The sequence below is a fragment of the Gouania willdenowi genome, chromosome 12, assembly GCF_900634775.1.
Source record: "Gouania willdenowi chromosome 12, fGouWil2.1, whole genome shotgun sequence".
Lineage (NCBI taxonomy): Eukaryota > Metazoa > Chordata > Actinopteri > Blenniiformes > Gobiesocidae > Gouania > Gouania willdenowi.
Window position 1 is genome coordinate 16,703,167 of NC_041055.1, and position 144,179 is coordinate 16,847,345.

At 39.3% G+C, this 144,179-nt stretch overlaps 1 protein-coding gene across 3 annotated transcripts; it reads left to right on the forward strand.

The window, feature by feature from the left end:
* Nucleotides 1–14,951: 14,951 nt before the first annotated feature.
* Nucleotides 14,952–108,346, forward strand: sfswap (splicing factor SWAP). Of its 3 annotated transcripts, none has more exons than XM_028462189.1 (19): nucleotides 14,952–15,323; nucleotides 17,274–17,437; nucleotides 32,385–32,516; nucleotides 38,706–38,782; nucleotides 40,493–40,718; nucleotides 41,816–41,907; nucleotides 42,441–42,579; nucleotides 46,847–47,096; nucleotides 47,963–48,115; nucleotides 48,239–48,332; nucleotides 53,683–53,740; nucleotides 54,420–54,523; nucleotides 54,599–54,728; nucleotides 74,867–75,063; nucleotides 88,871–89,232; nucleotides 90,035–90,166; nucleotides 92,504–92,638; nucleotides 94,478–94,550; nucleotides 107,643–108,346. In XM_028462189.1, exons 1-19 carry the CDS (start codon nucleotides 15,130–15,132, stop codon nucleotides 107,706–107,708), a joined length of 2,778 nt encoding a protein of 925 aa, XP_028317990.1. In that variant the 5' UTR covers nucleotides 14,952–15,129; the 3' UTR covers nucleotides 107,709–108,346. The 3 variants fall into 3 exon arrangements, with proteins under 3 accessions (XP_028317990.1, XP_028317991.1, XP_028317992.1); XM_028462191.1 differs by having other exon boundaries at nucleotides 15,181–16,899; XM_028462190.1 differs by lacking the exon at nucleotides 92,504–92,638.
* The last annotated feature ends 35,833 nt before the right edge of the window (nucleotides 108,347–144,179 follow it).

Consider the following 144,179-nt stretch of genomic DNA (forward strand, 5'->3'; position numbering starts at 1 on the left):
AATGTAAAAATGTTGTTGTGATGTATAAAGCAAGTTGTAATCTTCCACCTGTAAACATTCAAAAATTGTTTAAAAGTAGAGAAGGAAATTATAATTTAAGAGGAGAATTTTTGATGAGACAACAGTGCGTTCACAGCACCCTTAAAAGTAGGAATAACTCTAAAAGAAGCAAAGCACTAGAACACTTTAAACGAACGTATGAAGACAGACATTATCTTTAGGAAATATACTGGAGAATACTCATATTTCTACATTATTGTACGGTTCATTTTTGTATAGCTATAAACAATAAATTCTTATTCAAACACTTTGTACGGCCATGAAAGGAAATTAAGATATGTGACTTTAAATTGTGCTTTCCTTTTTCCTTTGATTGTACGACTATATTTCGCACCGGCCCTGGAACCCCTAGCTGAAACAATCATACTGAATCTACCTCAAACAAAATTTCGCTTTATGCAGATGACATCATATTATATATAACACAGCCTGAAACATCAATCCCTGCTTTGCTAGGCACAATTGAACTGTTCAGCTCCTTTTCCGGTTACAGAATTAATTGGGACAAAAGTGAACTGATGCCATTACGCTGCAAAAACCCTGATATACTATCACAGACTCCATTTAAACTAGCGCACAAGGAGTTTACATATTTAGGAATACAGATAACAAAGACATATAACTTATTGTTTGAGGCTAATTATATTGTTTTATCAGAGAAACTCAAAGCAAAGATACAATTTTGGGAAAAGCTCCCAATCTCAATGATCGGTAAAGTAAATGCTGTTAAGATGATCTTCTTGCCCCAATTACTTTATCTTTTTCAAAATCTGCCTGTGTATCTCACGGAATCCTTTTTTTAAAAAACTGGATTATATAATTATTTCATTTATTTGGAATAATAAACATCATAGAATTAGGAAAAGCCATCTATGCAAACGGAAAGAATTGGGAGGATTGGCTTTGCCGGATTTTATTCGCTACTACTGGGCCGCACATATCCACTGTATGGCTTACTGGCTGAACGAAACGATCCTTTCTGGCAACTGGCTGTATATAGAACGTGAAGATTGTCTACCCTATTCACTTGGAGCAGTACTGTTGTCTCCAATCCGTTCTAAAAAATCACTTTGTAATCATAATCCGGTTGTACATAATAGCATTTTAATTTGGAGGCAGTTGGCTAAACAGCTCAAACTTCGACCTCTATCATTTGCAATGCCTCTATGCTATTCCGGCATTTCCACCTTCCCTTTCAGATGGAGGCTTTGATCGTTGGAGGGACATGGGGCTGTGCAGGGTTGGTGACCTTTACTCTCAGGGCACTTTTTTGTCGTTTCAGCAGCTCCAGGAACTTTTCAAAATTCCAAAGGCTGACTTTTTTAAGTTTCTTCAGGTCCGACATTTTGTCAAAACGCATCTCCACAATTTCGAAAATGCTAAGCCAGATAAATTAGACCTTTGTTTTAGTAGGAGTATATTAGATAAACACCCCATCTCATTTTTATATGAACTACTACAAGTTCATGACCAAGTGAGTATGGAACCAATTAAAAAGAAGTGGGAGGAGGAGCTTGGGTTGGAGATACCGGGGGAGATCTGGGAGAGGTCACTGCGATTTGTTAGCCGCTGTTCTCTTAATGCGAGACACCATTTAATACAGTTCAAAATTATTCACAGGTTGCATTACACGAAGGAGAAACTGAGTAAAATCTATGAAGATCTTTCACCCATCTGTGATAAATGCAAATGTGCTGACGCCAACTTGCTGCATAGTTTTTTTTTTTGTGTCCAAAGATACAGGGGTTCTGGTAAGAGATTTTTGCTTTTTTGACAAGGACTTTGAAGTTGCAATTGAGACCTGATCCTTTACTGATCCTTCTTGGTGTCTCGGGGGCCTCGGAAAACTTCTCAAATGCTCAGTATCGATTACTTCCATATGCTCTTCTCTGTGCTAAAAAATTGATTCTGCAGTGTTGGAAAGGAGTGGAACTTCCATCCTTCAGCCAACGGATAAGTAGCCTAACAGATACCCTCCACTTGGAGAAAATCAGATATGTTCTAGTAGACAGGTTGGATGAATATGAGGAGATCTGGAGACCAATAATCACCTTCTTAGAAGGAAAGCAAAATGCTTATGTGTATTGTCTTGACGTGGACTGCTACTGGGCAGCGCACCCCTGGGTTGGGAGGGTGGGTGGGATTGTTTGTTTTTGTGTGACTTATCCTTGGACTTTATGGTAATTACATACTACATTTGTTGTTCTGTTTGTCTTTTTTGTTTGCTTTTGGTTCTACTATAACTTGGAAAATTTAGGAAATGCTGCATTGTACGAGTTTTCATGTTTAGACTGATTCTGTTCTGCTTCCTAACAAAAAATAATAGAAAGATTGTACGATTATAAACGACTGTTAAAAATGTACAAGTATAGACTCATGCATGTGTTGTTTGCACCAGTATACTCTGAACGTTTGTGTAGTGATGATTTAGATGTACGAGAGATGAGGGGTAGGTTTTTATAAGTTATTCGTTTTGTCATTATGTAAAATAAGTTTGTAATATACTGCTGAAATGAATAAATAAATAAATGATTATAAACCAAGATATGAAATTTAGAAATTTTGCCAATGATAAGAGATAGGGATTTTTCCAACTGATCCAGAATGAATTTCTTGATCCGCATTCCCTCCAAAGTTTAATCTCATCTTTTATGGTATACGGTCTATATTTGGTTAAAGAAATTTGTTAAAATCCTGCTAACAGACAAACTAATCCATCAATACCAGTAAAAATATTACCTCCTTGACAGAGGTGATAATTTAAAAAAAAACACACACACACACGAGCAGATACTCGCTCAAGATAAACATCTTTAAATGCATAAACTAAGTTCGACAAATATTACATACTATACAGCATTTCTCACCGTGATTAAGCATAGCCCCACTTCCCTTACACCCACCGTACTGCAAATGTTGCACACAATTCATTTCAGACTTGTAGTGTTATTCTAAACTTAGACACAACAACAGAAGTCACACTGGTAGATTGTTGTCTGACACACTTTATCACTATCACTCCAGCTAATTATACCATTATTATTCAAATTTTGGGTTACAGGAGGTATGATTACAGCAGAAAAGGTGTTTCTGGCGATGAAACAGGTGACACACAAAGTCAAGTAGCAATAATGGTGGTGGAAATCAGAAGGAAGAAGGAATTTAATAAACTCGCACAAAACAAATTGAACCCAATATTCAAAGACAGATTTGCCTGCTGCAGCTGGATTGAGCACTATAATGAATAAGAATTAATGAGTTATAAATCCAAATTAAATGAATTGGAAGATTGATATTACCACTGAGAAGAAATCGATTAAACACACTTCCTGGGGAATGTCAGTTTATTTTTTATTGTTGCAACATATGTTGTAACTCAAACTGTTGTATCTGATTATGGATACATAGTTCCCATTATGTTATAAAGGATTGCTTTGTTTAAACACATTTGTTGTTGAATTAGCATGGAATGATGATACAGATCGTGCAGAACGCCACACTAGCAGCTGCACACTAACAATAATAAGCAAGCTGCATTGAGTCATCGTTGGGTTTGAGATTGGACAGAGTCCAGATCTTTCACACATTTTATTTAAGAATTACAAAAGTCTTCTAAATATTGTTTCTACGGGCATATTCAATCTCTGTTCTCATCAGGAACTTCCTCAGTAACAATCATGCACTTTTGAACACTCACAAGCCATCAAATTGCATTTCATATCTTTCCACAAAGAGTAACATCACAAAGTATTTGAGTGACTGAGCTAGTCCATAAATCATGGGAGAAGAGGGTGGCCGTTTTGTGTTTTTTACTGACTACATCATTACAATAAATTAGGTTTTCTCTGCAATGATGGACAATGAAAAGTCAATGTTAGCAAAACTTAGTTTTACCTTTGATGATTCAGTGATAAAGGCAAGAGGTCGCACCTAATCTCATTTTCATTGCTCAGTTATTTAGAACTGTAATTCCCAAAGTGCGGCCTGTGGCCCCTTGTCGGCTCCTAGTAATATTGCAGGTAGGTTGTAAAAAGTCATTTGCATTTAAAGATATAAAAATACATAATGATATGAAAAAATTCTGAAGACAAAACAAAGTAAATAATTTTTCATTTTCTTTTTCTTTTTTTATTCATTCGAGAAAAAACAACCATTGTGGGTTTGAATTTGTGTTTCAGTTGAAAGGTGAGTATGATGTTTGCATTTTTTTAATTTGCTAGACAGCGTGTGTGGGTGTCGGAGCTCATTACAGCTAATGTTGGGCAACAGATACACCCACAACATAGCACCAGTTCATTAAAATACTAACCCAGTGACAGAATAGCAGCCTGCTTGGGTAATGAATAGCAAATAATTAAGTTTTCTGATTAATTCTTCTTCTTACCCGCTTTTAAGAGTGCCCACAGCAAAAGTGTGGAATTATGCACACTAATGTGTCTAACCAATCAGAAGCTGTATCAATGAAGCCCCCATATGAGCTAACGGGACCACAGCTATTATGCACTGGAATGGGACAAATAGTAAACAGTGAGAAAGCTACCTCATTACTATAGATGAGAGAGGCGCATTATTGGAGTCACATTTCAGTGTAATGCACTCTAGAGTGCTAAGACCCCCCACTACAGACTCATTAATAAACATGAAGGAGAATGAATCCCCCTCTGGCACTCTCAAATCAAACTGAACATCCACATTTTTATAAAGGCATGAATTACAGCAGAGCTGTTGTATTAGATCAGGTGAGAATGTGCAAGAGTACCAACTAAAAAAGCTTGTAATTTTTGTTCAGTACTAAAGCTTCTATGTTACTGTTAGGATTGTCCACATCAGCAGAGAAAAAGGTTTTTACTGTTTTATTAATTAATTTTATTAAAGGTGCAGTCTGCAACTCTTATAAAAGTGACTTTTTGTTATATTTGCTAAGGCTGTCACTATGTAAGGACAGCTTTACATGAAACTAGTAGTTTGTGTGAAAAAAAACAGGCTCATTGAGTCCCCCCTGCTGCTCCTGCAGCCTTTGGAAGATTGCCAGAATGCACCGCGACCGAGCCAAAAGAACCAATCAGAGCCAGGATTGTGTTTGATGGACTGTCTGACAGCTGTTGCTCACAGTCCCCGCCCCTTTCCCGAGGCTGGAGCGCCGTCTTTTTTACAGTGTATGGTCTGGAGGAGTAGAAGATGGAATTAGCGATTTTCCTGCTAGAAAGGTAATTACTGCTGCTTGATTGACATCATGTTTGATGATTTGTAATTGTTGCACTAGAACTTTGTAGTACATGTGTTGTGTGCGCGCAGCAGCCTCCTTGTGGGCTGCTGTAAGTGACACTGTGTTGTTGCTGCTGCCGCTGAGGTGTGTGCACATTGAGAGAGAGAAGCGCTGCAGTAATATGCTTTTAACAGAGCATGTTATATAACTGTGATGTTGCTGTCGCACTAACGTTAGCTTGTTAGCTCCTCTGAGGGAGGGACTTTGGAAAGTTTGCAGGCAGGAAAAGAGAACAGCAGGGAGGGAGGGATCTGAGAGTTTTGGACTGCACCTTTAAAGGGTAGTCTGGGAAATAAATAAATACATTAAAAAAAAATGTGAGTGTGATTTGAGTTATACATAAGAACAACGTGTATTAATATGAAAAGTGTAATCTTCCTACACCACACAATCCCTCCCAACCAGGGGTACGTGTACTCCTAGGGGTACTTGAACACATTGCAAGGGGTACTTGGAAACATTGATGAATTTATTTCCAACATGCTGAGTCATTTTTAAGCCTATTTCGGACTGTACATGCTCATCCAACATCTTTCCCACCAGTTGACAATAAACGACATTAATGAAATAAACAATACTGTGGCCTTAATATCCTACTATGGTACTAACATGTTATGCGCATTACTAAAAATTGGGTGGGTGGGTTAAAAACAAGGTGAGCAGAGATGGCGAGCGTGGTGCATTCCGATGAAAAGTTGACATTTTTAAGATGGCGATACAAACACTACTTTCAATTAATTGTGGTCAAAGGCAAGAACGTGCATGTGAAGTGTACATTATATCCATGAGTGAAGACTTTGTCCACATCCATTGTAAGCAACTCGAAATTAATGAAGCACCTCACAACGACACACGCATCTAAAACATCTGAATTCTTTGACATATGGCTTTTTTTTTTTTTTTTTTTTACAGTAACAGTATTCCTTGGTAATGAGTTACTTTTATAATAGAGTAATTCAATTACTAAGTTACTTTTTGGATCAAGTAGTGAGTATATATAACTAATTACTTTTTTTAAAGTAACGTTCCCAACACTGTTTACAACAAGAACACAATGATATTGAAGTTACGTTTCCCCCCCTTACCTAAAATCCATACGTGGCCCTCTATAGATCACTGCTTCGTACTTGGCCCCTGAGCAAAATTGAGTTTGACACCCCTAAAGATTTATACAGAGTATCACGAATATGAAATTAACACACTGAATACATGAATACAATTTGTCTTTCTCCATGGTTACCACCGTGACAAACAGTCATGCAACTTTAAAGAATACAACCAAGCCGGATCACGTGATATATGTTTGTAGCTATGAAACCGTCAAAAACATGCAGAAGGCACATATAAATAAAAACAGAATTAGGTTTTGTAAATGTGTATTATTATTCATGGTTTCTTTTTTAACATAACTGTTATTATATGTCCAATAGCTCCTATTTACTCATAATAAAATATATTCAGGTCAACTTTCTCAAAGCCTAATTTTTTTTTTGGAACAAACAATTTCAGCACATCTGATTTCAACTTAATCTAAATCTAACAATAACACAAGCAAGTACGTAAGCGATGAGACAAATCAGATATAAATAATTAGGACACTCAGATTAACACTAAAAAGACATTTTGAAAGGAAAATGCACAAAATCTAAATCGTTAATCAATAAGAATAATTCTATTCTAAATACTAAACTTAATACACATTAAACAGCTCATATACATTTACCTAATACATCAAATAAGTAGACACAATAGACCCTAAATGATAAGTAATCATTCAATCATCTTGTACGTGATATATATTGCTTTCAATCAACAGTAAATATCATCTTTAACCAACTACAATAGCTGATCTAACCATCTTCTAATTCAAATATTATTGTTAGATAAATATAAACTTTTGCTTTGACCCAAATAATGTGTGCATGTATTTTAACTCTTGATGAGCTCATGTCTTTGAGCCTGACAATCACAAATGTCTTATGTATCATAACAAAAGAAGACACATTCGCAGCCATGTGCCAGGCAAAGGGAGGAGATACCAGATAGCAACACGGGAATACAAATGCTGGGAAGAATTACAACGGTGCGCCAGGAGTGAGCCGACCCTGAGACCCACAGCTGTGCATTAGTGCACTAATACACAGCTGTGGGTCTCAGGCTCGTATCAAATTAATAGGAAAACAAGCACTCATTTAATACTATGAGATGAGTGCCTGTTTTCCAATTGATTTGATATGACTTGTTGATTCATTTCTGTTCATCTGTAATAAATCGATCGATTGATTGATCTGACTATGTCTCTCTATATGAAATCTCAGGTACTGAACACAAGAGTATCTTCATCTGACAGTTTCTAATTCATAAAAATCTTTTTTTAAGGGACTTGGTTTGTACTGAGCCCCTAAAGGGACACGGATACGTGTATTTTTTTATTGCGTGAGCACGTGAAACTAATACCTGAGCACGTAAAAGTAGTTCAAAGGGAGAACGTAATAGTTTTAAGCACACACGTAAAAGGTTTTAGGTTTTAGGAGTTAATCATGTTAGAACATCTAGGAAAAGCTTTATTTCAGCCTTAGAGATAAGATTAGGGTTAGGGTTAACAACTACCTTTATGTGCTTGCATACGCAATACTAATATTACGTGAGCATGCAATAAAAAAAACACACGTTTCACATGCTCGCGTGGAACCTTTACGTGAGCATGCAATAATAAAAAAAAATATCCGTGTCCCATTAGGGAAATCTTTGTTATTCTCACACTGACACCAATTATTTTATATTTTTCACATTTTATAGCATGTAATGTATATGTTTGGGGGGGGGGGATGTGAAACCCAAAAGCCACAAAAAAAACTATTCCCATATAATGCACCATAGCTTGCAATGACAGACAAGACACCACTCAGTTATGCTCCCACTGCAGTGAAACAAAGCGTGGTCAGGATATTGCTTGCTGCACTTTGTTGCCCTCTGTTCTTCTGCTTTTTTCGAGGCAGCTTTAGTCCAACTTCATATTTGAAAACAACAGCTACTAAATAATACAAGGGAGAGATAAAACCTTTGTGTTGCAGGGCTATAAAGTCAACATGCTCAGTCCTCTGTGGACGACTGTAGCCCTGCAGTTTGCCTTTGCTTTTAGGGAAAAATTCTGCTTTTCTGCGGAACATGAAAATACAATTAAACAGCTTATTGTTTGTAAAAAAAAAAAAAAAAAAAGGCTGAAGGCAGAAGATGAAAATTTCCCTAAATATCAATTGCCAACTTCACCATATTAACCAGCTGACACACAAAGGGGAACATATTTTTTATATTTATATAATCAACATTTTTAATAGGTTTTACTCTATCTTGTTGTTTTGGCAAGAGATTACATTATTCATAGACACTGAATAAATGAGGAAACATGTTTTATGTCCATTTATATTCATAGGCTAACTTCTATGTTAAGTTGATGACTAATAATTAGATGAGATTACTTTTGTTTCAAGTGAAATATCAGCTTCCAGCCCCAAAATACTTTAATACTGCTTTGAATATTTACAACTTAATTGCAATAAAATTAATACCACGTGTGTTGAAAGTTAAGAAAAACCTCAACATCTTTTATTAGTTTAGTAGTTGTTGTTGGGTATGTGCTGTTTTAGGGAACATCTAAAATGTGTTTTACTTTAGTCGTTTGACTAAATCTAGTTTAATCTCCGGTATTATTATTTTACTGAAAGACAAATTTTAAAGTATTGCTAATATTTTCAAAAATCAGAAAAGAAGAATTTAAAGATAATTTAATTTACACATTTAAAAATGTGTAGGAAAGCAATTCATGACCTAAACAATGGCTAAAGCAAAGTTTTTGTATGTGTTACTGTACTTTACCCTACAAGTTCCTTCAACGTATTGCCAACTTTGAATAGCAAAAATGTCACTGTCACACAGGGTGGGTGTGGTGGTATTTTGGTGTTTGTTGTTGCTGTCTCTGGTGCATACTGATGTATTATTGCACAAATATTCCAATGTGGTTTCTTTTCACCGCAAATGGCAAATAAATAAATTGAATTGAATTGAACTTGGAGGACCCAAGCGCAGAAAGAGATGGAGGCAGCAACAGGCGTAGCATTCATAAAACCAGTCCATGTTTAAAACAAAAACCCAAATCCAAACGGGGAATGAGGAAAACTGGGAGCATGAGACAATGCTGCAGTACACAAGGAGGGTAACATCAACAACAAGGATGCATCAGTGTTTCCTTGGCTAAAGGAGGATATAAAGGAAGCAATGAGGCTCTTTTCCTTAGCTTTTAGAGAAAGCAAATGCTCCTTATTATGGCCGCCACTTGAACACTTCCGGGGTTAAAGCAGCAGTTTGTAGAATCCTCTCTCTGCCTACCACTCAGAGCAGAGTGACCATCACTCTGCATCCAGACTGTAAAACGAATTCACTTTGAATAAGCTTCTTTTAGGTTTACACGCGATTTATCCCATCTATCATCATTATCCCTCTGACATCAGTACATGCGGGGGACCCTGCACAGTTACGGGGATCCATGAGAACACAAAGCGGTCCGTTCCTCCTCAATTTGTTTGTGCTTTTAGACTAGGGGTCCCCAAACTACGGCCCCCGGGCCACATCCGGCCGACCTAAACAACTAACGTGGCCCGCTTAACGATCCCAAACAATCACTGTAAACATGGGCTGGTTATACTTTTGCCTGCCTCCATTCACGGACAGTGCGCGCACTGGTGTTTATTCTCGACACATTCGCCATTGTAATACCCGCAGCAAAGACAGGGGGCGGTAGAGAAAATATTACAGGAAGTAGTAGCAGTACAGCTCCATACTAAAGAAGAAAAGCCCGTGGAAGGAAGTAAACAAGATGTGCGCGGACAAGGAGAAGATGTCGAATCTTTTGGGGAAATGGAAAATTGATTCAGATTGCAGAGTTTTTAAACAGCAGTGGACAGATGACATTTTTTTGTCCAGTGCAAGGAAAAGGCAGTTCGTCTAATCTGCAAAGAGACAGTGGCAGTATTCAAAGAATTTAACATCCGTTGACACTATGAAACCCACCATGGAGGGCAGTATGCCAGCTTGCTGGGCCAAGTGAGGAGCGACAAGGTGGCTAGGCTAATAAATGGATTTGCTGCCCAGCAGAGTACAATGCTACGCCAAACATGATGAACCTGTCATCCATTCAGGCCAGGTTCAAGGTAGCTAAACTGATTGCAAGCTGTGGAAAGTCGTTCAGTGATGGGGAGTGGGTCAAGAAGTGTTTGAACGCTGTCGCGGAGGAGGTGTGACCGGACAAGAAAGATGTCCTGAACGCGGTGAGTCTGTCCGCTTTTACAGTTGCCAGTCCAATTGAAGAAATGGTGCATAATTTACATGTTCAGCTGAAAGAGAAAGCTAAAGATTTTGAGTGTTTTCCATTGGCAATGGATGAGAGCAATGACTTGCCAGACACAGCACAACTGCTGTTTTTTTTATTTGGGCAGTTAATTCAACTTTTGAAGTGTTCAAGGAGTTAGCTGCTTTACAAAGTCTCACGGATACAATGATTTGTAGGATATTTTTTGTAAAATGCTGCTCCGAGTATGGTTGGTGTGTAGCATGGGCTAGAGAGGCGCGTAAAAAGAGAAATGGACAAACAAGGTCTCACCCCCCTACTACAAGTCCACTGCCTGATTCACCAGCAAGCATTGTGCTGCAAAGTTCTACAGTGAGAATCTGTCATGAATGTGGTTGTGTTTTGGATAAACCTCATCAGAGCAAAAGGCATGGTAAGGGGTAATTAATCTGTGACATGTATTCCCACATCAAAGCATTTGAGGTTCAACTGGCGCTGGTTGCTGGACAAGTGCAAAAACAAGACCCATCACCCTGCTACTCCAAACCTCTCAGCTGAGAGACCAGCTGTGCAGTTTCCAACCAAAAAGTGCAAGGACGCACTGGAAACGCTGAGAGTGGAGTTCAGTGTGCGTTTCCGTGAGCTTCATGACCACGCTAAAGAAATTGACATATTCCAGAACACTTTTCATGCCGACATTAATGACACCCTGCCTTATCTTCAATTTGAACTCCAACTTCCAAACGAGACTTACCCCAAAACGAGAAAGCACTTAATAAAGATGTCCACAGTTTTTGGGAGCGCATACATCTGAGAGCAAACTCTTCACGCATGAAGCTGATAAATAATCAGAAGAGATCAAGACTCTCAGATCAACACCTGCATCAGTCCCTGAGACTGGCTGTCACTGGAATGGAACCTGACATCAATCTCCTCACCAGCCAGAAGCAAGCCCACTGCTTAATTCAATAACTATGAATATGAAAAAAATGTCAGTATAGCAATGCTCTTTTTAATAGGCAACATGTTTCTTGAACAGTGATGTCACAGACAAAGTGAGTGATCTACTGATGGATTACTTGTGTTTTTTTATCTGCCATTCCTGAAGGACCTGCATGCTTCCAGGACCACCCTAGAGTCTGGAGGAGAGATTGTGGTTGACACCTCCCACCCTGAAGCCAAGATCCTCATCACCACAGCCCAAAAACCTCATTGAAGAGTCATGTAAATACAAAACCAGAGCAACTTATATACCTGTTTATTACAATTATTCTGTATAAATGTTATTTCACTGTAGCCTTAGTAAACAAACCTGTTTGACAAAATACTTGACCATTGTCAACTCACCTTTATCTGAGAATACAAAATCAGAACAACAAGATAACACTACCTGATTCTTACCATTATTCTGTATTAATATTATTTCACTATATAGCCTTAAGAAACAAACAAACCTGAAAATACACAATACTTACCTGTTGTTAACTCACCTTTACTTTACTCTGTACATACAAATTCAGCTCACCTAGATACAAGTACTTCACCTGATTTTTACTATAATTTGTATTAATATTATTTCACTATCTGTAAAGACAAAATACCTACCAATTGTTAACACATCACCTCATTGTTACCTGGCATCAGCTTGTGTTTTTATTTTCTATAAAATGAAAGGAGTATCTGTGGTACTTCAAATAAACATGTGAAGACTTTATTTTTATTTTTTTGCAAACCAACAGGTGACGCCAAAGCCCAGCGAAGGGCAGCTGCAACAAATGATCATTATAATCTCCACAATAATAATGGTTGTCACTTTGGCCCATATATTTTCTGTGATAGACTGACTCCGGCCACCAATCACAGAAAGGAAAGTTTATGTGGCCCCCACCAAAAAAAGTGTGGGAACCTCTGCTTTAAACTGTTGTTTCTCTACCTCAGTCTGCCTTTTTTCGCTTGATTTGCTGTGTAACTGTTGCGTCTAACGCCGCGATAGAGACTTCTGCTGGAACGTCCGTCATTGCACTCTTCAGTCAAAGAGCCAATAGTAATGCTCAACTGTGGTGCCGCCAGGATTCAATTTCATAGTACGCACAGACCACTATGTTTGCGGTGGAACAGCGGGTAAGGAAGTGTGCTTAAGTGTGTAGGGTCGGGGGTTTGAAACCAAGCTGAATCATATTTTTTATTACTCCTTTTTTGGACTGGCAACTACATTACATTAAAAATAAATACGAATCATCATTGCAAAGTCAAGCGGCCGTCGCTGACTTTTTAACCACTGTAGCTATGTGTATGCTTTCCCACACACAGCAAGGCCAACAACTAACGGTTGAGTTCTGAGCGGACTTTTGAAGCCACAAAAAAGTCATAGTCACAGAGGTCAAGGAGAAGTTCATTTGAATGTTTACACTGGGAATGGCATGTGAGATGAATTGGGAGGGCAGTGAGGTGAATATTAGAAGATGATTGAAGGATGAGGGCAGACGGTGCCAGCAAGAAGGTCAGACGTATATGATGAAGGGGTGTTGTCAATTGCTTTAACAACAGGCTTTTTTAAATATTGAAGCAATTATAACGAATTGGGAGAAGTTTGAACTAGTGATGAGAAGGTTAGAAAGGTTACAGCAGCAAAGACACTGTTGGTAGAAGGTTTAGTTAGAGGGTAGAAGTTTTCTTTTCTTTTCTGGTAATTCAGATATTCAGATGAGGTCATTCAGATATGCCTGTTATTTTGAACATTTCATGTTTGTGGTTGGTTTTTATTTTGTTACGTCTTTATTGATGTGTACCATAATTCATTTTTGCACATAAAGAAAAAAAAATAGGTCTGGTGCACACTGAACATAAATGATGTTTTATAAAGTAAATGAGGACATCTTCTAATGTTCCTGGAGATTTCCATCTATACCCCCAGAAATGTGCTCAAACATCCATGGTTATGTTTTTATTTTTTGTTGTTTTTTTATTGAGCAAAAGTGCACAGTATATACAGAAAACAAGGCACTTAAATGTCATATCCAACCATCAATAGAACAATAAATATAAAATAGCATATTCAAGTCAAAACCACAAATTCACCACACAAAGGAACAAAATTAAAAATAAATAATTCATACATAAGGGCTTTTAAAGGGGATACATTAACGGTACAGTAGAATACAGATTTAAAAGGGGCTGTTAATGTAAATTTTTCAATCATGTACATAAAGGTTTTTGCTTTATTATTATTATTATTATTATTATTATTATTATTATTATTATTATTATTATTATTATTATGCATTTTAAGGGATTTAAAATATAGTAAACAGGAGTTATGAAAGGCATTAAAATGAGTATTTTGCTTTGTCTATAAAAAAAATCTATATACTGTAAGTATAATAATATTGTTGATAAGAAAGTCATGGTGTGAATTATTCACTATAATATCCTAATATCCTTTTCTGAAAATTAATTTAGTTAAGGGATTTTAGTGAAGAGCCAGTCATGATCTGTGAAAATGTACAATGGAGGAAGATACGTTAAGTTGTTTTGGTTTTTTTCACAACAAAATATACAATTTATAGTCTCAAAACCAAACCTTTGTCTCAGCAGAGCACTAGATGTTTAGATTCTATTCAATATCTTAATATGGATTTCTTTCAATTTATGGGGAATGGGACATTTTAAGTAATTGGTTCATAATTTAGTAATAAAAGTTTTAGAAAAGTGATTGAATTTTTATATAAAATGAATGGATTTGAGATCTGATTGAAAATAGTTCTGATAAATTAATTTTTTTACCTTTTTTCCAAAGTCATTAACACCAATAGCCAGTTTAGGCAGGTCAGAAGTAATATTTGGGCATTTGATAAAAAAAACTTTTATTATACATTTCTGAATTGATTTGTAAATTTACAACAATATATTGTTGTAAATATATTGTTGTAAATCTGGTCAAAAGTAACATGTAAAATTCACATACGTTTTTAAACGTGGTTTGTTGCTAAATGTTGCAAAATGTTGTTGTATATATTAGCATGCGCCTTATAGTATTTACATCCATAGTTACGTAACACAGGCCTACAGAGAGGATTCGACCTTAACAAAGTTTAAGTACAGCAGATTCGACACAAGCAAAGGACAGAATAAAGTCAATTTAGTTTAAATGTACATGTTATTTAATTAGATTATCATAAAGAGACACAATACGATCAATGTATTTTAATGGGAAAAATACAGCGAAATATAGTTTTTCCATAATAAGAAAATGACGAATGTGCTGAGTAGAAACGTAGCTAGATTCACCCATTCCAACATGGCGGCTCCATGCTTGGGGAAATTTGTTGCTAGCTGAGACCTTAAGATTAACCGTGCGTAAATGATAATTAACCTGCTGTCTGGGTATCATACAACCCGTGCAGCACAGCTGTTATTAGTCGGTCTTATAATTTAATTGGTTTTCTGGAATATCCCGGAGATGTTTCGTCGCGGAGCGGCAAAGAAAGACAACAAGCCGGCCAAGAAGGATGTGTGTGACAGCGATAAATACGCCGACCTCTTGGTGTTCGGCTATGCCTGCAAACTGTTCCGAGACGACGAACGGGCTCTATACCACGAACATGGAAAGCATCTTATCCCGTGGATGGGGGACAAGGGCATCCTTATTGATAGGTCGGTTGAACAAACTTAGACTCGATACGTTATGCTAACCCTTTGTCCTGTCTACATGATTCAAACCACGGCTGGGAAGTGTTTTCATGCAGAAGCTCGGGAAAACCTGCAAACCCGACCACGGTTGTTCATAAGATTCTCTTTTTTCTGATGATTTGTCTCTGGAGATCCTTAAATGTCCTCCAATGTTGTTCAATATCGCTAAAAATAACATGCTCACATACAAATGCCTTCCACATTAGCCCTGAGACACCCTGGATACAGTTAGCTATACCTCTATTTTAAACTACTGTCAAACCTAAGAGCAAATGTAATGCTATTAACTACGAATACACATCTCTAAGTGGAAGGATCGTAACCTTTATTTAATTTTGCTTCAATGCAATTCTTACACGTTTTTTAGTTGATATAATATGTATTTATTAATTTTTCAAGTGAAGGAGGTTGAATAGGTGGTGATTGTAGATTTGAAGGCTGTATTGATTTCATTTAAAATAAAATAAAATAAATAAAAATATAATAAAAGGCGGATATAGTTTCAATTTCCAGGTTGTGTTGGCTCAAGTAATGAGCAACTAGGGATGTCCCGATGCAACTTTTCCCACTACCGGTATGATGTCGATATTACAGCCTTGAGTCATACTGATAATGATCCAATGCACAAATCATACATACTTTAATTTCTTGTTTTGTAGGAAAAAGACCCATTTATTATAAACCAATGGATTACATATAATTAACTTTTTAGAATAAAAATGTTCCATGATTGAATAAAATACATTAAATAATAAAATAGAAGATAATGAAAAAAATGAATTCAAAAAACCCAATATATGTTATATCAAATTTTAGATGGAGTCCCTTAAAATCTGATATTCATTTTCTGGCTGATATCCGATATCAATATCGGATCGGAACAGCCCTATGAGCAACTGTCAACTGGAAAACATCGAGATATTGACTTTCTTTTTATTTTATGATTATGTGGATGATTACATTCAGCTTCTAAACTAGGCACTTGTATCTGAGCATGTTAAAATAATTTTCTCTGGAGAGTTTTACTTAAAATTGTTCTCATGTGAAATGATTTGACCAAATTTTTCTGATAATTGCAAACACGTAAAGTTATTAGGAGGTAACTCAACACTAAGTGGTCTCTAACCTTGCTGTGTTGAGACAATTTTTTTTCCTCCAGAGGAAATTCTTACGGAGATCCAAGTTAACAAAGCAGCCCGATTGTTTCTAAATATTGTCTGGAGAGTTTTCCCTCAGGTTCTGTTTCCGCACTGTTGTCGCCATCTTCCAGAAGCCACTTTCACAATGACTCTTATGGATCACTTTGGTCTGCAGTTGGTGCTACAGATATCTGTTTCATTTGTACCGCCTTTTTTATATGTGTGTCTTTATCACATGACCGAGTTTTTCCCCCAGCAAGGTAGGCTAAGGGGTCCTCCCAAACCCTGAATGCCAACCACTGCACCCCCTTTTCTTTGTCTTCGTGAAGAAACTGCAGCTGAGGGATGGCAGAGAAGGACAAACCCTGGAAAATGTCGTCCATTTGGGTTCTTACGGATAGGTATTTATGTAATTCGGGTTTGTGTGAATGTAACTTTCTTTTCAGGTGTAGAAGTAATGATGAGTGTTACAGGGGGGGATTTGAACCCTGTAAGGTAAGAGGCGAGTTGCTTTGTTTGCCATTTTTCTTTTTTTTTTGGTTGTAGGGTTGATGGCTTTAAAGGATGGCTAGCTAAATGTTTACCTTAAGTATGCTTTTGTTTCACTTTCTTTTAGTCTTTAAATGTAAAATCTTTAATATAGATATGATGCATCTTTAAGACAGTTTTAATTTTGCATTCTGTGGGTATAACATCCCACCATCGTGGTAAGTAGGCCCAAGTATCAAAGGGTTTGTTACCTTCCCTCTTTCTAATTCTTTCCATTTTCCAACAGGTATGATGGGCGTGGTCACTTGCATGACCTGTCGGAATACGACAGCGGGTCATGGAATACGTCCTACCAGCTGTCAGAAGAAGAGGCCAGGATCGAGGCGCTGTGCGACGAGGAGAGATATCTGGCCCTGCACACGGACCTGCTGGAAGAGGAGGCCCGACAAGGTAGACACGAGAACAGAATTTTATATATATATATGTATATATACATACAGTAGTCCCTCGCTATAACGCAGTTCACCTTTCGCGGCCAATTTTGCATTCAATTTTTACAACGTAAGAACGTGCATTGTGTTCTGCGTCCTGATTGGCTGAGGGAGAACCCGCGCATTATGTTCTGCGTCCTGATTGGCTGCTGCGTTCACACCGGATGCATCACGAAATGTCCATACGTCCAGATTACATAAAAAGTCAATGGATAGACGCGGCCCAGATGCGAAATCTTTCCTGTGCAGCGGTGCGGTCCGATCTACGTGTCATTTGTTGACGATGACATCAGGCCGTCAACACGGACACTGGTCTGTTCACCCATTCAACCATGGAGTAGAAGCTGTGTGACCACCCGCTAATCACACCGACTTTTTTCACTGGTGGTTTATGTTTATGAGAGAAGATAAAGGAGCACAGCTCCTCTCTTCAGCAGGCAGTGAAACTCACCGAGTTGGATGTGTCGCTGGTAGGCGGGGTTTTGCTTAAAACTTGCATATGAAATGAATGGGGACATTTTTTGATCCTGCGCACACTGAAGTGCTGTATGTTAGCAAGTGTTCTCCCGGGCAAAACCCACAATGTCGACATCTGTCTGAGAAAAGTGTATAAAATGTGTGGGAAGGGGTTTTACAGCCTTAAAACATGTATAATAATTGTAAGAAATAAATCTGACTACTTCGCGGATTTCGCCTATTGTGGGTTATTTTTGGAATGTAACCCCCGCGATAAACGAGGGACTTGTGTGTGTGTCCCGATTGGAGCTTAATGCATTTTATTGTATCAAAAAGGAGCAGATGCCGAGCTGTTATTTTTATGTCAGCTGCTGTTAACTGAACTTGTTTGCGACATTCCGAAGTAGAACATAAACAGGCCCATAGTAGCAGCTTTACACCTGTGAAGATGTGTAGTGTGGAAATTAGAGCTGGGCGATATGGACCAAAACTCACATCGCGATATAGACCAAAACTGAAAAATGCGATACACAACATTAATTTTGATATTTTTATTTCGATAAAGTCTGACCAGAAAGACAATTATGGGTTTAATTTGCTGATGAAAAATGCCAGACAGTCACATTTATCAACAAATAGCTGCACACCAAATGCCAATTTAGGCTTTTTCTCCTATAAGGAACAACTCTCTCTGTGAGTGAGAGAAATCCATCTAACTGTGGATTTCATGCTGCTCTGAGAAGTAACAAAAGCAGTGACTCCTAAAATGAGCATTTTAAAACGAAACAAGCTTTTAAATGTATATATCTCAGATATATGGAACAATTGTAAAATATGATATACTTGTGTGATGTGATTAGTACTGTGCAGGGTTTCAAATAATTTTTTTAGATCAGCAGCCAGCATGGCTAGTAGATTGTTAAAGTTACCAGCCAACCTGATTTTGCACCAGCCACATTTTTTCCCAGTGAAAATAAACTACATTATGAGTGCAATAGAATAGATTTAAGTGTTCTTTTTAACTAGTTTTTAATTTAGTTGATTGCAGAAATACATTAAAATGATAAAAAAATATATATATACATGCAATTTAAAAACAATGTTGTAACAATGCTTAAAAGGTGCAATATAGAACTTTGGATGTGTCGGAGAAGACAACCTTTTATAAAGTATGTTCTCATAACTTAACAAACTCAGAAGAAAATTAAATCCCTGGAACATTGTTTGAAGTTAGAAAGAATAGAACTAATCAAGTACTAACTTGTTTTCAGATCCTCTTCTATCTTCATTTTCCCCTGTGTCGCCAGCAGCCTTTTTTTTTTTTTCCAGTTTTGGTTTTTCAACACCCGATAAATATCGCCACGTTTGTTAGTTTGTTCCTAACTAATTTTACATGATCATTCTGTCTGACTCCTCCAATAATGAACCATAATAATCACGCAAATATAATCTCATAGACAATTGTTGTATGACACGTCACAACATAGTGTTCATGGGAAATGTAGGATTAGTATAACCAGCAGGGTTGCCAATTATACATTATGAGAAGAAAGAAAAAGAGAGACAAATATATATATACATTTTTTGGCTTTTTGTGGTGTTCATTTGCTTTTAAACACAGACCATTTATGATCTGAACCTTCAAGTTTTGACCCGAACCCGACAGAGCAAAACTGAAACTAACAGGTACCCGACAGACATTAGGTATTTATATCCGCGTCCGATCCGAAACTTAAAACCTATTTTTTTTTCCTCATACAAATGACATATTTAGTATACTTGTTTTAGTGGTAAGCCTGCTGTTATAAACAAACAACTGCTAATGTCAACATCAGATCAGCACACGGGGGAAACAATCGCACATCAAACACAGGTGTGCAGTGTGCACATGAGACATTGGATGTATTAACATAATCCACGTAATATATATAAGGATAATCCATGTTATTGTACAGAAAAAGGATTGATTCAACAGTAGATGATTAAAACCTGTCTCAATTCTGTCCCTGTCCTCTGCTCCATGGAGCAGATTGAGGACAGACAGCTGCGCACGCCACTCTTTTTTTCTTTTTTTTGTGTGTGTGCAGCTGTGCTATAAAGTGAAGTCAACGTATCAAATGCGCATTAAATCTTCCTTGACTGTTCACAATGCTCAGAACTGATGGAGTTTAACAGAGGACAGTCGGACATCTGCACTGAAGCTCCGACAGGCACAAGCTAACACAAGGAAGCAGCATTGCTGTGTGTCAGTGCACTGCTTGGGGGGGATTGTGGGGATTGAGCTCTGATTACCATAATTCTTCAGTCTGTCTGTAGTACTAACATGGGCCTGACCAGTAAATGGTGTGATATGCCAGAGAAAAAAACTCTTTGGTTGTGTTGTGTATGAGCCACAGACGGCGAGATGGAATGGGATGAGAAGAGCGCTAACTCCGTGCTCACCGGAAATTATCATGGTGATGTGACTAAAGCACATTTAAGACCTATTTGATCTGAATTTAAGACAATTTAATACTTTTTAAGGCCTTTTATTTAAAATATACTGTATATTTAAGACACGTTAATTCTCTTTAAGGACCCACTGTCACCCTGAAGTCAACAGTTTGGTGACACTGTCTGAGCCTTATGTCATAATTTTTTATTAGTCACGGTAATACTGTATACCGCAGTAAAATAGGGAGGCGGTTTAAAGATATCAAAATTTGGATACTGCCCAAGCCTAGTGTGTGATCGTTGCAATGTTGCTGCTGCTGTGTAGTCACTGATGGAGTTGCTTCGTTCCAATTGAGCTTCAACGTGAAGTTCTATATTTGGTCCTGGTTGCTTTTTCACATGATTAAAGACCACACCATGCTTCACTTGAGCCAAACCGAGAGCTACATTTTTCAGAGGACCAGAGTTTGCTTGCTTGCTCTGCACCAGAATTCCTTGTCCTTTCACATATCGCAAAAAGACCGGACTATCCGAGAAAGCGAAGCATGGTGTGGAGCAGAGAGGCATGTGTGAAAGCACCCTAAAACAAGCATATACAATATCAGCACGAATCATACATACTTTACTTATTTTGTAGTGTTGAATGTTAGAAAAGGCTTGATAAAGTGATGTTACTCAAACAGAACAATAGTCAACAATTCAAGTTCACTTCAGTTATTTTTCACTGTCAGTATTAGTGGGAACAACTGAGGGACGGGACAAAAACAACAAAAACTTATTGTCATGCTTATATTGGAGATTTTAGATGCAGTCCAATAAAATCCGATATTTGTTTTCTGTTTGATATAAGACCGATATCCGATATCAATATTGGATCGGGACACCCCTAGTTTTAGAACCTCTGAAACTGGTATTTAAAGCTTTTATAACTTAAACTATCACATATGCAACGTTGCAGCCAATCACAGGCAGCAATTTTCGATCTCGATCATCTGTGGTACAGAAAATTGTAACCAAGAAATGTGATTCTTCTGTTACCTCCTGTATATTTAGGTAAACGTGGTCCACGTTTACTAAAATGACCCCCGATTACTCTCTAAGCTCATAAATCACCCAAAACACATTTTCCAAAAGTATGGTGTGCCTTTATTAGACCTCCACCAAATCACTGAAACCAGTGATTTTCCACATGCAGACTACTGCAGACAGACTACTTGCTTATATACAATATTATACTAAGTTAAGTTATAAAATAGATAATAATTACAACTAGAATTAGTGTAATATTGTATAATTTTTTCAAATTATCTGATTTTTTTCCATTATTTTTTTTTTTCAAGTTAGGATCATTTTAATGAAAATAAATTTGCGAGCTGGACGTCCCTACTTACCGATCACCGATTTTTTATTTTATTTTTTTAAAGCCTGACCTGCCAATTCTGATTTTTGCCTATCCCAATTTTTCTTTGAGTATACACCTTGAATATTCCAATCTTATTTTATTGTAAAACATTGTACAAAGTCCACAAAACAATACAAATGTGTTGTTATAACTGCACATGTGGTAGTTAACTCAAATATACATAAAAGTTTAGAACATTGCTGTCTAAATTTTGTCATTTTTTTGGTCTTTGTTTTTAAAATGCGAAAAATTAAACTACAGTTGTCCATCAGGTTACACTGCAGACCTGTTTAAAGCTATTTGCCAAAAATAAAGTGTACAGCTGTATTTTGGTTTAACAAATAAAGAAAATCACAGGGTTTGGTGTGCTGATGATAGAAAGATGGTAAAAAAAAAAAAATCTACAGGACAAACTAAAAAAACATCTTAAACGACCAATAAAGTTTCCTGAGTTTTAAGTTTCCTTGTCGTGCAAAAATTAAAAATGCAGCAGCTTTTTGGATATTTAAATCTAAAAATATTAATGTAAAAATAATCTCCAAAAGTTAACAAGATAAAAGCTCCTAAAAGTCAAACATTCTAAAAAAAAAAAATAAAGTGCGTCATGTGTAACATTATCATAAGTCAAAGGGTAATGACAGAATTAATATGGCACATGTTAGTTCTCACATTTATTACAGTCACTTGTTCATTAGTGGAAGCTTTTTCTTAATGTACAAAGCCATGAACTCCATTGTTTTCTGCATAGTCGCTTTGCTCTTTTCACTGTTCATAAGCACTAACAGCACTCCACTGGCTGTTTGCTCTGTTAGCTTTAGCATTAGCTTGATTCCTAGCTTCAAATGCTCCACACTCAGCAGTGTGGTTGTGTCTTATAGTGATTTAGGTAGAGTTTTGTTTGCTGCTCCATTAGGACATATTTTAATGATCCTTTGCTCTCTTTTTTTCGTGTACTACTGCCGAACTACGGACATGCTAAGCTAACCATGCTTCCGTGACTGTTGTTGTTGTTATTCTGTGTAGCAGAGGCATGCGCAGCATGCACATGCACACATGACCTGGTAGGCGGGTCTGTCAGTCATCTCACAGCAGAACAGGACAGTGGCTGACTTTAAGACAGACTTTATGACGTTTACGTAGGTAGAAAAGATTGGTGGAAAAGATCGGTTTCATATGCAAAGGTTGGCCAAAAGCCAATCCCCCAACATAAGGGAAATCAGCAGCGATTGATCAGTGCATCCTTATACTTAAGTTTCACTTCCTCAGCTAAACTGGTTAGATGCCATTTCAATGAAAACTACAATTTATGCAGAATTCTGACACTTAGGAAGACATTTTACTTCTTTGATTATAGAGCATCCCTATAAAGCAGAGCATTAATGACTGTGAGGGAAATATTAAACTCCAGTTTTAAGCAAAATACAGTGCCTTGTCCCCAGTCTGACCGAACAGAATGAGTCACTAATGGTTGGTGTCACGCACACACACACACCCGTGCAGCACAGAGTTTAATTCTATGGCTGTTTCGCCCTTGAATTTGGTGACTTGACCCCATTCACTCGAGTGATTACCCATCTGTCCACTAAAAGCACAATAGGCAAGCTGCAGTTATAGATTTGCTCTTGGAATTTTGCCTGTGATTTTTTTATGAGGTTATCAAAGATATAGCTCTTTGGGCATTTGGGTAATTAGTAAAAAGGAAGATAAGATTCATGCCCAGACTTATTGAATATTAACTGGTAGTTCTCTGGAGGTATTTAAACTGACAAGGCGTTTTGACAGTGAGTGGGGTAATTTGATTGAGGCTTTATTCTCCCTCTGTGTTTTCACTGTCAACCTGTTGCTTTTTCTTTTGCTGACAGTCCCCCTTCCTCATACATTACTCTCTTAATTAGCCGCTGCTGTCTCATCCTGTTCTCCTTTTGCCGTTTCAACTGGCAGAGCAGCACCAACCTAATCCTAGAAAAACATTCAAAAGGCAAAAAGTTCAGTAAATCTAATTTCACTAGATTGATTCGTATAGCCTCTCCCTTTGCATTTTGAATTATTTATTGGCCCTTTTTCCCTACTATCTTAATGACAATTTCAGTATAGACTTGAATATTTTAAGGTTGTGTGAACTCACTGCAGCGTTGCTAGTGAAGGATTGTGTGGAAATGATGAAATAAAGCTAAAGCAGAAACTCGGATCTCACACTTAATTTTGGCAGCAGGTTGAAGTTTGTAGATATCGCCAGGATATCTTCATTCCACTAAAGTCTATCACGAGATACAGTTTGGTCAAGATCTAGATCCTGATCCAGGTTTGAGAGTCTTTGAAAGTCATTTTTACTGTCGTTTGTTGATTAATGGCTGTCAAATCTGGTTTGAGAAGAGTTCCGTCATTAAGCTACAACGAAAGTTCAGGTGTTTGTCATGTGATCTGCAGCTTTTGACACGTGAAATTGAGCATTTTCAAAAGTCTGCGCTGAACGAGCGCTTTCATTTATCATTTATTTATTTGTCTGTTAGTGGGATTACTTCAAAACATTTTAACCAAAGAAATAGACCTTTCGCCTTAGAAGATTCAATAAAATTTTGGAGGGGATCTGGATTATACAATACACTGATTCTGAATCAGTTTCATTAATAATAAAAATAACCCATACCCTTTATCATTGGGGAAATTCCAAAAACTAATTTCTCAGTTTGTAATTGACTGATCTTTATGAAATCTGGCTTAGTTATGTCCAGTTTGTCCCTCAATTACTGGATTGCACATTTAATCAACTTCTCAGAAAACTATAGATGTCCATACATTTGAATCTACTGTATGGTTATTAAGGGAGATAGAAATGTGTTCCAAGCATTGGAAGTGTGATCCAGATAACTGCCAACATCTGACAAAAAACATATTTGGCGCTTGGTGGATGTTAGTTTTAATCTCTGAAATCTTTTTTTTTTTTCTCATTATGGTCGCTCAGTTTCTGTTACTGTAACAAAGTAAAATAAATCCTGTCTGCTCGCAACAAATTTTTTTAAACTTGTCACTGGTACGTAGTTTGAGTTGGCCTTAAACTTTAATACTTTTATCTCATTAAAAACTGTTATAAGACATTCCTTTATTCTTTCCTCAATGGCTTAAATGTACATTTACAGGAGCAAAAAGCATGTGTACACAGCAGACAGAATGAGGAAGGGTATATAAAGTTCTAATAATATAAGAAGTGTAACTAAAAAAATATTATGTAAAGAACATTTTACATAACCACACAAGTATGAAATGTATACTGATAACGTAACAGATGTTGAAAAAAATCCTTAAAAATAAATAAATACTTAATATTAAGACATATATTATGGCTGACAGATTGATTATAATTATTTTGTGTGTTACTGTAAAAGAAATACTGAATATTTACATGTAAATTACTATGTTATTATTTTACTTAGCAGATTAATGAGCCTGGTGCAGGAATGATGGTGAAGGACTGATAAAGTTTTCTTTACCAATAAACTTTGCCCATGTTCCATCCTAAATTTAACAAAATAATATAAAGAAAAAACTATACATTAGTTATTATGAAGTATTGCATCGGTATTGGCAATACTGGCCTTCTATAGACCTTTATCACGACAACCGGAAGTAGCGCCTCCTAGTGCCGAGTCACTTCCTGTTAGTGTGGGTCTAAGGAAAAATGGCTCTTGTTTTTTCAACAGCGTTGCTCAACTTGCCAGCTTTTTTGTTCGCTGATGCGGAGACAGTTGCAGCAGCTAATACCCGGACAAATAAACTTAATAAGGGGTATAAGTTCTTCCATGAATAATATATCCACAGCTATCAAGAAAAAGAAGTAGCTTTGTGAATTTGGAATGTTGATTGAGAAGCATGTTATAGACTTCTCAATTATATTTTAACATTTTAATATGTGTTTGTCTTATTTACTTGTGGGTGGATGTGCCGTAGCAGCTTTAGCTTGGCTAGCTTGCTGTGAGAGGACAAGCTACTGTTCATGATCCCTTTTTGGCGGCAACAAAATAGGGACAGCATTTCCTGCACTCCCTGCTGCTGAAGTCCATCTCCACTCAGTCCCACTGTTAGGAGGTGTGTGGCTTCTTCCGCTTATGCGCTGGGCGCTCTTGGAAGCCCTGCGGCAAACCTTAGCTCCAAGCCGAGTGGTGTGGAGCATGACGAGGATCCTGCGGCGCAGGAGGCTGTACTTTCTCCGGTTGTCCAAAATCTGACGGAGGTGTAGCCTTCTTGTAGGGCGGCGGAGGTTGTGCTGCAGGCCTGCGTGCACCTGCAGATTGTTTGGGTTTAGCGTCACGCCTGGGAATGATGCTGCGCAGGGCTTCAGCTTGTTTCTTCCCTAACTCAAAACGTGCCTGAATGGCATCAAGAGATTGCCCGAACAAACCCATGGGAGATACTGGCTCGTCCAAATAAACGGCCCGGTCTCTCTCTGGAACATCCGATAGAGTCAGCCACAGGTGTCTCTGTGACACCACGGTAGACGCCATTCCTCTGCCGAGGGAGATCGCTGCACAGCGGGACACCCTGAGGATATAATCCGTGGCGACCCTCACCTCGTTAAGGAGAGGAGCCAGGGAGCTTTCAGGGGGAAGCAGCGAACTGAGCTCAGCCAGCCGCATAGCCTGATAGGTCTGCAGCATGGTGACAGAGCTCAGTGCATGAGCGGTGCCTGCCTGCGCTTTGTAGATTTTATCCAGCTGCGAGGAGGAAAATCTACAGTGCTTGGAAGGAAGCGATGTGGGGCAGCTCACGCCATGGTTGTGAGAAGGCGCCAGATACGCAGCCAGAGAAGGCTCCATAGGTGGAGGGTTGACTAAGCCAGCCTTTTCCGCTCCATCCAAATCCAAAAACTGTCCATAGCCGGGCACCGTGACGCGGGTAGACAGTGGTTTGTTCCATGTTGATGTCAACTCCGAGATAAAATCCGGGAACATGGGCAGGCTATTCTTAACCGCCCTAGGCTCGGGAGGGAGAAAAAATCCCGCAAACCGTGATGGTTTTTGAACCGGGGGAGGAGAGGGCCACTCCACTTCCAGTCTCTCAGCTGCATGGCGGCGCAGAGAGTAGAAAGATGTGTCGTCCTGGTTAACCGGCGCAGTAGCGGCGGCACATTTCCCAGGCAACAACGCATCTAGCTCATCCTCCGACAAACCATGAACGTCCAGACCGATGTCCAGCACGTCATCGTCCTCACGGTCGGCTTCTAGTCCTACCAGAGGCAGGTTAGAGCCCTCGGAGAACTCTGGCTCGACCTCGGCCAACCCGTGCACGTACTCCATGTGGTCAACCCAGCTAGTAGCGGGGACTTCGACCACAGGTTCCTCATCATCACACCCGGGCGAAGCCGGGTCCCGAGACTCAGATAGGAGAGGGTCGTGCCGTGTGACCGCATCTTTTCCTAGAACCTTCTCCACAAAAGCGACCCGCCTTTCCAAGGTTGAACGCCGAAGCTGGCGACAAAACGCACAGGACTCTGGCTGTGTTAACGCTCTCCTGGCGTCGACTATTCCCAGGCAGACGGGACATGTTTCGTGCTGGTCCTTATCGTGTAAGGAGAAGCCGCACCCCTGAGGACAGGGGCGAACAGAAGGCTTTAGCCTTCGTGCTCATTTTGATACACCGAAGCTTGTTAATAGAATTAGCGCTCTGCGGGCAGCAGCAGCAGCTGCTAACACCAACAGGGGAAGTTTAACTAATTCTAAGTAGGCAGTAGCCAAGGCAGAGACAGCGCTAACTAGCAGCAGCTTCTTAGCTCCACTCGGTAGAGGTGTTCTTAGCGAGGTGAAGAGCGTATGAACTGAAGGATGACTGTGATGACAGCGTATTTTTGAGGCAGGCTGAGCCTCATTTACGTCATCAAAGATCATCTGCCTTAAAGGCGTGATTAGAGGTTTTCTTCAGTAGGCCACGCGGGGGCGTGATATCCCATACTATATGTGTTGTACCGAGTGAATCGACTGAAAGGGAACAACCACGCTGAGAATGAGCATTTTTGTCACTGTCTAATGCTAAAGCTTTAGCCACAGGAAGTTGTTGCACACCACTTCCGGTTTAAAATGCAGAAGTGTGAAAAAGGTCTTCACTTGGTATCAGATCGATTCAAAGCTTTGCATTATAGCACACCTCTAGCAGATATTACAATTATGTTGAAGATATTCATTTGACGTGTCATGTATATAACTTTCAAAAGTGATTTCAGATTTATTTCGATATAGTGTAGTTGCCCTGATATAGGGTTGAGCGAAATGTTCATATCTCAGTAGTCTTCCTAAAAATGGCGATAGGCGATGTAAACTTGATTAATTTTATATTTTTTTCAATAGAGTTCTACAAGAAAATCAATAATGCATCGAAGTCAGTGGAGAAAAATGCCACAAAGACCCTTTTATTAATCACTCGCATCTCAATGTCAACATTTTTTGCCACTTTGGACTTTTTCCTTCATTAACCCTCTGGTGCCTAAGGCGTTTTACCTTTATCTTTCATATAAGGAAATCTATAAACCTTACATGTTTGATATCATTTTTTTCAGGAGAACCTCCCAAATGTGACTGTTCAGTATTTTCTTTAATATGGCATACTGTATTAACACAGTGAATCTAAAACCATTATATAAACTCAAATTTGAGTGGGGAAAAAGTTCGTTTTTTTTCTATGAAAGTCAAACATTTTTAACGAATCATTTTTATTGCTTGTTTAGAAAATCTAAACTATATAATAACTTATATATAGAAGAATAAATAACACAGTTATATATAGCTATTTACAGTGAAATGCAAGCAATGTCTTAGGCGAAATAAATAGTACGACTATTTACAAAAAAAGTATGAATCACAAATACAGGGAAAGTCAAATTATTTGTGCCTCATTGTGTTGCTATAAAACAATAAACGAATATACTAGACACTGCACTACACGCCAATCTCACGCCAATGTCACTCACTACACACTAACTAAACAGTCAAATCAGAGTATTAATCAATATAATCTCTTCTTTCTCCGTCTCTGTTTACCTGTCGCTTGAAAACAAAATTCCTGCAATATGTGGACATTATGATTGGACAATGGCCTTCTTCTCAACCAATAGGAAAAAGCTATTATGTGACGTTTCAGCGTTGTTCTGTCTTACTGCACAGCACTTTCACTTTCGTTTTAGTTGTCTTCCTGCACGGAGCAATGACAGCTCAAGAAAATGTCACAGAAAAACACGTGCACACTTTCCCTCAAAACCCCACTTCTATTTGGCCTATCAACATGATTTAAAGACTGGTTTGTAGTTTGACATCTGCACTTTCGACACCGGTTGAAACGGAGATCCAAGGACGCTTTTCCGCTCTTTAAAACAATCATGTGATCAGGACGCGCCGCTGCGTCCTTCGGCCCCAGAGGGTTAAGGCTAAAATGTGTGATTAAATTGTGTAGTGTTGCTTGTTTCAGGGCAGCTCTGAGTTGCTCAAAATAGTTTTTAAACACACATTCAGGACGTGGTCCCTTTAAAGAACAGAGCCTGGATGAGTCATGTGAGAGTTGTATAAACAGCCCCGTGAGCTGCGCAGCGACTCAGAGCAAGTTAGTTACAGAAGAGAAATACATGTAGTGTTTTGTCATGTTTCAATCCTTCACAATCTAATATCACCAGATCGCACACCCTTGCCTATTATCATATTGTTAGGGAGAGGATATTGAAGGATTGAAGAGTGTTTTTTTTTTTTTTTTAACGGACGCTCCCCTCTCACCTGCTGTCAACCAGTAAAATCTTCCTCTCCCTGTGTCAAAAGCAAATGGTTTTTCCAAAAATGCATTTTTTGAACCGTTTTGTGAAGAGATCACACTCCCTTTAACAGTCAGAAGTACTTTTGTCAATGTCTGGAGAGGGATGAAGATAAGGGTGCTTGTTCCAAATCAATGAACGACATGCAGCTGTGTAGCAGTAAACAGATTTCTAAACAATTGAAAATAGTAAGCAGTATAAATGGAGGCTCTCCTCTGAGGACAGTGTGGTTACTGAACACAAATCAACACAGAGGAAACATTGTCTTCTTCAGCTTTACAGCCTTCATTAACTTTGTCTCGCTGGTTTGTTATTGTTTTTGTGTATTTCTACAGTGCACAAATATGACATTTTTTTGCTGGAGTTGAAAAACTGTATATAAATTGTGCATCTGGACACATTGTTCCTTTTTTTGGTGTTTTTTCTGAAAGAGAAGGAAACATTTATTGTGCCCAGAGAGGCGAGGTAGATTACAGTTACAAACACAATCTGTGGAGGCCTTTGTGTCTGTGGTGGAGGCGCTCGGCACCAATTTGTACTTGAAACTGCTGCATGTATCAAGGACAGAGGGTTCGTACAGTGAAGGGAGGGAAATCAACCTGAGAGTTTTCCGTCACTTATAATGCAGTACATTGAGCTTTTGTTTAGGCCCAAATGAGCTCCTGTCTCGGTTGCAATCACCACCAGTGTACACTGTTTCCAAAGGAGTGCTAAAGCTGTCCAAATAATTAGATTTGGATGTGTAAATCACTCCCTTGGTCACAGGTGTGTAAAATGAAGCTCCTGGTGATGCAGACTGCCTCAACAAACATTTGTAAAAGAGCGAGGTGTTCGGAGGAGCTCAGTTAAATCAAGCATAGTGCAACCTGTGTAAGTCCATTTAGGAAATGGTGTAAAGAAGTGTTCTCAGGATATTTGTTCACAGGGAATAGCTGAATACAAAGACAATGTTTGACAATTTCATCAGGGTTCCTGCGGATCTTTAAAAAGCCTTTTAAAGGGCATTCAATTCATGAATCTAAAAATAAGGCCTTAATTGTCATTAAAATGCCTTAAATCAATGTTTCAAAAGTCTTAAATTTTAACACATAAAATGTATGATTTTATGATTGTAATTAGTGTCACGTTTCAAAATAAATGGTGATATTTGTTTTTTTTTTTAATTTTTTTTTAATATATATTTTACTGTAACATTACACAATCATGACAGCAGAACCAACTACAAAACAGTGACCGTTACAGTGGGACTCTGTGCAGATGCACGTCTTGATTGTAGTAGGGTTGTAACAAGGGATGTAATGATTCACTCAACTCCCGATACGATTCGATTCACGATACTGGGTTCACAATACAGTTCTCTCCCGAAATGAGATTGTAGACAAATAATGATTGAAAAATATTCATTTTTTTCTTCAAAAATAAAAATACTGTACTATTTTCCTTTATCTTTCATTGTAAAAACAATCCCTTGAAAAAACTATGCAAAACAATGCAATTTAATTAAAAATAAATCCTGAATGAAATAAATAAAGAAATAGTACAAATGAAGAAGCCTATTCATTTAAATTCTGGCTATACAGTAAATTATGCAAAATTGCACAATAGCTCCTTTTCTTTTTCAAAGTGCAACTGAAAATGTATTTTGAGCCTTAACAATTGGACTTTAAAACAAATTATATATTAAAGAAATAATATAAATAAACAAACTATGGCTTTCATTCTCTCTCTCTTGTTTCTCCCTTTCCTCTCTGTTCCCCTCTTACTTTGGATTTCATGTTCTTTCTTTTTCACCTTTAGTCTTAGGGAAGCCAAAATGCTTCCACACTTCTGATTTTATACACGGTGGTGCGTCCTGAATTTCAAATTCTAAATAAATAGCACCCTTTGCTGTAAAAAAATAAATGTTTTTTTAATTTTTTTTAAGTACTGTAATTCCATTTCAGAGTATCAATGCGCACCGTGACACCTTTGAATCGATTGTTAACTGCCTCACGATTAATCTTTACATCCTAGTTGTCACGGTACTAGAATTTCAAACTCGATAGCAATACACAAAAAAAAAAAAAAACTCTATACCATTTTCGACACCATGGGGCAAAAAAATGACAAAAAATTAGATAATAATAATAATAATAATAATTAAAATTAATAAAGTTGAGAATACAAACTATGAACAGTATACAATATATCCGATACTCACATTTTGGCATCAATACTTTATTCAGTATCAAGTTTTTTTGACAACACTCGCTTGTAGCAACTTTTAACAACATGGGGAATTTTTCTTAATGGCTTTTTTTAAGGGTTTCAGTTATTGTATTTTTGTTGTTCCATAGATTTCTGGCTAATTTTGTAGTCTTCTCGTGTGTTTTGAGTGATTTTGTTTATTGTAATCTGTTTTTCTTTTTGTGTGTGTAATTTACTGTCATTTTTTTGTGTGTTTACTTTTGGGGCCGCCAGTTGCAATTCTGCACTAGACGCTAAAAAATGTATCATATGGAGTTGATGTGGCATTTTTCCCCCAATTGTGTTTACTGTGAAGTCAGTCTTAAATTTAATTTCAAATGACAATAAAAGGTCTAGAATTTAATTTGACTGAAGCTGTAGAAACCCTGTTCATGCTCGTAACTTAGAGGGTGAATGTACACAGTTGCACTTAAATAACTTCATAAAAAACTTAAAAAAACTTAAAAAATAACTTCATAATAATATGGATGAGTACGTTTGGTGATTTGTATTTATTTAATCTTTGCAGGATGTTTAGTTTGTTTCCTTTAATTGAACTGTGAACTTTGCTGTTCTCCTCCTGATTAATTGTTGTCGTCTTCACAGAGGAAGAGTACAAACGTCTGAGCAAGGCTCTGGCTGACGAAGGCACTTACAATGCAGTGGCTTTTAAATACAGCGCTGACTACTACGACCCCTCCCAGCCTACAGAGGAGGAGGAAGCAAACAAAGAACACGGTGAGTGCTTGTTTTGCTCGTAAGTGGAGGTAAAAGGTAAGCACAGGATGTTCAAAAACAGCAAATTATCCTTAAAAGATGTTTCACTTGCCTAAAAAAACACACTTTCTGTGGGTGCAATAGAGATTTCCTCAAACACTTGCTATTTGGCTATGTCCATGGTTAACATCTTGCCGTTTTACAACACAAAGCTTTATTATGGTCATAATGGAAGGCTTAATTCTGAACCTGAAGATCAAGCCTCATCTTTCTAACACATCTTTGATCAACACTTTTTTAGAAGCGTCCTCATTCCTGAGTCTTAAAGCTCAAATTGTCCTCCCAGCCCTGCATGCACTTCTGTAACTTTAAATATTTGATATGGAGATTGCTTAAAGCACTTTCAGCTGCCTGACAGCAAAGAAGACAGGATGTCTCCATGGAAAAATTGTCAAATTTAATTTAAAGTATTAACACGTCTGCAAAATCTCCATTGGGCTCTTCAAAATGTCTGAAAAAATATTTAGTTATCACAAATACAAAGGCAAGTATCTCTTCAAATGAAGTATTTAAAACAATCATTTAAAAACAATGTGGATTATTTGGTTTTAAATAGTGTTGCTAAATGTATCTATTTGCCCAAATACAAGCTAAAACCTTCACAAAGAAAACATGAGTTGTATTTTTAAATTAACTTGTTTTTTTCTTGGCCTTTAAAACTTAGACAAGTTATTTAATCACAACACATGAACTGATTACATCTTGTTTTTATTAATGTTTTTTGAAATTGTATTTAAGTTGACAATTTTTTTTCTTTTATTTTTTTTAAACAAACTTCTTTTCTTGTCTTTTTGTCTGGTGTAATGCAAATGTTCATAGTATAGCTTTTCTTAGAATGTAATGGTTAACATTGGAACTTGCAGTTGAATGTTTTGGAATTCCTCACTAATCTTAATCTTAATTGTAATTAAAAAAAACCCGAAATGTTAGATTACCTAATTAGACACATAACACCCGTTAAGCTCAAACAGTAATTGCATCGATTGATCATGGTAATAATTTTATTTATAACTGCTTTGACAATTAGAGAAATACCTGCAGCTCAGATTAAAAGGCCATTGTGGTATTTCACTACATAATAGTTAAATGGTGATAGAGTGAAAAGCTGCTCTCAGAAAGCCTCCATTAGTGCTGAACCATTAATTAAATTGAAATGTGAATTTCCATTTAAAAAGGTGTAATTATCTAGTCATGAAATGATAGCAATGTGGAAAATTGGCTTTATCAAATCTGCCTTTTCTGCCTCAAAGATAGAAAATCCAAGTATCCAGTTCCTGTCTGTGTTACTGAATTATCAGCTGGTCACAAAATCAAGGAATGTGTAAAGATAAAAATAAAAAAATAGAATAAAAAAATCTAAAAAGAAGACCATCAACATTTATTTCATTAATTTGATGATTTAGACACTTTAAGATTGAAAAAACACTTTAGTTTCTCCATGCCTATTAAGTCTAAATGTACCTGCAAAACGGATGGAAATTTTGTCTATAACTTCTGTTCCCTGAAGGAGAGGAACGAGGTACAACACATATAGTATGGGATATCACGCCCCTGCGTGGCCTACTAAAGAAAATCTCTAATCACGCCTTTTAAAGCAGATAATCTGTGATGACGTAAGCGAGGCTCCGCCTGCCTCATAAATACGCTGTCATCACAGTCATCCTTCAGTTCAGTAGCCGCTCTTCAACAAGCCCAGCTGTGTAGCGGGGCAAAGAAGTGTTGTACCTCATTCCTCTCCTTCAGGGAACAGAAGTTATAGACATAACATTTTGTTCCCTTTCAGTGGATTCACTCGGTACAACACATATAGTATGGGACATGTATACACGCCCCGCCGAGCAGCTATGAACCAGAAACCAAACCACTGGAAAGAACTGAATGGGCCACTGAAGGGGCCGTTACATCCAGACGGTAACCAAAGTGTTGGGTGATGACCAACTGGCAGCACGACAGATGTCACTTAAAGATACCCCCCTAAACAATGCCCACAATGTACATACGCCCCTGGTCGAATGTGCTCTCACACCCTGAGGTAACTGAAGACCCCTGCTGTTGTAGGCCAGGGAGATAGCCTCCACAATCCAGTGAGAAAGCCGCTGTTTAGACAGGGCTTTACCCTTAGCTGGATTGGCAAAACACACAAATAGCTGGTCACATAAGTGCGGTCTATGTATTCACGTAGAGTACGTATAGGACACAAGGAATGTATCCTCCTTTGCTCCTCGGATGCAAAAGGAGGATGGCAAAAACTTATTAGCTCAAAAATCTTGGAGCTATTAGCTGAAGAGATGATCTTAGGCACATATGCCATATTCGGGCGTAATGTGACCTTGGAACCATCAGAAGTAAAGTGGGTTCAGGAAGGATGCACTGATAAAGCATGAAGCTCGCCCACTCGCTTAGCGGAGGCCAAAGCAAGAAGCAGTGCAGTCTTATATGAAACAAATTTCATATCTGCTGACTCCATAGGCTCAAAAGGGGGGCCACAGAGAGCATTCATCACTACAGTTAAATCCCATGAGGGGATGATGGATTTCACCACAGGCCTCAGCCGGTGAATTCCCTTTAAGAAACGCATGGCCAGCGGATGCGCACCCGGCGTCACTTCGTTGAAACCAACATGGCAGGCAGGTATAGCCGCCAAATAAACTTTAATAGTGGAAAAGGACAAACCTTTATCCAACAATTCCTGAAGAAAATTCAAAACCTCCACAATTGAACACTGACATGGGAGTACATCTCTGTCCTGACACAATTGCTTGAATGCTAGCCATTTATAAGCATATAAGCCACGAGTGGATGATGCCCTAGCACTCTGGATCGTTGCCACCACACTTGGAGGCAAACCCTTAGCCATTAAATTTGACCTTTCAACAGGTAGGCATGTAGCTGCCACAATTGCGGACATGAATGAACCACTTTTCCACCCGCTTGCGAAAGGAGGTCCCAGCGTAGAGGAAACTGCAATGGCTCCGCTACCAGCAGATTGATTATCTTGGCATACCATGAGTTCGCAGGCCACGCAGGGGCCACCACAATCAGGGATCCCTCCAAGGGTGAAGAGCCATCATATAATATGTACGTTATCAACATCCGCTGGAGGTGACGCTGTGGACACAGCCGGTGCGAGCGAGACCAGCGCGCACCTTTAACAGCCCGAGCGGCACTACAGCAATCACAGATGCCATCATGCCCAAAAGCTGCAAGACCAATCGAAAACGTAGTTTGCATCCCAATTGAAAATCAGCGAGTCCCCCTGCCCTCCGTCAGGCGTGCTCGGCCGGTTAAAGAGCATATTTCCAGACCGAGGAAAGAAAACGGCTGACTCGGGGTCAGAAAGCTCTTTTTCACGTTCACTGAAAAGCCCAGAGCTTGGATATGGGACAGAACGAGAGACAGACCTGCTGCTGGCTGCTCTCTCGAACCCCCTGTGTTAGGAGAGAATGATGCCTTCTGTCATTGGGCCCCTGAACAGAACTTGGAAGAACAAAATATCAGCGTCTCCCTGCTGCTGAAGTCCCTCTCCCACTGCTAGGAGGTGTGTGGCTTCTTCCGCCTATGCGCTTGGCCCTTTTGGAAGCCTTGCGGTGGACCTTTGCTCAGAGCCGAGTGGTGTGGAGCGTGATGAGGAACCTGCGGCGCAGGAGGCTGCAACTTCCCCGGTTGTCCAGACCCTGACGGAGGTGTAGCCTTTTTGTAGGGTGGTGGAGGTGGCGCTGCTGGCCTGCATGCTCCTGCAGATTGCTTGGGTTTAGCGTCACGCCAGGGAATGATGCTGCGCAGGGCTTCAGCTTGTTTCTTCCCCAACTCAAAACATGCCTGAATGGCGTCAAGTGATTGCCCGAACAAACCCATTGGAGATACGGCTCGTCCAAATAAACGGCCCGGTCTCTCTCTGGAACATCAGGCAGAGTCAGCCACAGGTGTCTCTGTGACACCACGGTAGACGCCATTCCTCTGCTGAGGGAGAGCGCTGCACAGCGGGACACCTGGAGAATATAATCCGTGGCGATCCTCACCTCGTTAAGGAGAGGAGCCAGAGAGATGTCGGAGGGAAGCAGCGAACTGAGCTCAGCCAGCCGCATAGCCTGATAGGTCTGCAGCATGGTGATAGAGCTCAGTGCACGAGTGGCGCCTGCCTGCACTCTGTAGATTTTGTCCAGCTGCAAGAAGGAAAATCTACAGTGCTTGGAGGGAAGCGGTGTGAGGCCGCTCACGCCATGGTTGTGAGAGGGCGCCAGATACGCAGCCAGAGAAGGCTCCATAGGTGGAGGGTTGACTAAGACAGCCTCATCTAAATCCAAATACTGTCCATAGCCGGACACCGTGACGCGGGTAGACAGTGGTTTGTTCCGTGTTGATGTTAACTCTGAGATAAAAACCCAGGAACGTGGGCAGGCTATTCTTAACCGTCCTAGGCTCGGGAGGGAGAAAAAATCCCGTAAAAAGTGACGTTTTTGAACCGGGGGAGGAGAGGGCCACTCCACTTCCAGTTTCTCAGCTGCACGGCGGCACAGAGAGTAGAAAGATGTGTCGTCCTGGTTAACCGGCGCAGCAGCGCCGGCACATTCCCCAGGCGACAACCCATCTTGCTCATCCTCCGACAAATCATGAACGTCCAGACCCAATGTCCAGTACGTCATCATCCTCACGGTCGGCGTCTAGTCCTACCAGAGGCAGGTTAGAGTCCTCGGAGAACTCCGGCTCGACCTTGGCCAACCCGTGCACGTACTCCATGTGTTCAGCCCAGCTAGTAGCGGGGACTTCGACCACAGGTTCCACATCATCAGACTCGGACGAAGCCGGGTCCCTAGACTCGGATAGGAGAGGGTCGTGCCTTTGGACCGCAGCTTTCCCCAGAACCTTCTCCAAGAAAGTGACCCGCCTTTCCAGGGTTGAATGCCGAAGCTGGCGACAAAACGCACACGACTCGGGCTGTGTCAACAATCTCCTGGCGTGGACTATCCCCAGGCAGATGGGACATGCTTCCTGCTGGTCTTTATCGTGCAAGAAGAAGCCGAACCCCTGAGGACAGGGGCGAACAGAATACTTCTTCCTTGCTTTAGCCTTCATGCTCATTTTGAAATGCTGAAGCTTGTTAATAGAATTAGCGCTCTGCGGGCAGCAGCAGCAGCTGCTTACACCAACAGGGGCAGTTAAACTAATTCTAGATAGGCAGTAGCCAGGGGCAGAGACGGAACACTCGGAAGAGGTGTTCTTGGCGAGGTGAAGAGCGTAAGAACTGAAGGATGACAGTGATGACAGCGTATTTATGAGACAGGCGGAGCCTCGCTTACGTCATCACAGATCATCTACCTTAAAAGGCGTGATAAGGTTTTCTTCAGTAGGCCACGCGGGGGCGTGATATCCCATACTATGTGTTGTACCGAGTGAATCGACTGAAAGGGAACAAAAATGTCTTGAGCAGTATATTGTGTGGAACAGCAACAACTAAAAGCTGATTATCCTGCTGATTATTGGCATAACGGCTCTGTATTTGTGTTTTTAACTTTCGAGTTAGTTCTTCATAACCAAATTTTAAAAATAAAACATCAAGTAGTATTTGAAAGTCATTAAACTATATTGATGCTGGAAAAGCTCTTCATCTTGGAAGTGGTAATATTGTCACAAGTTGAATTCCACCATTAAAATGGTTTAGATTTGCTGTGTTGAGTAAAGCAAGGACCGCTGTGTTCACATATTACTGCTAATGTTTACATCTGTGCATTTCATGTGTATCAGAGTGAAGTTTGTTTAGGGTTGAGCAAAAAAATATGGACTATGTGTTGGACCACAAATTCGAGTATGATGGGTCACATGATGTGGGCATCGTGTCATCAATAACTCTTGTTTGGAGGTAGTGTTTTTTTTTTACTTGCAGGACTGAAATAAAAGTGATTTCAGGCCTTCATGACCTATTTATTGTTTCTTGTATTATCACTGCTTATCCAACTGTTTTTTATGTGACTAATGCAACGTAATCTATCTGTTTGTTGTCATCAAAATGAATTAACATGCATTTAATCCCTAATACACTCTGTTTTAACTTGTTCCCAATGTTATCCTCTGTTTAATGCCTCTCAGACATATTCGGTGAATGATTACAGTTTTTGTTGCAATATTTATTTAATTTTTTTAATGTCTTTTCAGGAGATGCGGAGCCTGAAGAGAGTGAAGAACCATTCGTCGCTCCTGCTGGGCTGACAATTCCTCCTGATGTGGAACTGGTGAGTGTGTGTGATATTTTGTCATGTAACTTTTTGCTTTTCTAAAGCAGTACAATTTAAGCACAAAATGTTGTTAGAAATGTTGTATGTATTAAATAAGCATCTGAAAACATGCTTTACACACCAACTTATTTGTTTAAATACTACTCAACCATTTGAACACTGCTGAACATCAAGGAATTTCCTCAGTTATTGAGTTAGGACTTGTACTTTTACCAAAGTACATTTTGACTGATGCTGGTACTTTTACTAAGCAAAGGATGTGTGTACCATGGTTGGGGTCTATTACATTTTTCAATTACCTATGTTCAATCACGATTACATTGATCAGCATTTTTCCATAACTACAATTAAATTCAAATTATTAATAATCCTCAGAAAGTCAATTACAATTATGTTCTCAATTACTAGATTTCAATTACAATTACTGAACCTGAAATAAATAACCTAATGAAATATAACCTTTATCTTGTGTTAGCTTCCTTTTAGCAGCTCTTATGGTAACGGGTCCTAAAACAGCTGTAAAATACACTAAAAACCACTATCGATCATCGTCTTTCTTTTTTATCTATTGGTTGCCTTGTTAGGCTTCCTAATCAATGAAAATATAGGTTTTAATATTTTTGGTGTGGATATCTGAGCCTTTTCTGTGTCGGTAAACCCCTAAATTATTTTTTTTTTTTAACAGTTTTTTTAACGACCGGTACATATGTGTGTGACTGTACAAAGAACTGTAACATGGCAATTACAATTACAAAGTCTGTTATTTAAACTCAATTACAATTCAATTACGATTACGACGGCAATATATATTTTAAAACTACAATTATAATTACGCTATATTTGTAATTAATCATCAATTATGCTATTACAATTATAATTGACTCCAACCCTGGTGTGTACATTTGCATCCTGTGGTGATATGATATTTGCTACATTTTCTTTCACTCATTTCCTTCAACTTCTGTTCAGCTCCCAATCAGGAGCCAACATATGAATGTGTAGTATGTGCGTGTGCAAAGCTTTAAATACGAGTGAGCATTTGTTGGAAGTTTTAAGTTGAATAAAAAGCCAATACACCTCATTACCTCCTCTCTGCTATATTTTCCTACTGATTAGTGAAGAGAAACTTTGCTCAGTTTTTATATTTCACCTAAAAATACTTACTTAAATTGATTTGTTAGAAAGCCTAGGTGTTCCACTCCTCAGATTCAACACCCATTTGCTTTTCTCTCAGGAGAGAGGCTTCATAAGTGCTCTCTGGGCAGCATTTGACTGAGCAGTAGGTGTGATGTAGGAGGGTTTTCTATCATATATCACGAGAAACCAGAAATTCATCAGATTTCTAAATCAATGTGAAGAGAATTGTGTTTCAGAAAGTCCTTGGTAGAATAGTTTAAAGGTTGTGGCATTTTTTTTGTCAGCAGTTTGAAAGCTACTATTTATTATGAATGTCCTTTTGAGATTCCTGCAATGCTTGCTACTGTTAAGGTAGAGGCTCTGATTAATAGTTTAAAGCACACTAGATGCCCTATAATAATGAATCATGGACACTTTTCTCTTTAAGTGAAGTCTTTTCATAAAAGCACTTCAGAAACTAAATCCCGTGTGTCCCTGGCATTTCAAATGTTATGTCCTGATCTACTCTTGAGACTTCTTATGAGTTTAAGTAACTATTTAGATTTTCAAAATGATTTGCCTGTTTTGTAGCCAGCGACTGTCAAGACCCACAACATCATCGAGAGGACTGCCAGCTTTGTGTGCCAGCAGGGGGCTCAGTTTGAGATCGTGCTGAAGGCCAAGCAGGCCAGCAACTCCCAGTTTGACTTTCTCCGCTTCGACCACTACCTGAACCCGTATTACAAACACATCTTGCGAGCCATGAAGGAAGGCCGATACAATCTCGCCTCCTCAAGCAAAAAAGAGGAGTCGGAGGGTGAGTACTAGGGATGAGCAAGTACAGCATTATATGTATCTGTATCTGTTAACCATATGAATTAATTATACTCGGAGTGGGCGGGGTCTAACCCGGAAGTGGGTCGGGTTGTCTTGAATTGAGCGGGGCTTTAACCGATATGTTAATTTGCAATTGATACGGGTTGATCAGAAATTGTTGTATTTATTGCTAATTAGAAAACTATTCACAGGACAACATCAGCATTGAGCTTCAGATCAATGGTTTTGATCACGATAGCAAACAAACTTTTTACAGAACAAGTTTTGCAACACTGACTACAACACATGCGGTGGCAATTATGAAGTAAAATGTAATGAACAAGAGTTTTCATACTCAACATAACTTTCTTTTTTTAACTTGCGTGCGTGCATTCACAAAAAAACTGTGTATAGCTTAATTAATTTGTAATATTTATACCGCTACTACCTTTATTTTTTTATGAAATGCAGCAAGAAAGTGAAAAAAAACTGCTTAGACCCAGCTGAGGAATAAAAAAAGAAAAAGAAAAAAATCTCCGACATGCAGAGACGCAACGCAAGTTGCATTCTACCAAGCACCACGTCTGAACGAATCGACGTTTACCAGAACTCTACTGTTTGATAAGTAACCGAAGTAAAACAAACCTGAAGCTGAAGAAACATAAAACGTTAACGGAAAAGACCCGCAAACCTGAGTGACTGAGCAGAGACAGAGCTGTCAGTGAGTGAGAAGAGCAGAGCGGAGCTGCGTGTAAGTGTGTAGGGGAGGAGCGCTGTGACAGTCAGCTTTCCAATGAGGATTTTCATTCAGTCCGAGCACAGATATTGACTCAGATTACTTGTATAATACTCGTACTCGGCAAAAGTACTTTATCCATACCGGATACCCGTTTCAGTCAAGTATCCGGCTCAGCTCTAGTGAGTGCTTACCAAATCCAAAAGAATTCTATCCTGTAACACGTGTAATTATCAAGACTGTTACACACACAATGTCAAACAGTGCTACATAGTGTAAAAACATGCTCAAGCATTAACGGTTTGTGTTAATATGTTTATCCATGAATTGATTTGTTTTTCCGTTTTGCTTGGTTGTTGTAGATTCGGACTCAGATGAAGATGGAGATGGCAGCTATCTCCATCCCAGCCTTTTCGCCCCCAAAAGATGTTCTCGTCTGGAGGAGCTAGTGAAGGTAATGATACTTTTCCCACACTTTTTTTTTATGAGTTTTAACATTTTACATGCGACACTCTAAGACAGAAAAAGACATACAGCCAGGCACAAAGTATACATAAAAATACAATACTTAGTCCAGAGTTCATCCTAAACACAAGTAAACCTGGATAAACAAACAAACACAAAGCCACTACACAAAACAAAATACATAATACTAAAAATCATTTTGATGTCATCTAAAGTTTTAAATACTCCATAATAGGTTTCCACATGCTGTGAAATATATGTAGGTTATATGCACTTTTCCCACACTTAACTGAAACATTTGAATCTCAGTTATTAAAATGAGTTGACATTTCACAGCAACAAGGCAGCTCTTTGAACTTTAGAGCATGTAAAGGCAATTTGATATAAAGCCAATATTCCCAATTGGACTTTGATGCAGAGAAAAATAATAGAGCTAGCTGGTGTTCTGCTTTAGCTTTTCTTCAGAAAAAATGCATTATGGTTTTAAATGTCTTAGACTTTGCCTGTCTGTGATGTTTGTAGCCTCTGAAAGTAATGGACCCAGATCATCCTCTGGCAGCACTTGTGCTCAAAGCTCGACAGGAAAGAAACGGCACCATCCCAGTGGAAACCAAGCCAGAGGAACCTGCACCCAGTCCAACGGTGCAGTACTCCGCTGACCGTGAGTCATACTTTTATTTCATAGCATACATTTAACTAAACTCTTGACAGACATTTTTTCACATCTAAGTCGAATTTTATTCATAGCACATTCAAAAGTACTTATTACTGTTTAGATTGTACTAAGTATGTCAGTGTCTGGAACTAAAACACACAGTTACATACAGTATGCACAGTCATGGAACAGGCTACCAGCCCATGTTAGAACCTGTGATACCTATTCAGCATTTAAAACTACGTTGAAACAATGGTTGAAGACTAATCAGACATGCACTCACAGTTAGATTATTCACTTTTTACCTTGGGCCTCAAAGTCTTAATTTTAACCTATATGTATCTTGTCTATGGTCTACTTGTAATGTGTAATGTCCTGTGATTTTTGTATTTTTTGTATCGTGTCTTGTTGAATGTATACTATACTAACCTGCCTTAGGACAATGGATGGAAATTAGCCATTGTGCTAACTCCGGCATATTTACGTTGTTGCTCTATGCTGACATGTTGATGAATATGCATTGTCCTAATTCAAATAAATAAATAAATATATGATGGCGAGTCAAAAGGCAAGTGTTGTTCAACATTATTTATGATTTCATGGTCTTTATGTGGCTTGTTGCTTCATGATTTTAAATGTGACAGAGTGAAGGAAGTTTAAAAGAAGAAATTCTAAAGCCAGGCACAATGACTGCCCTACTTAAAGGGGACATATTATAAAAAATCTACTTTTGCAGTTATTTTGATCACACATGAGGTAACTTGAGTGTCCACACGGCACACAAAACATGAAATGAATCCATCCATTCATTTGTTTGTGGTCTGTGTATGTCTTACAATACAGAGAAAATTGCTCCGTTTCAAATTTTACACACACTCATGGACACGTTTAACATACACTGTAGTGTAAGCACTATTTGTTTATGCGGAGGTGTACCCCGCTCTTATGGTTCAGCGCATTGGCGAACCTGTTCTGTCGCCTTGTATCGCTGATCTGACATGTTTGTGACACAATGCGACGCAGCGTTTGGAGAAAACAAATGATTATCACCTTAAATGCACTATTCATGTAGTTACACAGCAGAGGAGGAGAAAATGACTCAGCACCGTAATACTCCGGTGAGAGTTTGAATGAGTGGTGCTGCTGCTACTGCTGAGAGGACCCTAAGCGCTGACACAGACTCACAAAAACAATTTTTGCTTAAATAACCATGTGTTTTACTGTAATGTTCAGTTTTTGGCTAAAAACAATAACAGTGTGTGGGTAGCAAAAATAAAATTGCTTTGGTGATCACTGATTATCCTGTAAAAGAGCGAGACATGAAGTGAGTGAGTGAGTATCTATAGACACGCCCAATCATGAATATACATCGGCCCCAAAACGGCCCGATTTCAGAACTGCCCAGAAAGTGACTTGTCAGAGGGCTAAAACTCTGGAAAATGGGCGAGTTTGGGTAAACAAACCTCAATTACTATGTTTTTGGGGTTCTTAGAACAAATGAAGATGGGTGAAAAATTGATATGTCCCCTTTATTATTTAAAAAATATCTCTTCTAGATGCATCGTGTTTGAAAGGTTTTTAAAATGCAAACTTATCATCAGCAATTGAACATTTTATTAGTTGGGATTTTGTTGCCAAAATTGGAGTTTTTATGACGATTATATACAATGTTGTGACTGAAGAGCCATGCGGCTATCTGTGCCATCATCACTCAGTCTGGCAAATAGTGAACAGCAGAAGGTGTATTGACAGTCCAATTGCACATCTGAGGTCTTTATCCGGCATCACATGACATGTTTGTAAATGAGTGCATCTCCTCTAGCCTTTCATTCTCTTGACTGTAGCAAATTGTACGTGTCTGTAAAGTCAACCAGCTTAGTGAGTAATGAGTTAATACCTCACTGTCTTCACTCTGACTCCGATCATTTGTTCGAGCTCTGTCCTCATGTTGCCCCCTTTGGCTTCCATGAAAAAAGTAAACTGTGAGACAACTGATCTGCCAGATATCCTTATTTTGACCCGATCACCAGCTGATTTATGATTGCTACGCCTGCTAAGTGAGTGTTTGCTGCTCCAGGCACAGCATGACAAACTTTTGCTGATTGTCGTGAATTGAAGACAATCACAGAAAGAAGCTGAGCTCTTGTTTGCTAACCTCAATGTCACTGATGGGATAATGTTGTTTTAATTTAAATTTTTTTTCTTCTTCTTCTTAAAAACCCTATTCAGCTTTGCCTAATATTTAGACACAGTATGAGAGAAAGAGTATCTTAAAACTTTAAAAGTGGCATTGTTTAGTCCAGTTTATTTATTGCTTACCCAAAAAATATTTGAGTGAGCACAAATCGAATATTCATGTGATTTATTTTATAGGTGCACTTTTCTCTCTGATTACCTATTGTTTTGTGGTAAAGCACTCACCGTTGTTTTAGCTGCTTTCCAACAATTTTAAAACTATTCTGGAAAAATCTACTTAAAAGCCACAACGGGACTCAGGCCTCACCCTATTGGCTGATGACGGTGCCCTTAACATGATTCAGCCAATCAGAACGTGCAGGTGGGCGGGCTGCTACTCTCGTTCGGATTAACCGAGATTCACATGTTTCTGCACATGAAGTCACCTCCTCACTGCTCCACGTCTGCATATCAGTCCATTTACAGCTTTTTATGATCAATTTTTACTGTAACCTGACTCATATACTGGTGCGCGATTGCTCCCGAACAAGCCCAATTTGGTGATTTGGCATCTTTATACTATTTATTGTTTCCTATCATTACAAACTGGAACATTTTTACTGTATTCAGGCTGCTGCAGCGTTCTCTCTGTGTTAGTTCTCCTTATGTGAGCTTCTCTATCAGCCTCAGAGTCAGAAGATGGGATTGCTCCTGAACAAATCTAATGTGGTGATTTGACAACTTTATGTCATATATTATTTACAACTATTACAAACTGGCTGAAATGTGTTGCATTTTAAGCCTTATTGAATCTTTTATTTATCTTCTGTGAGTGCATCACTTTTCACACAACTTCCGAAGCTTGTTTTTGGACTATTGGTTGACAGAGATGTACAGTGGCCGTGCCAGTTCAGTCATCCCACTAGGGGTGATGGTCAGTAATTTTCTGCCTCCCGATGACTGCTTTCACTGCACGGACACGTGTGCCAACCTGTTGAAAAATTCACACATGGAGCGCTCTGCTTTATTGGCCGCATCCTTAAATTTCAATTTAAAAAAAATAGCGGCCTATACGACGCAAAATACAGTATTAAGTTGATAACTAGGGGTGGTACAATACAAAGTTCATAATATGATATGATCGATGATATTAGGTTCACAAGATCAATATGATCCAATATTTTGAAAAGAAAAAATCATATTTTATTTATTATAATCATGTTAGTTAAATAAAAATGTATTTCACATTGATCTCTGTATGAGGTTTTTAAGTTTCAAACTGAATATAATAAAATTAAACTGCTCCTGCCAGACTGATGATTACAATTTCAGTCTGAAAGTAGACCCTCACAGCTAATATATGGTCATCATCATGACGTTATTTAAATAGACTGTTTATTGTTCACACACATTCCCTTAGCTGACCTGTAGGGGTAGCAACAAGCCTCTGCTGCATCTAGTCCACTAGAAGAACAACAATAACAATGGAGGGTAGAGAGAGTAACCATATTGAATCTGAAAGAAAAACAACATTTGCAGCAACAATGTAGACTCTTGATGTATACGTTTAATACATAACTCCAGTCTTCTCTCATTGCCTGATTAATACATTAATATAGAAGTTATACTCATAATCCAATCAATGGAAGCTCGTGCAGGAATACAGTTTAGTGGCTTTTTCTCGATCTCTTGATTGACTTCACTGGCTGCTACTACTTAAAAATGTAATGATGTAAAAAAGAAATCAGTTTTTTTTCATATAGTTTGATCTGTAGAAGGAATGGATGCAAGTCACATACCTCTTACTTTCAGGCTTTGAAGGTGAATCACTGTTTATGGCGGAAAATCATTAACCTCTTAAAGCTGATATTTATAGCCCAGTGGGAAACGCTTATCATATTGATTCACTGTTTGTATCCTTACTCAATATTGGCCAATTTGTAATAATTGACATTCCAAGCTGAGTGCGTTCTTCCATACATTTGAACCGTGACACACAGTGTAATAGCTTATAATCTACTTACATTGACAGAGCCTGTTGAGCTTTGTCTAGCACAGCTAAACTCTCTCTAAGACGTCTCCCCCTTGTTTCCAGCAGCAGTGTATTATGGGTACTACATGCTTCCTGATGGAACGTTCTGCCTGGCGCCGCCTCCTCCTGGTGTTGAAACCAGCTCATACTACAACAACGCAGCATCCACTGTCACGGCTCCTACTGCCACCTGTGAGGTCATCACTCATTCAGGGCCTCCACTCACAGCTGCTGGAACAGTCCCAGTGTCAGCACCAGCTTCATCCGCCCCTCAGGTGTCCAGCTCTGCTGCTCCAGCGAGTGTTTCAGAAACCAGGTGAGAAAGAAAGGAGTCAGTCAAGTCAAGCTCTTTTTGTTGTGTTAATATTGACTCAACTTTCAAGAACTGAATTTCTTTTTTCACCTATTTCCTCCAATTCATGACCTGGCTTTTGCTTTCAGTGTTTTTAAAATGTACACTAGCCAATTCCTTTTTTCTTTTTAATGCATGCTTTTCCATCACTTGCACACGCCCAGGTCATGCCCAAAGTGGTCCTTAAGGAAGGCCCTTATTTCTGAATGCTTCTGAAAAAGCAGCAGGCAAAGCTTACATATCACAAATTAAGAAAACTTTGCTTGCTCAAGGTATGTAAACATATGTAAAACTCAAGGCCCAGGGGTTAAATCTGGCCCTTTAGAGCATCCAATTCGGCCTGCAGGAGAAACTAAAAACATACGATATAACTTTATAGAACTTTCATTTTTCCAAAATCCTGCAGTTTTACTTCAACTTATTTCCCCAAAATATCTGGTGACTGATATCTTTCACTTATTGCTAAGACAGTGCCTTGCATACATAGTGTATCATTTATATTGAAAGTGCAAACTAGGGCACATTAATGTTGAAACTACTAGTTTTCCTGCCTAAAACCCGTGGCCCTCTTGAGATTAAACTGCTTTGTATTTGGCCCCTGATTTAAAACGAGATTGACAGCTCTGCTCTTGGTAGAGATTTATTCGAAAAGGTTTTCTTCTTTAATTGATAGACTTTGTTTGTGTTTCTGTGTTATTTCTTAAGGCTACTTACTGCAGCAAAATACAACACCACAAGGAATTTCTTCATTTTGATGAAAATTACAATTGTGTGTGAATTATTTTTTTCTTTTAATTATTTATTTATTTGTTTATTTTTACTCCAAAAAGCTTTAAAGCTGAAGTGCCAGTTGCCACGACGACAGTCGCAGCCATCATTCCCCCACCACCCGACATCCAGCCAGTCATCGACAAACTGGCCGAGTACGTTGCACGGAACGGCTTAAAGTTTGAGACAAGCGTTCGAGCCAAGAACGATCCTCGGTATGTGTTCTCAGAAATAAATCAGTAATTCCTCTCAGGTGTTGGTTTTTAAAGACTCTTTGGCTTTTAGATACAGGCTGAGCTGCTTTATCATTCCTCATAGTGAGTGCTCTTTCTGTGCAGGTTTGATTTCCTGCAGTCTTGGAACCAGTACAACACATATTACGAGTTTAAGAAGAACTACTTCTTGCAGAAGGAAGGAAAGGCCTGGCCAGAGGTACTTTTAGGCTTTTATATTTGTGCAAATTAATCTCATCTAAGCTTCTGCTTTGGACTTCAGAATGTGTTTGATAGTTATCAGTACATCTCTCCTATATTCCAAAAATCATAATGCCATAAATGTAATTCCTGGAAAATGTAGTTTCATGTCTGTTTCGTCATTTGCTACACATTCAGAAAAAATTAGAAACTGCATGTAAAGTTCTTATGTCGATAAAACATAGCTGTCCTCCTGAACAATGAAAATGTCTAGTCTTACGATCCCAGTGAAAAAATATATGGCAAAAAATCTCAACCTTTGATCTTGCAACCCTGAATACATTCATGTGGTATGATTTTAAGACACAGCAAACTGTGCTCTGAAGTGTAACTGCTAATATTGGCAAACTCTGATGGGCCATCACATTACCCATTAGGGAGATGGTGTCAGATCAGAGCAAGTTGTTTGCACTTTGGCAGCCATGCTGCCCCAAGGCTGTGAGTACAGATGTAAATTAACTTTACTGCTAAAACTCTTAAAAAAAATATTCATGCTGTTTGTGAAATGCGTTGGGGCTCCACAAAAGGTGAAAATTAAATCCAAGCTGTTTTTATTATAATTAACATGCATTTATTATTACAGTCCAGACACTTTCAAAGAGAAATAGACTAAAGATTTTTTTCTCATTGGATGATGAAAGGTTTAGATTTTTCAAAGTTAAAGTAATTTTATTTAAAATGACATGCTATCTTAAAACACAATCTAAAAATCTATTGAAATTTGGCCAAATTGTCTATACACGCAGTATAAAAGTTAACCTGTTTAGATATTTATTTGTGAAGTTTGCACATCATTTTAATAATATTTGTATCAGAGGCTATTGTGCTAGTTGGTGGTTCATGAAGTTTAAAGGGGACGTATCATGCTAAATACACTTTTTTAGCCCTTAATTGCATTTTGTTGTATATTTAGAGTGTTTAGAAGTACAGAAAAAAAATCAAATTCGTCTCTTCAGGTGCTCCGTAGATATCTTTATATTCTGTTTTGGTCATATTTTTCAATCTGTTTCGATTTTTCTATTCTCTATTACGTTTTTTGAACTATTACATCACAGTATTTGCAGCGGAACTGCCAAATTAGGACATCGACTCCAGGCCCAACACTTCGAGCAATCTGCCATTTTTATTTCTCGCTGTGATTTTGTAGTCCAAGCTCAAGGATGCTGAAGTTACGAGAGGATAAGTCAAAAGGTTCAGTTGCTAGATGTAGTAACCCACACGCTTCATTACACCGTCTCCCAGCATCAGAACCTTTTCGAAGTGCCTGGTTGAGTTTTATTTTTCACGGAAATGTACCCACATCTGTGGGTAAGGTCATTTTTGTGTGCGCGAAGCACTTCAAGAATGACTGCTTCGCCAGTATAAAGAAGGATTTGCCGAAAGACTTCGTCTGATTGAGGGGTCAATTCCTTCTATATTTGGAGTCGACGAACAGAGCACTTCGGTAAGCTGTAAATAACGCTAAAAAGTGTCATAAGACGTCCCTGTCATTGTTTTGTTAGCATTAGCAGTTGCACCGTCTTCATATGTTAGCGCTGTGTGCTCGTTTTAGATCCTTGATGATATGGCCTACGGGATTTAATTTAAGTCTAAAGTTTCCATTAGTCATTTCATTTTGCCGATTTTGTCTCCGAAAAGACTGTATTAAAATGCATTTCGTGACGTTAGCTTGGCGCTAGCGTTAGCTCGGTGCTTGTGTGAGCTCACTTGTTAGGGTTCTACAGGTTCATCATCTTCATTTGCATCTCGCTCCGCCGGGTCAGACTCTGGCTCGAACATGTAAGGCTGGATGGACAAGTCTTCTGTTGTTGACAATTTGTAAATAACCTCTGAATAAAAAGTTTATGCGCCGCTACATAGCCGTATCTCTTCTATCAAACTACAAAAATGGCCAAGCAGGGTGGAGTTGAACCGAGAGGGGGCGGGGTATGAAGCGTCTCATTTGCATTTAAAGAGACCGCACCAAAACGAGTTGCTCTCAGAAGCACATCAGAAAAGGGGTCTGGTGAGCTATAATAATGAGGAATTCAGACCCAAGCAGTGCAGTTCCGCTTTATATAGACCACAACTGTATGATTTGTATCTAAAAAGGAAGGATTTAAAACCATGATATGTCCCCTTTAAGAGTTTTGCACTTTTTAAAGTTTGTTTTCTTAGTACATCGATCAACATCTAAATTGTAGGTTTTCAAGATGTTTCTTGATAACCTTGCTGTAATGATAACTTTGTGACAAGGACAGAATGGGGAAAAGGGAAGTAAAAAACAAAACCAAAAAAACATTGTGATTATGGTGACTTGGTAAAAGCTGTTCCCCGGAAGGTGAACAAAGCTGATTACTATGTTAACCTGTCAACCTGTGTGTCGTCTGCCCGCTGTGTTTTGTTACACCCTGACTTTTGCTTTGGGGGAGAAGCATCACTAAGTGACTTACACAATATATGATGGGACATGTCACTTTGTCTCCATTTGAAGATTTTTTTTTTGGCTTCAGATTTCCATCAGCACTTCCCCCGTCAAACAAGACTTTGAGACGGATGGATAGACACATATTATGCAACAATGCATTTGCAAATATATTGTTAGATTTGCATATATTTAAGGATTTTTTTACCACCTTTGGCTTAGAATGTGAAAGAGAAAAGTATTAGAGTGCATTCTACAAGAAGGTAATTTGTCTTACAATGAAGCAAATCTATGAGCCTGTCATGCTTTAGGAAAGTGTGGCTCATCACTACATGTGCTGCATCAATCAGCTGCTGCTAAAACCTCTCAAAACACCTGCCATGTTTGCGATTTGTGCTTTGGAAAAAAATGCACACATTGCTTTTGTTATGCGGAATTGTATAATTGATGAAAAATAATCATAACAATTCACAATTTGAATGTTACTGTATTGCAAAAATGAGCAAAATATAAGGTATCTGGTATTTCTGAGTAGATTAAAAGAACATCAAGAATGTTAATTAATGAGAAGTAAATATATGCTTCGTATGAATTGCTTTTCATTGTGCATGTGGATAGTAATACATTTTGAGATTGGAAAGCTTTTTTATAACAGTAATAGTTTCTATTTTTAAATATATTTTACAACTGCTGTGGTGCTTTGGAAATAGTTAAATGGAACAAGTCATGAAAAACGGACTAGAAGAAAAAAACAAAGTCCAGGAGGAGGGAATATCCAGCTGCTGGGGGGCACGGGCATGCGGCCTCTCTGGGCGCTCCTCCAGACACCTTCCCCGATTACGGAGGTGAGGGGGACGGGTGGAGGGCTGGTGAAGGCGTTGACAAAATAAACCTTTGCTCTCCTGATACGGTTAGATGTTATGTGGTAACCTTGGTAGGCCTGGTTCAGAAGACAATGGCAATTGGGGAGAGGAGGGGGGGTAGGAGCGTCAGATCTGCAAACATCGATGGTGATATTGAGACACAACCTTGAGCTGACGTGTGGGGGAGGTCAATTGGGGGTAATGATTTGTTTCCGTTTCAGGCTAGCACTGTTTCAGTAGCCTTGATGTCTCTGGTGTCAGTAGTAAATCCAATAAGGTGAAAAGTTGTATCGGGACACCCCTAGATGGGAAAGTGTTTTTTAGACTATGGAAGAAACGAAAAAGGAGTAACTAATAAAAACGCCAGTTTTTATTAGTTAAATGTTGTCTGAATGTCCATTTTCATCACACTCGAAAATTTATGGTAAGAGAGTTTATTCATAAAACCTACTGCTATTCACATGCAATGCTTAAATCAGGGGTATCCACACTTTTTCAGCTCGCATGCTAATTTTTATTTTTATTATTATTTTTCAGCTGGTCTACACATTCGATTGCAAGATTAGAATTTCATTTAGCAGACATTTCTATCCAAAGCAAAGTATGACACCAGCAGTTAGGATTAAGGAACTTGCTCAACATCCCACTATCTTGACTGTTACGCCACCTCCACAACATGTTGTCAAAAGTCAAAACTACATGTAGTGCAATTTTTTTTCCAAACAGTTATGCATGTTGTATTTTTGCAATGAAAGAAATACATTTATTTTATTGCTTAATTGTGACCATCACCAGCCCTCCCTAAGGAAGGGTAAGCAAAACATTATTAGAGAGAAAAATCTAAAAAGAGACGCAAGCTAGTTTTTAGATGAATGGGGCTGTAGCAGCAGAATAGCCTCCATGATCATTGATACTCTATACTACAGTCACTGGGCTGTAAATGCTGCACATACTTGTGCTGTGCTGCCAGCTGGGTTCATGTTGTTAAGAAACGTTGTTCAGAAAAACAGCATTTGTTCTAAAAGGGAGCAGTTTGTAAAATGATCCAATTGATGTTGCTGATGTGTGTGCACTGGTTTGTGGTGACATTGTTTGTTTGATTCCCCCTCAGTTTTCAGTAAAGTTAAATTATTTTAAGTAAAGTCATTTACATGGCAGAAAAAAAGTATTGTATGAAAAAGCAGTTATTTTTGAAATAAAGTCAAAGGGCACATGTAAGTGTCGTGAGCACCCGTGGTAAAGAGCTATGCTGACCCAATGTTGATCGAACAAATAATGGTCTCTACTTAAAGAACTTGGGGCGGACATATTTGCCCTTTTGAATGATTTCCTGTTCTTCACAGCAGCTGGCAGCTTCTCTCTTAACACCCTCTAATGGCACAGCAGGAAAGCATTTAACCTTAGAATCACAGAGTCAAACCGAAGAAAAATTATAGTAATCAAATGCAATACGTCATTTCTGTGAAATGCAGCGACACATTTCAGCCTTTTCAATCCATCCTGATTGATTTCTATGTATTCCAAATCGCTTACACCACATTGTGCCACACAAAGCCAAGTGTAATACAATTCATCTGCCATTTAAAGTGTCACTGTGTTTCTAACAAATCAAAAGAAGTTAAACTGTTTTCTTCCACTGTGACAAATCTTTTGCTGCTCCTGATTATAATGACACTTTTTATTGTTTGTGTATGGATTCATTTATGTGCAAAAGAAATCCCTGACAGCTTCTATTTGTTTTTAAACTTGTGACTTTCATATTGGTTTTTTTTAAACAAATGTGGGAAATGTATTTATTTTTTTAAACTAGATATTTGTTCATCAGTGACCCACACACTGCTGCCATGCTGTAGTCAGCAGATGGTGTGTTCGAATGTCAAAACAATGCAGGAAAAAAGAGCTGGAGTCATTTTATAAACATAAAAAAAATACTTTTTCCAGGTGTTAAATAAAAATAATTTAACTTTTTCAAAGCTCTTTTTTTCCCCCATCTGTCTAGCAAAGCTGTAAACACCTCTTTTAAATGTTTCTCTTCTATCCAGAGTGGAAATATTGATGACAATATCGAACTCCAGTCTGATCAGTCCATGTTAAGCAAAGGTAAGACAAAAACACACGCACAAAACGTATACTGTACAACTGTCTTTTTAATGTTTTTCAATCTATTGTTTAACCAAAGGTTGTATCTAAGTTAACCTGAATATTATTCACCCAGCTTCTTGTGTTTGCATCTGTCAGTTGCAGCCAGGGATCTCATTTGGTGATAAAAGATAAGAAAGTGTTTAGGATGAAAGAGTCTACTCATTGCTCTGCTGGCGGCAGCTGTAAACACTCTCATATATGCTAATTGGGGAACAGATTCACATAGGACGCATCACAAAAAGAGCCCCCAAATGCTGCCAAGTCTGAGTCGCACACAAATAAGCTATTTGACATATAACAATCAGGATCAAGGTCCAATAGAAGGGATACTTCTTCACGTAATGGCAGCATGCTGTCGCTTTGATCTGTTGCAGAGTGGATATTTTTTTTCATTTAAATGCCACATCCTGCTTCTTATTTAGCTTGTCAGTCAACATGTTCACGTATCTGTTTATGAATTTCAAGTGTTTTGTCAACTTTTTTCATCACTAAAGTTTTCTTCTTCTTCGCCGAGTGGTATTCATGGACTCTCCACTTTCCACTTCAAAATCTGTAGCCATATGTCTGATAGATGTTCTCATTTCCATTCATAACTCTCTCAATTACAGTGGACCTTATCGTTCTTTTGCAATTTCAGGCTCTTTTGCGCCGATCTGCTTTGCCATCAAGTCAAAAGAAAATGACATGCTGCCATTAGAGAAGAACAGAGTTCGACTAGACGACGACTCTGACGAGGACAAGGTTTTTAGATTTGATCCTTTCTTTTTGAACATCCGACTGAACATAACAGTTAACTTGTATTGTTTATTCATTCAGCTGTTGGAGGAGGTGGGGCTAGATGCGATAATTGGTGCAGCTGAGATGTACAACAAAGAACCAGCGCCTGTCCCCGTACCAGAGGAAAAGAAAGCCAATCTTAGTATGGAGGAGTTGGAAGCAAAACAAGGTAAAGGCAGATAATGCGGAAAAAGCATCACCATAACTTATATACTATTGTTTCCATAGTTTCCATCTCTGCAGTGTCAAAGATCAAGCCTGCAAATAGTATCCTGGAATGGTTCCGTTTAGCAACATAAAACCCCTGACAGTCAGTGCCTGTATTCACAAAGCTTCTCAGAGTCTCTCTGAGAGTTCCTAACTTAGCCTTAGAATTCCTTGCATGGAGTCTTAGCTTTAAAGTGATTCAGGAAGTTTCTGAGAGCATCTATTCATTTTTACACTGCTTAAAAATGTTTGAACCACGTTCACGTGTTGATTATTATATTGATTTACTTATTGTTAACTGTCTACGTTGGTAATGTTGCCACTTTATGTATTTGATACTAATGGTGGACGCAGACACAGCTGTCAGTGATTACTGTGATTGCTGTCGCTCTTTTAAAAAGCAAAAAAAAGGGAGTATTAAGAGGGAAACTGGGTCCTGGTGTCATGGCACAACGGAAGAGGTAGACCTGGGAGCTCATTGCCCAACCAATCAATGTGTCATTCCCTCTCCGTGTGCACACAAGCAGTGAGTGATAGAAGCGCTGCTACGTGCTGTAATTATAGGGTGGAGATTGAAGTTCTTTTCAAACAGGTGAATGTTGAAGTCTACCATTGGCTGCTGACGTTGCTTACTTTAATAATAATAATTGTGTAAATGTTTTAGAACTGAACTGGTTGGGGGGCGGGGGGGATCACCAGCTTTCTGTTCAAATGTGAGTGACATCAATAACACCATCATCACCAGGGAAACCTGCTATGTTCATTAATGCCCGTTTGTTGGCCAGCAATGAGTCAGAGTCCAGCAGAAAGCAAACAAGTCCATCATCTATTTTCTGACCCGCTTGCTCCTCTTCAGGGTGCGGGGAGCGAACAAGCACCGTTATGGTCTGACTGAGCACTCTGCTATTACGTTATGCTGTGTGGGAAAAGTACACGCATCCCCGATAAAGCCAACCACAAACATTATCTCTGCATGATCAAACGGTAGCATGTTATTAAATCACTGTCATTTAACAAACTGAGAATTTATGTCCTTTCTTTCTGTCTTTTAAAGTAAAGTTTTTTACCTTAGGAGCTCTCTTAGGGCCAAAGATGCTTCGTGAATTACTTTTATCCTAACAAAGGAAAATTCTAAGCAAATTTTTTTTTTTAATTTTAAGATTTTTCTAAGAGTGACATCACTACTAAGAGCTACTTTTCACCTTAGGATGCTTTGTGAATACGGGCACTGTTTTTTGAGGTTTTGTTTGAGTAAACTGGAATAGCTAAAGGAAGAACATTTTTGGTCAAGGATGAAAACTTTTTGATGTTAAGCCTTAATGCATAAAGCCCATGCATTTTTTAAATCAAACTACCCATCTACATATTCACCTCTGTGGTTTTGTCGATAGCCCGCGGGACTTTATAACGGTAGGGGATCTAAAACTGCCGTTCTTAATACAAGAATTCCCCCTCTACCTTGTCACCGAGGCTGGCTGCCTATCCTTTATTATTGTTTTCTAATAAAAGATAAGACTAATTGTACCTCCTCTTATAGGAAGTCTAAGAGTCGTCTCGCTATTTTGTGGGATTGATATTAAGACCCACCGAGTGTAGGTCAAAGCTGGAAACAATTCTTTTTTACAACAGTATGAGCTAGCCCCCCCCCTTTCCCTTCTCTGTGAGGAAAGGAACCGAGGGGGCTTTCACTTACCAGAGGTCTAGGAGTGTGTTTTTCAAAAACCCGGGCGCTGTCTCAGGTGGATGATTGCAGGCGGTTAATTTACTCAAGAAGGCTTCTTAATAGTTAATATATTTTATTAAAGGTTTCACAAAAATTAAACAAAAAGAAAATCAAAAGTCAATCACAAGTTTCAAAGTATCAAAGTCCTGAACTGACAGCCGACAAGAACGGACAGGGGCCTGCCGAACAACTAGAATGTCCGTCTCTAAAAAGCTCTCCCTCTAAAAAGCTCCCGTTCTTAAGAATCAGTGAGATATATATAGCAAGAAGCGTGGCGTGATAGTGTGTCATAATTCATGCCCTGACCGCCTTAGCGAATAGGAAAAGAGAATACAAGTTCATTTTTTTTTTTTCAATGCCTTACTGGTGTAACAGATGCTTCAAGTTCACTCAGATGTCATGGCATACAAGAGTACAAAAGGTTATGCATATATGCAGATGTCATGGTTCAACGGGAGTACAACAGTGTAAAAGGTTGCACAAGGCGTTTTAGCAAAACACAGTATCCCTTTTTTATGAAAATAGAAGTATTAGCACCAGATGGTCATAACTTTTCTTGTGTAACATTTTTCCTATCATTTTTTATAATAATGGCAGTTTAATAGGCGTGACACATCAGGACAGGCATATAGCTGTAGTGGTTAAATAAACACTTCTTTGCAGAATAATGAATGAATGATTAATACACACAACGTACAACATCCTCCTTATTAATCATCATGAGCATATATGACCGGCATCGGTCAGAGCTGTCGCCCGCCGGGTGTTTCCAGAGTAGCCACCCCCGTCTAGGGTGTCAACCCCTTACGGAATTACTTCTCAGAGCCTGCTGGCATCCGAGGCCCCTTGTGGCGGGGTGAGACCCTCCTTCACAACCGACATAACGACACCCCTGACGTCTTCCAGTATGACGCTGAGAACCGAGAACGCCCGCTCCAGTCTTTCCAGACTGTCATCAGTCGGGGCAGGTGTCACTGTCTCTATGCCTTCATTGGGGCCCCCCCCCCCCCTTTCACCCACGAATGTCTCTGCACCCAACAGCTCCGCCCCATCATCATCCGATTCATTTTCCAGCGGGGGAAAGCAGTCAGCCACTTCTTCAGCAGACTCGACTTTCATCACAGTGGGGAAGGGGGATATTCTGGCCACCCTTTCGGCAAAGAAGATCTCTCCTGTGTTGTCATCTCTCTCCCATTCCATCTCCATACACGCAGGAGACTGTGAGACAGCACGAGGAGGTGACACAGACAGGGCCTCAGTCAGAGTCATTCTCTCCTTTTTCCACTCCGGACCCATATCATCTCCATCCTCTCCTCGTCTTTTAGCGGGGGAACCAACTCCAGCTTTTTCATCTCCTGAAGAAGAATCACTTCCCTCCCCGTCCTCAATGCTAAGTTTCTCTTCTATGTCTTTATCATCACTCATGCTCCACCCTAATGCCAGGAACCGAGCCACGGCAGGAATTTTGGACATATCCCCACATCTGTTTTTTTCAAGGATGTTGTTTTTTCTGTTTTGTTTTTGGTAACGTTTCTGGTAAAACGAGATGTAGTCACTCCCGATGTTAATTGTCTCCATTCCATCGCCTAACTCTCTCACCTGTCTGAGTGCAGTAAAATTAACTTTCCTTGCTTCTGCTCTCGTCATTAGGTAAAGATGGGGGTTCAGGTAACTCATCCTTCCCTCAGTAATTTCACTGAAGAAATAAGGAGTATCCCTGTCCGGATAGGGGTAATTCCCCAGGGTCAAGGGTGTCTCATAGACTTTTTTATTGCGGGGCACCCAAGCATCCCCCCAGTACGTTAAATCAGGACCCCCGCAATCAGTGGATCTAAGATCCCGCGAGTACAGGGGGTCGCTTTCCATTCTGACCCTGTCACATGTCATAGAAGCAGACCACCTCCTCCCCGTGTGGCACCAGCGTGTGCTGCCTCGTAAACCCCAGCTTATCCTTTCCGATTGCTTTTTGTAATCGGGGTGCCTAGCGGCCATTTCCCTATCGTTCCATCTCACTGAAGGTTCTGGTGTCATTAAAAATAACCTCTGCCCGAAAAGCCAAAATGGGCACCCCCCATCCTGTGGGTTGATTAACACTTCCCACAACTCTACTCCCATTCGAGGATGCAACTCATACAAGGGCAAAAAGCCAGTTGTATCAGTTTCAAAAGCCTCTGCCATTGTGGCCCCATTTGGTATCATCACGTCACGCGGTAGAACCCCTGGGTGCCAATGCAGGGGTTTGTCTTCTGAAATAAAGGGATCACCGTCAACATCTAATTCCAAACAGGCAGATCTGTACTCTCTGTTTTCGTTTTGGATCAATAAACCTTTGGACATGATCATTGTAGTCTTTATATTCTTATTTTCTCTTTGGGCCCCATTAATTCTAATCCATGCTGGTGTAGGGAGATTTAGTCCCACGCACCTACGGAAAGGGTATGGCGTGTCATTTAAATATCCATCTTGTCCCCTTATTCCTGAGGTATCCCAAATCACTTTGCGCAACTCTCCATTTCACCCATCAGATCTATACTTGTTAAGCCTGAAAGACATCCAAAACCAGGCATCGTCATTAATTTCTCTCATTTTACTGACGCCCACAGGAGCATAATCCCTTGGGGATCTCTCGTGCTCTGCATCCGCAATCCTTATTTGTTTGGTGTACCATTCTGCTTTTTCTGGTAGAAGTGTCATGTCGCGGGGCACCAATTTTCCGTCCTATGATGGGGGAGGAGAATTCAAACATTAGCATGAAATTAAATATTATGCAAGGGGATTCCTCCCCTGTCAATAACATTTCTATCCCGTACTATCAATCTTTTATGGTGATTTATTCCTATGACGAACCCCACAAAGGCTATGGCCAAAACTTGTGTAGGTTGTCCCATAGTTATCATGATGATTCCTGAGAAGATAAAAAACCCCCATGTTATTGCTAAATTTTTTGTCATTTTTTTGCTGAGGGCCGATCCCTTTTTGTACATAGCTATTAATATTAATAGAAAACAAATTGAATATATACCTGCGCCTATAAAACGAAAGTGGTTAACTCTTGTTGTCTTTATCCTAACTATAGTTAAAATTATATCTAGGATGTATATAACTGTGGTCGCAATCCAGAATTCATCCTGCCAATTGCGGGTAGGGAGGCCACCAAATAAAATGTAAAAAATTACTAAGGAGGTATGTAAAGGTGTGATTCTCAGCAGGAATCTTCTGAGAATACCCACCACAATTATCATAATTGATGAGGTTAAAACTTTTATCCATTCAATTAAGTTGTTTCTCCTCGCTATCAAAATCAATAGACATGCTATTATGGCCAGCAGAAAGAAGTCTGCGTTAATTTTTAGAATTATATTCTCATGGCTGACAGCTGGGTTTTCGTTAAGTGCCAGTGTCATTGCCTCACAATTTTCCAATTGCTTTGCACAAAGTTGCCAGTCTATTATTCTTTCTGTGTTATTTTGAATTTCACTGTCATGACACAACATCAGTTGTATTAAACAGCGGAACACAAGTGTATCATCCGAAGGGACATAGTGGTGGCAGTAGGCAGTTAGTGCCTCAGTTGTTGTCAGTCGATTTTTCTCACACTTTTCCCATTCCTTACTACAAAATTCCCAATCCATATTCGTATTTGTGTTGTTTCTTAATATTTTTGTTGTATTAGCATAGCACAATATCAGTTGTATTAAACAGCTGAAAACCAGTGTACCCTCTAAAGGTTTATTTAGTGCCGTGCTGCAAGGCATAGGTGTGGATGTGAGAGTTGTTGTTATATTTACCGGATGGTAGAAATTGGGTGTTGCTTCAGCCATTTCTATTCTCCTTTTATCTGGTCAGGTCTCTGTCAGTCGCCTGTTAGCTGCTTATCAGTTCTCCTGCAGGTCGTTTCCTTGTGCAAGAGTAACGAAAGGCGCCTCATGGGCAGTATATATCTCTTGAGAGGAGCCCTCTATTCCCCCCCCGTGGGCGGGGAACGCCCTGTCAACGCCCAATCTTATGATGTTTTTTACGCCTTTGCTGAGCAGGAGGCCCCTGGTTAAAGGGCCTCTCCTTTCTTCCTAAAACGATGCCTTTTCTTCTTCTTTTGTATTTCTTTGTCCAACTTCCTGGCAGACTGAGTCACTAATGTTTCGTGTCTTCTATCTGCTCTACTAAATGCCCAGTTGCACATTTTTCTGCAGCAATTTAAAATTGCTAATATTTTTCCTACTACTGCCAAAAATATTATACCCCCAATAGCTAGCATTATCCATTTAAGGTACCACATTATTTCTTTGGTCCACCACCAAACATTTTGAGCAGTTTCAACCACTCCCTTTTTTACTCCCTGTACGGCGACCCCGATCATCATAGCCCCAAACATCCTCCAAGCTGGCAGGCCTGTCCCCCTTTTTTCCATACTCTTTTCTCTATAACTATGCTTCCCTATTGCTTCACAGTTAAAAACATCATCCGAGGCCTCCAGTACAATTCTTGAGTTATCGATTTCTGTCACTGCACAATTCCTCACAGTATCAGTTGGGATATACCATGGGCTATCTTCTTTTAGTTTCATTTTTGTATTATCATTTTTCCATTCCTGAAAAATTGGAACAGTTTTCTCCCTATTTTTTAATTTGTTTCCATCACAAAGCACATTTCTAACAAACCTCAATCTATCATACATCAATCCTCCTATGTCTATTCCCTGTAACCATCCGACAGACGCCACATGGGATGGCCAGTGAGGTACCCTCACATGCTTTCCGGGAATCACACACATCCCTCTTCTGTTCTCGGTCAGCATATCGTGTGATGCAAAGGCATATGTGGAATTTACAGTTTTCTTTAGTTCCTGTATTAGAGTTTTATCTTTAAGACACTCCCATTCGCCTCCTCTCATCCTACAAGGTTGCCATTCAACTTCAGCTGTATTCCATATATTTTCTACATAAGTCTCACCATTCTTTATTACTGGTTTCTTTCCAATTATTCTCGCACCTGCCGCCTCTGTAATCGTCAGATTCCATGATTCATCTTCGTGAGACCAGCGAAGCTGATGCCATTGAGCATCAGGAGTTAGTGGCAACCATTTCTTAAATATTGTCTCATTATCCTTTTCGCCGTTCCAACCATTTATGGGTGCCGTGAGGAATAATGATCTCTCGGTGGTATAGAGGAAAGTCATTTGATAGGGGAACGGTGACTGTATGAAGTCTTGCCAATTCCATTCACCCTGGTGTTTGTGATGCTTTTTAATTGTGTGCAAAAAGTCTGGGAGTAGATGGCGGATTTTCCTATCTTCATTTGTTAATGTATATTTTTTTGCAGCTAATTTTTCTGCCCAAGGTTTAATCCAGATTTCACCTGTACTCTCTGTATTCTCATATTCTATTCTTTGTAAAAATGCTTTGTATGCCTTATACATTTTCATCACATCCATCCACTCTTGTCTCTTTCCAAAAGTAGTTTTTGTCAGGTACGAATAAAAGAACTGCATCTGCCAACGTATATGCATGTCCTCTATTAATATGCGCATCTCCTCTGGCAAAAAACTCCTTCCTTGCTTCTCCCCATTCTGTCATATTTTCTACCCTGATCTCATCAGAGAAACTCCCCAAATCCTTCTTAACTTCTATTTTTCCTTTCCAATCAAAGGTGTTCCTCTCATTAAAAAATTCCAAACCGTCATGGTCTTCGGGAGGCAATGGATAAGCCAAAAATTTATGTAACACCGACCCATCCTCCCTAGGGATTGCTATCAGGTGCGGAATCACTAAGACTCCCATTACAGCCGAATCAAAACTATTCCAGCCTTCATTCTGTCCCAGTAATAAACCTGCTAATTGACTCCATTCCCAGGCTTCAAAGAATGCAGAGGGCCTCATCTTTGCTTCCTTTCTTAGTTCTGTGAGATTTATAGGTAGGTGTCCGCTGCAGTTCCACATCGCCTCTTCCCATAAATCACTTCTAAACGGTTCTTCAGCTACCTTTCTGCTGGTGTTGCTGAAGACCACTTCCAGTATTAATTTATATGCATTCGTAGCCTGCGTCAAATCAACCCCAAGTGTGAGAGACATACATCTCCTTGCCTTTACCCACCATGCTGTTTGGTTAATTTCTACCCATTTTTTGTATTTATTTTGTGTCATCATAGGTACCGTTATCCCAACAATTTGCCTAAAACAGCTACCCCCTTTGTCGGTGGGATTAAGATTCCTTCCATTTTTTGCATATCTACTCTGGCATAACAGATCATTTTCCTGATGCTCATCCGTCTCATACCACATGATTCTTTGTTGAACCTTAGGAAATTTCTGAAGAAATTTCATCATCTCAGGACCTTTTGTATGTCTTTTGTGACGAGCAGGATTTTCCCCTGCGTTATGCTTTTCTGAAGGTAATACAAACAATAGCCACTTCCAATAGACTCCTCTAAGCGCGGAATTAGCAGTAAAACAGTCTTCACTACTTCTATTGCATATTCCTAATCCTTCGGCAGTATTGATATGTGGGTATAACGTTGGTATCACATGGGTGTCAGGTGCCACACTGGATGCCCACATTGGCGTTGTATTATAGGCATTAAGGTAAAAACATTGTTTGACTTCCTCCTCCTTATAAAGTCCCAACTCAACTGACTTATCGCCATTGGTCAATCTTCTCACCGGAATTTGGTTGTAATAGAAAACGCAATGTCTTAAAGGATTTCTGTCATCGTTTCCCTGTGTAATCCAATATTTCCTCCCTTGAATCCGTGACAGACTATCATTCCTTGTACGATATTGGTTCCCATTTAATTCTTTATCCCAAAATTCCTGCATCATTATTTTGTCCAAAATAGTCTCCTGTAACTTTATTGATTTACACTGCGTCCCATTACCATATGTGAAATTCCTAGTCCAATTACTTGTCACATCTTTCCATTTCTGGAAAATGTTGACATACCATTTTACGGCGTCCACGCTACATTTTTGTCCCCTATATTTTCCAATACCACGTTTCCATCTAATTTTCTTTGAGCTCTCCTTGTCTTTTTGTATTGCAAACCCCGGGGTCACCAATGGCATAGTTTTAATATCATGAACCAGAGCCTTTTTTCCCAACGGTTCAAATTTAAATTTGCAAAAAAAACCTCTTTATCAACTGTGGAAGGACATTTCACAATGTTATATTCTTCCTCTGTGATCTCATCATGAGATGGGACATTCCACACTGAGTATTCGTCTAATTTCTGTTTGTTTTATACACTCCAAACTTCTCTTCAGTTATTTCCCATTTTTTCCTTAATATCTGAATATAGGATTGATATCTACATTCTATTGAAGTATCCCTTCTTTCTCACCAATACAGCTTTCTCTCACAGCGAATCCTTCTGCAGTAGTATCGTCATAAATCTTCTCATAATCCTCCCTTGTGCATATTTCCATGTCACCCTTTACTGCCTCACAGACTCATAGACTCTCATATGCTACCCTTGAGAGCCTTTCCATAGTCTTCATCAGTTCTTCCTCACAGCATGGCCCCTGATAAGCTTCAAATGCTATCTCGCATGCTCTCAGTTCCATCATATCCATTCTCTTAACACGCTTCTTACTTCCTTAATTTTGTTATATTACTAATTGTAGTATTTAATGTAGTCACCGGAAAAGTTGTTGCTTTTACATATTTATTAGGTGATTCGGGTGAATTTTTATCTTGTGGCCTTGTCACGTTTCACTCAGGTCCCTTTTCACCATTTCTATCTTTATCAGTCTTATCCTTTTACACACCTTTTCTCCCTTATCCACAAAACTCTCCATTAAAGCTGTATTATTTCTTAGCAACAATTTTTCCCACATTAACTCTCTCAAGCATCTATCGGGCCGTCTTAATCTCGGGTGTCGAACATATTCACTGCAATCAAGCTGTCTAGTCTCTTTCCCCTCATCTTGGCTTTCTTTCAACCTGTCAGTTAGATTTTCAGGGAGAAAGAATTCCCTATCACATTCTCCAACCAAACCTCGTGTGAGAGCTAAGAATTGGACTCCCTTCCTTATATACTTTCCTTGGTCAAAAACCTTCTTTCCCCCAGAACTAAAAGGAATGGGTACTTCTATTTCTGCCATAGGTGTATATACATTGCATGATTTGCACTTAACAATTTCTCCTTTAACCACCCGCTTGATGGAACCCGTCTTCTCTATTTCCACCCAGGTTTTAATTCCAATTGTTATCAGTAAGCTGAGAAGTGCCAGGTTGAGGAAGATTATAATGGCCTTACTTGCCATCCCCATTTTAAATTTTTCTTCCCATTTTTTCTTCCATTCCTTCCTTTTCCTATTTTTCTCAGCTATTTTGTAAGGAGAGAGCCTTCCTCCTCGGATATCCTTGACATAATCTCTTTCCCATAACATATTTCTAGCCTCTCTATCATAATGCCTTTTATTCCACATTCGGTGCAGTCTCTCCATTCCTCCGATGAGTGACCTTTTTTTTTTTTTTCTCTGTAACGAGAATAGCACCACAATTATTATTTATATTATTTACATTTTTCCATTTTTATTTATTTATCTATAAAAATTTTTTTTTTTTTTTTTTTCTACGACGCTATTCTCTATCAGAGTGTCTTCCTCTGTCTTTTTTATATCTTCTCTTTTTTGAAGACAAGCTTTCTCCTCGATCCTTCCTTTTCCTTATTATTATGTGCATTCACAGGAGCATCCACCCAAGTCTCCCTTGGTTCAACTTCTGCTCCCGTGAGGTCATCATCATTTCTCCTAGCTTTTCACCTATGTTTGTGAGTTCTACTTTATCTTTAGCAAACCTCCGTTTAGTTTTAGAAATTCGGCAGGCCCCAGCCAACTCTATTCCTGCCATCTTTCTCTACCAGCCGACAGTCATATCTTGTCCTCCTATCCTGCCTTTTTCCCATCCATCTGAGACAGAACACTCCTTCCATACACAGACAACACTTCCCCGGTTGATACTCCCTCTCCGTGGGAAGAGAACCAGGAAAATGTCCTGGAAACAGCACACGTACCGTTATTATCTCATCCACGGAGCAGAGAGCATCACCAATCCCATGGTCAGGTGGGCTCGGTCCAGTAAGACCTGGTAAAACTCATCAGCCTCCGAAGGGTGATATGGAACCTCCCAAGTGGGGAGAACCGCTTCTTCCACCTCAGTTTTTTGAAGTCATAAGTTCGGAGGCCCTGTTGGAATTGTGTCCTGCCTATCAATCCCTTTTACATCATTATTCCTTAAACCGCCTTTTAACTCGGACTTGCTGGGGGTGATATTTTTCCTCCATCCGTAATGTATATTACGTTACCTTCCTGTCGGTCGATTACCCGGAATTCTTTTCCGTTTTTTATCCACCTGTCTTTTGCCTGTAACACAGGATAATTCTGGGTCAATCTGGTAACTGTTTTTGATGTTTAGGCTGGCTTAATATTTGGTTGATGTAAAATAAATTGTCATGGCTCCACCAGTCTTTCCCTATCGCGGCTATTGCTTCTTTCGCTGATCTAACAGCTCGTTCCGCAACACCGTTTGTATTGGATTGGTATGTGATCGCAAGAACGTATTCTATTTGAAGATCATACAACAGTTTCTGGAACTTTGACTCAGAGAACATTGTGGCATTATCACTTTTTACTTCTGTTATTGTCATGTTTCCCTGTAGATATGACAGCGAGCATTTTTCTGCCTCTTCTTGTGTCTCAGGCATCAGGGGAAATATCCTTGTATTTCCTCCTGCGTTATCTGCTATTACCAAGAACTTTTTATATATTATTTATTTATTTATTTATTTATTTATTTATTTATTTATTTATTTATTTATTTATTTATTTTTTATTTTATTTTTTATTTTTTTTTTTTTTTTTTTTTTTTTTTTTTATTTTATTTTATTTTGGTACAGCCTGAACAGGCATCAAGCAAGGCGGTTCATCTACTTTTCTAACGACTCCGAGTTCCTCCAATTCCGGTATTGTTTTTGTTTTCCTGGCATCGTTCCCCTAGTAACATATGGCTGAGTTTTTATCATACCTACGTCATTCTTGAATTTTGCCACTTCTGCTTTTCTTAGTATGCCTATTATTCTTTCTTTATCACTTAATTCAGATTTATCTATTACGTTTTGTAATACTTCTGGAATTATTATTTCTTTCATCCATCTTACTGGATTTCTCTCCAGCCAGTCTATATCTTTAAAAGCCAACAGTGCATGGGGACCTATCAAGACACCCCTGCCCCTAAATTTTCCTATTGGCATGGTGCATTCTTTCCCATTTGCTAATTCCACTAAGGCATATTTATTCATGGGTTCTGTCCAAGGCTCTAATAAGATGGACATATTTGTTCTGTGTCTGATGTAACCCCCTGGAGTTCTCGTTTATCTTTAGCCACCCTATTATATCATTTTCGATTATTTCTCACCCCGGGAGCGTTACTGTGCTTTGCTCCTTCCTGCCCGAGGAACTACCTGATAGTCCTTTATCCACTTCATCTTCCATTCTTCCTTTTCATTCATTAAATTGTCCCTCTCTGCCTTTGTCATTTTCTGAAAATCTTCGTCCGACACTCTCGGACAGGCAGGTGCTCCTTCTTTTATTCCTGAATTCCTTGGTTTCTGACCCTTCTGAGTCTCCCGTAACCTCTGTCCCTCCATTTGATTCTTTCGCGGAAAATACCCTGGTATCTCAGGCCTGATCTGATTTGGGTTTCCCTTTCTTCGACCTCCCGCTGTTGAATTTAGCCTCGGAGAGTTTTCTTCCCTGTGATTCCCTTGATATGTTTGTCGTGGTGCAAAAGAGCTCTGTCTTCTTGATGTTTGTATTATTTTTGTTACAGACCCTGTTTCATAGTCACTCACCCAGGTGACATATGCGTATTTTCGTGGCATTTCAAATTTTTCTGTGGTGCTATTTATTATTTTTATCTGGCCATTATCAGTTGTGAGTCTTAGCTCCTCTTTTTCTGGTAAATTAGTTTTTTTCTCTGTCGTCATCATTAGTTCTTTCTGTGGTGGGGGGGAATGTGGCGTTTGGACAATTTCATCATCCCCCTCCTCCGAGCTTACTTCTATCGGGTTGTTGTCTTTTTCTCTGGGGGGGTGAAGGCTTCCTGAGCTTCTATAAGCATTAATTGTCTCCTCTCGCTTTTTCGCTTCTTCTTCCTGCTTTTTTACAATCTGGTCATAATGTCTCAATTTTTTCTCCACATAGCTCAACTCTTGTCTGTACTGATCGACTTGTTCCTGGAAAGATTGTTTTTGCAATTCTAAAGCTGATCTGTTTGCTATTTCTCCTTCCTTTATTTGGATGTTCTTTTTTATTTCTAATATTTGCAACTCCCTGAGATGTCGTTCCTGATTCCCTTTTTCTTTTTTCCGCCTTTCCTTTTCAGCATTCCTATGCTCTTCCTCAGCCGTTTCACATCTTAATTTTAATTCCTTTAATTCAAACTCAAGGAGAGCGTCTCTTTCTCTGCTCTCATTATTGCTCGGCCCTGTCACATCTCTATACTGATGATAGGCTTCTGCAGCTCTCCTCTCTAACCACATCTGTTGTGCATTATCCTCCCTGAAAGGCACAAGCCCTTCATCATCCTCCTCTTCACTCCCGGAGCTGCCTCCCTCATCCTCAGTAGTTACTAAGTATTTACTACTTAGACCTCCGTCTCCCTCTTCTATTAGTGCATCTATTATGCCCTCGTCTGTGAAATAAGGGGCTGAGGGAGTAAGAGGCATTATTTGTGTAATTATTGTACTGTACGGCGATGCTCCCGCTTGTGGTTCTTCATATGGAGGTGGCTTTGCTGTTTTTATTTGACCCTTGCCTCCGTCTCTTCCTATTGTATCAGACCTTGCGCCCCTCTCTGCTGATTTTGACCTTGGCCGCGTCTTTGACAACACCTTTAATCCTTCTATTTTGTAGCCGAGGTCCTCCTCAGGTATTTTTGCTATTTTTGTATGATGCAGAGACAGGAGGGTGTTTGCTTCTTGAAATTTTTCTCTGGTTTGTAGGACCCATATAATTCGACGTCCTGCACCTTTGCTTAACCAATTCCTCATAGCTTCATATATCATTATCCTGGCCATATTGTCGGGATATCCGAACAATCCGTCTCCCCACGTAGTGGTTACCACTGTTTTTGTTTCTACCGCTTCGAAGACAGCTTCCAATGTTTCTCCTAATTCGTCCCAACTTAATTTTGGATCTTTATCATAAAAACGAGAGTAATACCCATTAACTATCGCTATTACCCCATCATTTTTAATTTCCTCTTTTTCTATCCTTACTTCGTTTGCCGTTTTTCTGGAATACTTTCCTGTCTTAATATCTCTCCTGTTTATATCCTTATTGACTGAGATGGGCCATCGTGTGGCTACCCATCTTGCTACTCCGCCACCGTCTTCCCCACTGGGATTTCTCGGGTTTAGAATAGTACATTTTGGCCCTGATATTTCTGCCACCAATGTGTCTCTTAGGTTTGCTCTTACTGTTGTAATCACGTCATTGAATCTCACGGTTTCAATCTCTCTGCTAAGTACCCTAGTACCGGTGGAGCCTGTTGACAATCCTCCTGTCGAAACTCTTCGAACAGGAGAAAAAAATGGGGAGGTAACTCCCTCCGCCATTGCTTTATCTTACGTTCGTGTCAAAGTATTCCCGTAAGCGGAGACTGAGGTATCTCCTTGAGAAGAGGGCTTCAATAGCCTTTTTCCCCTCTGATTCCACGCGTGTTTGAATAGGCTTACCTCAACCTGATTCTTTTAATAAAGGAAACCTTTCTGATTTCGTGTTCAAAGTGTTAGACCTCACACTTCTAATCTCTCACTCTTTTTCTTTGCACACTCTGTCCAGGGTGATCAGGTCTGCCAGAGTAACAATTACTAAAGAGCTGGAGATTTTTCCACTACTTTCGTACTGAGTTATCCTTTATTCCTCATAGGGTGAAAGTCAATCGATTCACCCTCCTCCTACCAAGCAGTATGGTAGGGAAATGAGACTCTCTCTCTCTACTCCTTTATTTAGGGACACTCCGTAGGTTTTCTAATTAGACTCGGTACTCGTTTTATTTTTCCCGGACTAATAGGTTAACTTAGTCGAGCTCCACGTATGGGCGCCATGTCGATAGCCCGCGGGACTTTATAACGGTAGGGGATCTAAAACTGCCGTTCTTAATACAAGAATTCCCCCTCTACCTTGTCACCGAGGCTGGCTGCCTATCCTTTATTATTGTTTTCTAATAAAAGATAAGACTAATTGTACCTCCTCTTATAGGAAGTCTAAGAGTCGTCTCGCTATTTTGTGGGATTGATATTAAGACCCACCGAGTGTAGGTCAAAGCTGGAAACAATTCTTTTTTACAACAGTATGAGCTAGCCCCCCCCCTTTCCCTTCTCTGTGAGGAAAGGAACCGAGGGGGCTTTCACTTACCAGAGGTCTAGGAGTGTATCTTTTTCAAAACCCGGGCGCTGTCTCAGGTGGATGATTGCAGGCGGTTAATTTACTCAAGAAGGCTTCTTAATAGTTAATATATTTTATTAAAGGTTTCACAAAAATTAAACAAAAAGAAAATCAAAAGTCAATCACAAGTTTCAAAGTATCAAAGTCCTGAACTGACAGCCGACAAGAACGGACAGGGGCCTGCCGAACAACTAGAATGTCCGTCTCTAAAAAGCTCTCCCTCTAAAAAGCTCCCGTTCTTAAGAATCAGTGAGATATATATAGCAAGAAGCGTGGCGTGATAGTGTGTCATAATTCATGCCCTGACCGCCTTAGCGAATAGGAAAAGAGAATACAAGTTCATTTTTTTTTTTCAATGCCTTACTGGTGTAACAGATGCTTCAAGTTCACTCAGATGTCATGGCATACAAGAGTACAAAAGGTTATGCATATATGCAGATGTCATGGTTCAACGGGAGTACAACAGTGTAAAAGGTTGCACAAGGCGTTTTAGCAAAACACAGTATCCCTTTTTTATGAAAATAGAAGTATTAGCACCAGATGGTCATAACTTTTCTTGTGTAACATTTTTCCTATCATTTTTTATAATAATGGCAGTTTAATAGGCGTGACACATCAGGACAGGCATATAGCTGTAGTGGTTAAATAAACACTTCTTTGCAGAATAATGAATGAATGATTAATACACACAACGTACAACAGGTTTCAAGATGTGTTCAACAGTATTTGACCCCTAAACAAATGGGGGTACTACATAGTTATATAATGGAATTTTTTTCAACCAGAAATTTGACAGTGATTTTTATAAGCCCAGAATTGTATCACAATTCTGTAACAGTAGTGTATGGTTTTTAGTGAGAGTTATTTTGGGAATAATACCATAGCAAGGTTTGTATAAATAGTTTGAGAGAAGAGTTTGTCCACACGCAGCCCAAGGATACTTCTGGTTTCAACATTGCAAGCATGTTCTTCTTTATACCAGAGAAAGTTTTCAAGTTGAGACTTCAAATGAGTCCAGTGTTCTGGCGACTGTGCCTGTTTTAGTTTCAGCATCAGCAGCCAAGCACTGCAGGGTTGTAAAGTCGTCTACAAAGTGATGCACAGAAAAAGGGAACATATCTTTGACATGTGAATAATAAATAGGATATAGCCTGCAGTAAAAGGGTGCAAAACAGTGAAGAATCCAAGCTCCTCGGTCTCTCCCAACGGGATAATGAAGATATATTCAGTCTCTTTGTTTCACTCTTTTGTTTGCTAGAGAATACAGCGTGTTACATAGTGGCTCTACTCAGTCAGCCGAAAATAAATCAATGCCCCGGCGCTTTGAAAAGAAAAACATATATGTATTTACAGGTTAGTACTCTAACAATAAATAATGCATTTTCATTGAAAGCTCCTGTCAATAGTGTTCAGAACAACAAAGCTTTTTTCCATAAACCTGTAGTTCTTCTTTTATTTAGAAAGTTGGACGTTGTTTGCTTCAATCCTGTATTGATACGTTTCTTTCGGCCCCAAACTAAAGCATTGATGCATTGTGCAACTCCTTTATCACTATTACAGTGTATAATATTTTAAACGGGTGCAATGATAAGAAAATAAATACAATTGAAATGTTTTTTCCGACATTTTATTTCGCTGAGAACTTGATATTCATGCCCGCTTCCAGTGTAGGGTCAGAGGGGAATGCACAGAGGTCAGATTTGGGTCAACAATTCTACGTTTTCCAAAAAATGAAGCTATTTTCCTTAAATGACTAAAAATACTCTCGACCTGATCAAATGCACAAGCAAACCATTGTAGGCTTTAGAAAATGCTAACATTATAATTTATATAATTAGAAATATTCATTATATGTTACAATTTTACAGGTTTACTTCAAACTCTGCTGCTTAAGCTGAGCTGTAATCAATCAATCAATCTTGATTTATAAAAAAAGTGTTTTGCATACATAAACACAGACACACAGGGTAAAAATAAAGACAATGGTATATGGTACGGGAAGAGCTAAGGTAGAATGAAATTATTATTATTTTTACAATATTTTTCATTTATCCAAAAAAAGAGAATCCAACTGTGTAAGCATCATTAAAAATGATAATGAATAGCCCAGAGGTTTAACATTTTTCAAGGTCAAAACACAAGCGGGATAATTATACTGATGTGGGTGTTTACACCTTTCCATCCAAGTCCATTGGAACAAGAGTAAAACTGTCCCTCTCGCCTCTTGGAGCCGACATACAGCCACGGAGGAACCAAATCAAAGCCTGAAGAATTGCCTTTACTTTGGGGGAAAGTGGCTGTCAATCACCGGGTCCCACTTGATCAGATAGCAGGAGAATCAGTGGCAGGTGGATAAACACAAACCTGTATCGACATGCTGGAAAATGGCCACACACAGATAAAGTGTGTTTTGTTGAGATAAGTACGTAAATCGTACAGGCTGCACACGTTCCTCTGTGTTTTGGATATATACAAATGGTCTGTGGGGACTTTGAGTAATGATATGTTCCAAATATGTGCAGTATCCAATATGTTTATATGCAAGTTCAATGTTTATTAAAATCAAAGGGTTAAATTATAAGAAGAAATGGCTCATGGTATTAATGTTAGACAGAGCTACAAAGTTTTTTTTTTTTAGCAATTTTTATTATTTTGACATTCGTAGATTTTTTGTTATGTTGTCTTCTTCAGATTTATTTTTGCTTACATAATCTAAAACACAAGTGCCAAACTCAAGGCCCGGGGGCCAAATACGGCCCTCGAGAGTATCCAATTCAGCCCGCAGGAGAAAGTAAAAATGTCAGAGAAAACATGAATTATTGTGTAAATTACGAAATAATCCAGTTGTAAATGGATGAATTCAGCCATTTAATTAAACAAACTCATGAATTCAGTCATTTTTTGATTTTAAATTGTGGAAAGAACTGTGCAATTTCTCACAAACAATGGCACAAAATTCCTTAAATTGCACAAAAATTGGTGACAAAAGATTTATTTAAGTGAATTGTACTGATATTGAAAACTAGGGCACAATGAATGAATTTACCCCCCCAAAAAATACTAGTTAATTCATAACCTTAATAAATATTAAAAACTAGTTAAGTCATTAACTAGTTTTTACATTTATTTCACTTTTTTTCTGACATTTTTTGACACACTGAGCCTAATTATAAATATATTTCAAAGTGATTAATACTATTCATCATTATTTGCCAACAACACTCCAGTAAGTCAGCTTGTTGATTTTGCATTTCATTAGTTAATATTGTTTTTTTAAAGCATTCTTTACTCAAACATGGGTGTGGCCTGGGGACTAGTTGTGGCTCTTCCACGCAAAAACACGTCTTGGATGTCTTGCTGTGACATAACTTAGAAATGTTTGCTTTCATAACACCTAAGCCTTACAGGGTTTTTCAACCTCGGGGTTGTGACACCATGTGAGGTCGCCTGAAATTTCTAGTTATGAGAAAATAAAAAAATACTGATTAGTTACATTTTTTAATTCATTTATTCATCTATTTTGCACAATTTAAAAAAAAACCCAATTCATAGCACAGAAATAGATATACAGTACAGGAAGAGGCAGAAAGCTCAAAGAGCTTAAACAATTATTATTCTTTTTCAAAGTAAAACACCACACACAATCCCAAACAACTGTTTTCTTTATGTTTACTTTCTCAAATATAGATCTAGTTCAAATATAATGCAATATAAAAATATCTGAATTGGCACATCTTGTCACTTTGTGCTTTAATACTGGCTACTCTGTATTTGTAACCCAGTGTAACAAACATGTTCAATAAACTAACTTTAGAGGGAGAAAAAGGTTTCTATCAAGCATATTATTGCAGCGCTTCTCTCTCTGCAACAGCATCAAAAACACAGTGTCACTTACAGCAGCTCACTAACAACACATGCACCTTCTACTCCATCATACACTGTAAAAAAGACTGCGCTTCAGCCACCGGAAAGGGGCGGGGACTGTGAGCAACAGCTGTCAGATACACACACAGGAACTACTAGTTTCATGTAAAGCTGTCTTTACATAGTGACAGCTTTAGCAAATATGACAAAAAGTCACTTTTATGAGTTGCAGACTGCATCTTTAAGGAGGGTTGGTGACAGTCACAATAATGCTTTATGATCATTTTTTTGTTTTATATTTTGCAAGGAAAAAACATGCATAGTCGTGAACACATTTCTCTCTCCTCCTATATAGTTTGCATGGCCTCAGAGGTTGCTAATGCTAACCCAACAAGCTGTCTTTCAAGATAATTTGCCTTGAACACATTCAATTCAATTTAACTTTATTTATACTCTGTAAATCGCAAATTGCAACAGTCATCTCAAAGCGCTTAGCAAAATATAGAGTCCATAATAAGAAAGAAAGAACCCAACAAGATCCACATAAGCAAGCACGTGAACATACACGCACTGTTCACTTTGATTTTACTGTTCAGTGTCCTCACTATCTTCTCCCTTAACCGTAATAACCTGCTTTCTTTTTCCATGCGTCTTTTTTTTCTTCACTCCACTTTATCCGTGAAGTCCTTTAATCTCCACACGCCTGCTTTCCTTTTTCCTTGTGAAACATTCAGTTGGAGAAAATGATGTTTCCATGTGTCTTTAAGTTTGAGATTTGTTCAAGGTTTGTTAAATGTATTGAGAAATGATCCGTGTGTAACTGGTGGCACATCAGAAACGCTGCAGGAATCCCACTAATGGCACAACTTTATTCAGTTGTAAATTTGTTTTCGTTTCTTTCTTTCTGGTCTTTTTTTCCTCGAGTGAATTTCTATTTCTGTTTCTATCCTTGTTCAGCTACCCTCCTTTAGTAAAGGTGCACTTTGCTGTGATAGAAACAAGAAAAAGGATGATGGCTACAATCTTGTCATCTTTCCTGTGTTTACCCTCTCATGTTTCCTCTCGCAGCCAAGCAGAAGTTGGAGGATCGTCTTGCGGCGGCGGCCAGAGAGAAGTTGGCTCAGGCTTCTAAGGAGTCCAAGGAGAAACAGCTACAGGCAGAGAGGAAGAGGAAAGCAGCACTTTTCCTACAGACCCTTCGCAGCCCCTATGCTGGAGAGCCTGAGGCTAAGAGAGCAGAGCTCGACTCCTGTGCTCAGTTTGCGGTAAGTGAAGGACAGACAAAGCCATGCCACTGGTTATGTTTATACTTAATTTAGAATATGTTGCGCAGGTCATGGCAGCTTTACACTGCTGCTGGTTCCATGTGGAAATGGAATAAGAATTGAGCTTCCTGGATCCTTAACTACAGTAGAAACAAAAAGATCTTAGCGGTTTTGAAGCAAAGTTCTTATACTCTACAGACAGATTTGACGACGACATTATCAACAGTAATGTCAGTATTATTGACCAATCTGAGTGAGCATTGATACAGGAGTTTTTTGTGTATTTGTTGTTTTGTGTGTTTTTCATAATTGTATTGATTTTTATTTTTTCTATTTATTTTTTTTAAGTTATTTTTGGTTTCATATTTCTTCCAACATTTTCACCTACATTTTTTGGGGGACCCACAAAATTAGACTGAGGGCTGTATGTGGCCCCCGGGCCGCCAGATGCCCACGTTGGCTTTAGGGTTATTTCATCTCTGTTGACCGCCAGAGGCGGTGCTTTAAGCACTGAATATTCACCTTCTCGCATGAGCAGTGCAATTATTTATACCAACAATGTCACCCGTGACCCCTGGATGACCCGGAGGAAGTTTGTATCTTCAGGTATCACTCCAGGGCACTTTCCTTTTTTCTAATTGCGCGCAGTTTGCTGGAAGATTGTGCATACAGCTGCCGTCGTTAGTAGCTCTGCGACTGTGGTAGGTCGTAGCAGCGTGCATTTGCCCTCCAGGAGCTGCAATGGTGAGTGTTTGGCTCGCGTTAACTTCACCCAATAGCAACCTCTGTTGGCACAGGCCGCGTTAGCGCCGCCTCCCCCCAGCACATGGTTTGTGTTTGGTGCCGACGACACATGCTGACAAGGTAAGTAGCCTCTTATTCGGCAGACCAACGGTTTGTCTTTAACTCACTCAGTGCCATTGACGAGATAACTCATCATTTCAAATTCAAATGCTCAGTCCATCAATATCTAAGCTGTAATGTGATGTAGTAACCAACTGGTGCCCTGAAGGTGGCAGAAGCGCACCTTTAGATGAGAGATTAGCCACTGATGCTACCTTAGCTAAGGAGGAAGAAGCAGGAACGAGTGAGATTATCGTGCTACGGAGTGATATTATCAAGTATCCAGCAGCTAACAGCACCACATACTAATACAGAACATACAGTAAGTGGACCTGAGTGGATTATTCATAATGTTGCGATTGTGAGATAAAACTGTCAACTAACCGAGCCAAAACAGTCATCGCTGCATGTTGAGAGGAAGAGGAAATAACGTCTGTGTGATCAACGGGGGGTGGGTGGGCATTAACTGTGAGCCAGATAGCAAAATAATAGGTAACATGTAGGTGGTAGCAGTGCACCTTTGGATGCAGAGCTCAGAGGGAGAGGAAAGGAGTTTACGAGACAGAAAATGGCGCGAAATGATGTCAATGTTCCTACCAGCGCACAGCTGACCAGAGCATGTGTGGAACTTTAGTGGATTATTGGAGTATGGCGATAATGAGATAAAACGATTAAAAAATACGGGGCAGTGAGACTCGGAATGTCCGCGAACGCCAAAATACAGAAAGAAATCTATTAACTCTGACCCAGATAGCAAAATGATAATAATTTTCTCATCAAATGCCCTATATCAGTGTTTTTTTTTGTTTTGTTTTATATAAGGAAACAATGTTCAGATATTAGAGTTGTCACTAAGCAAAAAAATAGCTTTGAAGTCACTGACTGAAGATTTGTTAAAATTGCTCTATTCAACAGCTGATTACAAAAGAACGAAACGAGCCAGAAACAATTTTTTTTTTCTGATGAAAGTAGAGGCTTCAATCTTTCAGAATCTGATTTCAGATTGTCATAGTACAAAATATTCTGTGGGTCTTTAAAATCAGTCAAAATGCTCAAAAACAGCTGGCACTGAGTGGGGTAAAAGTTCTGAAAATGGCTGGCACTGAATGAGTCGGTGACTGCTGCGTTTGCGCAGCCTATTCCCGAAGTTTAAGTTAGCCAACTTTATTTGTTTGCTGGTGGGTTGTGTGCGCACGCCCAGAGCCCAGTGTGGATTTGTTTACATTAGCTTCACCGGCTGTAAGCTAGCGTCATCCTCTGTTAAAGAGCCCAGTTCGGGTGAGGACCACAGTACAGTGGTTGTTTTTGTTTAGTATATTTTGGCCTCTAGTGTGCAGGCAGCATGCGCACTCCCTTCCCCAGTATGCGGTCCCTATACTCGCCCAATCTACGGCGTCTGCTCTCAGGCTAAGCCGAGGAGTGCATGGTGATACTAGACAGGCTGCGTACCGCCCCCTCCCTCTCTTGAGCTAGAATAGCTGTGTTGAAATTAGTGGCTTCTCAGTGCAGCTACAATGGATGGCTCTCATATCTTCATATCTGCACATCCTGTGGGGCTTCTTTACGGCCAGAGGATGGCCACGACCTATGCCCTGCATGCCTTGGTCCTGAACACCTGCGGGAGGCGCTGTCAGGCAAACCTTGCATGAACTGCAGCTACTTGCCTCGACCAGCGAGGGTTGCCAGGTTGGCGGGGGTGGAAGGCTCAGTAGCCGAAGTCGACCTCCCGCCAGGCCAGCCACCTCCGGCCCCTCATCCACGCTCTAAGAGGCGGGCAGAGGCAGCTGCCCCTTCCAGGAAGAGAACGAAGTCTGACCATAGTGGGTTATCTTCTAAAGCCGAGCAGCTGTCTGCTGAATTGGCCCAGATGAGATCTCTGCTGGCCGACAGCCAGCCGGTTATTCCCCTGGTGGCTGATGCGGCACTCTCTCCTCCAATGCCAATGCTGCTGCCCGAGGAGGATACACTCTCTTTGGCAGCTTTGGCTAGCCATTTCTGTGATTATGGGTATAATTTGGATGTCGGATCCCAGATGTCTGAGCAGGGCTCCCACTCCTCAGACCAGAGTTCAGGGGCCGAGGTGGAAGACAACTCCATGCGCGCTGTCATGCCCCTGGCTCTACAGCGGCTGCACACAGCTGTCCCACAGCAGGCAGAGGCAGCACCTGCAAGCGCCTTCTTTAGGCGCAGGCCTGCCCCCGCAGCCTTCGCTATTCCACATTCAGAATGTGAAGGAGTTACAGTCCTGTTGGAGGGACAGTAAGGCTTGCTTCCGTCACTCTGCAGATGGGCAGACCCTGGCAGCCATGCATAATGCAGTGGGGGTGGCCTGGATCGTACTCCGGCCATCGAGCCTGCCATCGCTTCTCTTATTGTGTCCCCAGATGAAGCACTGGAAAGGGATGCTTGGTGCCCTCAACCTCAGTGTCAAATAACCAATGACCTTCTCACGAAGGCTTATGATGCTGGAGCACGTGCTGGTCGCATGGGAATCTCCCTATCACACCTCATGTTGGCCCTCTCAGCCTCACTGCAGGAGGGCCGTGTACGTGCCGATGCGGTCACCTTCTGTGGTGCCTCATTGGGGGCTTTTGGGCTCATGTCTAGAGAGCTTGGGCAAATAATCCATCTTAGTCCAAGCTTGTCAGGTATGGCTGACCCAGTCAAACTTAACGGAGGCAGCCAGGAGAATGCTGCAAAGCCTCCCGGTCGAACCGGGGGAGATATTTGGTCCAGCAGCCCAGGAAGCGCTGGAACGAATCATCCAGGCGTGGCAAACTAGGCAGCAGCCGGATGTCTCCTCCTGATAGACCCCCGGCCAGGAGGCTTAGGGGTCCCTTGGCTGTTTTTCACACCCACGTGCCACCGACAACCCACTCTACTGGTCGCCGTGATGCCCAGCGTCCCGCACAGAGACCAGCCCGGGACTTTCGGGGCTCTGCTCGCCTGCCCCCCAGACAATTTCGAGCTCCAGAACCTGTCAGCCTTCCCACTAGGGCCCTGAGGGGCCGGGGGAGCAGAGATTGAGGCCTTTGGGCCGGTGGTCGTGTATTTTTTGCATCAGCAGCTCCAACAGTGGGCTACTCATGCTTCAGACCCGTGGGTGGTTTCCACCCTAACCCACGGGTACAAACTTCAATTCTGCCCCCCACATCCAGCCGTGTCAGAATGAGATCCATCAGTGACCTGGCAATGGCTCTCGCATTAGACCAGGAGCTGTCCGCCCTCCTGGCCAAAGGCGCCATCGAGCCTGTAGACCCTCGGTCAGGTCATAGAGGGTTCTACTCAACGTATTTTCTAGTGGCAAAAAAACAGGCAGATTACACCCAATTCTAGACCTTAGAGGGTTGAACAAATTTATGAAGGTCATACCTTTCCACATGCTAACCACAGCAGAGGTCCTCAAAACGGTGCTTATGGGAACTGGTTCACATCGATAGACCTCAAGGGCGCGTACTTTCACTTCCCAATTGCTCAGCAACACAGGCAGTTTCTGTGCTTCGCATACCACGGCCACCGCTGGCAGTTCTCTCTCCCCAAAGGTCTTCACAAGGTGTGTCTGCAGCCCTAGCACATCTACAGTCTCAGGACTTGAAGGTTCTCCCGTACCTGGACGACTGGCTGATCTGTGCTCCATCCCGGGCCCAGGTGTCACAAGACGCAGAGCGTCTCCTGTCCCATGTGGCTCGACTTGGACTCAAGGTGAATGTGGAAAAGGGTTGCCTGGTGCCATCCCAGGTCACAAATTTCATTGGGGTTTTAGTGAACAGTGTAACAATGACAGCAAAACCCTCCCCTCACCGTGTGGATGATATTTTTCACCAGCTCGCCTTATGCAGAGAGGGCCGCTGGCTGACCTATGTCTCTTTCCTACGTCTTTTAGGCAAGCTACGTCAGTCTCGGGGGTAGTTCCTCTGGGCTTGCTGTCGCTGCGCCCGCTGCAGAGGTGGCTGAACAGCTTTCACTTGGATGCCAAGCAAAACAGGAGCAGGAAGCTCAAGGTCTCACAACAGTGTCTCTGCACCCTGACTCCATGGAGGGACAGGGCTTACATGCTCAGAGGTGTCCCTATAGGCTCTGTTCCATCTCGCAGGGAGACCGTTACCACAGACATATGCCCCTCAGGATCGGGTGCAGTGTGGCAGAGCAGGACGGCCCATGGGCGTTGCCCTCTCGAAGACCAAGGTGTATACATCAATGTGTTGGAGATGCGTGCGGTTCACCTAGCTCTCAGGCACTTCTTTCCACATCTGAGGGACAAGCATGTCCTTGTGCAGTCAGACAACACTTCAACAGTATATCACATAAACCATCAGGGCGGTACCAAGTCTGCACGGCTGCTGGAAGTGGCAAGGGAGCTCCTCACATGGGCAGCCCCCAGCTTGATCAGCATACGAGCAATGCATATACCAGGAGAGCAGAACCACTTTGCAGACTTCCTCTCCCTCCGTCAGGGGAGTGGGACCTCCACCCGGAGGTAACAAACATTATATGGAGCATATACGGCAGAGCAGAGGTGGACCTCTTCACTTCAGAGCTGTCGACCCACTGCCCTCTGTGGTTTTCCTTGGCCGAGACAACCAGTCATCTAGGCCAGGATGCATTGGTTCATCCTTGGCCGGATGGCCTCTTATATGCCTTCCCTCCATTTCCTCTGATTCGGCTGGTACTCCACAGGGCCCTTCAGGAGGGCCACAGGATCCTGCTTGTTGCTGTCTTCTGGCCAGGAAGGAGCTGGTTTCCGCTGCTGCATAGCCTCTGTTAAGGGCGCACAGTGGCACCTTCCCGACATGAGGGATCTCCTGTCCCAACTGGCCGGGCAGATTTGGCACCCCAATCCGCAATGCCTTCAACTGTGCGTTTGGCCACTGGGGGGCCCGAGACGCTCTTAGGTGTCTGTGCCAACCCAGTTAGATATACTATAATGAATGCGAGAGCGCAGTCTACTCGCCTCCAGTATGAGAACAGATGGATACTGTTTTCCGACTGGTGTACAAGGCGGGACATGGACCCTGTGCACTGCCCTGTGCCAACTATTATGGACTTCCTCCAGTCCCTTCTGGACAAAGGGGTTTCTCATTCAACGCTAAGAGTCGATGTCGCAGCAATATCTTGCCGACATATGATGGTTGACAATGGCACGATTGGTAGCCACAAGCTGGTGTCCCTTTTCTTGAGAGGAGCTTGGAGGTTGCATCCTCCAAGAGCCACGAGGTCTCCAGCATAAGATCTTCCCCTGGTGCTGGAGGCACTGTGCCTTCCATCATTTGAGTCCTTGGCACAAGCAGCACTGAAGTGAGTTACCCGTAAGACTGCGTTCCTTCTGGCTATTTCCTCCGCAAAGCGTGTCAGTGAGCTGCACACCCTGTCAATCAGCGACACATGTCTGAGGTGGAATTCGGACGGCTCAGGAGTTACTCTGTGGCCGAACACAGCTTTTCTCCCTAAAGTGCTGTCCCGTGCTCACCTCAACCAGCCCATTTGGCTTGCACGGTTCAACCCTTCTTCCGTGGAGCCAGAGGTCCAGTCTGACCTGTTGTGCACAGTGTGCACCCTGAGAGCCTACATTGCAGCTACTGTAGGCTTTCGTGGGTCTGATCAGCTCTTTCTCTGTTATGGTGGACCGAACAGGGGTGGTGCTGTCTCCAAACAGCGCCTGTCCCACTGGATTGTCGATGTGATTGCCCATGCATATCGGGCAAGTAACCGTCTCCTCCCATCTGGTGTACGGTGCCACTTTACCAGGAGTGTTACTACGTCATGGGCTGCACTGAGGGGAGTGCTCCTGGAGGACATCTGTGCCGCGGCCTCAAGGGCATCGCCGGACCCTTTCTCCAGATTCTACAGGGTGAATGTGGCCACACCCCATCCATTGGCTGTGGCAAATCGGTAATGGAGATAACGAATAATGGTGTTTGTTTTCCATTTTTCGTTTTCTGTACCGAAGCAAAATAGCTTGAATTTGAAAAACAAGGCGTTTTCCGTTTTTTCATTTTGGTTTTGGAAACAAATATCAAATAATGAGTGTTTTTTTTGTTTTTCAAGTTTTTGTTACATAATGAAAAAAAAAATGAACGAATGATACACCGATTTACCTGCTTACTTACATCAACATTTCTGTGGCAAAAACAGCATTTTTACAATATCTAAGCATTCTGTGTCACAGCTCTATATGACGGCTCACTAATTAGGTGTGTCACCAAAAGCATTTTTGTGGCTACTGAATAAAGTGTGTGTATTAGAGGTTGACCCATATGGGATTTCCAAAGGCTGATGCTGACACCGATTTTAAAAAAAAAAAAAAAAAAAAAAAAAAAAAATACAGCCGATGGGCGATACTTGAAGTCGATATGTCGACCTCTAGTATGTACTGTGTACATACACGGTTTATATATGTATCTTTTTTGTTTTGTTTGGGTTTTCTATTTCCTCATTCAAGTTTGAAATAAACACACTATAAATCAAAGTACCGTAGTTAACAAATTGCCACCCACTCACAAACAAACAGCTACTTGACATTGTGTCTTTCACATTGCTTTCACATTAAGATGTTGTGCTTAATTTCTGTAGATGTGAACATAAAAACATAATGGGCTTTAGCATATGTTGTAAAAAAAAAAAAAAAAAAAAATGAAATAAAGAAGAAAGAAGCAAAACTGTGACTTTATTGGGGGGAACATGTTAAAAAGAATCCATTACGTTGCTTTGAGGTTTTTTGAGTGCCTGGATGTTAAGCAGACATCATGTGGCTACATTATACACATTTAAAAGCCCCTCTCTGACATATTAAATAGGACATAGAGGGCCGGAGTCGTTTTGTTGTGTTAATATGATTCCCTGGTCATTTGATGTGCGGTGTTTCTGTTTTTGTGAGGCATGCTGTCTGTCAGATCCTCACGCTTGTAAAACTTAGACCAGGTGAGCTGCTCTAATGTTTCCTGAGCCAGGTGTCAGTGGACCAGCAAAGTACCCTTCTAAATCAAAGGATCAACATCACAATAGAGAAATCAGTGCATGGAAAAGACTGTCTTTGATACTCTCAGATTTTTATGGTCTAAACACAAAACCATTGTATCTATTGTTTGGGATTTCATGCTTATTCAAATTTTTAAGCTACACTGTAGCAGTTCATTATCATTGCTTTTAACCATTAAATGAGCTTGAGAGTCCTGAATGGCACTTAAATTATAATGTATTGTTATGTTTAAGTTACTGTTCATTTTGTATTACAAGATGTTGACATTGCTTTGGTTTTTTCAAGTTGTTTATTATTCATTGATTTTTCTGGATAATTGTTGATTTCAAGCAAGATAATAAATCGACAAGATTAATAAGCTTTGTTTATTTTCTGTCTTAGATTTATTCATCTTTTTGCTGAATTTATCTGTTTAAAAGCTTACCCAGAATCATAAATTCTGTGAGAGTGTAATGTTCTCCTGACTTCTTCCACCATTTAATTGTTCCTCTTCCGACTGGCTGAACTTCCATATCTTGCCGGTGCAGGAGCAACATGGCAGACCTTTTTTTGTGCCTGCTGTTGGGTTAAGCATTGTTTGTAGCAGTTTTAATTTAAAACCGCAACGGCCTATCTGACAATCATTTTGTTATCTGTTTTTTCGCCCAGACACCAGATGGCTGTGGGATATTTGTCTCCACAGTTTGAGTGTTTTCACTTGTTTACAAACTTTTTTCTATCATAGCCACATGCTATTTTGTCATCTCTTCTTCTTCTCCTCATTTACCACATTTTATTTCATTCAATTCTTCATCCTTTCTGCCGATACGCCTTTAAACACTCTGGAACTGTCCATGCGTGATAGGTTGAGAGGGATGTAAAGCTCATTCATAGTCTTTATATTATTAATACATAATAATAATACACATATTCGGACTCGAGGAGGTGACCACGGTTTTTCGCTGATGCCATTTTTGGCCGATCGGAGCACTTTTAAAAAACGATGGGAGTAGCTCAGAAGCAGTATAGAAGCAAGGGCAGCTTCCACACAGGTGACCCCTGGTGCACGAAAACACCGACTATCTGGGTCTCCATTGGGCTCAATTTAGACTCTACCAGGGAATGATGCACATATCCAAGCACTTTTGTAAAACCGATGAGAGAAGCAGTATCAAAGCGACAAACATCCCTTACTTCCACACTCCTTCTCCCAAGCTTGTAACTTATGATTATGTATTTTTTCTGTATTTACCTTTATTATTGTTGGTTTCATTTTTGACTTGTGTAGTTGTTTTAAAGGGGACATATCATGCTAAATCCACTTTTTTAGCCCTTAAATGCATTTTGTTGTATATTTAGAGTGTTTAGAAGTACAGAAAAGTTCAAATTAGTCTCTTCAGGTGCTCCGTTGATATGTTCTGTTTTGGTCATATTTTTCAATCTGTTTCAATTTTTCAATTCTCTATTACGTTTTTTGAACAATAACGTCACAGTATTTGCAGCGGAACTGCCAAATTAGGACATCGACTCCAGGCCCAACACTTCGAGCAATCCGCCATTTTTATTTCTCGCTTTTATTTTGTAGTCCAAGCTCAAGGATGCTGAAGTTACGAGAGGATAAGTCAAAATGTTTGGTTGTTGGATGTAGTAACCCACACGCTTCCTTACACCGTCTCCCAGCATCAGAACCTTTTCGAAGTGCCTGGTTGAGTTTTATTTTTCACGGAAATGTACCCACATCTGTGGGTAAGGTCATTTTTGTGTGCGCGAAGCACTTCAAGAATGACTGCTTCGCCAGTATAAAGAAGGATTTGCCGAAAGACTTCGTCTGATTGAGGGGTCAATTCCTTCTATCTTTGGAGTCGACGAACAGAGCACTTCGGTAAGCTGTAAATAACGCTAAAAAGTGTCATAAGACGTCCCTGTCATTGTTTTGTTAGCATTAGCAGTTGCACCGTCTTCATATGTTAGCGCTGTGTGCTCGTTTTAGATCCTTGATGATATGGCCTACGTGATTTAATTTAAGTCTGAAGTTTTCATTAGTCATTTAATTTTGCCGTTTTTGTCTCCGAAAAGACTGTATTAAAATGCATTTTGTGACGTTAGCTTGGCGCTAGCGTTAGCTCGGTGCTTGTGTGAGCTCACTTGTTAGGGTTCTACAGGTTCATCATCTTCATTTTCATCTCGCTCCGCCGGGTCCGACTGTGGCTCGAACATGTAAGGCTGGATGGACAAGTCTTCCGTTGTTGACATTTTGCAAATAACGTGTGAATAAACATTTTCTGTGCCGCGAGACAATCGTATCTCTTCTATCAAACTACAAAAATGGCCGAACAGCGTGGAGTTGAACCGAGTGTCACCTCTGCAACCTGGAGAGGGGGCGGAGTATGAAGTGTTTCATTTGTATTTAAAGAGACCGCACCAAAACGAGTTGCTCTTAGAAGCACATCAGAAAAGGGGCCTGTGGAGCTATAATAATGAGGAATTCAGACCCAAGCATTGCAGTTCTGCTTTATATAGACCACAACTGTATGATTTATATGTAAAAAGGAAGGATTTAAAAGCATGACATATCTCCTTTAACTGTAAAGTGTCTGAGTATTTGTAAATTACTATTATTTTAATTAAATTTACAAATTTGAAGGAAGTGAACAAGATGGACACTAAACAGATCGATAAGTGAAAACACAATGATCATCCGATTGGTCACTGTTTAAAAAATCAGGAAAAACCTGAATTTTCAGCTTGTGTGCAGCATTAGCTTTAGCATCTTACTCAGCATTTCTGCCTTGGAGACCTTATTACCACGTTTTTGTAAACAATCTTTCAGGGAATCAACGCTCAAACGGATAAAATAATCTAAATCTCTGTCAGACTCGTCAGCCAAGGCAAGTTTATCTCTCTGGACCATTGAAGTCACGCACGAGAACTGAACGAGAGCAAGATTTCCAAGAGTGTGAAAAGGCCTATTTTTCCCACTCTGCACTTTGTCAGGCTCCACCTCCTTTTAGAATAGAATAGCTTTATTTGTCATTGCACATATTACAGAGCAACAAAATTTCTTGAAAGTTTCATCCCGTTCATGAAAATCACATACAACAGACCTGTATAACATGGAAGGACAGGAGCGGGAGATCTGTTGTGCGCCACAAGAGCGGCGCCCTGTATTTAGATGGAAAATAGGAGAACAACAGATGGAGAGGTGAGGGGAAAATGCAGGTTTTAAACTGAGTTCCCTATTGGGGAGGACCGTATAAAACTAGGAAAAAACCTCCTCAGCATACATGCACCAAAAAACAAAACAAGTTGCAAAAGAGCTCGAGAATATAGCGTGTGGGCAGGGGGGTGGGTAGTGGGTCTAGGGGAGGGGTGTTTGGCACGGGGTCCAGGGTGGAGAAGAGGAAAAGGATTTCCAGCAGCCCAGAAGAGCCGTGCAGCCTTTTTTGGGCGCTCCACTGCTTACAGTGATAGTGTGGCTTTCACTACATTTCATTAGTGTTTGTAAAATACTTCTAGAACCAAATTATTCTCTGACTTGGTATTTGTTTTTAATGTAGAGTTTGTTGGTACATATGTTTTTAGCAGTTTTATCATATAAAACTGCTGTTTTAAGTGTGTACAGCTCCCATAGTAGCAGGAACCAGCCCCAGCCCGTAGATAACACTCCAGTCCTTAATCTAAAAGCCAATTCTGAGAGATACAATCTGACCTGCTGAGATTTAAGGCCGTGTTTAATCTGCTGATGGACCAAAGCCATTTTTCCAGTCGTGTATCCAGCAGCAGGCCAATCTACGATGAGCAGACAGAATCACATCGGGGTAATTAGAGGCACTTCACTGATGACAGTTGTAACTCAGCGTGTAGCTAGAGGGCTGCACTGCAATGTGTAACCCGATCCATCTTTAATCAGCTGAGTAAGGGCTTTCCTTCTGATAAGTTATAGTTACACCAGGCCTGGGAGGATTCGTCTTTCTCTGGGCTGTCGGGTTACAATGGCAAATCTTGATGTTTTGTATGTATAAAACATTCATACTATCAAAAATAATCTATGTATGCATATTCTCACTCATACCTCTTATATTTCCCTCATTCTAAGCCCCATTAATTCATGTAAAATCATGATCGCTGACCTGATATTGATATTTTTGTTCACTTTTTTTCTTTTCGTCAAATATTCAGTTTTTAACCGAAATTCAACATAACCTGCTGACACTGTCCAGTTTTGATATATATATATATATTTTTTTTTTTTTTAAATTGGCCTTATAGGGTTATATATGGTAAATAGTAAAGGAAACTTGACTTGTTCTAAATGTGGTCTGAAGAAATCTCATATCACACAAGAGGCTTCTTCACTTCTAAGGTGAAATGTATTTAAGATACATTTCAAGCAAGTCCAGTGGCCTTGAATGAGCTCAGAGTATAAAAATGACGTGGAAGACTGGCAAAATGATGAATGCAGTATGACTCTAAAATATGTGTCAAACTTAAAACCCAGGGGCCAAAATATGCCTCTCCAAATGGGTGCATTGAATGATTTGTAATCGTTTTGGTATTTGGAGGGGAAAATACTTATTGGGAAAGCATTGATCATCAAATTAAACACATAAGTTAAGTACTTGGTTTTGCACTTTAGTTGATTAGAAATGATTCAAAAGCAAAGTTTATAATCTGTCAATGGTAGCTTGCTAATTACATTAGCATTGTACTGTTTATATAATGAGCGAACTATCAATGTATGGCTCCTAGACTACTTCAAGTTTTAAATTTCTTATCTGAAGGAACTGAGATAAAAGAAAAACTGTAAAAACTCAAGAAGGATGATGATTTCTTGAGTCCTTTGGTCTTTAAAGCTGATATCCAGAGTTTCTGATAAATCTATGTTTATGTATCATTCTTTTAAAATTTGAAAAAATACCTAACTGGTCTACTGGCTGTGGTCATCCATATACATCAATGTATAGACCCCATACAAATGGAAACGAGCGCCGTGATCGCCCAGCCAATAGGCTTCGACTTCCTCTAGCAGAGTCTGTCAATCAAAGTAAATGCGTAACTGTGCAAGAAAAAAAATAAACTGCTTGTCACAACAGCTAACAGGTAAATATGATTTTACCTGACCCATAGACCTATGTGAATGTGACCTTGATATGTTCCGTGATGCGCGTACAGAAAACCAGAGGCATGGCTTCTGAGAGATTGGCAGAGGCAGTGGGAGGAAGTGAAGCTGTTTAGGGCAGGACATCAAGACATTTCTCAGAAACTCAGTATATCAACTTTAAAGGACTCGTGCTTCTAACTACACACTGGCTCTGTACCTAAAGTCGTCCTGCTGTTCAGATGACAATCCCCAGACGTAGAGTCTCCCAATGCACGTCTATATACAACCCAAATGGATCCAGATCAAATCTGCCTGCAGCTGTTTTTTATCGGTGTTCAGGGATTGGACTGTAAGCATAATTTGGGTGTGATGGGACCCAGAAAGGTAACAACAAAAGTTAGTCCACATGTCTGTGAAGGGTGGACTAGGAGTTTTGATGAAGACAATACACCTGTCATCCAAAAGGCTTCTTCATTTCAGTTTCAAAGAAGCTTCTTGGATGACGCATGAAACGTCTTCAAGCCAAACTCCATATCATCATTTTTTGTCAAAGATATGAAATATGGGCCAGTTTTCCTTTTATCCCTGTATTCTCTCTGATGTTATTAAGTTCACAGAACCCACTTGGCCAAGTATTTTAAATAGGCCAAGCCATTTAGGTGCCAATTTGGCAAGAAAGGAGTCATTAACTTTGGAGTCAGCTGGGTTGCTACATTGTTTTTAAGGAATTTACTCAGATTTAATATGTCAGTGCACAAGATAGATTTTTTTCCTCAATAATCATCTCTTTTCCTCCTAAAATCTCAACAAAAAACAGAAACGTATAAATAAATAGTAGCTGTGCTTCTTGGTATGAAAGCATGCTGTATTTATAATCCTCTTTTTTATTTTTTATTTATTTTTTTTAGCTGGAAGAAGCTTTCTCTGATCTGTCTAATCTTGCGCCTCCTCGAGTTGATTCCGCGCTGCTGGCCTACTCTCAGGATCAAAGATTGCCCACTGACAATCACAGAGGCCATCGCAGCAGCAGAGATGCTCCATCTTCATCCTCCTACTCTTCCTCCAAGGGATCGAGCCGAGATCGGAACAGAGAGAGAGATAGAGACAGGGATGGACACCGAGACCGAGATAGAGACGTGGACAGGAACAGAGGACGGGAGAAGGACAAAAAAAAGAAAAAACACAGGAGGAGGTCTAGATCAAGGTCCAGATCGAAGAGCAAACACTCCCACTCTCTCCCCAGTGCCTACAGGAGGTCCCGCAGGTCAAGGTGAGACACTGTCAATCATCTAAACTCTGTATAGCTCAAATTGTGATTTCATTGTATCTCTAAATTCTTGATTGTGAAATAACTTTCGATCTTGGCTGTTGGTACTTTTCTCTCACCTGTAGCCAAATGCACATGCGTATAGTTACTTATGTCATCAGTGCATCATATAAAAACTTGTTTCTTATATTACCAAAGCTCCATTTATTCTTTGTAGTTATGGGAAAAAGACTACAGCTCTACATTTTTATTTAAGCCTTTGTCGTTGGTCACCAAAATACTAAAAAGACTAAGTGCCTGGAAGCCACTTCTGTTCATTTAATTCATCCTCCTGATTTTATTGCTTTTCTACTTCCATGCGGCAGCATCGATTGCATTCCATAATTGGAGGAGTCTTAAACAGAAGCTATCCACACGCTGGCTCAGTTTCTGGGTATTTTCTTTTTTAGACGGTCCCTTTTCTTTTGGCATCAGAAGCGAGTGTGTTTTTCTCTGTTTTGTATTGGATGTTTTTAAAGGTATCTAATTGTTTTAGCTTGACCAAAACATGAGGGTATATTCAGTAGTTGATTGTACTGAAAATAATTCTGCAAAGTGTTTTTGTTTCTGTGGCGAACTCCATTTTAGGCCAAAGACATGTAGCTGGAAAGCCTTGGGTGAGAAAAATGATAGTCGTCATCCATACAGTGGTAGTGTCACAGGTTTCCATATGGCTTCTTACTTGTGTTTGATTACAGATGTACCATCTCTTCTCTCGTATGTCTTCTTTCTGTCTTACCTTTTTTTTGTCCTCCTGTCGGGTTAGATCACGATCACACTCCCCGGGGAGAAGGGACCGGAGAGGCGCTTCGTCAGATAAGAGACACGAGGAACGAGAGCGGGAACTCCATCATCCCAGCAGCAGCTCCAGAACACACAGAGGGCGTTCCAGATCCCGGTAAATGTAACTGTTAAAAAGTCATGTGTCAAAGATTATTTTATTTTTTTTTTGTTTTGTTTTTTTTTTTTTTAGATTTGTTATCCAAAACACTTTTAATATTTAAATTAGAATTGAAATCTTCAGCCCAGAGCTTAACTTGAGCCGTATCTTGCCGGAGCAGGAACCGGCACCTCCCAGATTTTGACAGGCATTTATTTGATTAAATCCAGCACCTCATTAAAAAAATAAAAATTCCAACCCCTTTTTCAGTTTTAGGTGTTTAATTGAATTTTGAAGTATTATATTGTCTTTTTTTTATTTTTTAGATGAAATCACTGAAAATGTCATTGTACACACAAATGTGAATGTAGACCCACTGCGCGAATAAGGAAGAGAGTGGAAAGTCAAGCCACGCCCCCACGCTATGTCTGTGTTTTTGCACAAAAATAGTTTCACTGTCAGCTCTGAAGACGGTAGAAAATGGCTGATAACTAGCTTTTTTTTTAACCTTTTTAGGTGAAGCTAAGTCTGACGTAAAGTTTGTTTCTGTGGAAATTGCGGAGGAGAGCAGCAGCAGTTAGCTTAGCGACTAGCAGCACCTGTAGCGATGATGCTAATGTAGGAGAACCTGCCACTAACAGACATGACATGGGAGGAGAACTATCTAGTGGACGTGATGAGGACTCAGGGAGGGCTCCAGATGATCTGCTACTCTTGGCTTATGAAAGACAAGGCAGGTTGTTAAAAAGTTGCGAGGATGCAGGCTATTTTGACAAATAAAAGGTAAGCATTTTCTGCTCTACTGCTATTTTATTAGATGAGCTGTGGCCTTATGTTTTGGGTGTAAAAGTTTGTAAATATTTTGTATTTGTGGGTTTTTGTGTTCCGAAAGTTTAGTGTCCTTTGTGGCTAGATTACCTGTGATTTTGCGCTGTCCTTGTTGCTGAAACGCGGCAGATTTTGACACTCAGAGAGACGGATGCTCTGTAACGGGTAATTGTCTGCGCTTCTTTAACGCTGATTTGTTGTTTGAGTTCACGTGATATTATTGGCCCATTTAGTTTGCAAAAGGCTCTTTAAAAACTGTATTCCGTGACATTTTTGTGTCTCTCTTAGTGCCGGAACAATTACTGGCGTGTGCTCCAGGACCTGATAGTTTTTAAATTAAGCACCGCTTCAGCCCCTTTCGTGTAAACATGTCTGCTTCTGAAAGAAATCATTTATATAGGTGTGCGTGTGCACGCATGTGTGTGTGGCTAGTTTATAATTGATTAAGATTTTTTTACTCCGAGGTGGGAGTAGATGTGTGGCCGTGGGGGCATTGCTCACCTCAGGGGCCAAACGAGGAGGTTGAAAGCAGGGTTGGGATCAATTACATTTTTCAATTGCAATTCCATCTTCAATTATCTATTTTCACTTACATTTCAATTATGATATCAGTTATCAGCATTTACAATTAAAATAGAAAAAAAATACAATTATATTCTTAATTACTAAAGTTCAACTACAATTAATCACAATTTCCGATCTCTTGGTTACCTTGTTCGGCTTCCTAATTAATGAAATTATTGATATTAATATTTTTAGTGTGGGCGTTTGAGCATTTTTCCTCAGTATACACCTTGATTTAATTTTAGTTTTCAATTAAAATGAAAATGAAATAAAATGATCCAAGTTGATATGAAACATTTTATTACATAGGTTTAATTCTTAGAATTGTAACATGGTTCCCCAGGTTTGCGTTTGATTCGATTATAATTCGCAGTTTTATAGAATTGACTTGACAATTACAATGTCAATTATCTGAACTCAATTACAATTCAATTATGATTTCAACAGCATTATTGTTGTTATAATTATAGTTACGCCATAATTGTAATTAATTATCAATGATGCAATCACAACCGTGGTTGAAAGTTTAATTTATTTGGAGTCTCTGAAGTGTTCTTTGGCAAGAAGATGAAAACTATTTGTTGTCTGTACATGGACCCCCTGATGGAGCTTTGCTTTCTGGCCTTGCCTTGTATAACAGTCTGGGGCTGATCAGAGTGCTTGTTTGTCCACCTGCTGCGTGTCAAGAACTCACACTGGCTGTTCAGCTACAAACAAACTGAGCATGTCTGCTGCCACTGTGAGAAGTGAACGCTTTCTCAGAAGTTGTTTTTGCACAACCTATTTTATTGCATTTTGGGTTTTTTAAGGCAGTACTTTCAGAGTAATAAAATGCTTAGAACGGTTGAAGTTGATACTTTAAGACATCTTTACATGGATACGAATGCTCCAGCTGCTTTTGTAAAGTGTCACAGCTTGACTCTGAAGAATTCACCGCTCGTTCCATCTTCTTCCGTCTCCCAGGTCACCGACTGAACACAGGAAGAGCACTTTGTTATCTTCAGCACAGATGTTGGCAGCAAGTTCCTCTCCTTATTTCTCACCCAGTAGAATTTTGTCTCAATCAGCCAGCCCTGCCTCCAGCCTGAACCCTTCAAGGTAATAGGCTTCTTCCACAAGCCTGTCAATAATTCAGATCAACATTTAGATGCTTTTCCCAAAAGGAGCTGAAAGTGTTTTCACTGAGCAAAGAAAGGCCTGTTTGTATGACTTCCATATAACAAAAGCAAACAATAGGATATGACTGCACAGCCAAAGGTTGTTCCTTAAAGCTTCTGCACTGTCAGACAAACATACATCAGACATGTTGATACCATCCTAGCCCTTCAGCTTGTAACTACAGTCTAAGCTGATTTTCTCATGAGATATACAAGCTATTATACACGGATGTTTTGTACAGGACAAATTTGCAGTCAGATAACCACTAAAAGTTATGTCTGTGCTGAGTTTACTGCTTCCACCCTTTAGATTCAGGTCACACAGAGTAAGCCAATGAACAGTCTCTTTTGGAGGCTTTCATGAGATTAGTCTACTCTTTCCAATATTTCTGACAGCTATACATATATAACAGCATATATTGGCCTTTAAAATGCATTAGGATGCGTATTTCTGAGGAAGCCCTTTCTCTTTTTGGTAATCATTCTTTAAGAATGTGTAGCTCTTCCGCATCCTTTATGTTGCTTACAAAATGTAAATCCACCTGATAAAAGCAATCAATGATTAACAGGTTGTTCATGAATGGGAGGCATTTTTATTAGACTGGAAATTATGTTCCAGACCTCAAAATAAATCATTTAAAAAACTGTATTCTATGTAGAAATTAATCAAATATTGGCAATTAAACCATACAAAGTCTATTTGAATAAGTGAACATTTAGGTAGGCAATTTACCTTTATTGAAAGTGAAAAAAAGAGGTGACAGAAATGTTAATTATATTTCATTAAACAGGGACACTGATGACAATGCATTTTTTTCCTCTAAGCACCATTTTTGGGCTTCTGTGTCTGTCACAGTGTGTTTTCACTGTAAACAACAGATGAACATAATTTAATTCATATTTGCCTTAATAAGACAACTTGTGTTTCAAGGTACAGTATAGTTGTAATGGGCAGTGTCCAAGTCTTAGCTTTAGGACTTAATAAAGCATCACATTGGCTTTTAGTATGAAAAATGCTACAGAGCAGATTTTTGATCACTGTTTTTTTTTGTATTTTAAAACTATGTCCCTTCGTGCAGGGGAGAGCAGGTGGATATTTGAAACTGTGTGTGTTTTGGCTGGGCATTCCCAATGTCACAGTAAGTCAAGCAGGCACATAGGCAGAGTAATTCAATAAGGCTGAAAGTTACAAGTGGCTAAATGTATAGTTCCTGTCATTGTGGATTGTCCTTTCACTTAAACAAGCTGTCATAACACATAAAAAAAGTAGCCGAGTCCGCATTTGAGCATGGGACGTGAGCACAACTGCTCTAAATGGTTCCACTTCCTCATCACTTAAGCTTGTGAATTCTCAAACATCAGCAACCAGTTCAGCAGTTTTTGCTTACCTGCTCAGTTAAATCAACTTCATGCCCAACTTGTTCTCTTTTTTATTTTTGTTTTATTTTTAAAAGTTCTGATAAATTATGAAGTATCTGACAGTGAAGAGATTAAAAGCTCTGGACAGAGCCAAACCGTTTTGGCACGGTTTGTCTGCGCGGTTATATACTCGGCGGCTCTCGGTGGTTTTGATTTTAAATGGCTGTTTCACTTTTCCTCGGTCACATGCTGCCTTCTACTTTTTACCTTTTTGTTCTCTTCTCCTGCTGCTCTTGATGCCCATCCAAGTTTCAGAAAATATCATGAATATTGTATACCCTCTTCTGTTAACATGATTGATTTTCTCGTTTATCTCTCGTTTCTTGTCTCACTCACTCTGCCTCCTCTCTTCTCTCTACAGGGGTGGTTCTCAGGAGAAAGACAAAGCAGTGTCTTCATCTATAGTATCCTCCGTGCAGTCCAAAATAACTCAGGTATTGTTCTTTACTTTTATCCCAGCAAAGCTTTTTGCTGAACTTTGAGTACCAAGTTGAGTACCCTCTATCTCCATTGTACAAAAAGCACAAAGTGCATTAACTCACAAAGATGTAGAACATTTTTATAGCGTTATATATTTACTTTTCTATATTTAGTATCAAATTCTTTGGCAGTGTTGCTTAAAATATTTTTCTATTTTACCAGCATGCCCACCTTTACCCTCTGCTGTGACTGTTCTGACACCCATTAGTTACATCATCCATTCTGTTTGGCTTCATATCTTGTAATAGATGAGTTGATAATGACAGTGGACGGCTAAAGCTTGTATGTGATGTCATCTGCACATCCACGGTTGGCTAATCTGATCTCAAATCAGATCTCACAATAACCATGAAAATAGTGCACTTGTCTTCTAAACCATTTTAGCACTGGAAACTTACATATTATGTAACCTTAACCTCGTCTATGTACAAATGTCGAAAAGAATGAGTTGAAAACTGAAAACAAGTTCTGCCTCACCACTGTTAAACTGAAGGAAGTTTTTTTTTTTTTGTATTAGCAAATGTTTACTCTGCACTGCACTACAGTTCTATTGATGTTATTAAACATCAATCAATAACATGTTGCTCACCATTGACTGATATCAAACTGCTCTGCCCTGCACGGAATGTGTTTGGGTCAGTGTTGTTACCTGCAGCTAAGTTCCACTTTGTTACTGTTTGGTTGGATTTCTCAAGTTTTTGCTTAAGTGAAGCAACAAATAAAATACTTAAAAAAAGAAAACGCAAAAAACACTTGACCTTGGAAATGCACCCTCGCACTACTGTATACTACCATTAGTACTACTAATCTTACTACTGCTCTAGCCAGTCAAACATACCAAAAAGCAGAGTACAATTTCCTGCACTGGTGAACCACAACTAAACACCCTGGATCAGATTAAGATCTCCAATTTGAAGCATTTGCACAGCAGACCAAGAGCGGTAAACAAACCATATTAAATTTGGAAACCTCTTTTATCATTCAAAGCCAGAAAGAGAAGATCATCAACCTCAAACTCTGAACCAAGCAAAATAAGATTCAAACCAATGCAAAAGAAAAAAGGAAAACAAATGTATGCATCCTTGCTCGTGAAACAACAAGAGGAGGAACTCGCCCAGCTCAGACTTGCTCTAGAATTTTCAAAGGATTTACAAGAACAAAGCAACCAATGGGAAGTATAGCCGACAAGGATGTAGATTAGGGAAATGGAAACTTGTTCCATCCTTCATGGAGAGATGAAATTACTAACCTCAAATTTTCACGAGATTGGCCACAACAAGATTTTTCAACAGAAGAACTTTTGATAGGAAGAAAAGCAGATGAGGATACTGTAACAGGAAATTCAGCCTCAGACGTTTACTGGAACAGTCCAAACAGAATTAAAGCAAATGTTTGGAAGAGCAGGAGAGTGTACAGAAAAGGAAGAGATATTTCATCATCGAGCAACAGGAGGAGAAACTCTCTAACTTCAGACTTGCTTCATACACCTTTTTTAATGAGAGATCTACATCAACAAAATGAATGGGGTGAAGAGCGGCTATTCTTCTACTGCTAACTGCTCCCTGGGCTCTACACTGTTGCTGCCCCACTGCTCCTCAGGGATGCGTTAGAAGAAACCTCCTACCTCAAACTTTCCCTGGACCAGGTAAAACAAGATTTAGGCTGATGTGAGGGCGACAAGATTAGGATGCTGAGTAGAGAATTGGAAACAGATTCCATTCTTCAAAGCCAGGAGGAGAAAATTACCAACCAAGAAGCAGTGGGCTGCAAAAAAGGCTGGTTTGTTGCATGATAAACAGCAGATTACTGCCAGGCTTTGGCAACAGGAAAAATCATTCTCCATGCAGAGCACGAAAGCTAAGAGGAACATCTGCTTCAAAAATGAAGAGTGGGATAGAACGATCGCCTCATGGAGCTATGTCTAAAAGCTTTTTTCAGATATGGAGGTGCTCACTATAGGGTAAAGGAGGACATAATCCCAGAACAGACCAATGCAATCAACTGGTGGAGGAGACAACTGAAATTTTAAAACTCGAGAAAGTACAAGAGGTGAAAAGAGCAAGGCCTAAGGAAAGCTGACTGAACTAGATACCAACCTGGCCCAAACAGAGGAAAAACTTAATGCCAAAAAATCTGAAATGCAAGAGCAGAGGTCTGGCCACTTGATGACTATCTCCACCCTGACTATATCCTCTCTTCTCTTCCTCTCTTTTTAAAAGTTTCTACTACAAGCATCAATAAGTAGTTAGTTAGGATTTTATCTATCACTTACCTTACGTTCAACATTCATTTGAACGCTCTACGCAAAGTAAATGCTTCTTGTTTGAAGGAGCTGCAGATAACCTCTTGGTTGTCCTTAAAAAATGCACCATCCCACCAGTTCTTCTTTCCTGCCAAAGCAGTTTTGTGTATGTTATCAGTGAAAAACAGCAGTTTATCACTAACCTTTGAGGTTGTAACATTTGACCTCATGGTCAAATTATGGTTGTTTCTCGGTCATTTGTATCCAATCGGTGGATATTGTATAAGATTACTAATTCCAATTTCATTTACCTTGACATCTTATGTATAATGTCAATTAAATGCCTGCTACTTGGACCCACCGATGGCTGGTATCATTGTAGAAACTGCTGCAGCACTGCTTGGATCTAATTGCACTTCGGCCCTTTAAAATCTTGTTTGAAATGTAGCCAACATTTTAGGATGAGCAGGGCTAAGTAAATGATAAGTGCCAGTTAAGTAGCAGGCAGGCCTTGCTGAACTTACCCACTTGGCCCTAACGGCAGGAATGTTTTCCGACTCTGCAGTCTGCACTGTTTTAAAATTGTCTTTCTCTTCTGACATTTAGACTAGAGAGAGAACAGCTTCTCGGAGGGTAATGAAAAGTTCTGCATTTTGATGTTTTCATTAAAGGGTTTTTCACATCTGATATGATACTGATATTACCGTACAACCTTGGGTAATATTGGCCGACACCGTTATCGATCCAGTCTGATCTCAGTATGCATCATACATACTTTTATGACTTATTTTGCAGTGTGGGATGTTTGAAAACACTTGATCGAGTAATATTACTCAGCAACAGTAGGATGGAGAAACACTGACTAATTTATTATGAACCAATGAGTTACAGAAATGTTAACCTTAAACATAATATCCTAAAATAAAATAAAATAAATAAATGAGAAGACGCTGAAAAATCACCTTAATAAATCCAATAAAAATAAAAATACTGTCTGTATTGTCGTGGTTATATTGGGGACTTTAGATGCGGGCCGATATATATATATATATTTTTTTTTTCTATTTTATGATATCTTTCTAATATCGAAATTGCATTGGGATACCTTTAGTTTTAGGCTTATCCAAGTGTGTAGATGATGGTCAAGTAGTTTCCTGTATATTTAGTGTCTGTACCTCTCTCTAGTGTGCATGCATTTGTCTAATTTTGTGTTTTTATTTTTAACCCTGACAACATTAACTGTTATTTAAATGTAATTTCTGATGAATATGAAAATTATTGATTATAATCCTTTTCAAAAAATCAGTAAAAAGTATCTTGTGCTTTCTTGCGTTGTTATTTTAACTACTGTCTTGCAATTGAGTTCAAAAAGCTTTTCAGGTAGGTCTGTGTTAATTTAGGTGTGTAAATAATTGAGTGTTAAAAGAGTCAAAGCTTTTATTGCAGGAGTTGTTGCACAGACACGAAGTGAATGAGAGTGGTGAGTGAATGGGGCAGAAGTATAGGCCAGCATTCAAGCAGCAATCTAAATGGATATAATGGAGGTCAATAGAGAGTGATTGGAGTTGTAACACTATCCTTTTTATGAACACTGGTTCAACTTGCACTGAAATGAGGCTCATTCTCTCTTTGGACTGCGTGTCTCAGAATTAGCTTCCAGGGTTTAGAGACCAGATACTCCCTAAATGCAAAACCACACGCCTTTCACATTTCAAAGCTCTCTCTTTACCAATGTGACCAAAAAGAGGGCATATATCTTTTTTGTTTGTCGTCATCAAAGCTAACTACTTATACCCCATCTGTGATGTTTAACAAACACATCTTGAATAATTCAGAACAGCCTCATTTGCCTAATGGGCTCTGCTCCCAAAGCCGTTTGGTCCCTATTTGCCTCTTCATAATCTCTCTTCTAACTGAAATAGCTTTTTGTTATCTTTCTTCTTCTTTGGAGGTATTTGTATTTGGGTAAATCTCGAACTGTTTTACATACATTTCTAAATTAAAAATTAAAATTTTCTACTTTCTAATTTTGCCTTATTTACAGTGGTGTGAAAAAGAGTTTGCCCCCTTCCTGATGTCTTACTTTTTTTACATGTTTTCCACACTTAAATGTATTAAATCATCTAACAAATTTAAACATTAGTCAAAGATAACACAAGTAAACACAAAATGCAGTTTTTAAATTAAGGGTTTTATTAAAGAAGAAGAAAAAAACCCAGAGCTACATGGCCCTGTGTGAATAAGTGTTTGCCCCCCAGCTCCCGTTAAGACATAACTGTGGTTGATCACACCTGATTTCAATTTCTGTAGCCACACCCAGGCCTGATTACTGCAAACCTCTTCTCAATCTAGAAGTCACTTAAATAAGACCCACCTGACAAAGTGAAGTAGACCAAAAGATCCTCAAAAGCGATAGACATCATGCTGAGATCCAAAGACATTTAGAAACAAATGAGAAAAAAGTTATTGAAATCTGTCAGTCTGAAAAGTTTATTAAGCAATTTTTAAAGCTTTGGGACTCCAGCGAACCACAGTGAGAGCCATTATCCACAAATGGCAAAGACACGGAACAGTGGTGAACTTTCCCAAGAGTGGCCGGCCAACCAAAATTACCCCAAGAGTGCAGCGACGACTCATCAAGAGGTGACAAAAGACCCCACAACAACATTTAAAGAACTGCACCAATCACTTGCCTCAGTTAAGGTCAGTGTTTATGACTCCGCCATAAAAAAGAGACAAAAATGGCCTGTTTCAAGTTCCAAGACAAAAACCACTGCTCATCTTGATGATCCCCAAAATATTCTGTGTACTGACGAGACAAAAGTTGAACTTTTTGGAAGGTCTGTGTTTCATTTCATCTGGCGTAAAAGTACCACCACATTTCAGACAAAGAACATCATACCAACAGTAAAATATGGTGGTGGCAGTGTGATGGTATGGGGCTGTTTTGCTGCTTCAGGACCTGGAAGACTTGCTGTGATAAAGGGAAGCATGAATTCTACTGTCTACTAAAAGCCATCGGTTTGTGACCTCAAGCTGAAGCGAAACTTGGGTTCTACAGGAGGACAATGATCCAAAACACACCAGCAAGTCCACCTCTGAATGGCTGAAGAAAAACAAAATGAAGACTTTGGAGTGGCCTAGTCAAAGTCTTGACCTCAATCTTATTGAGATTCTGTGGCATGACCTTAAAAAGGCGGTTCATGTTCGAAAACCCTCCATTGTGGCTGAATTACAACAATTCTGTAAAGAGTGGGCCAAAATTCCTCTTCAGCGTAAAATGCTCATTGCAAGTTGTCACAAATGCTTGATTGCAGTTATTGCTGTGAAGTATTTTTAGAGCGGCCAGGAGTTAATTAAACCTGCCATTTCGTCAGACATGCTCACTGCAATGGTGCGCGTCTTTGGCGTAGGAAGAGATGTGATACAATTTCTGACCTTACTATCGGTAAATGGTGATTCCTGTTTTTGCGTTTACACAAGGTGGCCGAAGTTTACAAGTAAATGCAGACTTCAGCCATCGGAACGACCGAAATTGCCATTGTGTTGGGTCACAGAATTTGCCACAACAGCCACTTTTGTGGTAATGGGTGTTCTGCTACGGAAGCAACCAGAACCAACCAAACACTATAGTATTAGACAGTATATGATCTTTTGATAGAGATTGCTATTGAAATTCACTACAGGAACCCTTTAAAGTCCATATTAGGAGTATAACTCTGATTTTCAAAATATGTAGCTATCTGCTAGTCACATGGCAGTATCTTTTTGTATTTGATATATAGACGTGCTGAAGATCAAACTGAACATTACAGTAAAAAGAAAGATTTTTTTTTTACTCCGAACCAAATTCCAAATAACAAAACCTCTGAAGAAAAAGCACCAGGACCACAATAATTTGGGATAGCTGGGACTTTTTCCACAAACATGAGAATAAGTTGCTTCACTTGATATAATTCCAATAGTGCATTTATATTATATATATATAATACAATGGATGTGCAGCCAGTAATTTTGATGTGGGTGTGTCATTATGGACTAAAATCCCAGAGGAAGGTTTCTACCCATGGACCCATTTACAGTGCAGCCACACACACACACACACGGAGAGAGAGATCACAACCACATTTGAGTTTCACACAGCGTACAGTGCCAGCAGGTTCCCACTCAGCAGTGAAAATAGGTCCCTGCCTCTCAGAGGAATGGTAGATGTGCAGCCTGTTCCCCTTCAGCTTTCTGCTTCCAACACCTCAGCGTGGCAGCTCCTGCTTTCAATGTGCCAGGCTGTCAAAAACAGACAAAGTGACCCTGTGAAAAAAAACACACACACAATGGCAATTAAAGTTTCCTGTGACCGCTTCACGGCAACGGCAGAGAATCAAGGCCGTTTGACATTGACAGGATTTTCTATGAATATATGTGTAGTTTAAAAAAACAAAAAAACATAGTCATTAATAAGCAAAGCAGTCTTCCTGAGATTTTTTTTTTTAACGGTTAAGTCTAAATATTAATTCACAGGCGTTTAAATAAGAGTTGAAATATGGGTCATATAGTAAGGCTGTGATGTTTAATGGATATTGAAAAATGTTCAACATCAAGAAAACCTCTTTAGATTAATGCTCTTTAATGTAATGTTAATATAGAATATAAAGCAATGTATGAATCTTTTCTGTTACATGTGTACATATTGTATGCATACGACTCAGGGGTTTAAACTTTTCTGTTTAAATTATAGATAATGCACAAGGCCTGTAATTTTTATAGCACGTACCACGTTCCAGAGAATTCAGTAAACGATTCTCTCATGATTTATTTTACAAAATGGGACTGTAGACAAATTATGACTGAAAAATATTCATTTATTTTTTTCGGAAAATACTGTACTATTTTCCTTTTATTTTTCATTGTCAAAAGAATCCCTTGACAAATTGTTCAAATCAATGCAATTTAACTAAAAATAAATCCTGAATGAAATAAATAAAGGAATAATAAAATTGAAGAAGAAGCCTATTCATTTAAATTCTGGCTCTACAGTAAACAATGCAAAACTGCATAATAGTTCTTTTTCTTTTCAAAAGTGCAACTGAAAATGTATTTTGTGCCTTAACAGTCATCGTAGTGTATTTACATCAGATATTAGTTTGAACTAGCAGAGGGTGCTGGTAACCCAGTGATCGGATGCAGCTATTCTAGCAGTGAAGAAGAGATGCTATGCTAACAGACAGAGCTAATAGAAAAATGTGACTTACAGAAATTCACGTAATATAACAGATTGTTTTTTGGTGCTAAAGGGGCTAGGAATCATTTATGAACATGTTTGAGAGTAGTAGGCCATTTCGCCCGCCACCTATGCTTCTGGGCAAGAGAAGAATAAATAGATAAATAAATAGCCCTCTGCTGTTTAAAAAAAGTACTGCGATTAAATTTTCAGAGTATCGATTTGAACCGTGATACCTCTGAATCAATTTTTAACTGCCTTAGGATTAATCGTTACATCCCTATTATCTACGTTGAATCACCTTTCAAACGATATATCACGACTGTTCCCATGAATTTGGAAATTACCGGAAATGGGGGTGGGCCCCCTACCCCATTTAAAAAAAAAAAATGGTTCAGAGCCTGTCATCATATCCATTCATAGAGTATTCATACCAAGCTGCATTCTCATCTAACGAGAACTAACAAAGGAGTAGTCATTTGAAAAATGGGGCCACCGGAGTCCCCTTGGCGCCCTCGTGACACGTACATGGTAATGGACCCATTTATATATTGGTATGTGCTAACAATTTGGTACCACCAACCGTAGTAATATTTGACTCGCAAATAAATGAGAAATCGACTTTTGTTTTGTTTTTTGGGGGCCCCAAATTGAAAGTCGGGTTCCGAGCAACGATGCACATCCATAGATTATACCTACTAAATTTCAGCCCGATCTGTTCACAAATAACAGAGGAGTAGTGATTTTAACTAGTGTACACAACGACAACGACAACAACAAAGTGAGTGGCGTTTTGAGTGCAGTAGGCCGGTGTCATGTAATGAGTACACATCGTACTGAGATTGCACATGCGCGTATATGCACATGCGCACTACCGGAAAATGAATTTTTGCTCAGAAAAAAATATTCATTTTTGTTTATTTTTGTTTTTAAAGTGAACTGACACCTGTTTTATTTGTTGTGACACCGGCCTTAAAATAAATGTGAGGATTGTGAGTTTGAGCATGTGATTATCCCTTTATGTGTTATTTTCTGCTGAGGTAATGACAATTCACTGATGTAGACAATGATTTTTAATGGCGCCGTGGCTGTGAGAATTTGTAGAAAAAGAGTATTTGGAGTGATTTGATGTGACGCCTCCTGCCCCCTGTGATCATGGCTGTTAATTTGTCTCATTTGTCAGAAGAGCTTAACGCTTGACATTCAGCCAAGCCTGCACAAATCGCTCGTGGGTTGCAAATGAACACTTCCTGCTCTGCAGTGCGAGCCTTTGCCTTGCGGTCAGCAACATTTACGTTTGTACCTATAGTGAGAGTTGAGGAATGGGACTGAGGACAGGCCACTGTGCCGCATTCATTTTTATCCCCATGGTCTCAATTACATTTTCAATTATCCATGTTTAATTACAATTCAATTATGATTACAGTGACCAGCATTTTTTCGAATTACAATTTAATTACAATAGTTTTTTATCCTCAGAAAGTAAATTACAATTACATTCTCAATTACTAAAGTTCAATTACAGTTAATCACAATTACTAGGGATGTGAATCTTTGGGTGTCTCACGATTCGATTCCGATTCTTAGGGTCACGGTTCGATTCTAAATCGATTCTCGTTTTAACCGATTCTCAATTCAAACGATTCTCGATTTAAAAAATTGTTACAATGCGGAGAGTGTTAAAGCAAATTATGGTATCAAAACAATACAGTTTGTATAAGATCATTTTAAATAAACTAATTCCAATGATGTAATCACACAAAGGCAAACTTAAGACAAAAGGAAACATTTATTCATGCTCAACAAATAAAACACACACACACACACTCCTTGTGCTGTCTATGTAATACATTGTAAGTTGGAGTCGCTGTTGTTTCCTGTTGAGATTGTGTCATAGACTGTAATGGTCTGTGTAAGTTTGTGTGTTTTGGCCTAACACTGTTGCCGTAGTAGTCGGAAGTTGCCATCTTGAAAGCCCATGGCCTACTAGTTTATGAGAACACTAATATGTATTTGTATGTTCAGTTCAGTTTACAGTGTTTGCAGAGTAAATACTCTAAGCAGATGAACTGAATCAGAGTAAATAAATAAATAATTTAAAAAAGAAAATTTAAAAATCGATGTTTTTTTTTTTTTTTAAGTTAATAAATTGATTCAGAATTGTGGATGATTAGAATCGCGACTCATATGTGAATTGATTTTTCCCCCACCTTTAACAATTACTGAGCCTTTAATAATTAATCCCATAAAACATAACATTCTTCTCGTGTTAGCTTTCTGTTAGCATCTCTTATAATAACGGGTCCTAAATCAGCTGTAAAATACAGTAAAAACATTTATTGGTTACCTTGTTAGACTTCTTAATCAATAAAAATATAGGTTTTAATATTTTTGGTGTGGGTGTCTGAGACTTTTTTGTGTCCGTGTGTGAGAAAGCTTGATATGAAAGATATTTAAATATTTGTAACTACACATAACTTTAACATAGTCCTCCAGTTTTATGTTCAATTATAATTGACAATTTTTTATCAAATTTTCATGGCAATTAAAACTACAAAGTGAATTTTCTAAACTCAATTACAATGTAATTACAATTTTGAGAGCAACATATTTTTTTACAATTACAAATATGATCATAATTATGCCATAATTGTAGTTAATTATAAATTACACAATTATAATTTACCCCAACCCTGATACCCATGTATATTATCGATGGTAGATGAGAGTAGATTAGATTCGTTTAGCTAGGATCTATTTCTTGGTTTTTCAAACTGACTGACAGGACCACTGCTGTTCCTACTGCCCTCAAAGATTTGTTCCGTTTAAAAGGGTGAAAGACGTTTCCTTCATTCATGCATGCTGCAAGCTAGAATACATCCTCGCTGTGCAAGCATCTCAAGGCTGAGTGTCTATTTCCCAGTGGGTGAAGCCTTTTCTATCTGTTCTTTCACGTCTCAGAGAGAAGGTTGCTCAATAATTATAGCAGAAATCACTCTTAATTAAACAGCGACTGACGTGGTGCCACTCCAACCTTTTGTCAGTTTTTGGCTCAGTTGTTAACTATACAAATGAGGAAGAAACAGAGTGAAGAGTGATGCAGCACTATAATAAAAGCAATGGTTGTCAGCTGGTGCCTAAACATAGACCCCAACCAGGGGGTGGGCCTGGATGTGCACAGGCTATCCCAGATTGACAGATTGCCCACCCAGTGAGATTCATGAAAAAAATAACTCTATTTTGTGAAAACATATTCTATGAATTAAAAGCTTTGTTCTAGATTTCTTAAACACATTTCTATGTAGAATCTAGAGAGTAAAGGAGTGGAATGATAAGTGGAACCTTTAGCACTGTAGTTGTTTAGTCCCGTAGTAGATGCACTTCCTGGTTCCTGCTGTGTTTCTTCCTCTGAGATTCTGCCTTTACAGGTCAGTACTAGGTTAAAGTCACCATAAATGAAAGCTTTAAGCTTTGTGTTAGTTATTAAAGAAACTGTAGGTAAAATAGTGATGATTTGTGTAGCTTTTGAACCATTTTGTAGAAGTTTCATAAACCGCAACAGTGAAGATTTTGCGCAGTTATCGCGAGAGCTTGCGCTGAATGTTTATTTTAGAGAAAATCTCTATATTAAGTGGATGTACCTTGTGTATATTGCTCCAGTATTCCCTAGACTTCCTGATGTGACTTTAGTTGAGAGTACTTTTTGTTCATTTAATGCACAGAATATAATGTTAAAAGTTATAATGAGATAATGTTGATTTATTATTTAATAATTTTGTTTTGCTGAGTAAACTAAGATAATGAATGTACTGTATGTACTGTATATACATGTTTTGAATATATTTCAGCTGGATTTATAGACAAAATGTAAATAGTAAATGTGTTTGAAAAGAAGTTAAATTGTAAATGTGTTTTAAAGGAACTTAGAGACGTAACGTGGAGAAGGATATGAATGATCGTGTGTTTCTTCCTCTGAGACTCCGCCTTTATTTTACAGGTTCAATCTTTTTGTTATTGTGGTCGCCACGCCTGGGACCGGTAACAAAAACAAACCATCTTTAAAGTGATCGGCCAATGTCCGAAACTTAAGTTCACCAGCGATCAGAATGTTGGTTACTGGAGCAGCTATAGATACAGCTGTTGGACAATGGCTAAACGGGCTAAACAGTTATCTTTGAGCAACTTTTTCAGAAAACCTCGTCAGACTGTGAAATTTAACAGAACAGAGGTCCAGTTGTGGAGTAGCGGTCTCTGCTGTATATCCACTCATAGGTATATTATTTGTGCCATAGGCTAATTTACAGTAAGTATAGCCTATCATAAATCATTAACATACATCTCATATCAACTTTAAAAAATAATCAGGCCCATCCTGATTTTTCCAGGCCCAACCATTATCTACGTTCTGGCTCTGCCACTGACCCCCAACCCAGGAAAATACTAATTACACTGGGAATGGTTGGTGCTGTTTGAATATAACTGTAAGCCAATATTTTTGTGTTAAAAACCAAACATATCTCTCAAAAAATGAACCTAGAGGGTGAGGTATTCCCTTTAAAGAGTAACTAAACCCCAAAGCCACTTTTTTTCTGCTGAATACAAATGTATTTGGGTATGACGTAGTGCTGTTGATTGATCCTGGTCTCAACATTTTAGTCAAAGCATTTCATTTTGGCATATTTTGTTGTAAAATGTCTGAGTGACTGCCCTCTATGAGTTGAAACAATAGATTTTTGCTATTGGCTGAGAACATCATGTGATGTTTTGGGACCATCTTGCATCACACATAAGCACAGTTAGCCTCGCCACTTTTATAAAAACTAGCACCTGTGGGCTCTACAATCTGTGTAATGAGTAGCTAGTTAGCATAGCATAGATTGTTCATTGGAGATTTTATAGTATAGGCTTGGCGTGTCTTAACTGCTTCAAGAGCCCCGCCCATAATGAAGAAATTTTTTGATAAGAGGGGGAAGCAGGGGTATTGGAAGTATTTTTTGAATCCAGAAGTTGAAAAAGTGTCATTTAAAAAGGAATTTCAAAGGATAAGAATATTGAAAATTGAATATACTGTGAATATTAAATGTATTTATGCAGAAAAAGGTACTTATTTTTACCGACGTACACATTTTCTATTAGGCTGTTGGACTTAGGACAATTCTGTGTGGAATTTGCTTTGCGTGTCTGTCTTTCCTATGTTAAGCGCTCCAAAGTGAGCATAGATTATACAAAGTTGGGAAACGTTCCTCCAGAACCTGAACACAAAATATGAGTAAGGACGGAGAAGAAACAAAAGAAAGATGGTAGTCAGGAAGGAATGAATGAAGGAAGGTTTGATATTTTGTGAGTAAACCATCCAACAAAATGTGAATGTTTGACGTTCAATTTTTGTCATTGATGCATTCATCTCAGCAGCCACCACTAGAGGGCAGTATAACATGAATTTAAAACAGAATGCTCCTGACATTAATATCAAAGGGGTTTAATTTATCTATAAAGCACAATGTTTAAAGAAGTACAGTTTGATTTCTTCAGGGGTTAACATGAACATGTTTGATAAAACTACTTTCATTTTTGTCTCTTTTTCAGGACCTGATGGCCAAAGTCCGAGCAATGCTCGCTTCCTCTAAGACCTTCCAATCTACAAATCCCTAAAGCGGTCACAACACTTAAAGCTGTAACAAACCGCCACAGACGAGTGATATTCTCCAATTTCCTGGAGATTTATCCGACCGCCTCGTGTTCATCCACAATATGATATTTCAGTCTCGTTTTGGTTTACTTTCTCAAGTCCCCAATGGCATTTTTTAATTGAAAATACATTTACTGCTAACCTGAAAACGCACTTCATCACCCAGCAAATCAAGCAGAACTGATTGGTTTTGTTCTTCATAGAATCTGATGCAGAAGTAATCCATACATTCTTTGGAGTACCTTTTTGATCCGTTATGACCTGAAGCAGCTGAGCCAAGCCTAAAGGAATATTTTCTCTAACGTAACTTCAGGTTTAATGGAGCAAAAACATGATGTTCTACTTTTGAACATTTGGAAGTTTCCAATATCTCCTTCTATGAAGGGCCCTTTCATTTATACTGCATAGTAAACACATTTGTCCCTTGATTTCCTGTAATCTTGGTCTGTCTCTATTTTTAATTTTTTTTCTTCAGCTCTTTATTCCTCTTTTGAAAGCCAGTTTACTTTAAATCTGTGGCCTTTTATTTTTCTTTTTACTGGAATGCATTGAATGTTACACGTTCTACTACAAACTGTCAATAAATTCAGTTGAGGATTAACTTGCTTTAAATGCTTTTTTTCTTTAATAAAGCTAAATTCAGAATTCTATTAGTTCTGTTAGTTGCCACACAGCAAAATGTTTATAGAGCATTTTTTCCAGTTAGTAGCATAGATAATAAAATAAATTCATGTTGTTTAACTGTGACTTGGATCAAGTTACAGATAAAATATCTCACCAATGATATTGGGTTTTTTTTTTTTTTTTGGTGAGTGTTAATGTTTCAAACCTAGAACGTAATGGTCCAAGGCTGCTTACTGTGCAGTGGAAGTCCTAAAGGAACTTAAAGTTGATTTAGTGTTCCCTCTGCCCTCATGAATAGTTTAGGTGCGTCTCACACAGGAGGTGAAGAATGCTTTATTCATGCAGGACTGTAATCCACCTGTCCCATTGCGTGCTACAGAGGCGGAAACATCCAGACACTGGTTACAGTAGACATCATAAGCCCTGCACTGTTTCTGCTCATTGCTACAGTAGACTCCTAACCTACTGCATCATGTTCATCACTCTTTAAAGAACAAGTCCTATTTTTAACAACAAAGTTAGGGTACGGATTTCATGTACAGTGGTTTGACATGAGCTGAGTCAGTGCAGTGCAATGCAAACAACTAAAGAGAAGATCAGTGCCAATGCACATCTATTTAAAGTGATCCTATCGTCTGTATTGATGTAATGTGCTAAGCCAAGACTGCAGTGACCCAAAAACAAAAGAACCGCTAACTCAGCATTTAACAATCCAATGAAAAAGACTAAACATAAATCTGCCATTAAATGAAAAGCTGCGTTTGGAACAGATTCACAGGTTTGTTTGTTTTTATGGAAAACAGATATCGCTATTAAATTCTGCATTGTGCTTTATATTCATATCATAAATAATATTTACACATAATTGAAAAATATCTACAAAACAAGATGAATATAAAGATAAAAAGATGAACAGAAGAAATAAATAAGGTTGATGTGTGCAATAGTAGCGCTGCAAGTTATTGCTTTACTTCCCCTAAATAAATAAAAAAAAAAAAACCAATAAAACACTGGGTTTTTTTTTTTATTATTTTACCATTTTCTCACTTGTTACTTTGGTTTTCGGTCCTGAAATCCAAATGAAACAAATAAAACCCTTTTATGTGCATCCTCCTATTCTTGTTCTCAGTCACACAAATCCAGTTCATAGGAAAGGGAACACTCCGGAAAAGGTACAGCAGGGATGCTGAAGAATATTTGGTAACACTTTATTTGAAGTTTTATGCATGAGGCGGTTTTTCCGCTTATTGTATCTGTGGTGCAGAGCTCCCAGAAAACACACTGATGTGTTCACAACCAACAAATTTTATTTGCGTTTGTCTTTCACACACATCACAGCAGACTCGTATCAGTCTGTCAGAACTTCTCCTATGAGGCATCGCAACGATCACGGCACATAGGAACAGTGCTGATGTAATGCTGAGCCCAGGGCAGAAATAGAGCAATGCTTAATATAACATTAACAATATAACCTAGTGTTATGCTCACTGGTTATGCCCACTATACAGACATAACAACGCTGTCATTATTATGACATGACACCTGTCATTAGCATGAATAAGGTGCCATGAAGTCTGTCAATAACTGTCGTTTGTTACCCTAACTCTAACCTTTCCCTGCACCAAACCCCAAAACTGCCGTCATAGTTCCAAAGGTGTCATAATTTAGCGAACGTCACTTAATGACAGCTAAATGACACCTTATTCACGCTAATGACAGCATAATGGCAACCTCATGTACTGTTACTTATGTAAAACATCAAGTAAAGTCTTACCGAATATTTTATCACCCCAAAAGAAGCAAAGTTAGGTGGTTTACATGAAAGGGTTTCTCACCACAACCACTTTCAATATCTTTAAATAGGTATACAACCTTTATATTGACTTTTTTTCCTTTAAAAGGCTGAAGCTGCACATAGAGGAGGTCAGAGGAACACACAGCAAAAAGAGTTTGGAAGCCAACCAAAGTCATAACTGGAGCAGCATTGTTCACTTCGAGCAGAAAGAGGAGGTATCGATTGTTTGGCACTTGTCTTTTTAAGGCCCGGACCATGTAGAAGATAACTCCAAAGGTCATTAAAAACAAGTCTAACTTATCGACTGAGAAGTCCATAAGAAGCAGAATGTGGGAACTTCAGAAATCAAATGTCAATGTTTAATTCTGCAGAAAAGGAAAGCTCCAATAGGCAGGCATACTGTATACAGGAGACAATGTTCTATAGTCCGCTAAAAGTTTTCGTGTGACTAGACTGATTAGTATCAGACTTAGTCAATATATAGAAAAATCATCCCGTTATTTATAAAGTTTTAGCTGAAATGTCTTAGATCTCTGAGCAACTAAAGGTCAACTGGTTTCCTTAGCAAACGTTGAGCCTGTACTGCAGTGTTGCCTTGAAGCAACAAACCACATTTTCAGCCCTCACATTGGCCCTTCAACGATAAACAAAATAATTTCCTTCAACTATTGCTTTGAGACACACCTCTGTCTAATGAAATGATGAATTGAAGGTGATGTGTCATTTATTTGGGGGTGGGGAACCCCTTCTCTGGGAGCTGCACCACATGGGACAGATTGTCGGTAAGATAAATATCACTATTCTATATGTTTACATTTAAATATAACTATATTAAACAATACTTGCATGCTCGTGAATATGTAAAGAGGTTTATTTGATAGTTTGACTAGTTATTTTGTATTCATTTATACAATAAAGATGTTTGTGTTTGTTGCCTCAAGGCAACACTGCAGTTTGTCTAATTGTGTTCAGAAAATATAATGCATTAGCATCTGTGTGTTTGCAGAGATGGGTTTATAAGCATTTTTACTGTAGAATCTACTGATACTTACAGGAAATAAATATAGGGGCATTTTACATTAGGAAGCAGCAGTAAATGAGGGAGTGGATCAGGAGGAATGGATCCCTGATTTGGATTTTAGGGACAAAGTAAAGTGATTGTGTGTGTATGTACAAGTGTTATTTATTTAATTTTTTCCTAATATATGCTTCCTTTTTCCTCTTTTCAGGAGAAAACCAACCTCAAGACAAGTGGTCTAAGACAAAGAAAGAGATGAAGAGGAGGGTGAAGACTATGGCATTTTACCAAATAATAAAAAAAATAATGAAAATTATGATTTTTTTGTTGTTTTATCTTTTTATTGAAAGATTTACATTGATAATGTGTTGCTTGTTTATGTATTTATGCTTGTTCCACCTATAAAACTTATTATAGAAAACCCTTTGTGTTTTACTACTCTAATCTTGCCTTGAAGCAACAAACCATTATTGCTTGGGCTCCAAAAATATAAAAGGTCATGCAGTAGAGGGCTAAGAACCTTTTTCACAGTGAGATAAAAGAGAAGAGATCATCCTTAAAGGTGCAGTCCGTGGCTTTCAGATCCCTCCCTCTCCGCTGCTGTCTTGCCCTGCCCCCAAACTTTCCAAAGTCCCTCCCTCAGAGGAGCTAACAAGCTAACGTTAGTCCGACAGCAACATCATAGTAATATAACATGCAATGTTAAAAGCATATTACTGCAGCGCTTCTCTCTCTCTATGTGCACACACCTCAGCAGCAGCAGCAACAACACAGTGTCACTCACAGCAGCTCACACGGAGGCTGCTGCGCACACACAAACAACACATGCACTACAGAGTTCTAGTGTAACAAATACAAATCAAACTTAATGTAAATCAAGAAGCAGTAATTACCTTTCAAGCAGAAAAGTCACCAATTCCATCTTCTACTCCTCCAGACCATACACTGTTAAAAAGACGGCTCTCCAGCCCGGGAAAGGGGCGGGGCTTGTGAGCGACAGCTGTTAGACAGCCCATCAAACACAATCCTGGCTCTGATTGGATCTTTTTGCTCGGTCGCGGTGCATTCTGGCAATCTGCCAAAGGCTGCAGGAGCAGCAGGGGGGACTCAATGAGTCTGTTTTTTTCACACAAACTACTAGTTTGATGTAAAGCTGTCCTTACATAGTGACAGCTTTAGCAAATATGACAAAAAGTCATTTTTATAAGAGTTGCAGTCCGCACCCTTTAATGTAAACTAACAACAAAAAAAAATAAAAACAACATATTCATAACGAATGTAATCAAAAAGTGACTGAAAATGGACATCCTTTTCTAAAGTCTGAGGATTGAACCTCACGCTACAAAGAGCTGAAGGCTCACCATCATTCACTACTCTCCGTTCTTTAGTTTTCAGTTTGTAACTGTACAAAAGATCCAGTATAACTACATTCCCTAAGCCATACTTACAGTCAAAGATAGATCACGTTAGCACAATTAGATTGCATGCGTTTGGGTTCCTGGACAGCATACATCATAAACGCATTAGTTCTGATCTTAAATAATTTACAGAAATGAGAAATTACCACCTGAATATCAAAATGAAATATTTTGCATATAAATAGGAATTGCAAAGCCAATTAGTGTGTTAATGGGTAATCCAGGCTCAGCCAGGGAAAGGTTTTACTACACGAGTCCTTTGGGGTGCCAAATGTGGAAATTCACTGATGATTTACAAGCTGATGTAAATTGTTTTTTTTCTTCACTTTTGCCTCATTAATCACACATTTAAGACTTTCATGTCAACAATATGTTCATACGGAAAAAAAATCTTATGAGTCAGAATATATCATATTTTAATACACATTTTATGTTTATCTTAAAAACTTAAATGTGTCAGAGCGCAAAGCTTGGTGCTTTCTGCGGCAACAGTAATGCTTTAGGCCTGGATTATGATTTTAATTCTTCATCCTTTAAATAATAATTGTCTGTTCTTCCATGGTAGGTAACGAAGGCTGCTCCCGCTTGTTTTCTCCGTGTTTGTGATTGGTCAGACGCTGCAATCTCTGCCCCCTTCAGTGAGCGTGCACACAGCCAGGTTGGAATCACCTGATTGAAGTTAACATGTTGATAGCCAGCTTCGTAGTACAGCTGACCTGTGATGGCAAATGATTGGTTAAGGGAAGCCCGCTAACAAAGAGATATCCGGATATATTTGTTCAGCTTCGTAATACAGGCACATAGCGATAACCTTTGACAACATATGCAGAATAATGGAATAAAAATAAATATGAAGCCAGTACACAGATTTTGTCGCCACAAAAAAGTGTAAAGTCTAGACCTCTCACATTGTGTTTTTTAAAAGCGTGCCACTCTTTTAGCTTAACAACATGCTAAGCTAACTTTCTGCTCTATATGATAAATGTCTATCCATTAAGTCACAGAGACAAGTACTGATTCCACTGTTATTGGTCAAGTAAAATGTATTATAGTTGATATTTCACTTAATTGTTACATCAACTACATATTTCAGGTTATTTGTAAAATGATAGCTATATATAATTGATTTACTACCAACAGTTCCTGGTCAACAACAAGAATTTGTTTTCAATCCCTTAAAATTTGAACCACTTCCAAATGACAAGGCCTTCACAATAACAATGAAATTATTATTTACATCAATAATTTGATTAGTCAATAAGTGATTATTATCTAGCCAATCTTCCAAGCACCATATAATGGGAGCAAACAGATTGATAGTTAATTTGTCAGAAGCTGGCTTCCTGTTAGCATGTGTGCTAACTTCAACTACACATTGCTTTAAAGTAGGAAAGATTGAACATGTAATTTAATAGTATAAAGAAAATTCAGATATACAAATTTTCCATTATTAAGTTGAAGGTTGTCACTAGTGTCCTGTAGGGGTTGAACGACTACATCATTTTAAAGGTCGACTCTATGTGCATACTAGTCGAGTTGACATCGACTAGTCGATGATGTCACCAAGAGACGCAGCCGAGTGCCGGGTGTTGAGCCAAAATCTGTGACCACAGGTGGCAACAGTTTCAACCCCTGCGGCTACTCTGCGGACATTTACTCCCCCTTAAACACGTTTGTAATTCTTCTCCAGTCTGCATTTACTTCACCCACCGGAGCTTCATGTTTACGGGGGAGTAAATAGCTCCTAAATAGGTGCAAAGAGGTTTATGCTTATGTTGACGTAGCACTCTTCTTCTCTACCGCTGAGAAGCCGCACCGATCACAGATTTTTTTGGGTCACAGACTTTGGCACAACACCGCCAGCCCCTGAAACACGGGACATGCTGTAGAAGCTAAGTAACACAGGAACACTGCTGCTTCGCCTACCGTGAGTCTACGGTAACTGTTAAGCCCTGAAGCTTCCTCAGAGCCGGGTGTTTAGACTTTGTTTGGACTGTTTTTACGGTAGCTTTGTTTTCCTTCACCAAAGCCGGTGTTGTCCCAAAGTCTGTGACGGTCCAGAGGGTGAAGTAAATGCAGACTGGAGAATTACAAACGTGTTTAAGGGGAAGTAAATGTCCGCCAAGAAGCCACAGGGATTGGAACTGTCGCCACCTCCGGTCACAGATTTTTTCGGGTCACAGATTTTGGCACAACAGTGGTCTTCCCCCGCTAACGGAGCCTCCGTCCTGCGCTGCTGATGTTTTCCAGATCTGCTTAATACACAGACATGTTACCACTACAGCTAACGTTAGCATGTACATTGGGCATATTATCTGCCTACCAGCCGCAGTTGGAGGAGAAATGCTTGATGTTGTGCTGCCTTGCCGTGCAGGGGTACTAGGAACCTTCTTTGCTGTGTTGCACCGCCATCTTGGGCAAAAGTCAGGTACTGCCACTAGTCGACGCCACGTAGACAGAGTCGCGAGACAATACTAAAGTCGACAAGTCTTTTCAACCTATAGTTCCTGTTTCTAAAAGTTATCATAAATGTTATAATTTTCCTCCAGCCTCTAGGGAAAGTAGTGGTCAAAGACTTTGAAGTGAACAAAATACTGTTTGGGTTCAACTGAACCGTGAACTTTGCTTACTCTTATCTGAAGTTTCTGAAAGATAGTCCCGCAATGCAAGAAACCTGATGCATTTGAGAGAAGTTTGTAGTTACTGAAGTATTTAAAATTCTAGATAAGTATACAGTAGTTATTTTTTTACCATCCTTACATGGCTGAGTAAACCTCTGATCATCAGTAGTTCTTATATCTGACACTGTGTGTACTTGTTACCCTCACCCATTAATGCCAAAAGCCAATCTAACAAAACTCACTAAGTCATAGGAATAGCAATTGTGTCTTCTGCTTTACGCCTTCGTCAGTGTTGGGTATAATAACAACAAGGTCTCTGCCAGCCATTAATTCACAACTTTAGAGGAAATCATATCAAGCTCATCACATCTGAGCTGATTGATTCCAGAATGCATTTCATTTGCAATTTCATCATTGCACACAGGAGAGAAGTGCAGATGTGTGTGTGTGTGAGAAAGAGTGGGGCAAGGAAGCATAGTAGGAAAGCAAAGTGACTCAGGCAAGCAGTTTGAGAGATAAATGGAGGTAAGGCCATGATTTGTTTGTTTTACGGGACCTGAATGCATCGTAATTCAGGGAGATGTGTGGGGTAATATGGAAAGGGTTCGGCAGATAAAGGAGCTTGTAAGTGAAAAAGGTGAGGTTTCACTCTCAAAATGGCAGTTCATGTGCACAATGATGCTTTTACAGTCAAACATTAGAATGATTCCTAGCACCAAGTACACTATTGATTACATTTATCACTATAGTTGTACGACTGGTAAGCAGGTGCAAACACATACGCAGAGATCCGCTGCAGTAAATGTTGAAACAATACACAGCGGAGATGTAAAAAAAACATTAGTCAATATTAACAGTCACTGAATGAAAAAATAAAGTGTGAGTAAAGTGTGTCTGAGGGAGAGAAAAGGCTGCACGTGTGTGACACGATGTGGTGCAGAGAGGATGCTGTGCGCGGAGCTGCATGGATGTCGCTATGGACGCACCGCTCCAGTGATGTTTTGAACGTCAAACTCTCGTGTTGCGTTGATGGAAGGAGCATCAGGCCAGAATCAGCTGATCAGATGCATAATTTATGCAGCGATGGCACAATATTCCCAAATGAGTGTGCGTGACTACTCAGGAGCTCAGACCTGCTGGATGATGGTCAGTAGATCATCTTCAAATAGTGCAGACTGATTGACAGACTGTGTTGCTGCATTAACTCAGATCAATGGCAGATCAACAGGACAGTTCAATCCAAATCTGCCTGTTTTTCATGGACTGATCAGAGCAAAGTTACAGGACCTGACGGAGTAGCCACATTAAATTAGGGGGAAAAATATATCATTAGGTTTAATTTTTTTTGTTTATTTAGTTTTCTACAGTATTAAATGTTTATGCGGCAGACAGAGAAGTCCATCTGCCTCCAGTTTAACTTCCTAAAATGTCATATGTGCTTCTGTGCACTCACGTCTCCACATTGAACGAGCAAAACGCTCATTTAAATAGGGCGGTCTCCACCGCTTTTGCATGCACGCTAATCATTGCTGATTTACCACCCTTTTTTTCAGATGTTAGTGAATCCGCCCCATTATGAGGGGGTACACGTGATTTAAAAAAATCAAGGCTATAGAGTGATACATTGGATGGAAAAAGCTTGAGAATCATTGATATGAAGTGCAGTAAAAGTTCAGAGAAATTGTATTTTTTAAGGGGCGGATTAGTCTGACTTTGACAGATGTTCTGGTTGGCACACAGAGCAAGGACACGGGCACCATGGCCGCTTACCCAAACAGAGAGACAACGCTCTCATTAAGAGACAGGGGCATGAAGAAGCAGAATAGAACAACACAGGCTTCTGAACAAAGTCTAGAATGAGACATTTCCTTTGTGTTCTTGTTCGTGTCTGTCCTACTATTGACAAACTGGCTATTGTCTATGCCTTGTCTCTAACTCCAGGGCAGGCTTCAGGTTTCACCAGTGGGGTTCCTTCTCCTTTTTGCCTGATTCTAATTAGACCACTGTGTGTAACTGTTTAGGACAAAGGTGCCCTCAGACTTCATGTACCTCATGCAGTGTAAGTTTCCTCTTTGTGCTCACACCTAACAGAGACGATAATCTGCTTCATTCCCAATCAACTTTATGTGATGCTTCTCCTGTGATCTGCAAACTGCACCAAACTATTAGCAGTCATTGTGGTTTGAAGCAATACTGCCATTTTTAGTGTGAGGTTTAAATTCATGACTTTTCTGGGTTTTTGTACTGACAGTTTTCTGGGTTAAGGATGGTCGTCCCGGTCTGCCGTCGACCTAAAGTGGTGCCGGTCCGTTTTTTGTTTGTTTTTGTTGATGAGCAAGTGAAGGCAAATCTGTTAACAGGTGGCCAAAAATGGTCCTAATGTAGCAAAAACGTGACAAGAAAAGAGAGAAAAGTGACTGAAATAGGCCAAAAACAGTCAAGAGTGGCCAAAAAAATGTGAAAACTACGAGGAACCAGGTGGTATGTAATGGTAAAGGGTAGCTTAAATAAGCAAAATGTGGAAAACAATAGTTAAAAATGGCAAAAATGTGGAACAAAAATAGGTAAGATGTTGGGAAAAAAGGAAACAAGTTATTATTGGGCAAAAGTTAGCTTATTTGGATGAAAAGTGGCCAAAACAATTCAAGAAAATTGGATAAAAGTGTCAAAATGAACTTGCAAAAATGGACAAAAAAATGGGTATTTATTGGCAAAAGATAAGTTAAAGTCTGAAAAAAGTGTCTTTGAAAAGGGGCAAAAATGGGACAAAGGAAGTTGCAAAATGGCCAACGAAAATAGGTAAAAAGGGTTAAAAAGTTTCCACCTTTTAAGGTTTTCTAGGGGGATAATAATTAACATAAAGGTTTTACAAAGCCACATGATGAGCATTAAAAAAAAGTTTTGTTTTGGGATTTAGTTACTTTTTAACTACTGTAGAAGAGGAACCCCAACAAGAGGGCTTGACACCAGCACACACACACACACACACACACACACACACACACACACACACACACACACACACACACACACACACACACACACACACACACACACACACAAAAACACACACATCTACACAATACTTGATTTGGCCTCCTATCAAAGAAACCAGATTGTGAAAATCTGCAACCGTGTGTGGCAATAATGAAATAGTAAGTCACTGCTCCTTCATCTTATATGGATGTCCAAATTTTTATCAATTAACTAAAATATTCTACAAACTCTCAAGGATGTATTTGGTTATGTTCCAGATTCTATGTTCCACTGACGTCTGCAATGAATAGTTGTTTTTTATGAAAATGTATTGTTCGGTCTTGATGAGGTTAGATGGTGATGGATGGATATTTTCCACACTAACAAAAGCAATGGGATCCATTAATCCAACTTGTAAATCAGCCTGTTTTGATGAGGGCTGCAAAGAGCTAAAGCGTACAGTATACGGCAATAACCAAGCACATTTACATTCACTTTAATTGTCAATTTAGAGTCTAATAGATCTAATCTACACAGCTTTGCCATCTGAGAGAAAGCCATTATGATCATCATAATCATCAGTTCTCCTGGAATTAATCCATCGTCTCTTTTTAAGTCAATCCAGTTCCAGCAGTTCACTAACAGTGTTATTTACAAAGGTGAAAAATCAGGTGAAAGGGATTCATTTACAGCCATTTTCGGGTCAAATCAACCCTCATGTGTTCAACCTTGAGTAAATCCCTGACATCCATGTTTTTGGCTGTGATGGAAACCAAAGTATCCAGAGCATAGATGCACAAAAAGAGAGATAAGACACGTTCGGTCTTTGGTCGGAATGTTCTGGAACTGGATGCTATCTTACTGCACATGGCAGCCAGCTTCTGCTCATAATCAGGACAACTATCAAATCCATCACAAGAATTCATTTGGAGAATTTAACCATATTCACGATGGGCAGAATGTTATTATATAAAAATACAATAAGTGTCTAGTATTAAAAATGTTCATTGTTTAGTTTTTTTATTTAGTATTGAAAGACTTAAATATTGCTGACAAAATCAATCTTTTGCTTTATCCTCTCTAGCTTGCTTCTATCATAAAACATTGACATTTAAAATGAAGCATAGAGACCAAAACAAATGACCGCAACTCTCTGTTGTTTATTTTTCATTCATTTTGTCATATTTTTCAACTCTTAAGGCACCCCCCAAACAATAAAATACACCAAAATGTGGCTCCCTTTCTAAAAGCTCATCCTGCCAACAGCCCAACAAGATAATGGCTGTATCCAATTCTTTGGAGAGATCTGACCCAAGATCTGCCGTTAAAAATGGGCTGAAACCAGCACATAGATGGCAGCCATTCTCCACCTCAGTGGATGCTATCAAAACAGAAGTGCCCGTGATTGTTTTGATGGATGGTAATTACACTCCACTTTCCCCTGCCAGACAGATTTCCCGGCCCTCTACTAATCTCAGGGATTAACTCTGCTACAAAATACCAGCTATCATCCACCTTGTGTCTATGGATCACATGCAAAAAATAAAAAAAAACAGCAAAATATTTATAATTTTTTTTCTTTTCGAAAGCTAATTGTGAGCGCTCGTCTCAAATCCATTGATGTCCTCGCAGGGTGAAAACAGTCCAATGTCAAACACACCTATTGTTACTCAATTTATATTTAGTCTCATCACATCTTTGTCTATCACAACACCAGCAGAAGAATAATGGCCCCTGGGAACCACCTGACAACACATCATTGTGATGATTTAGATATTTTTCCAGCAAAGAAAAAAGCAAAAAAGCATCAGAGACGAGACAGGAATTGACATCGTGGAGGCGGAGACTGAGAGCGTGCCAAGAATCTCAGTCTGGAGCTGTTTGTACTTTTAAATAGAGGAGATTTGAAAGAAAGCCGAGGCTGACATTCCTCATTGTGTGAAGTGTGATTACAAGACTTTGGATCGTCTCCTGAAGGCTGCGATCTGATCCTGGCTGTGTTTGTTGTGTGCAGTTACAGTTATTGTTCACTGAAACTGTCATTATTGTTCAATTGTGCATCACGTCAATGCTCATCTTAAAGCTGCCATCTAGAGTTTCTGAGAGGACGTTTTGATGTCCCGCCCTCAACAGCTCCACTTCCTCCCCCTGCCTCTGCCAATCTACCAGAAGCCACGCCTCTACTTTTCTGCACGCGCATCGCGGAACATAACAAGGTTGCACCGAGTCGTATTGATATAGGTCTATGGGTCAGGTAAGAGCCAAAATCATATTTACGTGTTTGCTGTTGTGACATGCGGCCTTATTTCCGTGCACAGTAACGCCTTCACTTTGATTGACAGTCTCAAAAACAGGAAGTTGAAGCCTATTGGCTGGATGCACTCGGCGACTGTTTGTATCAGGGTCTATCGGACAAAGGAGGGACTTATAAGCATTAATGTATATGAATGACCACCGGCAGTAGACCATAGGAAAAGACTAGTTAAGTATTTTTTTCGCATTTCAAAAGAATGATACATAAACATAGATTTATTAGAAACTCCGGATTATAACTTTAAGCCACCGCTGGCTAACTTCACAATATTTCGCACAAGTACGGTTGATTTAAATTGAAGTATAGAGTTTGTCATTCAAAACCATAGATGTGTTTCCATTACAGATTTTTGTAAAATAAAAGTGATGTTTCTAAATGTCGACAAAGTATAATTGCGCTTTGAACGCGTTTCCATTGAAGGTTGAGACTAATAACTCCTGTAAAATCTCATTCCGCAAAACTTGGTCTCCAAACCTCCTCATAACACTCTGTATTCCTTTATTGTTTTACGTCTAATGTGGCAGCAATAATTTGAAAGTATAATACTTGGATATGTCTTGGTCTCCTCTTCTGTTTACACGTACCGCACCATGTTTTCTAGGAGAGAAGTGGTCATGTGACAGGTGCCTCACGTCATGTGACCATATACGTCACATGATGTTCTGTGACGTGTATTTGCGGAAAAAGTGTTTCCATAGCACTTTTGCGATACATTTCAATATTGAAACAAATAAAATTCCTTCTCACGAAAGCGTAACAACTTTTTAGCGATATTTGAGTGTTTTTTCAAAATTCCGGTGTATCAATTACCAGTTTTTATTGTGCTATTCAGATTTTGCGCATTTCCAAGGGTAATGGAAAGCCAGCTAATGCCAGCAGATTTATTAACAGCTTGTTTCAACCAGTGTTATTTTGACAGCAAATTTAGATTTTGTTAATCTCATAGTCCTCTGACAGTATTTGTCTAAATGTAGTTATCAGGACTCTCAGTTAAATGACATTAATATTTCAGTCGACTATAGTTACGGATATAGTTGACTCAATTATGCAGTTGAGTTTATTCATTTTTTAAATCAACCTGGTATTAATGTTTGTAAATACACAGACAGATCTGATGTGATCATTGTCTAAGACCACACGTGTTCTGCTTGGATTTGTGACCAAATTATAGTTTAGTTTTTATTAGTTGACAAAAATATCCCAAAAATAGTTTTTGTTCACATTCATTTATCTTTAATTAGTCCTAGTCTGTAGTAGTATATATGTTCATATCCATACTTTATATTTATTATTAGTAAACTGTTTCTGGTTTGTTTTGTTTTTCGCACCATCCACCAAGTCACATTCCTTAACTCTACTTGGCAAATAAAACTATTCTGATTCTACTTAATGTCACTTAAAAAAATGTAGTAGACTCTGGGTTCCCAAAGTGGGGTACGGGTACCTCCAGGAGTACGCAAATTGTCATAGGGGGTACGTGAATGAAAATGAAAAAACAATGACAACATTGGAAACTAGAATATGAATAGAGCAGTTAATGGTAATGCTAGGTTATTGTTATTGCTTGGCTAACGCTCGGTTAATGCTAATGCTAGGTTATTGTTATTGCTTGGCTAATGCTAGATGATTTTTGGCTAATGCTAGGCTAATTCTACAGCAATGTTAATGTTAATGCTAGGTCAATGCCATTGCTAGGTGTTTTCTAGGTTAATGCTAATGCTATTTCTAGATTAATGGTATTGCTAGACTAATGATAATGCTATTTTAAAGGTAATACTTGGTCAATATTAATGCTAGGCTAATGTTAATGTTAGGCTAATGCTATTGCTAGGCTAATGTTAATATTGATGTGAGGTTAATGTTATTGTTAGGCTAATGCTATTGCTAGGCTAATGTTAACGTTGATGTTAGGCTAATGCTAGATAATGTTTGGCTAATGCGAGGCTAATTCTATTGCATTGTTAATGTTAATGCTAGGTTAATGCTATTGTTAGGTTATTGCTAGGTTAATGCTAATGCTATTTCTAGATTAATGGTATTAGGCTAGGCTAATGATAATGCTATGTTAAAAGCTAATACTCGGTCAATATTAATCAACCATCCATCCATCCTTATGTTATTACACTATTAATTTGTATGTATCAGTTTAACAGTGGGTCACACAAACACATTCAGTCGGTTTCAATAGAAAAACTCCAGTTAGCCTATTTTACATATCTTTGCACTAGAGAAAAAATATACCTGCAGGTTTTATTCTCAGACGCTTGGACATAAATTACCAAACAGGCCTATGAGAGACACAAAGATCCTCTATGCAGACAAACATTTAGTCTCTGTCTGCAGTAGGACAAATAAGTTGAAACTCTTCCACCGATATGAAAGAGAGTTTAAATCCAATTCACCATGCTGAAGGTTTTGTCATGTTCTCATAAGGTTTTTTTTTCTTCATCCTCTTACTGAGTCTGGGCTCTAGAGATGTATTACTCCTAAATATTTTAATATTTTAACTGTGATCTATTATCACGAAAGGACTCAAAGGACACTGCATGCTTTAATGCTTTAAAAAAATATATATACATATTCAAAATGTGAGCAGTAAAATACATATAAGAGCAGTATAAACAGTTGTTTCGTTGTCGGTATTCTTATTTGTCTGTAAATGGAAATGTCATGACTCACTCAACGTGGGATGCAAAGATTGTTCCATTTTGTACAACATATTTAGAGTGCGTGAACCTCTGCCAAGCAACTAGTATCCTCTTTGCCAGATGTTTGCAGTTATCTGGACCAGTGATCCTGATGGTATTGTTGTTTCTTGTGGTGTGGATGGTGATGACAAAAAAGGTGGTGTAGGAAAAAGTCTTCGGGACCAATGACTTGTAAAAAAAATATGCAGTTTATTAATACAGACAATGTCTCGAAAAAGTAACAAAAAATGAAACCTGCTGAGAGCTGAGGGTGGTCAGGGAAGACAAACGCATATATGCTTCTGAGGTATGTCCTCCAATCTTTAACATTAGCTCATCACCATATATGGACTCAACTCAGTTCTGGGTTGTTGATGTAAAGAGAAACAGTCTATTATCAAGTGGAAACATAAAACAGGAAATTTTGAGCCTGTCACCCCAACAACACAGTAATACACAGATTTGTGGAAAACAAGTCATACATCTGGAATAGCTCTTAGGTTCCCATGCCTCTAAATAACAACTAACACCCTGGGTCAACATTCTCATTGCCCCAAAAGACGTACACCTCCCATTAATGTCAAAATAGGGTACCTTTATCTCCTTACAATGTATTACTCAAGAAGAACTTTGCAGACAGAGTCTGAATGCCTGTTTTTCCATCCTGACCATAACACCTCAAAATTCTCGTGAAATTACACATTGAGTTACTGCTTAAACAGGGCCTCTTGTTTAACCTATAGTTTACACATATGCATCTTGCTGGAATCAATTCTTTATTCAACAGAATGACTATAAATATTTAATATGACATGTTAAATGCTTTAATACACATCAGTATCTCCACTAAAAAATGATACAGTAGGTCAAAATGTAAGGGCACCCACATTTTTTGAAATATCGTGATAAAATATGCATTCAGGATACGGATAAAACTCGGTAGTGTAATTGAGGAAACAACCCAACATAACACAGCGGAACTTCCTAAAGATTGGTCAATTACAAATCGAGATATATATTTTGGTATTATTTGGCTATTAATGATAGGGATTTGTACATTTTTCAAACTGATCCAAAATCAGTATATTGATCTGGATTGATAGTCATGACTAAATACTTTAGTTTGACTCGTATCCTTTTGTCTTCTAATAAATATTACACTGTTTATGAGCACACATGCACGTGCATGGTGACACCAGCAGGATTAGAATCCACAACATCCACTCTGTGTTACATAAATGCTTCAACCCTTTGTTTTGCATTATGTGTAGATAAAGAGATAATGACGGACCAACACTTATATTGACACAATATTTTAATGTACTCTATTTCTCTACCCTCTAACTGTCTCTATGTCCGAGAAGGAAATCTAAATGAACGCATCTTTTTTTTTTTTTTTTAACTAGGAAACATGCAAACCTAGCTGTCATTTTGCTCTACATTTAGGAAATTGACAGTTTACAGTGATTGGAAGTCAGTGTGGCACTTAATTTCGCCTGAATATTTGGTTATCGATGTTCCCATTCTTCCATCCACAGTAAAGACGGAGGTAAAAACAGAAAAGAGAGCAGAAAAGAAGCAAAGCAGAGGAGGGGTTGAGGAATGGTTGTTGTCGATCGGAGGTGGCTGGAATTTTTTGTTTTCGCGTTGAACCAGCCGATTGCTATCTTGGCTGCTTTATCTAAAAGTCAATAATGTACTACAATTTATCTTGATGTCAGGAAAACCAAAGCTGCAGAAGAAGAAAGAAAAAAAAAAAAAAAAAAACTATTTACATTGGTGCCACATACCTTTAAATCAGTGAAAGTCCTCAAACAAAGAATACTAAACATTTGCTCGTTTATTACACAGCATAACACAAAAAAGTCCTGTTTGTTTGGCTTTAAGGACATACAGTATTATTCTTTTTGCTACATGTTTAAACCAATCCATACATGGCATTAAAGGGATCCTCCACTGTTTTTACAAATGTGGCCTAAAATCTGTGAAATGTCCTCATTATAAGATCTATGCCTAACGAAACACAACATTTTTGCACCATATTTGTTGTATTAACTTTTAAAAATTGGACTACTTTATTGTTTTAAATTTTAAAACCTGTATTCCGCCATCTTGAAATCACGTGATTGATGACGTCACACACACCCATTTGCCTGTAAACATCTCATTGTTTTCTACTGGAGTGAAGCATTCAGTCAAATTGACAATTTGTGCTGCCTTTGGTTGCTCTGCAGAAATAATCAGGAAAGGTTAAAGATGTCAATGTAAACCTCTTTGGTTTACTGAAAAATGATCTATGTCCGTAGGGTGCGACAGTTCCAAGTCTGCGGTTTGGTAATCGACAATAAAGCAGAGAAGAAGAGCTCAGTGCGCAGCTGACGCAAAAGCAGCACAAATTGTCATTTTGACTGAAAAAGCTACTTTTTGATCTAAAAAGAACTGAATGCTTCAAGCCAATAGAAAACATTTGGATGTTTACAGGCAAATGGGTGTGTGTGTGTCATCATCGATCACGTGATTTCAAGATGGCGGAATACAGGTTTTCAGATGGTAAAGTATTCCCATTTTTAAAAGTTAATAAAACAAATATGGTGCAAAAAAATCCATTTTGTTAGGAAAAGATCTTCTAATCAGGACATTTCAAAGATTTTAGACCACATTGTTAAAAGGAAGTGGCTATCCGTACGGCTGTCGTATCAATATACCAACATTCTATTCATTGGCCAGTTTGGGTCACGTGACTAAGACTAAACCTAACCCTAAGATGCTACGTACGTGTACTTCGGTAAACGTACCAATAGCACTGGGGGTTGTCCGTACGAATAGACACTTACTTTTTAAAAACAGTGGAACAGAGGATCCCATTAAAACATGTTCTGTTTGGAAATAATTTGACAGATGTTTTTATCATTCCTGGATGGGATGTATGTAATCATGCTTCACTATCATAACTTCATCTGTGACCGCGCACTGCTTCTTTTTTTTAATGCGTCTTGTCAGAAGCTGAATATCGCACTGCTGAGGCTTTGAAAGAGACTTTACGAAACATAGAGCCACACTCCCACAGCTTTCTGCATCTGTTATAAATACAGCTGTGGACAATAGAATTCCTCCATTTCATCGTCTTTTGACCTTTTATCATTCTCTCTTTGAAGTCTTTTTCTTTCTTTTCTTTTTTCTTTTTGCAATGCACTGAAAAAGGTTGAGTGCCTTCATGGAGCTTGCATGATGCAATTTATTTACTCATGGTAATGGAGAAAAGCAATAGGTAATCTTCTTGCCTGGTGCTTTTAAAAGCACTTGGACCTTCACCTTAAGCTGCTGTTTTAGTTCATAATACCAATAATCAGAAAACAAATCCATCATGCACAATGACCTTTCAAAGACCTTTCACTGTGACTGATTATGTCAAGCATATTGGTTTTACATTTTTTACATTGTTCCTGATGCTGTAGATAGCGTTAACCCTAACCCTAAACAAATGGAGATCCTGTGATGTAACTTAGTCTATGTACATTATTTTGTTAACCTGTCTGTCTTTATTAACATTGCAATGTTTACTGTACATTTCTACTATATGTACATTCTTCATTACTTCAGTTTTATATGTTATTTTTGTAAATATATGCATACTACGTTATTTCATTTTTTCTTTAGCTGTGAGTACTGTACATGCTGTCGGACTTTAACTTTGACTAATGCCTCAATATGTTTAGGATCGCTTGCAATAAGTTGCACCATGTTAACATGGTGACAAAGTAAAGTTTCTCCTTATTATTAATAATCGGTCTCCCGTACATTTTTTCCAAGGTAACGTCACCCCCACTTGATTTAGTAATCAGGGTACCCCAACTTTTAGAAAAACTTGGTCAATCCTGCTATGTCTTAGTATTTTTGTATTACATTAGTTGATTTTGAATTTTTTTTATTAGCAGGGTTGCTCTAGCGGCCCCTGGTTGGAGGGAGGAGTGGGGACGTGGACTGACGCGAACTAACCACCAGCAGAGCCATACATCCATCTATTTAATTTTTTCTAGTGGTGTGTTCATTGTGTGAGGATGTATGCATTGCGGGTTGATTTTCAACTTTAAAACATTACCTAAACACAGAAATCTATATCTGTGTAAAGCTGATACAACTCCATTTCCATTCTGTTCCATTTATTATCATTATTATTATTTTTTATTTTATTTTTTTTTTATTATTTTTTTTACAAAAATCCACTTGAGCTAATCAGGGCATTACAAATGAATAAGTTTTAGAATCATACGAATAACACATCAAACTTAACTTTATCTACCGAAGACACAATTCAAGTTCAAATGTATGAAATAAACGTTCTGGTTGGATTGTTATTAGACTTTTTAGGTGCAAAAACTTGAGTAGGATTAAAAACGGGCAGTAGTCCTACATAATTTATGGGCCGTAGGTAGCCGTTGCCTGCTCGCTGCTTTAGACTACTATTGCTACAACACATCATCAGTAACCATAAGGGATGAACTAACCTGTCTGACAACAGCATAAACACAAATCACATTCCCTATTTGTGGGAATAGTGATATTGTAATGCATGTGGAATTCTTCTACAGTGTTGAATAGAAACACTGCAGATTGTTTTATACCTTTTTAGCTGTAAAAACAAAAAAGTGCACAAAACGTCCCATTTTCTGTGCTGATTCAGTGGTACTGATGGTGAATTGGATACCGCCATAATATTCCACTGAGTGTGATCTTTCCATAGAGCCCAAGATCATGACTGTATGCCAAACCATTAAAAAGTTATAGCTGTTTTAGTGTCCATGGCGCCAAGTGTGCCATTTGGAGACTCCAAATGGCACATTTGGGAATGCCTGGACATTGCCAGCTAAAAACAGCTGGAGAATCCTCAGAAATTTATGTTTTTCATTATTTATTTATTTATGTATGTAGGTAGCTCCTCTTTTGTTTTCAAGTCAATTTTAACTGTTTGTGATAAAATAAGCCAGGCAAGGATAGAAATATTTGTATTCTCATATTCATACAATAATAACATATCTACAGTGTTCAAAGTTTTTCCAGAGAAACTCCACAATGTTATCTTTCAAAAGAGACCATCCCCATGCATGTGCACCAAACACAGTTGTCGTTCCAATTTATTAAATGTCTCGCGTTTTTCCAAAATCTGGGTGGACCTTAAGGGGTTAAAGCTCACAGTAGCAGCAGGCTGTTGATTCTGCTACCAGTTCTAATGTGCTTATAAGTGTGGTCTGTCCTCTCCTGGCTCTTGTATACTGTATGGCCTGGTAACAGCCACCCTCTGGTTTTTCTAAACCCTCCTTAGCGTAAAACAGCCATTAGCGTTCCATAAAAGCCTTAACTCCAGCGTATCTATCCTCCTAGTTCACAAAAACGCTCTGTTTTTTTAACAATAGTGTTTGAATAACTGTGATGCTGGAGGTTCATGTAGCCCTTACTTTAATTGGAAGATTTTTAATGAGTGATGCTGAGAGCCAGACCATAGGCCACCAAGCCTCAAACTTGGCTGTTTGTATTATTGTTCACCTCTGAAGGCTATGGATAACATTTCTCTTGCTTTGTGTGAGTTTTCACATAATGCGGCAGCAGTTCATTTCCACAGTGCACGTATTATCCTCCAGCTTGGCTGTTTTGCATTTATGTCTTTACGTCTTTTACTCCGTGGTGTGTCTGTGAATGCAAATGAACTTTTCTTACCTTACCTTTTGCATTGATTTTTTTTGGTCTATAAATAGAAAAGAGTCGGAAAACATGTCGTTAAGGAGCTGGCTTAAGCATTGCATTCCCTTCACAACGATTGGTTCATTGTGAAAGAAATGCAATGCGATTTTCTCTTCAAACCGAGGACATCCTTTATTTGCGATGCTTTGTATTACCTTAAACATGCTGAGATGTGCCCTTCAATGGATCGAACATGCACGCAATGGGAGAATGGATAGGCTTCAGCAGACCACTGCATGTGGATACGCAAGATGAATGAATGAATGAATGAATAATAAATGAAGGGGTCACCATTACTCATTAAGAGACATGCAGTGGTAGCCATTAACTCCTGTTTCCTCCTGATCTTTGACTCCATTCGGTCTTTTGCCCACTATACACATGTGTTTGCTTCCCTTTGATAAGATGCTTGACTGGCTAAAGATTAGAAGAAATTGTAGGAGCCAAAAGAAATTGCAGTGCACGGTAAAATGACAATGTTTGTTAAATCAGAACTTATGAAATGTAAAGATATTGTTTTGTATAAAATAACACAGATAATGTTCAAAGCAAAAATAAATGCTCTTGCAGAAGGCATCCAAAAATACTTCTCACTACAAACCAGCAAATACAGTCAAATAGAGATCAATTTATGTTTATTTTACCAAAAGCAAGATCAGAAGTAAAACGAAGTTCTGGGGATTGATTTGGAATAAATAATGATGAAGAAATAAAAATGAGTTTGAATGAGGTTAAATTAGGGGGCCACATCCCGGCGGGGCGGTCTGGCTTGGCCTCTGGAGGGGGCCCTGGCTTTAAAGAACTGAAGCTCGTGGCGCGGGCGGCATCGGCATCTGGGGCGCCCGGGGGGGCTAGGTTGGGGTGCCTCGGGACCGGCGGGGGGACTCCCAGCGGCCCCCTGGTGCCTTATGCGGCTTGGGGTGTGGTCGTTCGCCCTGGGCGGGCTGCTCCTGGTGCTGCATCCATTCCGGGTCCTCCTGGCCTGGGGTCGGGTCCTTGCTGGCTCTGGGCTCACCGGCGGGGGCCCGCCGGCTGCCCGTTCGGCGTGGCTCTGGTCGTCTGCTGGGCGTGGGCTTTGGCTCCTCCGCTGGGGTCTCGGGCGGGGGGCTCTCTGGGCCCTCCCCTCGGGGGGCTGGGCGCGGGGGTGTGGGTGGTGGTGGGGGGGTGGGGGGCTGGGGGGCCTGGGGGTTGGGGGTTGGAGTCGGTGGCGTGGTGCGCTGGGTCCTTGGCTCCTTGGGGGCTTTTCGGGTGTGTATGGGGGGGGGCAATGGCAGCCTCTCGGCTTGGGACCTTGGGGGCGTTCGGGGGGCTGCTTGGCCGTGGGGTGGTCGCCGGGGGCCCCTAGATCTCTCGCTCTTTCTGCTGGCCCGACTGCTTCTTCGGGCCCGGGGGCGGCTTATGGGTTTTGCAGTAGCGGCTCTTGGAATCACATTTGTCATGGACGCACTGGCCTCGGGCTGTGGGATAACACTCATACTGGGCTCAACCATAGACACGTTGTTCCCAAATACCTGTTTTATGTAACTTCCACTCACTTCCTCCTCTGCTCACAGCCACCATCATTATTCCTAAGCCGCACACTGGTCACCAGACTGGCTTGATAACACAACAATAAGCACAATATACACAACCACAATTTCACATCACATCACTTGAAACTTATTGATTATTCCCCACCCATTCGTTTTCCTATCTTGTATCCCTCCTCCCTGTTAACTCCCCCCCCCCACCCCCCTCACCCTGGTGTAACACTGCCCTCTCTCTTTTACATCCTCCCTTTAATAAAGTATTTACCCTTCCCTAGGGAGGGCTGGTGATGGTCACAATTATGCAATGAAATAAATTCATTTATTTAATTGCAATAATAAAATATGCATTGCTGTTAAAAGATTGCACTTCTTGTAGTGTTAACCTTCAACAGCATGTGCAAACAAGGTGAAAAAAAAAAAAAAAAAAAAAAAAAAAAAAAAAAAAGAAATAAAAATGAGTGACACACACATCTTAAAAAAAGTAAAAAATTGTCACAATATATTTTAGAGTTATGTGAAGCAGTACAAATATGTTTGTGTTCTTTTAAGTATATATATATATATATATATATATATATATTGCATTATTTGAAAAAAACACTCATGTATTTGTTAAATGCTTGCATTTCTTTTATTTATTTATTTTTTGTGTGTATTATTGAAAACGGTAACTTGAATGTAATGATTTATGATGGGCATATATGCATTCTTGCTTCTGCCTGTTTCAGTCTTGATATATATTTTGAAATCGTCATTTATGTTTGAGTATTTTTTGTTGTTGTTAGACTGAAACAAACAAATAAAGTGAAACTGAAACAATAAATAACGCCCAAACATATGCATAGCTGCACAAATATGACTTTTAACAATACAGATATCTACGATACAATTACACAACAATTAAGTAGACATAATCACAACGTTTCTAATGGTTACGGGACAGATATGTGATTTTATCATTAAATAATCACACTAGTAATGAGAGGCACTTCAAAGCTTTTGTTAGAGAGTTCTTCTCTCCATTTGGGGGGTCCTGTATCACCAGCCAGAGGGCACTAATGAAATGCAGGTTGAGGAAATGAAGCGGGTTGGGCAGCCAACAGCTCCCTCTGAGCTTCATCATTCTGAGATGTAGTGTCATTTTTATTGACTTTGTTTTTGTTGGAGGCTGACAGGAAGGTGGAGGAGCAGCTCCACGAGTCATTAATGACTCTGTATTGTAACATCAGCAGATAAAGGCCACAGAAAGGGCACTGTGTGTACAGATGATGTGAAGTCTTTCCGGGGAGTATTTCAGTTTTTCTGCAATGTGAAGGTCAAAGGTTACAGTCGGTTGAGGTTAAGGTAGTTTGCTGACCTATTCCAGCTATCTCAGACTCAGATGAATATAAAGATCATTCCAGAGTGTTTCCAGTTGTTAGGGAAACCAGTACCTTTATTTTCTTTGCATTCAGGTCTATTCTCCATCCATCAATTTTCTGACCCACTTGCTCCTTTTTTCAGGGTCGTGGTTGGGGTTTGCTGGTGCCTATCTCCAGCTCTCATTCAACATTATGGTGGGGGTGCACCCTGGACAGGGTGCCAGTCAGGTCTATTCTAGTGTTAGTTTGTTTTAACCAAAACTGTCATAATTTTTTTTTTTTTATGTCATAGTTTTCATTGACATTTTTTAAGCGGCAATAACGAGACTATGACTAATTTAAAAATAAGCATGTGAACAAAAACTATATCGAAATATATTGATTGTTTTGTTGATAAAACTGAACTATAATATTTTCTAGGGCTGAAACGATTCATCGAATTACTCGATTAACTCGATTACAATAATTCCTTGAGGCAAAAATTGTGCCTCGAAGCATCGTTACATTCCTATGACGCACACTATACGCGCAGGGACCGCACACCACTAGCGCGTCATCAATGCGCAACAAACATTCTGCATTTATTTGGCGCCATGGTGGAGGGTAAGCGACAGAGAACGTCTAAAGTCTGGGAGCATTACATCCTCAAAAAATGAAGAAAACAAGGTGCAATCATGTGTTTACTACAAACAATACCTGGCACAGCACAGCAGTACGACTTCAATGATGCAGCATTTTAACCAAAACCATCCACATCCTGTTTCAACAAGCGTCGCTGAAACAAGGTAATGTAGCACTAATTTAGGCCTGACTGCGAGTCGAGGTGACGCGGGACATAAGGGCCATGATTGGTCCGCTACAAATCTCAGCCCTGGGGCCTCATTTATAAACGCTGCATACGTACTAAAGAAAGTGTACGCCACATAAAAGCAAAGTTTTGGATTTATTAAAAAAAAAAAAAAAAAAAAAAAAAAAACCTGACGAGATTAGGTGCTCACCTCCACGGCAGCTCTGACCCTGCCGTACGCACAAAATCATGAGAAACGGGAAACTCCGCCCCCAACAGGAGAAGTATGAAATAAAAGATAGCCCTGTGAAATTGATAGAAATTGTAGACGAGGTGCTGCGGGGGGGATGACGAGGCTGCAGTGGGAGGAAGACGAGCTGCTGCGGAGTTAAATCCTATGTTTTTGGCGCATATATATAGTGCATCTGTGTGTGCCCCCCACCTCCGTTACACAGAGGGGATCCCCACTAATCCTCCTGCTTTTTGTGAGGCTGAGCTCCGGTGCTCTTTCCTCCACCTGTTGAACAGATATTCTTGTTATGGAGAGTGATCCACATTTCCTCCTCCGCTTTTATGTGTGATCGTTTATTTTTCACCTGTCCAGTCTGATGAGGCAACGCAACGCAAACTGCCTTTCTATCATTCGTAATGCGCACCATGTCACCAAATTACGCTCTCCTGCGTGTGTCCACCTCAACAATTAATATTTCCACCTCACATCGAGTGGAATTTGTTTTATTTGCTCGTTTTCCCCCTTGGTCCACCGTGAAATTTGTATTAGTGAATATTTATTTAGGACGTTCACCTGACCTTTTATGGGCACCATATGGGCGGAGTAAGGCGTTTCCTCATGTGTGATAACTTTCGCGGTGATTGTGATTTATAAACGGAAAAAGGCGTGGGACGTACGTGCGCCCTCGTTTATAAATCGTAAAAAAATAATAAATAAATTGTACGCACTTCCTGGTTTTTATTGTACGCCTGGTGAAGTGTGCTTACCTTGGCACACTTTTATGAATGAGGCCCCCGGTCACTGCGTTTGTCCAGTCACCGCCGCAATGTTTCAACTTTTTGCGGCGCGATACGAGAGTTCACGGATTGAGCCGAAGAAAGATCTGAGACGGACAGAAAGTACCAGAGTTTTGTTTCCTTTCATGGCTCCAGCACATGTGACGCACTGCCAAACAAAGGTGTGTGTTTTCTGTTATTATCGCTACTCTGCCTTGTCTCTACAGTGTGTTTCATTAACAGCAAACAATGACCGACATGCTGCGGAGGCTGTCAGAGGAGCAGACATGACGTTATGTTTAAAGTCTACAGCTCCATACACTTTTAGACTTTTTTGAAGAATACAGCGCACGTTTTGAAACTGTTGTTTTCATGTTTGTGTCCAACAATACACATATGGTTTGGTAGCTCAGTAACGCCCAATCTCCACTGGATGCGGCTCCGCTCCGTTACGTCTCCGCCGCGTCACCGTAGCTGATATGTTTCCACTTTAGTCTATGTGTTCATTTCCACCGGGTCCGCTGCGGTGCGTGTCAGCTCCTTCCCAGCTGCAACAGTCCGGTGTCCTCCGCCAGATATACGTAGGGCTTCTATTTCTGGTGGACACTGGAGCACGATGCATCAATCAGTACAGAGCAAAGGAAGCTAAACAGGAAATTAAGCACGTACTCCGCAATAAAATATTTCAAGTAACGACATCACCAAAACGTCATAATGTGTGAAAACAAAATCACATTCACTTTACTGGTGCAGTTTTATCTCTTCAGTGTTGGCTGTTGCTAAAAAATGTGGCTATGACAAATCCAGAGTCCAACCTTCTTGTTCTCCTTTGTTAGGAACACTGACCTGTTTATCTGTTTATTGTTGCGTTTATAACACAAACATTTAACTGAGTTCTCGCGCGATTATATAAATATCGTGAGAACTGCTCTGTCTTGTGACGTCACAGACGTCCAACCGGAGTGCACCGTGGCGCACTCAAAACGCAACCGGTGGGGATTACCGGACGGCGGACAGCGGGGCAAAACCGGATCGGTGCCGTGGCGCAGCGGAGACGTATCCAGTGGAAACCCCCGGTAATAATCCTGAAATAAATTGCAATTTAAGATGCTTAAAAAACATAAAATATTGTTTACTGTGACTGAAGATAAACAAGGGCATTTTAATGCTCTACTGAAAAGACACACAGCCACAACTATGTCGACCAATTGCCAATGTGTTCCCTCAACGCAGAAATACAGTTGGTCAATCTCTACATCATGTTGACGCTGTGCCCACGGCGTAGGTCCTTACACAGTAGCATATAACAGGCTTTACACCATGCACATTCCTGTCTGTTTAAAGTCTCTGAGCTTCACTCTGACTGGAGTCCATAATGCATTTCTTCAAACTCATATTCATGAGCATTTGGCCTGGCTTTGGACCACGAACTGATGTGAATGTTCTCTACTGAATAACCTCGATCATCTACTCAGCAGCAAAGCACAATCACAGCTGTGACACAGATCCCTTCTGTTTTCTTCTCAGAGAGCATTTAACAGCAGATCTCCTGCCACTTCTTCTGCACGTGTACAAACACCTAAGGTTAACCCATACTTGCAGAGGAATGTGAGAAAGATGAGCTAAAAATCACAACAAAATCATAGCCTAATTGCAGAGCCAAAGGAAACAGCTCGTGTTCCTTGTTAAACATACTGAAGGCTATAACCTCCCAGAGCAGACTGTCTGGGGGTCAGTAGGTCTGACGGAATTAATGAAGGTGTGCTGCGTTTTGAATGAGGTAAAAGATTTTGAGCAGCCTGAAGTTGTTTATGCATTTTAAAACCCGGGGTGACCTAGCGTACCAGGCTGTAGCGCCAAAACTCTGGAATAACCTACACCAGTCCCTCCGTGAGCTTGTCTGTGTGGACTCTTTTAAAAAAGCATCTGAAGACCGCGCTTATCAGAAAGGCTTTTGGTTAAATTGCTTTTCATTTTTATTAACCTTTTATGATGTTCCTGCTGTTGTTTTAAATGATCTGGTATTTTATTATCTTTTTGTGATGTGGCTGCTGTTGTTTTAATTTCAGTTTTGCCTGTACAGCACTTTGTGATTTTATCTGTGAAAAGCACTATAGAAATAAAATGTACTTACTTACGTACTTGTTTTAACATCAACTCACACACTGTTTCAGATATCCTTAAATTTCAGCAAAATCTCAGGCTTCGGTTATCCGTGTGAATGCGCCACATAAAAAGCAGACGTTGGGGGGTCATTTATTTATTACATGTGGTTCCTAAGTAAAACTGATCTCCTGTGAATAGGGCTTTAGAAGGGCAACTTTGATCACAGTGGAGCCCCAAAATTGTCATTGTTTGATCCGCTACCCACGTTACCTGAATTCATGCCAGCATTTAGAATAATAAACAATCTGAAAATCTTAGATTTTCTGTGTTTTTGGAGTCATTGTCTTTGCTTCTTGCCATTGTTATTTTGTGTGTTTGTCATTTTGGTACTTTTTGTTATTTTGTGTGTTTTTGGAGCTCTTAAGTGCCTTGACGACATGTTTGATCTACAGTGTTAAAACAGTAAGACGTCAACCTGTGTAAATTGCAGAAAGAAGAACTGAATCATTTCTCACAAGCGTGTTTTTTTTAATTTATTTTTTTATGTTGAATTGACAAAAGTTCAAGTGGAACAAGTTTCCCTAATTGTGTGTATGGCTACTATTCTATTTGGATTTCATATCCTTGGGACCTAATAGGTAAATATACTGTAGTACTACATAAACATACTAGCATAATAGCTACAACAGTTATATATATATAGTTATATATATATATATATAGTTATATATATATATATATATATATATATATATATAACTATATATATATATATATATATATATATATATATATACATATTTTTATATCCATCCATCTTCATACCCGCTTATTCCCGTTTATCAGGGTCACGGGGGTTTGCCGGTGCCAATCTCCGGCTCTCATAGGGTGCTGGGCGGGGGTACACCCTGGACAGGGCGCCAGTCCATCACAGGGCAACACAGACAGACAACCACTCACTCATTCACTCCTATGGGCAATTTAGAGACTCCAATCAACCTTACAGTCATGTTTTTGACGGGGAGAACATGCAAACTCCACACAGAAAGGACCCAAGTGTCCACCCCAGGGCTTGAACCCAGGACCTTCTTTCTGTGAGGCGAACATGCTAACCACTAAGCCACCGTGCTTATATATATATATATATATCCATCCATCCATTTTCTTACCCGCTTATTCCCGTTTAACAGGCACGCGGGGGTCTGCCGGTGCCAATCTCCGGCTCTCATAGGGCGCTTGGTGGGGGTACACCCTGGACAGGGCGCCAGTCCATCACAGGGCAACAGAGACACAGACAACCATTCACTTTGTCATTATATATATATATATATGTATATATTTTTTTTTTAGTTTTTTTTTTGTTTTTTTGTTTTTTTCTGCTTCACTGCTGAGCCAATGCCTTGTGCTGAGGACAAAAGAGCACCGTGACTGCAAGTGCTCCAAATTTGCATTGTTGAAGCCAAGGCAAGGTTTTATGTCAGGACACATGAAGTCGGAATTTAAATTCAAGCGTTAGTTTCTTTTTGTAGAAATCACAACACCTGGTACAGTAAATGGTTAGTTTCTGCGCTCTCTATTCGTTTTTTTAATGAACTAAATTGTTTCTAACCATCTACAGCAGTAGAATTATATGATTATACTCCTGTTTAGGTTACTGCTTTACACATGCAACAGAAAAAGTGGCATCATTTTTCTCTCTTAAGATAGTAAAAAAGGACAACAACGATGAATACAGAGACTGAAAGTGACTCTTTCATTTTAAGCTTTTTAAACTTTCAGAAGCTATCGCTTACTTTGGGAAATATAAAGTATGTTACATACCATTCCAAGGCAATGCATGTAATTTTCCTTTTGATTTTATGTGGATATTCCACTTAATGCCAATCAAAAATGTAGACATAAAAGACAAAGCAGCTAAAGGACAAAAACATTTATTTCTGCACTAGCACTCCTGTATTGAAACCCCATTACCCACAAGTCAATTGTTGTGTGTAATGACCCACTGTGTTTTTACTCTTGGCTGAGCCCTTTCTGCAATCCCTGGGGCGTTTTATTCTGTTGGCCTGAACGAGTCGGTGCTCTTTGTTGGATGCCCCCGACCAAGAAAATATCAAACTTTAATCCAGTATATGGTCAGCATTTTTATACACTTCTAGCATCCATCCATCCATCATCCATCCATCCTCCATCCGTTTTGCAAACTTCTGTATTTCCATGTGCCAAACCTATGTTAGATTTATCGTAATGATGAGAATCCCAGTAATCCATTAGCAGAGTTACCCAGTAATACTCTCCATAATGATTCGATGAAGTCCTGCTAGCTACTTTAATTAACACTCAGTACCAGACGGGCTGGTGGGCTGCTCTAAATAAAATGAACTCATACCTTTCAGACTGAAAGTGATCTGAGGTGAAATGAACTACACTGTGATGGTCTTTTTCTTTTTCTAAAACCGCATTTAGCTTGAAAAAAATGTGGATTCAGCCATACAAAGTGACTGAATATATTATATTAAAGGGAAACTAAACTCAAAACAACAGTATGGTCGATCTCATTTAAAAAGTATGTGTATTTTCATTTGTGGGGTGGTTTTGTGGAGCGAGCTTGATGAAATATTGTATGGATATAATGCAGTTAAATTTTTTATTTTTTTTAACAAAAGATATATTTTGGAAAAGTAGAGAAATGAAGAAGGAGAATGTAAATATCACAGATGTTGATGGCGCTTGTGCATTTTATTTGTTTTTCTTCTGTTTTTCTTCATGGCCCGATTGGAGTATTTATTTGTATTGTATTGTCATTTATTTTATTTTATTGGATTTTGCAGCTATAGTGGTGAAGAACAGGGGTAGGACTTGACAAGCATAGGCTTCTTCCTATCCCTTCTCGAACAAATCCAATATGTTATATTGAAATTGACTTTTTTTTTTTTTTTATTTCATGAAGATTTCTGTTGATTTTTGTTTATTTGTTTTTGTTTTCATCCATTTCTGTATTCATTTGTTCAAAAATAAATAAATAAATAACTATATTTTTAAAAACTGCAAACTTTTTTTTTCTTCCTAACAGTCATAAGAAGGGCAAGATTTGGAAATTTGAGCCAGCAAAAAAAAAAAAAAAAAAAAAAAAAAACAAGATCTAAAGGTGAGCAAAGCCAATGTGCCTCAGAGTTCTTGGGGAATGGAAGGGACAGAATGGAGTTCAAAAAGCCAGCTGAGTTGCAAAACAAATGAGAGGAAAGGTGGTGATGAGGAAAGAAGGTGTGCAGCATTCCTGATGACTACGGTCGGATTTTATATACAGGCAGAAATTGCCAAGTTGCAGCAGCAGCTGTGGATGCTTTCAGACTGAATATCACAGATATTCAGCGGGGGAAAATAAAGACTAGAGCTTGAATTGTTCCGACACTTTCCGTGATTTATAAATCCCCAACAATACATATCTCTGAAAAGTTTTGGGAAAAAAAAAAAATAAATCTCTCTTGGGTTCTTTAGCACAAAGCAATTCGTGCCATTGATTTTAAAAGGAATGTGATATATCTTTTAAATGCAGCTCAGAGAAGATGGCAGATGAGTCATTGAGTGAAGTGGGTCAAAGAAAATGAAAAGAACTGCAGTTTTCCACTGCAGATTGACTGATTCAATACAGTGACATTTAACTGTAGATTTCTTACACTGGCGCAGGTGGTGCTGTTTGTATAATCTTGGATAAGTAGATTTTTTTTTAAATGACTATTTTCAAGAAAATGTCAAGTGATGTCAGGTTACATTACGAGACGTGTGGGATAAAAAAATGAACATATAATGAGGAGCTTCCTCCTTAAAAAGTTGTCAGTGTGACACAGCAGGATTTAGGAGCAAGTTATGATGTTTGAAATACAGAAATGGACCCTTATTTTATTTAAAGAATCCAGCAGAAATGTATTTTGTGCTGGTAATTATTTTTGTATGCAATGATATATAACATTTTTTCAAAAATATACCTGTATGTCATTGAAAAGTTGTTCTCATAATTCCTTGAATCCTCAAATGTTGAAATGTCACTCACGGGCTTGTATATTTGCATTGCATTGTGGGATTTGGAGTCCCGCACAGTAATGAATGATATGACGTCACTCCACAAGACCGTGGATCAGTGGTACAGTGGGTCATCCAGTAACAAAAGGGTTGGGGGTTTGAATCCCGCTCTATCCGAGTCATTGTTGTTGTGTCCTTGGGCAAGGCACTTTCCCTTCATTGCCTTGTATGAGTGGGTATGAATTGTGCATGAATGTTGGGGGTGTTCAGAGGGGCCGTAGGCGCAAAATGGCAGGCACGCTTCTATCAGTCTTCCCCAGGGCAGCTGTGGCTACATTGTAGCTAACCACCACCGGTGTCACTGTGTGAGTGACTGGTGTTAATGAATAATGGCTTCTGTAACGCGCTTTGAGTCTCCTCAAAAAAAGCACTACATAAATCCAATCCATTATTATTATTCTAACATTTTCAGCCATTTTCAGCAGTTTCTGTTGAAAACCACAAAATAAGCGTCCACCATTGTTTTGCGGTAACTTTCGATCTGTGAAAATAACAGAAATGATTCAGGAAGTTACTTTGGCACCCACAGTTCTACTGAAATATCAATGTCTATGTGTCACTATACATAGTTATAACACTTTTTGTGTTCTCATGTCCAAAGCACACACTGTTATATTGATTACAACCATGATCAGGGTAAAATGTTTATTTAAAATCAAGTAATTTATCTAATTAGACTAGGATTCATTATAAAGTCTAATTTTCAGATTTTCTCCAAGTCATATTTGTATTGTTGCTTTTTTTAATCTATGTATATATGCTTATTTTATTGTATATATATATATGTATGAATTGTGCATGAATGTTGGGGGTGTTCAGAGGGGCCGTAGGTGCAAAATGGCAGCCACGCTTCTATCAGTCTTCCCCGCGGCAGCTGTGGCTACATTGTAGCTTACCACCACAGGTGTCACTGTGTGAGTGACTGGTGTTAATGAATAATGGCTTCTGTAACGCGCTTTGAGTCTCCTCAAAAAAAGCGCTATATAAATCCAATCCATTATTATTATTGTTATAACATTTTCATATATATATATATATACTGTATATATATATATATATCACAATTGACTATGTTAAAATACATCTCTGTAATCAGGAGTCAAATGTATTCATTGATTTTTTGGCTGTTGTGTAAAGCTGTAAGTGAACTGTGTGGATTCAACCCAATGAAGCACATTTTGTAGCTGTGTTTATTTCATCACGGAGAAGGTTTCACCTTTATTCAGGGAATAGTGGCTCCATGAATCAGATGTACACACCATAGGATGCATAGGAGAAAAGAAACATCGGAAGTGTTTACAGAGGTGAAGCTCGAGGAAGTAGTAGATAATGAATGGATGTGCGAGGAAGAGAAAGGAGGAAATAGGAGAAAGAAAGCAGTCAAGGGACTCTATTATCGTTCATCCTGTATTCACCAGATCTAGGAATTGTTACCAGGCCAATAGCACAGAGTCAACAGCAGGTCAAAGTTCACAGGCCAGAGTCGACATACATTGTGCAGAATAAACACATGTGAACCCTTTTTTCAAATATGGCACAAACAAAGAGATTACCTTTGATCTGAATGTAAGGCGAAGCTATCAGATATTTCTCCACTCTGCCAGAAGAAGACATTTTGCTCTTCATGCTAGAATAACTCAGATAAACCTAAACTCAACTCACCTGCAGTACAGTATTTCACAGCAAACTGGCATTTGACAAAGGTCCTTGGAGATGAAGTGCGTTGCCTATCAGTATGTATTACATGTACAATGCTGCTGAAAATTACATTGACTTCCCCTAAAGTCCTCTGAGGAAGGGAAGGAGTGATGAATGTGCCGCTTAACGGGAAATTACGGTAGACACAAGAAACCCTCAGTGTTTCCCACACATCTCTAGCACTGAAAATGCTGCAAAAAGAAAAAAAAATCAAATCAAATTCAAGCAACTTCAACAGAGTAATTACATTTACATTTTTTAATTTGATTTCATGTAAAAATCCCTATCCTTATGTTACAGGCAGTTGAAGAAACTCAAAGGCCTTATTACCACTAGGGGGCACTCACAGGCACTTCAGATTCATAAACGTCAAATATTTGTGCCAAGCACTGTCTTCCATATTATCGTACAGTATGTGTAAACGGTTACACTCCGCAACGAGTTGTATTCTTACATTTTTAAAGTTTTCCTAAAGTATTCAGAGTGTTGTTAAATCTCCATCACCAACAAGTATAGTTTTCCCAAAGGTGTGTGTGATGGGTGCATGTGTTTAGCAGGCAGAGAGGATTGGGGGGAAGGGATTCAGGGAGAGACTCTGTAGTAGGGATTTAATGGTTACCAGTGCCACGGTAAACCATGGTAAAATTCCCGACGGTGAACTTTACCTTTTATGTTTTAATTACCATGGTAACCTTCGCAGTTGATAACCACGGTGTGGAAAACTGGCAAGATACTTGATCAGTCTCCCTACGCACGCGCAGTATGCAACGTGCTCCAAAAATGCGCTTCATCTTCAACCATGACAGCTGGTTGAATGTGGCAGCTCTATCTGCAGGAGCTGCAAAACAAGTGGCAGCAACACATCCACTTTGTGCGACCGTCACCCGCAACTGGTTTGCAGTGATTCTCAACTGGTGGGTCGAGACCCAAAAGTGGGTCGTGGACCTGTACTGAGTGGGTCGCGAACAGCTGGTCAAAAAATAAATAAATACTTAGTCTCTCATGTTGGACTTGTCTTTTATTTTGAAAGAAACATTTCTTTTGACAGGCATGCTGTAAAATGCATGTTGCACAGTAAAATGTATAGATTTATGTTTTAAACAAGAGAATGTGTGTTTTCAACAGCTATTCTTGAAAAACGTGGGACGCGATTTAATGGCCGTGGAAAAATGTGGGTCCCAGGGTGAGACCAGTTGAGAACCTCTGGTTTAGCGAATGCAAGGAAAGTTAACCTTATGCTCGACCCGGTGCACGTTGTATGTGTATGTTGAGTTTTCTCAGTCTAATTTCCTGTAGTCACTAATGTTAACTGACCGTGATTTGGCACGTAATCTGAACCGCTTATTAATTGTAGACTTCACTTTTTAAAGTCGACGTAATAATTCCCTAAATACTGACGCAGAGCTGCAGTGATGATGATTTGAGACAAACACGTACTGACAACAGACGAGCAAGCAGACAGAGAGACAGACAGCCTATATACTGTATATATACTGTATATATATATGCTGTAAGTAATATCAGAAATATATAATCCATCCATCCATGTTCTTCCGCTTTTCCGTGGCCGAGTCGAGGGGGCAGCATCCTTGGCAGCGAGGCCCATACTTCCCTTTCCCCCGCCACTTCTTCCAGCTCCTCCGGGGGATACCGATATGTAAAACCCAAAATATATAATGCTTGTGGATTATTTGTAGAATAGACTATATATAAAGAATAATATAAAATGGTGAATATAACAAGTGTCTAGATAGAGATAACAGCCAACATAGAGTATTCATAATTAATTGAACAATAATCCCTTTTGTTTTGATCTAAAAAAGAAAAAGAAAGGCACAGAGCGGCATATAAGAAAATTAAAGAAACAATAATAATAATAAATGAAATAACACTAATAATAATAATTATACACACATATTTGTACATATATATATATATATATATATATATATATATATAATATACCAAGAATATATGTACAAACAAAATACACACGTAAAAAACAAGGAGTTTGTGAGGTAAACTGATGAACAACGTGCAAATGAATGACAAGGTGCCAAATGCTTATGAATAGTAAAAATAATAATAATAGTGATAATGGAAAAAAAAACAAAGTAGATGTGTAAACAGATTTTTATTTTTTATTATTTATGATTATAATGGATGATAGTGTCAGACCGGATATAATCTAAATTGTGAGTTTTGTGATCTGTTTGCACCCTTAGTATTAAATAACAATGACATAATAATTAACAGATATTCATTTTATTCACAGAGAGGATCTGCTGGACTACTGAGTGCTACTGCCAGTACACTCAGTAACACAAACATTAAAGGACGCATTTCAGAAACAGGCTGCTTATGTGGCCTCGACCCAAAAACCCATCTTCATTGCTAAGGATTTGATGCCGTTCCAAATTGTGGAGATGCCTGGCCTTTTGAGGCTGATGAAAACTGCTGTGCCTCACTAGAAAGTTCTGTCACAGATTTTCTTTTCCAAGACTGAAATCCCCAAACTCTTCAATCAGGCTAAAGCTGATGTATGCAAAAGTTTAACTCAGGGGACTTTTTTTTTTGCTGCAACAACTGACCTGTGGACAAGTGAAAGTGGAGCTGGTCTACCATACATCAGCTTCACCATTCATTACCTCACCTCAGACTGGCAGCTTGAGGCTCACT

Excerpts from the sequence above, each read along its gene's own strand:
- sfswap (XM_028462189.1), top strand. The coding sequence starts at position 15,130 with ATGTTTCGTCGCGGAGCGGCAAAGAAAGACAACAAGCCGGCCAAGAAG. Across the intron at positions 53,741-54,419 it reads TCAGTCCATGTTAAGCAAAG|GCTCTTTTGCGCCGATCTGC; the intron begins GTAAGACAAAAA and ends TTGCAATTTCAG. Across the intron at positions 92,639-94,477 it reads TCCAGCCTGAACCCTTCAAG|GGGTGGTTCTCAGGAGAAAG; the intron begins GTAATAGGCTTC and ends TTCTCTCTACAG.